Below are 143414 nucleotides of genomic sequence, written 5' to 3'. Positions count from 1 at the left end.
TCCTTTGGCCTCCACTGTGTTGACTATCTCCCACACACTAATGGGGTGTCTTATCAATCTTCAGTGCTCTGCCTTCATTATGGTCCAATTCTCACATCCATACATGACTACTGGAAAGACCGTAGCTTTGATTATGTGGACCTTTGTCAGCAAAGTGATGTCTTTGCTTTTTAATACACTGTCTAGATTTGCCATAGCTTCCCTTCCAAGAAGCAATCATCTTCTAATTTCATGGCTGCAGCCACCATCTGCAGTGATTTTAGAGCCCAAGAAGAGGAAATCTGTTACTGCTTCCACCTTTTCCCACCCCACCCCTCTATTTGCCATGAAGTGATGGGACTAGATGCCATGATCTTCGTTTTTTTAATACTGAGTTTTAAGCCAGCTTTTCCCCTCTCCTCTTTCACCCTCATCAAAAGGCTCTTTAGTTTCTCTTTGCTTTTCATGGTCAAATCACAACCTACCATGATCTAATATTAATGTGTTACAAATCAGGTACTAAGTCTAGTCAGAACTGCATATCAAATAAGAATTGTCAGGGTTCTCTGGTGGCTCAGTGGTAAAGAATCTGCCTGCTGACACAGGAAACATGGGTTCCATCCCAGATGGGGAAAAATCCCACATACCCTGGAGCAACAAAGCCTGTGAGCCTGTGCACCACAACTAGAGAAAAGCCTGTGCAGCAACGAAGACCCAACACAGCCAAAAAAAGAAATGTCTAAACACTGGATGAGCATTTAGGGATTGCCTATGGGTTCTAGGCAGATGAGAGAAGTTCTAGGTTGAGAACAAGCTGCAAGTTTGGGAGCTCTGCATGTGTGCATGCTCAGTGACGACTGACTTTTTGTGAGCCCATGGACTGTAGTCTGCCAGGCCCCTCTGTACACGACGTTTTCAGGCAAGAATACTGGAGTTGGTTGCTATTCCCTACTCCAGGGGATCTTCCAGACCTAGGGATCAGACCCTTGACTCCTGCGTTGGCAGGCAGATTCTTTACCACTGAGCCACCCAGGAAGCCCTTGGGAGCTCTAGATAGTACGAACACAGGGAAGGATGGGCAGATGTCATAAGTTAGTTCCAAAGGGTTCTGAAATCAAGGGGTTAGTGCTAACAAGTATAGCTGAAGTCCTGTTGGAGCAGAGGATGTTTTCTCTCTGCTGATACAGACTGCCTGCCAATCAGGTGGAATTTACTGTAAATGTGAAAGAACTGCAGAAAGCAGGGAGAGGAGCCCAGATGAGTCAGTAAGAAAATTCTTTTGGAAATTACCCTGTGGGATTTTAATCCTGCAGCTTCCACCAAAAGAGTAAAAATTCTCTGTAATTTCTAGATGGTTTTTAGCACTGCATCTCTTTTTCAAGTCACTCTTATGTATTTTGAAAATATGAATATTAGCACTTTTTCTGGCATCTTAATCTTGCCGTAGGTAGAGAGGTGAAGGTCCTCAACCAGCAAACCTTGGAAGTCCATGCTCAATGAGAAAATGTAACTGGACTTCCAAGACAGAGCTGGGAAGTGTTGACACAGAGACGCTCTTAGAGCAAGTTTGTGTGCTTGATGCACAGTGAGGCCAAACAAACCAAAATGTCAGAGTTTGGAGCATAAAAATTTCTGTTGCAGGGCCATGCAAGGAGTCCGGTGGCTCATGCCCTTGTCAATTCCAAATTGGTGATTGCCAAGGACATTTGCCAACTTTCTCTGTGTAGACTGCATCTTGTGCTGCTGCAGCTGTTGACCTTTGACATGCCCTGAAAGGGGTTTGGGGTGGAGAAGGAGGCACTCTGTGCTCCAGGAAAACTGGTGAAATAAGTCTTCAGATAGATGATGTCAGGAACTGATTTCATGATCCCAATCCTTGTATCTCCTCATATCTAGAAAAGCACTAAATCCCTTCATGGTGATATCAGCTTCTTGTGACTAGCAGAAAACCTTTTGTAAAATAAGTACTTGGTTGCATTGAACTTCCCCTTCATGAAAATCATATATATTGACCTTGCCCCTAATACCTCTTTGGAGCAGTTTCTCAGAGCTGTCTGAGGTACTCTCTTTCAGGCTTCAGTCCTCATTTTGCCCCAAATAAAACTTAACTTGCACTCTCACATGGTGCATCTTTTTTTTTTTTTTATTGGTACCCTAAAAAGCCCTGAGGTCACCAAAGAGTTTGGGCAAGGCATTTTAAGAGCCAGCTAAGGGAGTTTGTGTTCAGTGTGTGCACAAGTCTTTGATTGGTTGATGGTGAGGAAACAGGGTGGTGTCACAGGGGTTAACATAATCAGTCCTCGGGCTCTAGGACGGCTGAGGCTATGGCCTCATTGTATCAAGTAGTGAAGTCTTTCATTTGGTGGTGGTGGTGGGGGGGTTCATATCTGTAAACTGTTCATATCTGTGACTCAGGAAATGTGCACCAAATACTGTTATTTAGGTACTTCAGAGAGGAGCTAAAGCAGAGAGGAATGAGTAAAGGTCTTGTCCCAGGAAGGCCCCATAGTGTCCTGATCAGTTACAACTGGGCATGGAGTACAGGCCGGCAAGGGGGAAACTGCAATGTGAACGTAGATTGCACCTTTCTAGACATTCTGCTAGCAAAAGACTCAACCAGGATTTTGCCCTAATTTCTGTCTAGCCCCCGGTATCTTTAGAAAAATGTGCAAGATCTGAGCAAAGGTCAGCTGTCATCAGGAAGAGAAGGCTTAATATTGATTAGTGAAGAGTAAACTCTGACTCTTAGAGAAAGAATTGCATTTAACAAAATATCTTGATAACTGTTTTGACATGAAAGAGTAGCCCTCAGAATTTTTTCTGGACTGGCTGGCATTAATCAAAGAAGACAAAACCATTTCTGCAAAAATGATGAAAGCAGAATTTTGAAAGCCCAGGGGCAAGGTGAGGCAGCCCCTATCTCCTTTATTTTCCTCCTTTCGCCAAAGGAACAAGGAATTTTCTAAGGGAAGGGGAGAGTAGGTGTTGGGGAGAGGACTTACTAAGATGCACACAGCTGAGCAGAGATAGGCAGAGATCCTGTACCCAAGCTTAGGGAATTTGTAGGGGCTGTGATCTCCCTGTCTGTGTCTCAAGATCCTTAATACCTCTTCATAACTGCCTATGTGGTGGTGCTTTGGAAAAACAAGAAAAAGAGACTGAGCTCCAGGTTTGGGTTGCTACAAGTTGGAGAAGAAAAAAAGTTGGAGGAGGGAAGAAGACAGAGAGTAGGAGAATTCTATCAAAGGATAGGATAATCAAGCAATTGAAGTCAAATCAAGCCTCTTTATTGCAACACTGAATTTATATCTTGGAGACAGAGTTTTGGATGAAATAGAAAAGAATAGCCTGCTTTGCCTGCCAGGCAAAGGGCGCCACAGCGGGCTAATGCCCTCAGAACTGTGTGTCCCAACCTGAAGGGGCTAGTGAGGAGTTTTATATTAGTGGTTCAAAGAGGACTTGATCAGCTATGGACATTCTTCCGATTGGTTGGTGGTGAGGTAAGTGGGATGCAGCATTTAGGTTCCAAAGGGTCCGGGGTCTCTGTGTTTGTGGGCAGCATACCCTTAATTTCTCCCACCTGATGGAGGTTTCAGTATTTGCAAAACAGCTTAAAGATATTGTTATATACATCCCTTGAGGGGGAATCAGAACTCTGACCCAAGGATTCTGGTTGTTTCTTTGGACTATTCCTTCCTCATCTCTTCAGCACTTCACTTCCCTAATTAGCAACTGTTTGAAGCTGCCCCATGGAACTCAGGGAAGGTTGTGGAGGTTGAATGAAGTCTATTTCCTGTAATCAAGAAATGAGGGACACAAAAAAGCTATTTGCCCAGGAGCCCCACAGTGCCCAACTCAGAATCACAATGACTGGAATATACAAGCTTCTGAAAGTTCCCAGTGAATTGTAGTGAAAGGAATATGTGTGCTCATATGGTGCGGGATCAAGTCCAACCCAACTTTTATTTAAATCTCAAAGTACTGGTCATCTGGATGGGCTCAAGAGCATAGGGCACCCAGAATCAGCACAGTCAGGAGCTACAAGGTTTGGTTTAAAGAAGAGGTAGTATTGTGTCCTGCCATTGGAACAGATAATTCAACTTCTTAATATTCCCATTATCTTCTTGGAAGATGTTAATAACTTACCTTTCCAGAAGCCAGAGAGGAAAGCTTTTTTTCTAGTATTTCCTAGGCTTGTTTCCTCCTATACTGTTGTTTGACTGGCCAAAGTGGTCTTCTGCTTATTTCTAAAAGCATCCCTGTACTTTCTTCCCATTGTACACAACAGGAGATGTTACCGACTCATGCTTTGCAGGCTTTAAAAAGCACTTAGTACCTCACAGGACCTCCTCTTTGTTCTTTAAGTCTTACAAGACCTTTGATGGAGATCAATAAAATTCTATCCCAGTAAATATTGGGTTGGCCAAAATGTTTGTTTGGGTTTTCTGGTAACAGCTTAATGGAAAAACCCAAATGAATTTTTTGGCCAACCCAATAAGTTAACTGCAGGTTTTTAATACTTGATGAAAGGGTTTTCCTTTGAGAGGATAATAGCTTTATCCAATTAGAAAAAAACAGATCCTCAAGGATAAGTCACACATCTCGTTGCCTGTTGCCCTCAGGAGGCTTCTAAAGATTTCCCATCTGGATCTGAAGTCATGTTGTATAAGGGACTTTATTATTATGGAAAGGGAGAGAGCTGGGTGGAGGAGTAGGAATAGTCAGACAGCTACATGTGTTCTTTGGACGGTTCTAGGGGAACCTTTCAAATGTTTCCAAAACCTAGCCAAGTGCTTCCCCTGAAACAGTGAAACAGAGTATCTGTGGGAAGTTTCGACACCAAGCCATCTAATGCTTTTAAGAACCTTAGTCAGGGCCAGAAATCCTTACTCATCAGAAAGGATTTTGTGGGTGAAAGGAATGTTCTGGACAAAGTTTTTTCAACTTCAAGAATAGAACCAGAGTGAAATTTGCAGTAAATAAAGTTTAATGAGTAATTTCAGCATTATTCACAGTAGCCGAAAGATGGGAGCAACCCAAATGTCCATCGATAGATGCGTGGATAAACAAATGTAGTATATATATACAGTGGAATATCATTTGGCTTTAAAACAAAGGAGACTCTGATACAAGCTACAATGTGGATGAACTTTGAAGGTATTATGCTAAGTGAAATAAACCAGTCACAAGCATGCTACATGATTCCACTTATGTGAGGAACCGAGAGGAGTCAAATTCACAGAGGCATATTCTCTGCAGCAAAAGATGGAGAAACTCTATACAGTCAACAAAAACAAGACCACGAGCTGACTGTGGCTCACATCATGAACTCCTTATTACCAAATTCAGACTTAAATTGAAGAAAGCAGGGAAAACCACTAGACCATTCAGGTATGACCTAAATCAAATCCCTTATGATTATAGAGTGGAAGTGAGAAATAGATTTAAGGGCCTAGATCTGATAGATAGAGTGCCTGATGAACTATGGAATGAGGTTCGTGACATTGTACAGGAGACAGGGATCAAGACCATCCCCATGGAAAAGAAATGCAAAAAAGCAAAATGGCTGTCTGGGGAAGCCTTACAAAAAGCTGTGAAAGAAGAGAAGCGAAAAGCAAAGGAAAAGGAAAGATATAAGTATCTGAATGCAGAGTTCCAAAGAATAGCAAGAAGAGATAAGAAAGCCTTCTTCAATGATCAGTGCAAAGAAATAGAGGAAAAGAACAGAATGGGAAAGACTAGAGATCTCTTCAAGAAAATTAGAGATACCAAGGGAACATTTCATGCAAAGATGGGCTCGATAAAGGACAGAAATGGTATGGACCTGACAGAAGCAGAAGATATTAAGAAGAGGTGGCAAGAATACACAGAAGAACTGTACAAAAAAGATCTGCATGACCCAGATCATCACGATGGTGTGATCACTCATCTAGAGCCAGACATCCTGGAATGTGAAGTCAAGTGGGCCTTAGAAAGCATCACTACAAACAAAGCTAGTGGAGGTGATGGAATTCCAGTAGAGCTATTTCAAATCCTGAAAGATGATGCTGTGAGAGTGGTGCACTCAATATGCCAGCAAATTTGGAAAACTCAGCAGTGGCCATAGGACTGGAAAAGGTCAGTTTTCCTTCCAATCCCAAAGAAAGGCAATACCAAAGAATGCTCAAACTACCGCACAATTGCACTCATTTCACACGCTAGTAAAATAATGCTCAAAATTCTCCAAGCCAGGCTTCAGCAATATGTGAACTGTGGACTTCCTGATGTTCAAGCTGGTTTTAGAAAAGGCAGAGGAACCAGAGATCAAATTGCCAACATCCGCTGGATCATGGAAAAAGCAAGAGAGTTCCAGAAAAACACCTATTTCTGCTTTATTGACTATGCCAAAGCCTTTGACTGTGTGGATCACAGTAAACTGTGGACAATTCTGAGAGAGATGGGAATACCAGACCACCTGACCTGCCTCTTGAGAAATCTGTATGCAGGTCAGGAAGCAACAGTTAGAACCGGACATGGAACAACAGACTGGTTCCAAATCGGAAAAGGAGTACGTCAAGGCTGTATATTGTCACCCTGCTTATTTAACTTATATGCAGAGTACATCATGAGAAACGCTGGACTGGAAGAAACACAAGCTGGAATCAAGATTGCCAGGAGAAATATCAATAACCTCAGATATGCAGAAGACACCACCCTTATGGCAGAAAGTGAAGAGGAGCTCAAAAGCCTCTTGATGAAAGTGAAAGAGGAGAGTGAAAAAGTTGGCTTAAAGCTCAACATTCAGAAAATGAAGATCATGGCATCCGGTCCCATCACTTCATGGGAAATAGATGGGGAAACAGTGGAAACAGTGTCAGACTTTATTTTGGGGGGCTCCAAAATCACTTTAGATGGTGACTGCAGCCATGAAATTAAAAGACGCTTACTCCTTGGAAGAAAAGTTATGAGCAACCTAGATAGCATATTCAAAAGCAGAGACATTACTTTGCCGACTAAGGTCCGTCTAGTCAAGGCTATGGTTTTTCCAGTAGTCATGAAGAAGGCTGAGAGCCGAAGAATTGATGCGTTTGAACTGTGGTGTTGGAGAAGACTCTTGAGAGTCCCTTGGACTGCAAGGAGATCCAACCAGTCCATTCTGAAGGAGATCAACCCTGGGATTTCTTTGGAAGGAATGATGTTAAAGCTGAAACTCCAGTACTTTGGCCACCTCATGGAAAGAGTTGCCTCATTGGAAAAGACTCTGATGCTGGGAGGGATTGGGGGCAGGAGAAGAAGGGCACGACCCAGGATGAGATGGCTGGATGGCATCACGGACTCAATGGACGTGAGTTTGAGTGAACTCCAGGAGTTGGTGATGGACAGGGAGGGCTGACGTGCTGCAATTCATGGGGTTGCAAAGAGTTGGACACGACTGAGCGACTGAACTGAACTGAACTGAATGTAGAATGGTGGTGGCCAGTGTCTAGGGGGAGGGGAGAATGAGGAGTTGCTGTCTAATGAGTGCAGAGTTTCAGTATGAAGGGATGAAAATAGATCTGGAGAGGGATGTTGGTAATGGTTGCACAACTATGCGAGTATACTTAATGCCACTGAACTGTACATTTAAAAATGGTGACAATGGTAAAAAAAAAATAAATTTTATGTTATATATATTCTACCACAATAAAAAAAAAAGCTTAGTGAGAAAGATACTATGCTGTTGGCAAAATTTGTATCTCTTTTAATCATATTTTCCCACATATATTCTGTGAAAGCATTTATGAGAATAAGATTCTCTTGTTTGAATTAGCTGGGGAACTCTCCATACACAAAGCATTAAGTACAAAAAAGTCGCTGATAAGACTTGAACTGACCATTTTAAAGCTTTGTTTGATTCAGCTTTTCTATGTATTTGACCCTAGAACCCTTTTCTAGAGATCCCTTAAACACCTGTTAGAGCTGGTATTCTGCAAAACATCAGCTTGGAAAGCACTGTTTAAGTCTTCTTCCAAACTGCATAGGAGATGTGTTTGGAAAGTAATGGGTGATTTCCTTTGGAAGCTCCATACTTTATAGATACACTTAGTGAACTTTGTGATCAACAGTTAGAGATTACTTTGTTAGGCTTTATTAGTTTAGTAAAGAGACGGTAAATAAAAAGCTCTCAGTGTGTGGAGAGGTACTCTGACCCACATACTGGAAAATTAGTTTGAATTTTGCCAATAATGGAGGCAAATTCCATCACCCTGGTGGCAGCTACCTGGATCGTAGGCATGAGATTGACAAAAATCAGTCGGTTGACCATAACTGTCCCACAACTGACTTTTATTTTTAATCTGCCCAAAGGCTCCCCTTTTCCTTGATTGATATAAATGGGCTCTTAGGCCTACATAGATGGAAACACTAATGTAAAATGACCTTGCTTTCACAGTTATTATTTCATGCTTGGAGATTGACCTACCTCTCCATCCAGAACAGCTGCATAAAAAGACATTATTTCATGGTGTATCTTGTGCCCACAGATCAACATTTTGGGCAAATTATTTCCACCTTCTGGATTTCATATTCCTCATCTCTAAAACAAAGAGCTTGGATTAGATTGCAAAAGTTCCTTCCACCTTTAAAAATAAATCACTTTTTTTCAGATAAAAGGAGTCATTTTCCCTTTTCTTCCAAGTCAACATTTCTGTCTTTACCTTATGAAGATTTTGAGGTCTGTATGCTTCCTGTTATAAGCATTTGCAATTTGCATACAATATTTTTTATATTTCATACCTACCAGACACTTTTCTTAACAGTTCTGTTGTTCTTCTGGCACTTTTATTGCTAAGTTTTTGACCGATTATTCTCAGAAAAGGTTCAAGGCTTGAAACTATGGCTCGTTTAGAAAATAATAGAATATTTAAAGTGAACCAAAGCAAAGTTTTAAAAACACCTATAAATTATAAACATTCAAGGACAACCATTATAAGAAGTGAAATGCAGGGTGAAACTTCCAAGCTAGAAAAGAGAAAGAAATGTAATGAAAAAGTAAATATGCCAGGAACTCAATATTTTTTTAAAAAAAGGAAAGAGAAAAAAAATCCTACAGAAGAAAACACAAACAAAAATGGTAGAAACATGCCCAAACGTGTAATCAATAAAATGCAAATGACATAAGTATATTAGTTAAAATAGACTTCAGAATGATTTTGAGAACAGTATTCAAAATTCAACCATGTGCTCTTACAAAAGATGTACCAGAAACTTACAAACATGGGAAGGTTAAAAATCAAAAGGGTGGAAAAAGATGAAATACATAAATCTTAAACAAAAGACAGCTGGTGACAAGATTATAATTTTAGATAAAATGGGCTTTAAGGTAAAAGTCATCTTTATGAATAATGTGATCTCTACATGATATTTTTTATTGGAATATAATTGCTTTACATGGCTATATTCGTTTCTGCTATACAGCAATGTGAATCAGCTGAACGTATACATACATATATCCCTTCCCTTGTCAACCTGCCTTCCACCCCATCTCCCATCCCACCCCTCTAGGTCATCACAGAGCACTGAGCTGAGCTCCCTGTGCTATACAGCAGCTTCCAACTAGCTATCTATTTCACACATGGTAGTGTCTGTATGTTGATGCTACTGTCTCAATTTGTTCCCCTCTTCTTCCCTGCCCCGGAGTACCATTTTTCTAAATTTCATATATGTGTGTTAATCTGCATTATATTTTATTTATAAAATGGGGTGCAGTGCACCTCTCCAAGTGTAGGTGGGTGATATGACATAAAATATTTGAAACTCTTAGCACAATGCTGAGCATAAGTTCTCAATCATTGATGGCACTTACTATTATTTGTTATTTTTCAAAAAGCTCCGAATCGGCAGTTGCTGCTGAACCTGATGATAAAGTTTTAACAACACTTTGATTGAAAGCCATGGTGCTTTGTGGATGAATATCAGATGGATGAATCTATTTTCCCACAAGTCCCGGTTCTTCAGTTTTTTGTCATTTTTAGCCAACTTTATAGTTTTGCATATTTGAGGTCCACAGCTGGCAAAATTGAATGTTTTGGTTACTTTTGGCAGTTCTTAGTGTGCTTAGAATTTCAGAGTCAGGGTAATGCAATGTGTCTTTCTTAGCATCCTGGTCAAAATGCTCACTTTCTCCTGGACATGTCTAGACAGTTTAATGTGATATTTGCATAAAACTCAGAATCTGAGACCACTAAATTTTTTCTTTTTTTTTTTGGCCTCACCTTGTACCATGTGGGATCTTAGTTTGACTAGGGCTCAAACCTGTGCCCACTGCAGTGGAAGCTCAAAGTCTTAAACACTGGGTCACCAGGGAAGTCCCCTGAAACCATTAAGTCTTTAAAAAATTTTCTTGTTAGTCACTGCCTGTTTACTTGCTGCCATTTCATTTTAAGAGATCGCTTCCAAATGTGTTGAGGATTCACAACGGCCTATGGCCCAGCGCACTTCTGCTGTCATTTATTTAATACATCAATAAACATTTACTAAATTCTTCTTAAAGGACAGACACTTTTCTGTGTCAGGCATAACAGACAGTACAAACATGAATAAGGCGTAATTCCTACTCTGGAGAATCTCACCGTGTATGTGCCTGCTCAGTCGTGTTTGACTCTTTGCAGCCCCATGGATTGAAGCCCACCAGGGCCCTCTGTCCATGGGATTTTCCTGGCAAGAATGCTGGAGCGGGTTGCCGTTTCCTCCTCCAGGGGATCTTCCTGATAGAGGGAGCCAACCCGCGTCTCCCGCGTCTCCTGCGTTGACAGGTGGATGTTCCACCCTTGAGCCACCTGGGAAGCTCCCATCTCACTGTTTAGTTAGGACAAATGAGACAGATAAAAAATACTGGTCTCTCTAAGGTCAGGAAAAAGGCAAGGATATCTACTCATCACTTCTATATAACATTGGTCTGGAGATAATAACCAGTATAATAAGGCAAAAATTAAAAAGAGAGAAATGATAGTATAAATAATAGAGGTGAGTAATTAAAACTCTTTATTTCAGACAAATAAAAACTTCTTTGTATTTTGTCACAGTCTTTGTTTTAGTGTCTAGTTTGTCTGATGCAAATATTGCTACTGAAGATTTCATTTCATTTTTATTTGCATGAAATAATTTTGCCATCTCCTCACTTTCCGTTTCTGTGTGTCTTTAAATCTGAAGTGAGTCTCTGGTAGGCAGCATGTACAGGAGTCTTCTTTTTATATCCTTTCAGCCATTCTACGTCTTTGATTGGAGCATTTAGTCCACCTATGTTTAATTATTGGTAGGTATGCAATATTGCATTCTGTTCATTGTTTTGAGGTTGTTTTATCATTCTTGTTCCTCTTTTCTTCTTTTGCTCTCTTCCCTTGTGATTTGTGACGGTCTTTGGTGTTGTGCTTGCATCCCTTTCTTCGTTCGTGTGCGTCTATGCTCAATGTTTGCTTTGTGGCTGCTATAAGGATTCCGAAACGGTGCTCAGCAGCGCTGGTGTCTCCCTGGTAGAATGAGCTCCCCCAGAACGTCTGCTTCCAGGCTCTGTGTACCCTGGGGCAGTCCCAGTTGCTCCCTCCTCTCCTCTCCAGGAGGTTCTTCAAGATCAGCAAGCAAGTCTGACCCAGGTTCCTTTCAAATTAATACTTCTGCCCTGAGTCTCAGAATGTGTGAGATTTTCTGTGCATCCTTTAAGAGTAGACGCTCTGTTTCCCATACCTCTCTGAGTTTCCCCAAAGCCAGCCCCTTTGGCCTTCAAAGCCAAACTCTGGGGGCTCACATTCCCAGAGCAGGAGCCCTGGGCTGGGGAGCCCGATGGGGACTCTGACTCCTCACTCCTTGGGGAGAAGCTTTGCATAGATTATCCTCCCATTTGTGGGTCATACATCAGGGAGTGTGGGGCTTGACTATATCGCATGTCCCCTCACTCCGACGCTTTTGTTGTGGTTCCATCTGAGAGTGTTAATAGTGTCGGACACTTGAGGCCAGAAGTCCCCAAGCGGCAGGAGGAAATAAACTACAAGTAGTAGATGCTTTTTTAAAAATTTCTCTTCTAATCCTGTGTTGTCATGGTGACACCTGGTTCTGCCTGAACTTAACTCCATCTCAAACCTTGAGCTAACCAATGTGTTTTTCTTATGGAAACGTTTTCTTAAGCTATGTAATGAACTACGTATTTGCTTGGAAATCTGCCTTTCTTTAAGATTCATGTTAATTGTTTTATGGCCGGGTATGACTCACCTTGTGCCAGTTCAGTTCAGTTCAGTCATTCAGTCTTGTCTGACTCTTTGCGATCACATGGACTGCAGCACACCAGTCCTCCCCGTCCATCACCAACTCCCGGAGCTTACTCATGTCGGAGTCGGTGATGCCATCCAGCCGTCTCGCCCTCTGTCGTCCCCTTCTCCTTCGGCCTTCAATCTTTCCCAGCATCAGGGTCTTTTCAAAAGAGTCGGTTCTTTGCATCACGTGCCCTATTGGAGCTTCAGCTTCAGCATCAGTCCTTCTGTCAGGGGAATGTATAACTTCTTTGGTTCTGTCTCGTCACAACAAAAATTTGAAGCGACAGACGTTAAAGCCCTCGGCGTGTCACAACTCTCGGACAGTGTTACAGCTACATGTTACTGCTCAGTTTTATTTAGAAAATAAAGGAAAATACATCCTCGAGGCGTGAGGGTATGCTGACCCAAAAGACAGGAAAAGAAGAGTGAGAGAGAGAGAGAGAGAGCGTGTGCACACAGGGGAGAGACACCCCCGGGCCTTTGGCTCCTCTTTTTATGTTTTTCCCTCCCCCTGGGCCTGCCCTATGTAAATTGGGCTAGCCAGGAGTGCTGTTTGTCCTACCTCAGGTCCTCACTCTGGTTCTCAGACTTTCCTTTGTTCTATTTTCGAGGGCTTTTCCCTTCCTTGTCTTTTAGCCATCGCCATTCTGGACTCCTTTTTCCTATTCTACCTACCTAATACTTCCAATGAATATTCAGGACTGATCTCCTTTAGGATGGACTGATTGGATCTCCTTGCCGTCCAAGGGACTCTCAGGAGTCTTCTCCAACACCACAGTTCAAAAGCATTTATTCTTTGGCTCTCAGATTTCTTTATAGTCCAACTCTCACATTCATACTTGACTACTGGAAAAACCATAGCCTTGACTAGACGGACCTTTGTTGCAAAGTTATGTCTCTGCTATTTAATAAGCTGTCTAGGTTCGTTATAACTTTTCTTCCAAGGAGCAAGTGTCTTTTAATTTCATGGCTGCAGTCACCATCTGAAGTGATTTTGGAACCCAAAAAAATAAAGTCTGCCACTGTTTCCACTGTTTCTCCATCTATTTTCCATAAAGTGATGAGACTGGAGTTTTCTGAATGCTGAGTTTTAAGCCAGCTTTTTCAGTCTCCTCTTTCATTTTCATCAAGAGGATCTTTAGTTCTTCTTCACTTTCTGCCATAAGGGTGGTGTCATCTGCATATCTGAGGTTATTGATATTTTTCTCAGCAATCCTGATTCCAGCTTGTGGTATATCCAGCCTGGCATTTCTTATGATGTACTCTGCATATAAGTTAAATAAGCAGGATGACAATATACAGCCTTGACGTACTCCTTTTCCGATTTGGAACCAGTTTGTTGTTCCATGTCCAGTTCTAACTGTTGCTTCCTGACCTGCATACAGATTTCTCAAAAGGCAGGTCAGGTGGTCTGGTAGTCCCATCTTTTGAAGAATTTTCCACAGTTGATTGTGATCCACACAGTCAAAGGCTTTGGCATAGTCAATAAAGCAGAAATAGATGTTTTTCTGGAACTCTCTTGCTTTTTCCATGATCCAGCGGATGTTGGCAATTTGATCTCTGGTTCCGCTGCCTTAACCCTAACCCTAACACCAATGCTATCTCAAAATGCATGTTGTGGGTGAGGGGCCTGATGCAACTCTCTCAGTTTTGAGGAGTTTCCTTTCTCTAATTAGCAGCTTGCTAACAGGTATATCACTTCTTGCTAAAAACTAGCAAGGGGGCACTCTTTCTGCCCTCCTCTGATGTCTATGTCAGAAGCTTTCACTATCTCTTTTCTACTTTAATAAAACTTTATTACACAAAATCTTCAAGTGATCAAGCCTTGTCTCTGGCCCTGGATCGAATCTCTCTCCTCCAGAGTCCCTGAATCCTAGTGTCGGACAAGGCTCATAGCTGCAACCTTTCATTTCTTCATATCTTTAGTTGTAGAAGGTATTTGTATTAGTCTTCTGGTCATTTGCATTCACAGCTGCTTTGTAAGTAGTTGTGATTTTGGTGTGACTTTGGGAGGAGGTGAGCTCAGAGTCTTCCTACTCTGTTGGCTTAGCCAAGCTCCTCCATGTGTGAACTTTTTAAGAACCCCAAAGCACTGTATGATACAGAAGCTCTACCTGTTTCCCCCCACTGCTAAATCAAAACCCCTGGTGACATTACTGCCCAGCTTTCTTCCTCTTCTGTGTCTGAGAAGAAATGTGACTTTCCCTCCTCTGCAAAGTGAGGCTCCTTATTACTGGTCCAGATCCCACCCTGCCCTGTTTGCCTCATAAGGCTGTTTGTTCCTAGGGATTCTGCCTCTACTCTCTTCAACTCTTCACTCTCCACTGGATCCACTGAATAACATTTGTATACCACCCGTGGGCTTCCCTGGCAGCTCAGTCAGTAAAGAGGTTGCCTGCAGTGGACGAGACCCAGCTTCAATCCCGGGGTCAGAAAGATCCCCTGGAGAAGGAAATGACAACCCACTTCCATATTCTTGCCTGGAAAATCCTATGGACAGAGGAGCCTGGCGGGCTACAGTCCACGGGGTGGCAAGAGTCAGACCGCCATGTTACTCGACCCTCCTCCAAGTATTGCCCCAGTTTTCTGCTTCCCTGCTTCAATGCACTTCTTTCGAGAGCTGTGTGTGTCGCGTCCTCAACTCTTATTAATTCGTCAGTGTTTTCAATGGCAGTTCTGCCCCTCCACGCCACAGACACCCATTTTGCTAGGTCACTTTATGCTGCCCAAGCCAACACTGATTTCTTTGCCCATGTTTTGCTGGACCTTTCTGTGGCATTCTAGGCTGTTGACCACTTCTTTTTTCTTGTAATAAATGCTTCCTCTCTTGGCTTGCATGACACTATACTACCCTGGCTTTCTCCTAACTCCTTAGTCTTCTCTTTGCCAACACCCTTGTTCTTCCTCCCATCATCTGAACTCTAATACTATGTGCTCTTCAAGGAGCCATTCATGGACTCTTCTCTTCTCCCATTAAGTCCACATCCCATCCACTCCCATGACTTTTGACATTGCTTTATATATACGATGATCCTTAAATAAATATTGATAGTCCAGATGTTTCTTCTGGGCCTCAGATTCCTATATTTAATGACTAGTTTGATATTTCTAACTTGGATGGTTCATAGGAATCTCAAAATTAATATATACCAAAGAAATTTTTCATTCCAAATTCATCATTCTTTTTCATATGGGTAAATTTCATTCAGGTGGAAATAACTGTTTTTGGCCACATTGTACAGCATGAGGGATCTTAGTTCCCTGATTATGGATCAAACCCATGCCTCCTGCATTGGAAGGGCAGAGTCCTAAACACTGGACCACCAGGGAATTCCCAGGCAGAAGAAGCTCTGTCTTTCTTGCTACCTTTTCCTCATTCACTACTTCCTGTCTCCCAACACATTCTAGTTCATCACAAAATCCTGTTGATTCTATCTCTAAATCAGTAGTCTTGGAATATCAGGGATATGTCCATATCCATCTCCAGAAGTTTACCCCAAGCCACCATCATCTTTTGTTTGACTCCTGCCTAACTTCCAAACTGGTTTTCCTTTGTCAACTTTTTCCTCCCATCAATATTCTCTCCAGGTAGCAGTAAAAATGATTTATAAATGAGTATAGGGTAATGTCTCACACTTGTACACAAATTGCACCTCTCCTCATGATGGAAAACTGTCAATGGCTTATTTCACTTAAAAATACAATAAAACCCTCACTGTGATTTCGAGACCTTGCATGATCTATCTCCTCACTAACTTACCCTTGAACTGCTTTTACACTCACTCACTACACTGATATCCCTCCTTCTGTCAGTACTTAGAGGGACCAATCTCTTTTCTTTTTCCTCTCAGGAAGTTTGTGCAACTGTAAGCTCTGCCTAGAATGTTCTTTCTGACATCCTTTGCCTGGCTAACTCTGTCAGTGCTAGGTTCTCAAATCGTGTCCTCAGCATGGACGTCTCTCTGCCTTCCGTACCTGACAGCCCAGTGTTTTCCATTGTAACAGCCCAATTTGTAAATATATATTATTTGAGTGTTTATTGGTTTAATGTCAGTTTTTTTCCCCTAAATATATTTAATTTCTGTGATGGTAGAGAGCAGGCTGATTATGTTTGTCACTGTATATTAGTTCCTGGTCCATAGTCGATACTCAGTAAGTGTTGAATGAATTTACTTTTGAATATAATATACATAATGATAAGTTCTCCAACCTAAGGCCAGGATCAGTTGTCTGTTTTTCTGTAACTGTCCCTACTCCCTTAATCCCTAATATAGGCAGAATGTACCATTTCTTCCTACAAGATTTTATTTTATAGCCCTCTATATTTGCCTCTATGATGCTATTAATGTCACATTAACAAGAAATAAATCACCATTCTTGTAAATTATTGAGATTTGGGGGGCTGCTTATTGCCATCATTTAACCCAATGTAGAAATGAGATAGACTCATTTCCTTGAAGTAACTAGTTCTGCTGAGAAAATGTGAGCAGAAGTCACTTGGTTATATATTTCCAGGCTTCAGAAATCATACTTCTGGGTCCAAATGTGGTAGAGCAGTAAGGAATCAGGAACAAAGTGTAGGGAAGATTAGATATTAATGGAATGTGAAGTCAAGTGGGCCTTAGAAAGCATCACTACGAACAAAGCTAGTGGAGGTGACGGAATTCCAGTTGAGCTGTTTCAAATCCTGAAAGATGATGCTGTGAGAGTGGTGCACTCAATATGCCAGCAAATTTGGAAAACTCAGCAGTGGCCACAGGACTGGAAAAGGTCAGTTTTCCTTCCAATCCCAAAGAAAGGCAATGCCAAAGAATGCTCAAACTACCATACAATTGCACTCATCTCACACACTAGTAAAGTAATGCTCAAAATTCTCCAAGCCAGGCTTCAGCTGTTCGTGAACTGTGAATTTCGAGATGTTCCAGCTGGTTTTAGAAAAGGCGGAGGAACCAGACATCAAATTGCCAGCATCTGCTGGATCATTGGAAGAGCAAGAGAGTTCCAGAAAAAACACCTATTTCTGTTTTATTGACTATGCCAAAGCCTTTGACTGTGTGGATCACAATCAACTGTGGAAAATTCTGAAAGAGATGGGAATACCAGACCACCTAATTTGCCTCTTGAGAAACCTATATGCAGGTCAGGAAGCAACAATTAGAAGTGGACATGGAAAAATAGACTGGTTCCAAATAGGAAAAGGAGTACGTCAAGGCTGTATATTGTCACCCTGCTTATTTAACTTATATGCAGAGTACATCATGAGAAACGCTGGACTGGAAGAAGCACAAGCTGGAATCAAGATTGCCAGGAGAAATATCAATAACCTCAGATATGCAGATGACACCACCCTTATGGCAGAAAGTGAAGAGGAACTAAAAAGCCTCTTGATGAAAGTAAATGAGGAGAGTGAAAAAGTTGGCTTAAAGCTCAACATTCAGAAAACAAAGATCATGGCATCTGGTCCCATCACTTCATGGCAAATCAATGGGGAAACAGTGGAAATAGTGTCAGACTTTATTTTTTTAGGCTCCAAAATCACTGCAGATGGTGACTGCAGCCATGAAATTAAGACGCTTACTCCTTGGAAGAAAAGTTATACCCAACCTAGATAGCATATTACAAAGCAGAGACATTACTTTGCCAACAAAGGTCCATCTAGTCAAGGCTGTGGTGTTTCCAGTAGTCATGTATGTATGTGAGTGTTGGACTGTGAAGAAAGCTGAGTGCTGAAGAATTGATGCTTTTGAACTGTGGTGTTGGAGAAGACTCTTGAGAGTCCCTTGGACTGCAAGGAGATCCAACCAGTCCATCCTAAAGGAGATCAGTCCTGGGTGTTCTTTGGAAGGAATGATGCTAAAGCTGAAACTCAAGTACTTTGGCCACCTCATGCAAAGAGTTGACTCACTGGAAAAGACTCTGATGCTAGGAGGGATTGGGGCAAGAGGAGAAGGGGACGACAGAGGATGAGATGGCTAGATGGCATCACTGACTCAATGGACATGAGTTTGAGTGAACTCCGGGTATTGGTGTGGACTGGGAGGCCTGGAGTGCTGCAGTCCATGGGGCCGCAAAGAGTTGGACACAACTGAGCAACTGAACTGAACTGAACTGAGAGAATAAGATTGCACAGAAGACCTTTTGCATCTAACGTAAATATGCCTTAACTCTCCCATCCAAATCCTTACACTGCTTTTGGGTCACTAATTGTTTTCTTGGATAGGACCAGACCTAAGTGTTCTGAAGTCCTGGATGTCAGAGACTCAGTCCCATTTCTGCTTGGCTCCCCACTTGTGCAGGGACATTGCACTCTTACTGTAGCAGCGTGGCCTGAGGCAGGCTCTTGGGAGGCGTTCATGCTCCTCTGCCCATCTGCTTGTTGCTGGTATATCCCACTATGGGACTCAGGACCTCTCCCCTAGGAAGTGCCTATGTGACATCACCAGTTTACTGACAGATGCATTTGACTTGGGAGAGTAGCTAAATGACAGAATAAAATACTGCCAAGCTTCAACTACTGCTTCAGGAAACATTGTCTGAGTACCTTCTCTATTTCTGGCAATTAATGAACAACGTAAAACCATCAGGTAAGGAAAGTATTTCCATTAGACAGATGGGGACGCTGGTTTAGAGATCATAGGGATCTTATGCATGGGTGCAGAGCTACTGAGTGGAGAACAAGAGATTTGAACACAAATATTTGAATCTCTCTTCCTCTCTCTCTAAGTGTATATTAATGATGTTGCACACACAACTAAATATACAACTCATTGCATAACATTCTCTTCTTTAAATCTTGTCCCTGGGATCTTTCTCTTGAAATCTCTTGTAAAGTAAAAATAATAATAATAATAATAATAATAAATTTTAAAAATAAAATAAATTAATACACATAAAAAATAAAATAAGATAAAAATGAAATATCTTCCTACTGGCCTGGTGTTGAAGGATATTTTTCAATCTCTTGGAAATTGTTGTTTTCTGACAAAAATCAGTTCACAGCAGTTTGATGGAAGAGCCTGGAGGAGCAAGTCTTGGGGATCAAAACAGTGAAAACTTCTGTCCTGTTGGTTACTCCAGTACAAGCTGTTCTGGGCTGATGGAAGGGGACAGAGACTCACAGAGCTCCCAGTTGAAGCCACTGGCCAAGGCAGTCCTCTCAGGGTTGCTCACACACCCAAGCCAGCGCCTAGTGTCCACCTGAATACAGTGAGATAATCCTGAGGAAGAGACCACCTGCTGGGTCTGTCTCCCCAGGACACTTCTCAGAACTAATTGTGGGCTTCCTAAATTGGAAATCACAGTATAATTAAGGGGACCTGCTGGGGCGGTACCAGGTACCCACTGCTCAGACAATGCCAGCCACCACTCCCACGTGCTCCTGTCATACCTGTCCTTAAGGTGCTCTTTGACTCTAGAAGCTCACTAATTATCAGGTGGTGGTTCTGTGGGGTGTTTCAGGCTGGTGGCCACTTGGGCCTTCAGGGACTTCCTGGTGGGAATTTGAATGGCATATCTGCGTTATGTTAAGCTTTATACAGAATGCTGTCTTCCTACCCTCTTTCACACATTTCCTTTCCTTTCAGTGGACCCTGGTAGGAAAGGGCTGGATCCTCCAGGTCCTTACTAAGGAAAAGAACAGGTGCTAGGTGTGTGAAAGCGGATGCAAAGTTGGGCTCTTTAATTTAGGTCATGTCAGTTACTGCTTCTTGGAGCTTGTATCTGCTTACATGCTGTATTCTTTTTTAATCTGAAACAAAATTTAGTTTTATGTTTTAAATTTATTTTTTATCGAAGTATAACTGAATTACAATGTTGTAATTACTGCTGTACAGCAAAGTGACTCAGCTATATATATATATATATATACACCCACACACATTCTTTTTCATATTGTTCTCCATTATGGTTTATCACAGAATATTGAATATAGTTCCCTGTGCTGTACATAGGACCTTGCTGTTTATCCAGTCTATATATACCAGTTTGCACCTGCTAATCCCAACTCACAATCCAACCCTCTCCCACCACCTCCCTCTTCCTTGGCAACCACCAATCTATTCTCTATGTCCCTGGTTCTATTTCTGTTTCCTAGATAGGTTAATTTGTGTCATATTTTAGATTCTACATGTAAGTGATATCACATACCCTATTCCTACATGCTGGAAAACAGACCTTTATCCACAGGAACGGGTGTTTAACTTCTTCCTTACCCTGTTCTACAAAGTCTGGTATAGCACCATGCTGCTTGCTACACAACAGAAAACCAAATAAAAGCTGGCCTACCCCACATCCAAGTAGAAAGGGACTGAATGTGAAGTCTTTTGCTTTTTGAGAGGGCACAGAGGGAACCTGGTGAGACCTTCTGGAGGATAAGGGAGACTCTGATGTCACAGCCGTTCCTTTCCAGAAGGGAAGTAAGAAAAGATTGTCTGAGCTTTCTGGGGATTTTTGTTGGGTAGGGGCAGTTAGGCATGTGGTCGGCCCCTTCCAGTCAGAGCTGACTCATTTGGTTGGATGCAATTACATTTTCATCACACCACTGGGACCCATGAGGCCATGGGAGTGGGCAGCTGTGACTGGCTCATCTTCCCTCTGCTGGGGCTGGCTTTCTTTGAGCTACTTCCTTGTTTCCTTCCTCATCTTCTGCCCAAACCAGTTTCCCTACCTGTTCCTTTCTCACTTTCCTTATAATCTTTACTCATCCATTTCTGGTCTGCTTCCATACCTTTAGCCAACGTTCTTTCCAAATCCCTTCTCAAATGTTCCTCACAAGAGAGCACCCAGCATTGCCCATAACAGATTTCCAAACCTTGAGTAACTCCCATCTGACCTGCTCTTTTCTGGAAAGTCCTATTTTACTTAAGCTAACATTTCCGGTGACTGGGACTTACTTAAGCCAATCTCACTTCTTGATTCCTAGATTTTCAGTGTTGGTTGTTGCAATTCTGTTTTATAAATGTTGAGAGTGTCCTCCCTAACGCTTCCTGATTTGTCCAAGTCCAGTGTTGATGAGATCTCTGCCCTGGCCAGTTACCAAGGTCAACAAGAGCGTCTCAGTCATGAGAACAGTGGGGATGTTCAAGTCATAATCTTGAGGATCAAGTCGACAAGAAGGAGCGTTGACTCTGGGACTAAAACCTGGGGTTCAAGTTCCCTCCACTCACTCACTCTCAGACCTATTTCTATAGATGAAAATGGGGTTATAACACCATGTATTACTTGTGAGGATACCATGAGTTGACATATATAAAAGAACGTTGTTGTTGTTTAGTTGCTAGGTAATATCTGAATCTTTTGCAGTCTCATGGATTGTAGCCTGCCGGGCTGCTTTGTCCATGGAATTTTCCAGGCAAGAGTACTGGAGTGGATTGCCATTTCCTTCTCCAGGGGATCTTCCTGACCCAGGGATCAAACCTGAGTTTCCTGCATTGCAGGCAGATTTGTTACCACTGAGCCACCAGGGAAGCCCATAAAAGAGCTGTAGTGCTATACAAACCAAAGTGCAAGGTGACAATTAAGGGGAAGCATCATGATAAAAATAAACATGAGATTAAGATGACTTTCTCTTTGGGCAGGAAGGAAGTAGACTTAGGTAAGCTGTGTAAGAAGAATCAGTGCCTTTTCCTCAGCTGTCTATAGCTGAGTAGAGGTCACTAAGCAAATATTTATTGAGCTGGACCATAAAGAAGACAGAGCATCGAAGAACTGATGTCTTCAAACTGTGGCACTGGTGAAGACTCCTGAGAGTCCCTTGGACAGCAAGAAGATCAAATCAGTCAGTCTTAAAGGAAATCAACCCTTGGAAGGACTGATGCCGACCAGATCTGGTCTCTGTGTTCTCTAATAGAGGTAGATGTAAAGTGCAATGGAAATAGATGAGAGATCAATGAATTTTCCTTTGTGTGGTTGTGTGCAGAAGTCTGAGGCTATGGGCTGATTGCATTTAAGCTGAGCTTTTAAGGATTTCATTAGGGGGAGAAACAAGGAAAAGGAGTTCGAAGCTGAGGGAGTGTCCTGAGGAAAGGTCTTGAGACTTGGTGGTGAGTTCAGGGATTGGGAAATAGGCTTATTTCCCATATAGCTGAAAGATGGGTTGTGTGGGTGAGCAAGCTGGAAATGAGACTAGAAGGTGGGTGGGGTCCAGATGGGCCCTGATAGCACAGCCATGTATGCAGAGGTAAAGTGATTTGTGCTGGACATAATACCCTAGAAAGTCAGAGCTGGAAGAATACGTGGAGTTTCACAGATAGGAAAGCGTCTTGCCATAAGTGTCAGGGAGGAACACATCCTTAGCTATCACCTGAGTCTCTTGTTCTCTAGACTGGGACTTTTTCCGTGGCTTCGCCTCAACTCAGTATTTGGTTGCCAAAATTCTCTAGATCAGTTGAATGAGGGCTCTGTTTCATAACAAAGAAATGGGAGGCTGGAAAATTTTGCCTTGGGAACTATATATATATATATTTGAAACAAGTTCACAAACTCTGCTCATAGACCCACCATTGAAGCACTCTGATTTAGCCTCCAGGCAAGGTACCTCACACAGTTCCTGGGAGCTGCTACTTTCCTGGCACCCAGACATGGCTACTGGGCTGTGTGATTCATTCCCAAGATCCTTGTCACCCCAGTTCCTACTTCCAGATGATTTTCTCAGAATAATATTGATAATTAGATAGAGGTAATGAATAGGGGGTATTTAATGTAGAAAAAACACTGATAGTGATCAAGACTGAAAAATTATAGTTGCTGGGTCACTGAGGACTATTAACTATTCTGGTCTGGCTACTCACTTGGTTCTGGAAGATACCCAAGAATCACAGGGGTAGAAAATTTGACTAAGAGTCCATGGAGTGGTCCCAGAGGTGACTTCAGTTGCCATTCAATGTTCATCATCCTTGGGAACCACTCTTTTATTGCTTCCTTTGGGTATTCCGTCTTCCTTCTTGCATGCTTATGTCCTAAATCTATCATACTCTGCTCAGGCCCAAAGGTGTCCTCTGCGGGAAGGTAAAGCTTTTCCCATCCAGGTTCATGTTCCCTTCATGTGCCACGAAGCTACCGATCCACCCACAGACACTGCTTTCCAGAAGATTCTTTGTTCTCCTAGGAAAAAATAAAAAAGGACTGAGTCCAAATGTTGGCTAGACCCTGTACGAATACTCCCTCCTTTGTCCTTCTCTGCACATCCTGGACTGGAATTCTAGAGAAGTGATGGTAGTCATCACGCATTCTGCTTCATTTACTTCTCCTGGTAGAGTGAGCCTGGGGCCTTGCACCTTTCTGCTTGGTCCCTGGGAGTCAGTTGTTAGACGGGTGACTGCTAAGATGGCACTGACTTCCCACTGTCTGCTTTTTCTCTCTTCCTGGAACTTTTGGACACTTTACATTTCTTTTGGGGATATAGAATTCCTTAAGATTCTTGGAGTCTGACACCCAGTTTCTGTTCTCTGGGTGATCCCGGTCTATGAAGCATGTTATGGGGACTAAACTATTTCTGTGTGTTTTTTTCAGAAGACAGGTCTGCAGTGCTTCAACCTGCTTCTGCTACACTGCACAACATCCTCCCTGCTGTTTCAGTCTGCTCTACTCCTCTGGTTCTCTCAAGATCAAAGTTTTTCACTGCTGACACCTCTTCAATTTTAAGTGAGACCTTTATCAATGAAGCAGTTTCTTCTCTGTCTCTAGCCCCTATAATTGGTGGTGTTACACTAGGAAAAGCCTAGTCTTTGCTCCCTATTGCTTTCAGAAGATTTTAGAATCAGAGAAACTTGGATTCAAATCCTAGTTCTCCCTTACCAGCCTTGTAAGGGAGATTAAACCTCTCTGAGGGAAGACAGCTTTTTCATATAGAAAATAAGAAATAGTATCCATCGTATAGAGATATTATAGAAAGTAAATGAGATCCACATAAAATGCCTAACTTAGGGCTTGGCACATAATAGCAGCTTCATAAATCTGTGTCCTCTTCAAACAGTCTCCCACTAGGGAGGTTATTTAACTTTGACCAGTAGACTAATCTTGGGACTAGAGGCCTTCCGTTGGGGCATTTATAGCAAGAACTATAAGACACTCCTAAAAGAGCTTAAGGTTACTTTCTAGATCAGTGGGGAGATATGGATGTCATAATTTCTCCAGTCATCACAAAATGCACTACAATAAAGCTGACAGTATAAGAAATCTCCTTAAATCCCTCAGTGAGAATAGCCCACCATTCTGTGATGTGGATGCAGCATTATAACTCATGAATTTAAAATTCATGCTTCAGAAAAATGGCAAGTATGTCATGAAACTCTGGGATTATTCACAAATGGCTAAAATCTCAAATGTGCATGAGTGTGCACTCCCCCATGGACTATAGTTCACCAGACTCCTCTGTCCATTGGCCTTTCCAGGCAAGAATACTGGAGTGGGTTGCCATGCCCTCCTCCAGGGGATCTTCCCTGTCCAAAGATCAAACCCTCATCTCCTGCATTGGCAGGTGAATTCTTTACCACTGAACCAACCAGGAAGCTCCCAAATCTCCAATGTTATTCCACACATTCCAACTATCCTTCAAGACACTGGAGAGAAGGGTAGATTGTTTCCAAAAGTACAACAGAGGACAGAAGGAAAGAAGATATAATCAGAAGATAGTATCAGCCAGGCATGAAGAAGACCACCAGGAGGGACTCATGCAGAAAGGCAGACTCTATGTAGAAAGTCCTTTCAGCTTCCTTTTCTCTCTGCTTGAGCATCAGGAAAACTGAACTTGGTCTACAGAGAGGTCTAAAGTGGCCAGCTTGCTCTCTGTCCCTGATTGTTTTGGGGACTCTGCTCCCTTTTTGGGTTGTATGCACAGGGATGTAAACGGTAGTTTAATAGATTTTTTTTTTTTTTAATCAGGGGAGATGGTGTTCCTTCCTTTTTAGAAGAAAGACAAAGCAAGTAACATCATTAACAACACTGTGTTCCTGTGGAGAGTTCTGGTTCAAGGACAAGTTTCGAATGGGAACAGCAGGTGAACTTCCTATACACTCTTGCACCCTAAATTGACTTCCCAGAGGTCACTGTAATAAAACTAGGGAGGCAGCCCTGGGAGGTCTGAAGGAAACTCTTAAGTTCTCTGATGATAACATATATAAGCCTGAAATCTGCAGCTTTGCTTTGGGTAGTGGTGATATTTAGGAGGGACGGTAGTGTTATATGTTCAATTTCTGCAATGCTGGCCCAGAAATCAGAGATTATCTATAAAATACAATGTTCTTCAAGCCTCTTTGACCCTACCAGTGCCCATCATCATGTCTGAGACAGGGCTGAGTCCTAGTAAAGTTGATAAATGAATGGGTGTGTGAATGTTGCCTTATGTAGAAGTTGCTCTGAAGCCCATCCTTAAAACAGCATGAGGATGGGAACACTAAAGGTCGAGGATGTCAGAAGGAAACAAAATTCTCTTTGGCTCAGAAGCCCACAATCCTTGGTGGCCATGATTTACACATGCAGCTTTGCACATGGGTCAAGCCAGACTTCTGAGCCATGCTCCTTGCCTTTAACTAAACCTTGCACTGTGTCATTCACTCATTCAGTTATTCATTCATTCAGTATCCTAAGAAGTTTCTTTCTTTCTAATTGATTATTCCATTTACATGAGAGAGGCAGATTTGAGCTTATTTACAGAGCATTTGATCATTCTTAAGATTAATGAAAGACTCCATAGAGAAAATTTTAAAGTATTTCTTGAATAAATATTGCTTACCCTGCCCAGGCAGTGTTTTGCTTGAACATCTCTGTCTTTGGGGAACTTACTGTATGGGGTTGGCCAAAAGTTTTGTTCAAGTTTTCCTGTAAAATGGTGCGGAAAAACCCCAATGAACTTTTTGGCCAACCCAGTATTAGTGAATGTAATCCTAGGTGCTAAAACAGACAACTCAGAAATCTCGCTGAGTAAATACAAGCTGATTTCCTGCTCCTAGAAAGTAAAATAAGCAATAAGGTAGAGGAGAGGAATGCTCAGATCATTGTATTTATTTAACAACTTTGGCTTGACGTTCTGTTGTGTTCATTGTGAGGTTTTCATGATTACCCTGGGCATTGACATTAGTGATCAGATAATGGAAGAAAAGATGGCAATCAGGACATTGTGGACATCACTTTCCCCCATATTACATTAATCAGAACTCAATAATATAGCTTTATCCACATGTAAGGGGCCTGGGAAATGTTATTTCTGGCTGGCAACAGTTTCCCAGCAGAAACTCACTATTAGAGAAGGAGGGCATGAATATTTAGTGGGGAGGTAGAATGCCTGCCACACTTACCTTCTATTAGGTGTGGTGAGAATCCCAGGGACAGGGGAGCCTGGTGCTGCCGTCTCTGGGGTCGCATAGAGTTGGACACAACAGAAGCGACTTAGCAGCAGCAGCAGCAGCAGGTGTCGGGAGATAGACAACAACATGTAATTGAGTATATTACATAGTATTTCAAGTGATAAAAGGAAAATAAGTTAGGAGAGAGGAAAAGGGCTGCAAACAATTGTGAAAATAGTTTCCCCAGTGGTAAACATTTGGCCATATTGTCTACAGAGCATATGTGAGTCGGCCCTTTAAAAGTAAGAACTCTTCTTCCTGAATTGTGCTGGAGAAGCTCAGACTGGAAAGAGAGACCCTACTTGGTATCCAGACAAACCCACATTGTCATCATCACTATGGTGATGAAATTAAAGAGTTTATTGAAAGGCATTATCAAAAATAAAACATAATAGATAAAGTAAGTTTAACTTTGCTTCTGGATCTTTTCTATTCTTTGAGCTTTTTGTTGACAATATTGACCCAGGCTGAAGTTTAGAGGCCTTTGGTTTTGATTATGTATCCACTTTTAGATAATACCACTTCGTTGATTTTAAAAGGGATCTACTTCCCAGATGTACATTGAAAATCAAGGGTTGATTTTCTCGACAGTAAGAGAGTAACGTGGCCCTTATGCTGAGGAATACTAGCTGGTTACCTAATATCAACAACAGAAGGTTAATTGGAAAGAAGCTGGTGAGGGACTTTAAATGCTTCTATCAATGTATGGAGTGATGGGAGAAAGTTCCATGTTTGGCAAAAGGCAGAGGCTTAGACATTTCTGAAACCTCAGTTCATTCCTTGCATTGTGGATACGATGAATATATGAGCATTTATTGATAAATAAATGAGCATTTATTAGTCCTTTTTATATGCCTGACCCTATGCTGGGCACCAACAATGTAGTAGTAGATGATTCTGCTTTTGATCTCAGGAGCTCACCATCTAGGCATGAGAAACTTCACCAATCAGGAGGCTGGATTTCAGTTGGACAGAGAGGACCCATGAGCGTTGTGCTAACAGTTTTGAGCTTTATGTTTCCTAGTTAGCGAAGAACTATCAAAGAGGATTTCTCTGCTGGGTCATGGGTGATAGGTGTTGAAACCGGTACTTGCTTACTATGAGACAGCTGGCAACTCAACTTATCAGACTTCTATTTTCTTTGTCTGGAAAGGGAAGATAATAATAACTTTCCTGCTCTTCTCGGAGGACTTTTATAAGGATCTAAAGAAATCACATTATGGGAAAGAACTGCTATTTTGGTGAACTATTATTAGGACTGATTAATAATCTAGACATCTGGGAGAACAAGGGAGGACCTGAGCGCTGGGCGGTGATGCTGTGAGAATACAGCAAAATCTTTCATCTAGAATGGACATATGTAGGAGGGAAATCAGTCTTAGTAAAAAAAAAAAAAAAAAACCACACTCACACATAATCCACAAAAACTTAGTAAAAAATAATATAAACAATGGAGCCAATTTTTTTTTTTCAAGTAAAATTTGTTGTAAGTGAAGGAAGTGAACGGGGATCCTGGTTGGTACAGGCAAGAGGCACATCTGGATTCAAAGAGAGGGAGTGAGCAAACCAGAGGCCCTGCCGCAGAGACAGGTTAAGGGCTGGCAGTGAGACATCTCCAGGGATCTGGGGATCTGCCAGCGCACAAGCTACCAGAGAATCAACTCGAAACCAGCAAAACCACAGCTGTCGACCCAAGCCTTCAGAGGACACGGGAGCACCTGGCCCGTAAGGAGCTCATGCTTCCAGAAATAATGATTTAGCTCTTGGCAGTATTTTCTCTCTTCAGTACAGTTCAGTTCAGTTCAGTTACTCAGTTGTGTCGGACTCTGCAATCCCATGAACCACAGCACGCCAGGCCTCCCTGTCCATCAGCAACTCCCAGAGTCCATCCAAACCCATGTCCATTGAGTTGGTGATGCCATCCAATCATCTCATCCTCTGTTGTCCCCTTCTCATCCTGCCCTCAATCTTTCCCAGCATCAAGGTCTTTTCAAATGAGTCAGCTCTTTGCATCAGGTAGTCAAAGTATTGGAGTTTCACCTTCAACATCAGTCCTTCCAGTGAACACCCAGGACTGATCTCCTTTAAGATGGACTGGTTGGATCTCCTTTCTCTCTTATGATTTCCTAAAATTGTTGTTCCAAGAGGAAGAGGCTTGTGTCCAGAAGGGCTCAGAGTTTATCTGACTTTTCTGTGGACTTTGGGACCTCACATGCCAATGCAATGCATATTATAAATCAACAGGTTCTTAGAAAGGTCTTCCTTGATGGCTCAGTGATAAAGAATCTGCCTGCAGAACAGAAGAAGCAGGAAACACGAGTTCAATCCCTGGAAGATCCTCTGGAGAAGAAAATGGCAACCCACTCCAGTATTCCTGCCTGGAGAACCCCATAGACAGGAGGACTATAGTCCACAGGGTCACAAAGAGTCAGACATGACTGAGTGCCTAAACACACAGTCCTTAGGAAAATGGAGGGAATTAATGTAATATAAGTTATAGTTGGTCTATTTCAAGACCATGCAATCCCATCATTCAGCCCAAATGTGAGAATTCATCCCAAAGTTGAAAGCATAAATGGAAGGTCTTTGGCTTGTGCAACAAATGCTTATTTTAGACTGTTTCCCCCTAATTTATAGCATCTTGAAAAGCTGCAGAGAAAGACATGGTCACAAATATATCTTTTTAATTAAAAGTAATCATCCTAAGTCAAAGCGTGTGAAAGTTTTGTTAAATCTTGGTCTTATAGAAACTAGTTTTTATAGAAATAAAATCTGAATGACAATCTGGTAAGCCTTTTTTGAAAATCATATTCAGAGTTTCACAGCAGTGGAATTTTATCTCTAGATAAGAGAAGGAGGCTAATGGTTGCCTGAGTAGGAAGTGACCAAGTCTTATATAAAACTGTGCTGAAAACATGCTTCTTTGAATCAGTTTCTCACAGTCTTAGAAGCTGCCTGCCAGACTATAGTTCTCAGTTTGGCTTGAATAGAACTTTTTTGTTTATATTGTAGGTTGACTATTGATGACTTCCTTTGACATCACTTTGTGTAGTCAGCACGATATCAGAAAAACCCACCTGAGGTTAAATGGAGCCTGCTTTGGACTAGCACTTAGTATCAAGTACAGACCACTTGAGTCCCCACCACCCCAACTTCACAGCATTTTTCTGATACTTTGGTGAGTTCTTCCTGATATATTGACCTCCTTAAGTTTGATGTTCCTGTGACTTTTCTTCAAGTTGTCATCTTAAATATTGGACTTTTATTGTGGTATCAGTACATTTCCTAGGTAAGAAAGACCAGACAGGAACTGCTAGGCAGGAAAAGACCAGAAGAAATTTTTGTTATATTTCCTAGGTGAAAAGAACTTGAGGGGGATTTCCAAGCAGTAAAAACCTAGGGACATCCTTGGTGATCTAGGGTTTGACACTCCACACTTCTAATGCAGGGGCATGGGTTCAATCCCCAGTCAGGTAACTAGGATCCCACATGCCATGTGTTGGATTTAATCAATTAATTAATTATCAATTAATTTATGAAAAAATAAATAAATATAATAAAATTATTTAAATCTTCCTTGGTGGTAAAGAATCTACCTATAATTCAGGAGACCTTTGTTCGATCCCTGAGTCGGGAAGTTCCCCTGGAGAAGGAAATGGCAACCCATTCCTATATTCTTGCCTGAAGAATTTCATGGACATAGGAGCCTGGTGGGCTATGGTCCATGGGGTTGCAAAGAGTTGGATATGACTGAGTGACTAACAAACAAGAAGAAACTTTGAAGTGCTTTCCTAGGTGGGGAACTAGAGGTGATTTCTTACTCAGGAAATTAGTCCTAGACAGGAAAACTTTAGAGTGAAATGTGTTGGCTGACCTCTTTTTCCAATTTGGCTTAAATTGGCAAGGTTTGTATGTATATATTTTTAAGAGGCTATTTGAGACTGAGTCCATTTGGGCTCTCAAAAGAAAGCATACTAGTTCCTTTAAGCCCAGAGGCATACTTAGGCAGCTGATAATCTAGAGAAAGTGTCTGAGAATTGATCATCGTAACAAGTAGTGGTCCCATAGGGAATTCCATGCTGACACTTCATTTTATTTACGGCTTTCCTGGGAACATGTACAGAAGAATTTGTCAGTGAGTGCTTTGAGCCCCCAAAGAGGTTTTAGACAGCTGGCAGAAGAAACTGAAACCCAAAAGAGCTGAACCAACTTGAAGGTAACACCTCGATGAGCCAAGCTCACAAGCTGCACACTTCTGATCCACTACACTGTCTTTAGAAATTGTTCAAACCTTTTAAATAAAATGACAGTAAAAGGGAAACAGTGCTTCCAAAGTCTACCATCTGCCAGATGGGCAGCCACTAGAACTCTGTCTGAGCTCATGTATGGTCCTGAACCGTTACTATCAAGTACTTATCTGGCCCTAAAATGACAAGTATGGGAGTTCTTCCGACAATCTGAAACTGGTTTTTACATATGTAGCTAGGAAATAAAGCTGGCTTGATAAAACATCTGTGCAAGATTCTGACCTGGAGAGAACAAAATTATTTCTAGGAGAAAGCTTGAAGTTATCTGTTTTACCATGCCCTTGAAATGTAAGCATAGCTTACATCTCCTGAGACTATGGTCTTGGTTTAACCAGTAGAACCTAAAACCTAAACAAAAAAAAGAGAAAACAGGCCCTTTCAAACTCCAGCAGAAAAACTATGAGATCTCTCCATATCTGAATGGATGTTTGTCTGTGTATATGTTATAGACATGATATGTCCCTACCTTCAGATGGTATTATCAAAATTAAATTGTAAAAGTTCTATATTTAAACAGCTTAAACAAGTAAGTTTTTATATAAATTCTCAGAAATATAATAGAAATTTACCAAAAGGAATTTTGGGTTCATGTGATGTGGGAAATATTCAGTATTAAATTAATATTCAGTATTAAAGTCAACTTAAGTTACTGGTATAATTAATACAAACATGTCTTTACAAGTCATCAACAATAGAATAATACTTTAATTGTACCTCGGTTTATGAAAGTCAATAAACTCATGTCATCTCTGTTAGAAAAATTTTCAACAAGAAAATTAACTTGGTATGATGATACTTTCATAAGTAATAAAACAGATACAGATAAATGGATATTAGGTAGATTCTTTAAGACTAATTATGTTTTATGGTAAGTTTGCTTAAAAATAATTTATCCAAAAAAATAGTTTCTCCAGATTTTTGTTGAAATCTTTACTTGGAACTAGGGTTTTGCTAAATTAAGGATGGGAATTCATTTACGTCTGTATTGTTTTTAGTAATTGCTAACCAACATCTACTGGATCATGGGAAAAGCAAGAAAGTTCCAGAAAAACATCTACTTCTGCTTTATTGATTATGCCAAAGCCTTTGACTGTGTGGATCACAATCAACTGTGGAAAATTCTGAAAGAGATGGGAATACCAGACCACCTGACCTGCCTCTTGAGAAATCTGTATGCAGGTCAGGAAGCAACAGTTAGAACTGGACATGGAACAACAGACTGGTTCCAAATAGGAAAAGGAGTACGTCAAGGCTGTATATTGTCACCCTGCTTATTTAACTTATATGCAGAGTACATCATGAGAAACGCTGGACTGGAAGAAACACAAGCTGGAATCTAGATTGCCAGGAGAAATATCAATCACCTCAGATATGCAGATGACACCACTCTTATGGCAGAAAGTGAAGAGGAACTCAAAAGCCTCTTGATGAAAGTGAAAGAGGAGAGTAAAAAAGTTGGCTTAAAGCTCAACATTCAGAAAATAAAGATCATGGTATCCGGTCCCCTCAGTTCATGGGAAATAGATGCGGAAACAGTGGAAACAGTGTCAGACTTTAATTTTTTAGGCTCCAAAATCACTGCAGATGGTGATTGCAGCCATGAAATTAAAAGACGCTTACTCCTTGGAAGAAAAGTTATGACCAACCTAGACAGCATATTCAAAAGCAGAGACATTACTTTGCCAACTAAGGTCCGTCTAGTCAAGGCTATGGTTTTTCCTGTGGTCATGTATGGATGTGAGAGTTGGACTGTGAAGAAGGCTGAGTGCCGAAGAATTGATGCATTTGAACTGTGGTGTTGGAGAAGACTCTTGAGAGTCCCTTGGACTGCAAGGAGATCCAACCAGTCCATCCTAAAGGAGATCAGCCCTGGGATTTCTTTGGAAGGAATGATGCTAAAGATGAAACTCCAGTACTTTGGCCACCTCATGTGAAAAGTTGACTCACTGGAAAAGACTCTGATGCTGGGAGGGACTGGGGGCAGGAGGAGAAGGGGATGACAGAGGATGAGATGGCTGGATGGCATCACTGACTCGAAGGACGTGAGTCTGAGTGAACTCCGGGAGTTGGTGATGGACAGGGAGGCCTGGCGTGCTGCGATTCATGGGGTCACAAAGAGTTGGACACAACTGAGCACTGAACTGAACTGAAGCAAGTTTATGTTCATCTACCTTTGTCTTTTATTAGAGAAAAACTAAAGATGTTTAGTTTATTAAAAGGACATCTTATACCATATTGAGAGAAATTATGCTGTGAAAATACATATGTTTCTAGAAGTTATGGAATATATATGTAAGCACGCCAATCAGGAAATGCTAATAAAACAGACAGCTTGCAATGATTGGTTCTTGGTTTTTGCTAGAGATTAAGGTTCTTAAGGGTTAAAAATAGTAATATAATTAAAGCTATTAGAAACAATAAGAAAAATATTTCAATATTCAAGGAAAGTAGGATGTGATTCCAATAAAAGAAGATATGAGGAATGTAAATGCATTTTGTTAAGGTAAAAAGAAAGTGATTTTGTCCAGAATCTGGTTATTTCTAAATGAGAAAGAAGATAGACAAATTTGGGTATGGTAGGCTGTGGGAGGTTTGTGGAAGAGGTGACCTGAGAAAAGGTAGTGGTCAGGACTAGAATTTGGTTTTCTCTGTTATGAGGACAAAATTTTCTCAGAATATTGACCTGTTTTGATAATGGATTGTGAAAGGTTTTTTTTTATATCTATATATACATTTTAAGCAATCTGTTGTCTTTCTGTATTTGCTTTTGAAATATTTTATTGTCACTTTGGTTAAATTAATGACTAAATATTTTTCCACAGTGACTTATTTGACTAAATGTTTTAAAAAACCTTTTTGACATTTTGAAAAAATTTCCCATGTTCAAATTCTAAATGAAGTCTTTTGGTTTAGAACTAACTTTGAGGTATTTTTCTCTCCTTATGGAAAGAGACTTATTAAACTAATCTGGCATGTTGTCATGGGAAGCATTGTCAAATAAAAAGTAACATTCAGCCTTCTTTATGTTGTTACTATCCATATAAATATGCAAAATAAGTGTCCCAGAAGTTTTTATGTGAAATTCCTGGAAGTCTTATATATCCTGACATGAAATGTTATCTGTCGTCAAAATTGAGTCTACACTAAATAAGGAAATGGCAACCCACTCCAGTATTCTGTCCGTGGAGAATCCCACGGACAGAGGAGCCTGACGGGCTACAGTGCATGGGTCACAAAGACCGAGGTCATGACTGAAGCAACTTTCATTTTCACAGAGACTGAACTCGAGCACCAGGGAAATGCCCAGTTTGCTCACATGTGAAGCCAACAGCAAAAGAATCTGTGAAGATTATGTTATGTATAGATAAAGTCCAAGCTACTGCTACAAAAATTAACTTCTCATTGTCAGACTTTTGCCATCCTAATATCCTTGTAATATGGCAACAGTCTGCTCTTAAATCAGAGGAATTAAGAAGTCAGGAATAGCTGTAAATTAAATAGTTGGGCCTTGGGAAACTCAAGTTGACTGCTTGGCTCTTCCTGGATTCCTGACAAACTCCACTTTTCTTTTGATGTGTTAGAGCTTTCCCTTACAGCAAGGCTGATGCCCTCACAATGACAAAGGAACTACTGGAAAATAAATGTGTTTTCTACTTGGGGTATATCTTCCACAGTCTCCCTGGGCAAATTTATATGAGTCTTAACAAAAACCTTGCAAACTTCTTGAGATGGTCACTGACATTATCACCTTCCATCATCAGGCAAGAGTAATAAAACTAAAGGAAAAATTGGGTTTAAGCAAAACAAGAATTAGTTATATGGGTTGAATGAACTGATAAATATAATAATAATTTTGTGATGTTTTGGATCTGAAATATTACTGGCTTTTTATCTTTCTTTTTCAGATATAAGGAAACATTTCCTCTAAGCTAATTATGAAAGTGAAATTTGCTCAGTCGTGTCCAACTCTGTGACTCCATGGACTATACAATCCATGGAATTCTCCAGGCCAGAATACTGGAGTGGGTAGCCTTTCTTTCTCCAGGGGATCATCCCAACCCAGGGATCAAACCCAGGTCTCCCGCATTGCAAGTAGATTCTTTACCAGCTGAGCCACAAGGGAAGCCCAAAAATAACAGACTGGGTAGCCTATCCCTTCTCCAGCGTATGACTCAGGAATCAAACCGGGGTCTCCTGAATTGCAGGCAGATTCTCTACCAACTGAACTATCAGGGAAACCCAAGCTAATTATGACTTACACCAATTTGATAAATTAAACCTTTGTAATCCGAATGAAAACTTTTGTCTTTCCTCTCTACCTGTTTCCACCAGAATTTGGAGTATTCTTAAGTTCATGATAATAGTTACTCGCATGAGTTTAATAAGAATTTTTTCTCCTTATATTGATTGTTGTTGTTTAGTCACCATGTCTGACTCTCTGTGAACCCATGGACGGTAGCACGTCAGCCTTCCCTGTCCTTCACTATCTCCCGGAGTTTGCTCTAACTTATGTCCATTGAGTCAGTGATGCCATCCAACTATTTCCTCCTCTGTCACCCTCTTCTCCTCTTGCCCTCAATCTTTTCCAGCATTAGGCTCTTTACCAGTGAATCGGTCTTTGCATCAGGTGGCCAAAGTATTGGAGTTTCAGCTACAGCACCAGTCCTTCCAATAAATATTCAGGGTTGATTTCCTTTAGGATTGACTGATTGGATCTCCTTGTGGTCCAAGGGACTCTCAAGAGTCTTCTCCAGCACCATAGTTCTAAAGCATTAGTTTTTCGGCACTCAGCCTTCTTTATGGTCCAACTCTCACATCTGTATACGTCTACTGGAAAAACCATAGCTTTGACTATATAGACCTTTGTTGGTAAAGTGATGTCTGTGCTTTTTAATACACAGTCTAGATTTGTCATAGCTTCCTTTCAAGGAGCAAGCATCTTTTAATTTCATGGCTGCAGTCACCATCTGCAGTGATTTTGGAGTCCAAGAAAATAATATTTGTCATTGTTTACACTTTTTCCCCATCTATTTTCTATGAAGTGAGGTGACTGGATGCCATGATCTTCGTTTTCTGGATGTTAAGTTTTAAGCCAGTTTTTTCACTCTCCTCTTTCACCTTCATCAAGAGGCTCTTTAGCTCCTCTTTGCTTTCTGCCATTAAAGTGGTATCATCTGCATATCTGAAGTTGTTGATATTATATTAATAGCAAGACACAACTGGAAACTGGCGATATTACCATGGCTTTGACGGAAATGTCATATTTGGGAATATATGTGAAATAAAGTATGCCTTAATTAACAAACATCTTAAAGAGAATAACGTGTGTATATTATGCCAGCTACTCTCAAATATTAAATGTCATACAGATAACTTTTGGAAAACCTGCAAAAAAAATAAATCCATGCTTTAATACTGTGTTAAGAAAACTTCCAGTTAACAAAGCTGTCAGTGAGATTGCTTGTGCTCCCTGGAGTTTTATCTTTGCATGTGGCATTAGAATTGACCCACCTTCTCAGAGATGGGCACATAATGTCTTTATGGTAAATAAAATAATTATGTTGACTGGTACCTAATGCTACCCCATCGTCTCTGTAGAAGGCAATAGATGAACCTTCTTTCTCTTTTCATTATGGAGTCAAGAGATCTGTTTTAGCAGAATACCAGGATACCTGGTGACAAAGTCTTTGGGGAATCTTGATTCTTAGTGCAGGAGTATAATGTAAACAGAAAGATGATTAGAAATCTATCAGTCACTTTTGGTCAAAGGACAAAAGGACAAAACTTTTGGCAGAGGACAGTGCAAACAGCGTTAGAGCACAAGAGACATCCCTCAAACGCTTAGTCCAAGCAGTATTGGATAACAGGGCTGCCTAAGATTTTTTGCTGGCTAAAAAAGAGATGTTCATGCCATTGCTCACATATTTTGTTGCACTCATATCAACACCTGAGGAAAAGTAGGTTATACACTTAGAAAAAAAATTACAAAAACGCTAAAAGATGTATGGGAAACAGATCCTTTAAATAATCTGGTTAGAGTCCATCAGTAACAGGCAATTTTTTTCTTGTTTTACAGAGGATTATCATCGTCATAGTATGCGTTATTATTCTTTTCCTAGCTGTCAAGGTACATGTGATATATATTGCTCTTTGCTCTAAGCTGACTGCTAAAAGCATGTGTAAAATGTTGGAGCAACAATTTGATATAATTGATAATATATCTTATAAAATGTTTACCCATCATCATATACCTCTGCGTTTACTTTATTCCATTAATCAATTCAGCCTTCCCTGGAAGCTCAGAGGTTAAAGCGTCTGCCTGCAATGCAGGAGACCTGGGTTTGATCCCTGGGTTGGGAAGATCCTTAGGAGAAGGAAATGGCAACCCACTCCAGTATTCTTGCCTGGAAAATCCCATGGATGGAGGAGCCTGGCGGGCTACAGTCCATAGGGTTGCAAAGAGTCAGACACGACTGAGCAACTTCATTTCATTCATTCATTAATCTATTACCTCCCCCATAATGAGAATAACTGGGTTTCCCTGGTGGCTCAGATGGTAAAGAATCCACTTGCAATGCAGGAGACAGAGGTTTGATCCCTGGGTTGGGAAGATCCCTTGGAGAAGGGAATGAATACCCACTCCAGTATTCTGGCCTGGAGAATTCCATGGACAGAGGAGCCTGGCAGGCTACACTCCATGGAGTTGCAGACATGACTTGAGAGACTTTCACTTTCACTTTCAATGAGAATAATTGGGCAACTCTTTGAGGTTTGTGACATTGTACAGGAGACAGGTATCAAGACCATCCCCATGGAAAAGAAATGCAAAAAAGCAAAATGGCTGTCTGAGGAGTCCTTACAAATAGCTGTGAAAAGAAGAGAAGTGAAAAGCAAAGGAGAAAAGGAAAGCTATAAGCATCTGAATGCAGAGTTCCAAAGAATAGCAAGAAGAGATAAGAAAGCCTTCCTCAGCAATCAGTGCAAAGAAATAGAGGAAAACAACAGAATCGGAAAGACTAGAGATTTCTTCAAGGAAATTAGAGATACCAAGGGAATATTTCATGCAAAGATGGGCTCAATAAAGGACAGAAATGGTCTGGGACTAACAGAAGCGGAAGATATTAAGAAAAGGTGGCAAGAATACACAGAAGAACTGTACAAAAAAGATCTGTATGACCCAGATAATCACGATGGTGTGATCACGCATCTAGAGCCAGACATCCTGGAATGTGAAGTCAAATGGGCCTTAGAAAGCATCACTACGAACAAAGCTAGTGGAGGTGCTGGAATTCCAGTTGAGCTCTTTCAAATCCTGAAAGATGATGCTGTGAAAGTGCTGCACTCAATATGCCAGCACATTTAGAAAACTCAGCAGTGGCCACAGAACTGGAAAAGGTCAGTTTTCATTCCAATCCCAAAGAAAGGCAATGCCAAAGATTGCCCAAACTACCATACAATTGCACTCATGTCACACAATAGCAAAGTAATGCTCAAAATTCTCCAAGCCAGGCTTCAGCAATTCATGAACTGTGAACTTCCTGATGTTCAAGCTGGTTTTAGAAAAGGCAGAGGAACCAGAGATCAAATTGCCAACATCCTCTGGATCATGGAAAAAGCAAGAAAGTTCCAGAAAAACATCTACTTCTGCTTTATTGACTATGTCAAAGCCTTTGACTGTGTGGATCACAATAAACTGTGGAAAATTCTGAAAGAGGTGGGAATACCAGACTACCTGACCTGCCTCTTGAGAAACCTATATGCAGGTCAGGAAGCAACAGTGAGAACTGGACATGGAATAACAGACTGGTTCCAAATAGGAAAAGGATTACATCAAGATTGTATATTGTCACCCTGCTTATTTAACTTCTATGCAGAGTACATCATGAGAAACGCTGGGCTGGAAGAAGCACAAGCTGGAATCAAGATTGCCAGGAGAAATATAAATAACCTCAGATATGCAGATGACACCATCCTTACAGCAGAAAGTGAAGAAGAACTAAAAAGCCTCTTGATGAAAGTGAAAGACGATAGTGAAAAAGTTGGCTTAAAGTTCAACATTCAGAAAATGAAGATCATGGCATCTGGTCCCATCACTTCATGGGAAATAGATGGGGAAACAGTGGAAACAGTGTCAGACTTTATTTTTTGGAGCTCCAAAATCACTGCAGATGGTGATTGCAGCTATGAAATTAAAAGACGCTTACTCCTTGGAAGGAGAGTTATGACCAACCTAGATAGTATATTCAAAAGCAGAGACATTACTTTGCCGACTAAGGTCCATCTAGTCAAGGCTATGGTTTCTCCAGTGGTCATGTATGGATGTGAGAGTTGGACTGTGAAGAAAGCTAAGTGCTGAAGAATTGATGCTTTTGAAATGTGGTGTTGGAGAAGATTCTTGAGAGTCCCTTGGACTGCAAGGAGATCCAACCAGTCCATTCTGAAGGAGATCAGCCCTGGGATTTCTTTGGAAGGAATGATGCTGAAGCTGAAACTCCAGTACTTTGGCCACCTCATGCGAAGAGTTGACTCATTGGAAAAGACTCTGGTACTGGGAGGGATTGGGGGCAGGAGGAGAAGGGGACGACCAAGGATGAGATGGCTGGATGGCATCACTGGCTCGATGGACGTGAGTCTGAGTGAACTCCGGGAGACGGTGATGGACAGGGAGGCCTCGCGTGCTGCGATTCATGGGGTGGCAAAGAGTTGGACATGACTGAGCGACTGAACTGAACTGAACTGAACTTTCCTATAAAAAATAAAAGGAGAGGAAGTCCTAGCACTGAGAGACCTGTGGGTAGGGAACAACTCCTCTGGCATCAAGGGACAAATATCCTGGTCATCACTGCTTTCTTTTCAAAGATTTTGTTTGATCAGAAAAGGGAAACGATGGTGGAAATATCCACATATTGAGGCATGAGGAAGTCATTCTGGCTTATCCATGAATTAACTTAAACTTTATCCTAACTAGGACAGCCTGTTTGTGACCTATTAAACATATGTTGTACATCTCCTTTAACAATAAAGAAAACCTTGGTCTGCATTGACCAGAGTGAAACTATCCATTTTAAAGATTCATGCCTCCCTTCCTAAGACACCAGTCCTGGTGCTCCTTGGGTGATAAACCTCCTTTCCTGGCACCAGGGCTTTCCTGACTCCTTGTGTATATGCCAACCTATCTTTTTTGAAACTGTGAAGAAATGTACTCTTGTCATGGTAGGTGTTTTTATTTTTTTCTGACAAGATATAAAACTTCCCCAAACCATGCTTTTCTGGAACACTTTTTCAGAACTATCGGAGAGACTGCCTCCTGAACTGTAGTCCTCAGTTTGGCTCAGATAAAACTCTCTTTTATTATTATTACTGTTATTGTTTCATTATTATTATAGATTGATTATTGATGATTTCTGTTACCAAGACATATCCCCAAGCATTGCCAAAAGGCTCCTGAGATGGGCATCATCTCTCCCCGGGTAAGAACCACTATTTTATGTAGACCAAGCATCCTTGTTTGCCCTGGACTGAGATATGTCAAGGCTTTAGTGCTAAAATCAGGATATCTGGAGGCAAACTGGGATGATCAGCCACCCGACAAGTGGAGTTTCATCTCCTGCTTAAGTGGAGGCCGTTGTGAGAGGGGCGTTGGTTGATCTCATGGTGGTTGTCCTGCCAGTCTTTGGTTTCTGTAAGGTATTTCTGTACCAAGCACATCTGCTTTTCTCCCTCCTTGTATCCTTCAAGGGGCAGAGGGAAAGTGACCTACCTCAGAGAGGCCAGCTGAGTAGAAGACCAGAGAGAATGCTGGTGTGTATGCGCGTGTCAGAGAGACAGAGAGCTGGGAGGGGCATCGGGGTGCTGGACTTCAGAACCCATAGGTGGTGTCAGGTAGGTGACATGCATGTGTGTCTATACCAGGAGTTAATGGAGACTGGATGGGGAAGGTTTTCAGCTCTGTATTAATTTGGCCTATGACTATGAGATAGGCACATTTTATTTGGTGCAGTATTTTAAAATATGTTTATGAGTTATTCTGACAGTTTAATCTATGGTGATTCACTGAGAGAAACAAAAGGGAAACCTCAAAAATGGTTATGAGGATTATTTTTATTGTGCTGTTGAGAATACATTTGCAACAGAAAAAAAAGTTAGGTTGTTTGCCAATTTACGAAGCACTTCCCAAATACATCATCTATCCCCCAGCCTTTTGCTCTTGATGTCATTCATTTGCACATTTACAGATGAAAATCAATGAGTTCTGGAAGTGGGAAGAGACCTGCTGGGGTCAAATGCCAGAGTTTGCATCTGAAGCACTGGACTCTGCCTCTGGTGACTCCAGACTCTTCCAGGCTCTGGGAGAACGAGTCCTGCCTGTTAAGTGCTGAGTCTGGGTCTCTGTAACTAAATGGCGAGATGCCAAGTGTGGACTTGGAGGATGTGACTCACCTCTATTGCCATGACTGACGGAGACCACGGCCCCTCCCCCTTCTCTGTCTTCAAGTAGGGGGATGAAGCAGGTTCCATGAGGGTGATGCCTAAGACACACGGCTGTCCAGCACCAAGGCTGTATCCACCGTGTCTTCCTCTGTGCTCTTGGACACAATTGTTGGGGGTGTGATTTGCTGTGTATGGTTGTTTGCATTTTCCTTGATTATGTAAACTGGTGGCTTGTGCCAAGAACTCTCTGTGCCCCAAAGCTCTAAGCTTGGTCCCTCCCATTGGCTGACTTCATTTCTTTTTGGGGGGAGGTGTATTTGTCAAGTTGCAGGGCAGTGATAACTGGCAGTGCCTCTTGGGCGTGAGGTACCTGGAGTTCGGGGATCCCCAACCTGTTCACAATGACAGCAGATGAATTGGTTTTCTTTGTGAATGGCAAAAAGGTAAGCAGAAGCTGACTTTTCCTCTGGTTTCCCTGATCCCTGGGAAGAATGTTTGTCCTCTCTATTTTTGGTTCTCACTCACTTGTTCACCTTCTCTCTTTCTGTTCCTTCAAAGCTATTCCTGAATTGGGGGTATCATTGGGGAGAAAAGACCTTCTCGGGTCTAGAACCCAGTCAAGATCTTCATGGGGCAGAGGAGTGATGGGGAGGGACGAGAGAGGAGGAGTATATGTGAGCACTCCCCTCCCCCGCACTCCCAGCCTGTAGAGATGCTGGCACCAAGCTGAGAAAGGTGGACAGGGTTCTCAGTGAGATTGGAGGTCACTCACTCCACCTCTATTTCGGTGTTTAATCAAATGTATCCTAAAGCTTTTGTTGCTCTCTTTACTGAGAAAAGGAACAGGAATGTGTTTTCTTGCTTATCTCAGGGTATAACGTGTACACAGCTTTGATTCTGAAATTTCATCCATATCAATGTAACAGCTAACTTGCGTGAGGACATATACTGATATCTTGTGGCAAGTCACAATGCTTGTTTCCTAAAGGGCATGGGTCCCCCCACCTCACTCTTGGTAATATGTATAAATATTACAAACCTTCTACTTTGATAAAAATTGCCCACTTGGATCAACTTCACTGGTGTGCATAGGGACCTAGGAAAAGTGGGGATGGAATGGGGCAGAGAAGGGTCTTATGACATGGGTACCAGTCCTTGCAGCACCAGAAGGGTAAGAATTTTTGCAAATTTTAAAGCAGTTGGAGAGAGCTGTAAACACATCACATTGTCTCCGTTGTCGTCCACTTGCCCTCCCTCCACCAGTGCTGAGGTGCTCGCTTCAGCTGCTGATTGTGAATGAAATGGACAGTAAAAGGGTAGCTGTGGTTGCACATTGTGAATGGCCATGTGGATTTTATGAGTGAAGGCCAAACCCAGGAGTCAGAGCAATTTTGTTTCACAATATTGGCAATTTTAAGTTGAGAAGCTAGGCAACTTTGGAGGCAGTTTTCAAGAATTAAAATGCAACTAGTGCTTAAATTGTCAGGGTGTGTCTGGGTGACTACCAGGGGAATGCTGTGAGCTGTTGCAATGTAAGGGGCTTCCAAGGTGGTCAGATTCAGTTTCAGTGGTATCAGCAGGTGGCCCTGGGGAAGGAGGTCACCCGTGCTCTTTTGGGTGCAGAGTGGTTTCTCTGTGTTCACTTCCTTTCAGGGTTGGCCTCTGATAGCAAACTAAGAGGTAGGGCAAAGCTTCCACGTTGGTGGTTGTAAGATTTCTGCAGCCAAGAATTCCAACAATGCTGTCACACGCAGCAGTTACATTGGAGAGATTTAAGAAACAGTTGCTGAATAGGTCTTCTTCACATATTACTTACACAGAGGGATCTTCCGTGGCATTTTTCTAAGTGATTTTTGTAATGGATGAGCAGCTGGATTCAGTGATTTAACTCAAAGGTTTGATGGTTTATGAAGCCATCAATTCATGTGTGACAGTGCAAGATTCTTTGGGCATGGTTGCTGTGATGCACCAAATCTAGAAAGCAGCATTTCAAGGTCAGTCTGGTTTGTTGAAAGTTGTTTCCCTGTGTATTTTATTTTCACCTTAGGAAAGCAATTGAAAATTTTTTAGATGGTATTATTGCATCAAACCCTACCATCTCTTGAAACTTCGACTACCTCCAGTTTCTGTGATGAATATTGGCGCATTTAATTTTGTAAACATAGACTTTTATGAATCTACTGGAAAGGTGGTGAGGCAAGGTGAGGAGTGATGAGGTGAAAACAGTGCTGTAAGAACTGGACCAACCAAGGAATTCCCAGTCAAATAGAGGCATCTGTTTCTTCCCAATTCTATTCCCAAGATGTTCTAGATCTTTCTTTACCAGACATTGTGCAAGGAGGTTACCAAAGAAGCTGATGGAACTTGCTGACTCACTCTTAAATATGCACTTCCTCCTGTTCCTCTTTCAGACCTCTTGTCTTCACTCGCTGTGATCCTGGAGAGGGTGTAAGATACAAATGATCAAATACCTCCAGAGCCTTCTGTGGTGGTGACAGGCCTTGGTGACTATGGCTTCCACTTCCTCTGATTTGAAGTCAGAGTCAAAGGGAAAGAGTTGCCCAGTATTTTGGAATCACTGTAGTGACCATGCTTTTGGTTGGATTCCTTTTTTTTTTTTTTTTAATGTATTTTTAATAGGAAGATAATTGCTTTACAATGTTGTGTTGGTTTCTGCTGTATGACAACGTGAATCAGCTATAAGTATACATATATCCCATCCTTCTTGAGCCTCTCTCCCAACCGCCATCCCACCCCTCTAGGTTGTTATAGAGCACTGAGCTGAGCTCCCTGTGCTAACATCTGCTTCCCACCAGCTGTCCACCCCACACACGGTAGAGCATACATGTCAGTGTTGCTGTCTCAATCTGTCCCATCCTCTCCTTCCTCCGCTGTGTCCACACGTCCGTTCTCTGGGTCTGCCTCTCTGCTGTCCATTCTGTATGTCTGCCTCTCTGTTCCTGGCAGTGGGGCGGTTGGGGTCGGGGTGGGGGGGGTGGGCGCTGGATTCTTGTTATTCAAACAGTCCCTCTCTGCTTAGTGAAGATGTTGACCCCTGCAAAAGTCTAGAAAATTCTGCATGGAGGGTACAGCTGAAAGTGTCCAGGAGTGACGCCCACAAGAAGTAGCAGTCAGTCATAAGTTAACACTCAGTCACTTACCCACCTACCCACCTTGTCATCAACATTTACAAGCTCCTCCCAGGCCTGAGCCTGTGGGACACACAGGCATGAGAGGAACACAATCTCCAAGATCAGGCATTTACCATTTGGGAGCTAATGAACAGGCTGGCAAAATAGATTGTGATCAGGTAAATTACCATATTCCAAAGTGTATTTCAAAGACAAGTATCCCCACAAGATGCTCTTCTTAGATATTCTTAGACCATTTTGTTGGCACATAGTAGGTGCCCAATTGATGTGGAAAGGATGAATGGATGGATATCAAAACCCTGAGAAATCCTCTACTAAAGAAATTTATTTTTCAAACTTTGAACTTTAAAAGTTAAACTTAAAAAAAAAGTAAAACTTATAAGGAAGTTGCAAGAAGAATACAAAGAAATGCTTGCTAAATGAATGCCAACAAAATGATATATAGGTACATAGATACATAGATCTATAAGTACATAATTTTATATATTTAAATATGTAATTAATTGGAATGAACATATAAAGTATAAAATTTTCTTTATGAACCATTGAGGATAAATTTCAGATATCATACTTCTTTCTCCCTTAAACTAAGAATAAGGGTATTCTTACATAACCACAATCTATTTATAAAAATCAGGAAATCTAGTGTTACTATATCATTGTTACCTAATCTATAGACTTTATGCAGCATTACTCCAATTTTCCTAAAAATGTAATTTATAGCTCTCTCTCCACAACCGCAGGACCCAGGATCATGCCTTGCACTTAGTTCTCAAGTCTGTTTCGGTTGTTGTCATTGTTCAGTCACTAACTCATCTCTGTCTCTTTGTGACCTTATGGACTGCAGCGTGCTAGGCTCCCCTGTTCGCCACTATGTCCCAGAGTTTGCTCAAGTTCATGTCCATTGAGTGGATGATGTCAGCCAACCATTGTCTCATCTTCTGTTGCCCACTTCTCCTCATGCCCTCAATCTTTCCCAGCATCAGGGTCTTTTCCAATGAGTTGGCACTTTGTATCAGGTGGCCAAAGTATCGGAGCTTCAGCTTCAGCATCAGTCCTGCCAGTGACTATTCAGGGTTGGTTTCCTTTAGACTTGACTGGTTTGATCTCCTTGCTGTCCAAGGGACTCTCAAGAGTCTTCTCCAACACCACAGTTCAAAAGCATCAATTCTTTGGCACTCAGCCCCTTTATGGTCCCACTCTCACATTTATAAGTGACTATTGGAAAAAACCATAGCTTTGACTGTACAGACCTTTGTCGGCAAAGTGATGTCTCTGCTTTTCAATACTTTGTCTAGGTTTATCATAGCTTTTCTTCCAAGGAGGAAGTGTCATTTAATTTCAGATACCTTCTCCTCATAATTCAGAAACATGTGGGACCTCTAGGACAGGTTTCTCTAAAGAAACTCCTATCACACATCTGTGTGTGTGTGTATGTATGCCAAGTCGCTTCAGTCGTGTCTGACTCTTTGTGACCCTATGAGCTGTAGCAGGCCAGACTCCTCTGTCCATGGGATTCTCCAGGCAAGAATACTGGAGTGGGTTGCCATGCCCTCCTCCAGGGGATCTTCCTGACCCAGGGATCGAACCCACATCTCTTATGTCTCCTGCATTAGCAGGCAGGTTCTCTACCACTAGTGCCACCTGGAAAGCCCCTCATGACACGTGCTCTCCCCTTAATCACCCCAATCATCCAAACCCTATTGTGCTTGATGATGCACGAGGAGACTGAAACAGATTTTTACAGATTTCCCTCGATGATTTCCCTCAGGACCCGGCACTGCACTTTGTAAGACAAGTTTTTTCTATCTTATTGAACATTCTGTTCATGGGCCTTTGGTTTGAGACTTCTCCTCCATTTCTAACCTGTGTTAGTGTTGTTGATTGTGATAACCCAACTCAGACAATACTCTGCTATAATCACAGGCCGTCTGACTGGCCATCTACTGCCTAAGAGTCTACTCTCCAGGAGGCAAAGCCAGAGGTCTGTCCCCGGTGTACACAGGTGTTATCCAGCAGCTGGAAATGAAATGACATGCTTATCTTAAAGGGGACTTTGCCTTGATCAGCCCAACATGGCAGGTGCCACACCTACATGCTGTCGTGGGTCCAGAGCTGAGCATGAATGTAGAATTTTAGAATTGCAGGGTGTCAGCTTACACACAATTTGGCTTGCAGATAATATGTTCATCTTATGGAATGGTCAAGAAAAGTACCTTCATTTTCATGATATGTTTAACACACCTCCATTAACTCTGCAAATTCTTGGGTGAGACAATGGCTAAGTACGTGTTTGATATAGGTTTTTTTGTGTGTTTGTTTTTATAGGTGGTGGAGAAAAATGCAGATCCAGAAACAACCCTTTTGGCCTACCTGAGAAGAAAGTGTATCCTGACTTTGGAGTGGGGATGAGGGAGAGGGGCCACTGGAAACTCATTCTCTGTGCCCTGGGCCATTTGCTAGTAACTGGTCTGGAGGCCATGGAGTACAGAGAAAAGAGCACTTTGGATCTCTGCATTTTAGCCACAACTCTGTCACTTGGCAGCTGTCTGACCCTGGGAAGTCATTTGAACTCTGTGGGTCTGAAATTCTCAGCTGCCAAGTAAGAATATTGTCCTTGATATTCTTCAAGGTCTCTTGCATTTAAGACTCCAAGTAACGCTGAGATTTAATCCTGGGCCTATAAAACAAACAGCTCCAAAAGGCCCTCTTTAGCCCTGACCGGCTTCATAGCCTTTCCCCTCCCCACCAGGAAGAATGGGTGTTGGGTGGGGGCCTGCCTCAGCAGACCTTTGTTAATGCAGGAATGCGCTTCCCATGAAGGCTTTCAAGCTCTGTGGAGGGAAAGGGAAAGTCAGAGCAGGGAGTAATCTGGGGGAGGGATGCCTGAGGTGGGAATCATGTAGAGGCACCATCCCACGGGAAGGGCAGGTGCTGGGAAGCATGGGCTCGGGGACTCCTGGGGGGTGGGGTGTTGCTCCACCCCCAGTGTGGGGAGGGCTTCTGTAAGATCCCGCATCCCTTTTGTTCTTTCATAGTAGGAAAGGATTCTGAGACCCTGGAACAAAAACAACAGTAAAGACAACAGGGGCTTACATCTAATGGGCTCTGACCACGCACAGGCAGAGTGCAGGAGATTTACGCAGGCCGTCTCCCTGACTCCACAGCGATCCCTTTGACAGAGGAGGAAGTGAGGCTGGGAGTGTTCAGGCACCTGCCTTCCCCACCTCACGCTTTCTGCACACATGCTGGGAGAGCTGGACTGAAGCCCAGCGCCACGGTCTGAACCTCCCACCCACCACTGGACACTTTCCAGGGGTCTCCTGTAAAGTGATGCCCACCCTGACCTCTGTGGCTCCCAGAGGTGGCGATGTCTCATGGCTCTTTCCAGTGATGTATTTTGGAACAAAAGCAAAAAGGCGTCTCAACACCCACAGAAGCGAGCCTGGAATCCATGGCCTTCCCTCTTGTTCTTTCACCTCCTATCAGAGAGTGACTGGCTCTAGTGTACTTTGTCCTGGATTTTTAACCTGAAGGGGGCAGGTCTGCAGCACATGGAGTTTTTGTAGAGGCAGAGTCACTCAGTAGGATCAGGGAACTGCACGAAACTCCATTTCCAGCCCATCTACCTAGGCAGCCTGGGAAGAGACGCTCATTCTTAGATTGTTGGCGTCAATTTTAGTTTTCTAATAAGGCTGTGAAGACCCAGCAGGCTCAGAAGTTTCTGGTCATACCGTTGGTTGGTTTAAATGCCAAATCTCAAATAAAATCCAACCGTGAAAGATGGCTTCATGTAAATATGAAGTCCTTGTGGCTTGTTGCTGCCTGTGTTGAGAGTTTATTTGTCAGAGCTCCAGGCAAGAGAGAAGACTCTAACCTTGACTTCTATCTTGGCTGCCAGAAAGATCCCCAGGCTAGCAGAAGACTCTAGACTACTTTGGGCTGCTTCCTTTCATCCTCATGAGCCCCTAGAGTGATCTCAACTGCTGATCTCATAGGTCCAGACTAGTGAAAGGAAAACTCTATATCTAGAGAGCCCTCTTCAGCTGTACCTTAAAAGAGGCAGCAGCATGGTGAAGGAGGAGGCTCCAAATCCAGAATCAGAGGACTGTGTTTGGGCCCTAACACTCAAAGTAACTGACTGTTACTTTGCAGGGCTCACATTACATCTTGGGTCTCAGTCTTTCCTCCTTCTTTCCTCCCTTCCCTCCCTCCAGCCTTTCTTTCCTGCTTTCTTTCTTTCTCCCTCCCTCCTTTCTTTCTTTCTTTCATTTCACTGTTTCGTATAGCAGTTCCTGCCCTACCCACTAACCAAAGTATGGTGAACATCAAACATGGGTATGAATGCTTTCCAAGTAGAAGATGCTGTATATCGTTGTTAGTTATTAACTTTATCTTAAAATTAGGGAAATAACCGGGAGATAAGATACTCAGCTCTCTCCATCTTCAGCAGGAAGCTGAAGGGCTTGGGGCTTGGAGGCCTGGGGGCCTGAGGGAGAAGCAGCAGGGGAGCTTGTGTGTCCCATGGGAAAGAGGCCACCATAATTGCTGTTCTCCAAGGCAGCCTATTAGCTAGGCACTTTTCAAACTTCAAAAAGTATCAGAGTCTTAATTTCTCCCAGGACGTAAGAGATGTCTTCAATATTGGCTTTTGACCCCCCAAATATCCTCATTTTAATTTCCTTTCACATATCTTATGGGATGAATATTCAGAAGCCCTTAATGCAGCTCTAATTTTGGTCCCCAGCCTTCATCAGTCCAAGAAGTTTGGCGAGGGAATGAGGGAAGCTGAACTCAGCAAGTCCCATACTGGCCTGAGTGGCTTCGTTGCATGCCCAGCTGGGGTGATGAGGATTGCCCCACATGCTCCATCTTTGAGGCACCTGATTCACCTGCCCAGTGAGCCCACCAGTTTGGGGGCCTGTTAAGACCACACCTAGAAGACTGTGATCCCAAGAAGATCTCCAGGTCTAGAGAGCAGTGGAGCTCCAGGTCTAGAGAGCAGTGGAGCTCCAGTCCCAGGGGATGACACATGGGTGCCAGGGCCTTTCCTCCTCTGCAAGTGGAGCTGGCCCCATCCCTGCCTCCCCGGGTTGCAGGGCAGCCTCTCTGAGTGGGAGGCTGTTTGGGCCTGCTGCCTCCCGGGCTGAGGGCCCTGAGCCTGTGTGTGGATGGATGGCTCTTCACTTGCAGCTCAGCCCAGGCATTTCCCAGCAGCCCAACAAAGACTTTTTTCTTTGAGTTCATATTCCTTAACCCTTGACCTTCCAGTGGGGCTGAGAGGAACCAAGCTGGGCTGTGGAGAAGGGGGCTGTGGGGCTTGTACAGTGATGCTCTCCAAGTATGATCGTCTCCAAGACAAGATCATGTATCCTTTGCTTGCTGGCTGGTTGCCTTTGCGAACTAGGATGCAGGGGTCGGATTTTGAGTGACAGTGTGTCTGTGTGTATCTATGTGCATGTGTGTGTCTATGTGTGTGTATGCACACATGTGGGTAAAGCCCTGTGTTCCTGAATAGGCTTTGATCATGACCAGGGATATAATAGAATGTTGTCTTAGGGAGCATCTTCCTGGCTTTTAAATATGGACAAGATTCTCCACTGCTGATAAAATGAGCTTTCTAAAATTCAGACTCACTTCACATCCCATGAAATCCTTCAATAGGCCTCCATTGCCCCCAGTCTAAGTCCAATTTTTTTGCTAAACATGTGAGGTCTTTCAATTTGCCCCACCTTTCCTCTCCAGTTTTCTTTCTCTCCATGGGTCCAGCACTACGCTCATGCAGAAACAGTTATGAACTACCAATGCTCCATGTACACTCATTTCTTGGTCTCTGCACAAGCTGTTTCCCACCTTGAATGTTCTTTTTTCAAGGACTTCTCTACCTGACTAACTCTTATTAACACCTTGCTGCTGCTGCTGCTGCTGCTGCTAAGCCGCTTCAGTCGTGTCCGACCATGTGCGACCCCATAGACGGCAGCCCATGAGGCGACCAGGCAAAATATCACCTCCTGCAGGAAGTCTTCCTTGACCTGCTAAGATTGGGTTAGGGGCCCTTTGTGCTGGTTCTTTGGCGCCATGTGCACAGCCCTCCTGCAACCCTTACCATAAGATATTTAAACTGCATTTTCACACTGGTTTCTGCTTTCCTGAGTTGAACGCAAGCTATTAAAGGACAGAGGTTTTGTCTGATTCACCTTTATTTCCTCAGCCCTCAGCAGGGTGCCTGGTATAAGGTTGGTCTTCAGTAACTGATGTTGGTTGCATGAGTGAGTGAGAGACGAGTAAAAGGATGGAGGTGGGGAAGCTCTAAGGGCTGTTCACCTGGGGACTTTTGCCTCCCTCTCTGCATAGATGAATGGGAGAAGTGGAGGTGAGTGAAAGCAGAGAAGCAAAAGTGACAGGAGGTCCTGAAATTGAAGTGGCTAAGGGCTTCCCTAGTAGCTCAGCTGGTAAAGGGTCTTCCTGCAATGCCGTTTGATTCCTGGATTGGGAAGATCCCCTGGAAAAGGGATAGGCTACCCAATCTAGTATTCTTAGGCTTCCCTGGTGGCTCAGACAGTAAAGAATCTGCCTGCAGTGCAGGAGACTTGGGGTCGATCCCTGGGTTAGGAATATTCCCTAGAGAAGGGCATGTCAGCCCACTCCAGTGTTCTTGCCTGGAGAATCCCCATAGACAGAGGAGCCTGGCGGGTTACAGTCCATGGGATCATGTGACTGAGCAACTAAGCACATAGAGAAAAAGGGACGCATTAGACTTGGGACCTCCCAGAGGCCTCCAGGATCTACCTGAGTAAGAGGCAGCTGAAAGTGCCCCTGGCTTCCATGCTCCAGCCCAAAGGCCTAGGGTGCACCAGCGCGACCCCACAGGACACTGGAGGGGCTCGGGCCCTGGCCTGGGTGGAGAGATGAGGATACCTGTGGAAAACAGAACATAACGTAGGGTGAGGAGAAGTGACACAAGCATCATGAATCTCCCAGACCCTGCACTCGGGTCTGCTCTGATGGCTTAAATGGTCGATGGGATGACCTTAATCTGGGGTTCCAGCCACTTTTCTGCCAATGCCTGCCTGGCTCCCATCTGCTCCTTGCACCACGTGGCTGTGACGACTGTGGAAGGAATTGGAAGCACCAAGACGAGGCTGCATCCTGTGCAGGTAACCAGAAGCTCTACCAAGGCTGCTCTGGATTGTTGGGATGAGGATTGCAGCCTGAGCCAAGGAGGCATTCTGGCTGGCCAGCCCCCTCAACTCCTTGTGGAGGTCAGGGGCTAGCTGTGAGGTGGAAAGAGGAGACACCCGAGCCTGAAGCTCCCTCCATTGCATGGCCCCGTGGGAATCAAGAGATCAACTCAATCCGGTGGCTGGAGGTCTAGCTGTACCAGAGCTGGGGTGAGGAGGGGCAGAGGACCTTCCTCTCTGTGCCCAAGTGTGCTTAGGAAGCCCCTGCCTTCTCGGATTGAAGATTCCAAATGCTGTGTGCCTTTGATCAAAAGCCCACCTACTCCCTCTTCCCTCCCACAGGAATTCCATTGCACCTCTCACCTCCCACCCACAGATCACCCAGACACAAGCTTGTTAAAATGGTGGTTAGCAAGGGCTAGGTCAGAGACACATGGGTGTCTGACCAAGGTTTTCTCCCTGATGGTATCAGGCACCTGATGATGGGTTGAGATTGGGAACTCTTTGGCCAAGAGTGGGCAGTAGTCAGGGTTCTGTGGAGTGAGAAAGGATGTTCGTAGACTAGGTGGAAGAGGGCCCATACGGGAGCAGAGCACAGTGGGAGGAAAGGCTGCTGTTCCCAGTGCTCATGTTACACTGAGGCGGGAGGTCTTTGGGAGGGTGTAATCACAGAAGGTGTCTGAGCCAGACCCTCTTCTTAGTATTCCCTGTACCATATCATTCGGATCTTGCCTTCCTTGGGTCCCTGACATGAATCCTGGAGCCAGGGCTGCCAGTTGAGCAGGCTAACTATACTCCCAGATGGAGCATCTTGGACCAGTCATGTGGGGTCAGAGTGGGATGAGGTGGTATTACGTCACCTGTGTGGCTTCGCTTCCTAGGCAGGAAAGTGGCAGGTTACTAAACTTGTCCAACTTGCAGCAGGTGTGAGAGGGTTAATGAGGGCTTGTAATTTACTTTGAAACAACTAGACAGAAGAAAGAAGGAACTATTTAAACACAGGGATCACATCCCTAGAATCAGGGGAAAGCCCTCCCTTTCCAGTGGTACAGAGCCTTATTTCCGATGCACTTCCTTTGGCTCCAGATAAGCTTAGATTCCGCTTTCCCTTGTCCGTTTGTTTTCCTCTGGGATTCTATGACACCACATTCCCCCTCTCCCTCCATGCTAGAACCGTGTGCAGCTCCTCCTCAGCTCAGTCCCTAATCGCTGCAGTGCCCTGGGCTCTGGCCTGGGCCCAGTCCCTTCTCCACCTTCATACTCTCCCGACATGAGTTTAAGGCCATCTCCGTATCTTCAGGTTCGATCTCTCCTCAGAGATCCGACTCCGATTTCCAGCTGCCTGCTTGAATCACTGGTTGGATGTCTGATCTCAAACTTAACAAAAACTCTATTTCGCCCCAGCTTCGTTCTCCTCTGGTCTTCCTCTGTCTGAGTCAATGGCAAAGCATCCACCCAATTGCTCACGACCAAAATCTAGGAGTCCCCTGTGATGTTTGCGTTCCCCACACCCAGTCTGTCCAGAAGTAACAGCTACTCTGCCTCCAGACTTTACGATGAAATCTTCATTTGTTTCTCTGTCTCCCCTACTACTGTTTGGTCCAAGTCACTTTCCTTCCTGCCTAGGCCACGTCAATGTCACGATCCCCTGTGTCTTCTCTTGTCCCCACAGCCATTCTCTATTCAACAGCTAGAGTGAGTCTTTAAAAACACAAATTCAATCGTATCAAGTCCTGCTGAAATTCCCCTTTAAAAAGCTTCCCATCATCACACGCAGAATCACAGTCAGGATCCCCAACCTGGCTGTGGAGAGCTGCAGGCTCTGGCTGCTTCCTGTTCCCCCAGCTGACATCTCTTGTCCCAGGGTTCCACCTGCCCCGGCCTTTCAGCAGATTTTCACACTGTCTGTGCTCAGAGCCCTTTTACTCACTGTTCCTTCTGCCTGGGTAACTCACTTCCTTGTTCCAAATCAAGTTCACCTTAAAGGTCGCTTTATCAGAATGGCTCTTCTGACCACTCCAAATAGCCACTAGTCAGTCACTCTGAGTCATGTCATCTTGTACTAATTCTCTATATAGTACCAAACTCCACCTCAAATTTTCTTCTTTGTTTTTCTCAGTATTTCCCCCATAAGGATGTGAGCTTCGTGAGACCAGGGACTTCATCTCTCTTCTACAAGCTCCATCCCCAGGGGATATACTATGCCTGGCACAGAATAGATTCTCGGTAAATACTTCTCAAATGAATGACTATCTGTGCTAAGTACTGGTGATACAACATTCTAGCAATTTTACTTGACATACATTCCAAGAGAGATTCCCAACAGATTAAAAAATAATGTAGATGAGGAGAATTTCGTTGTAATAAAGATCTGGCAGGTCTGAATGAAAATTCTGTGACGTTCAATGCTTTTAGTGAATTCTATAGCACACATTCCCCAATTCTTAAGTCTCCATCCATTGGACTTCAAGAATTGCCTTCACTTAAGAATACAGAGGCGTTCTAATTTGGAATAAAATGCATTCATTTGGTTGATTTTGGATTGTGGGGTAGTGTAGTTGAGAGAACCTAACACAATTCTTGCTTTCCCCATGTGCAATCTTACACACATCCCTTAAATCTCTTAAATCTTCCTCCTCTGTCTTTAGTGAAGAGAGTGGTTTTAATTGTCGCTGTTCTTAGAGGGGGGTGTCCTATTAATAACTGCCATTGGCTGACTCCCTACTGTGTGCAGGTATGATGGCCAAGCATTTTACATGAATGATCTCACTGAATTCTCAGCACAGCTCTGGAGATAAGTGCTAGGGTAGTGCTAAACAAACGGACAAGGTTTAGGGAGGCTTGGTAGCCTGGCCGCGGTCACAGCTGGTGAGTGGGGACACTCGGATTTGACTTTGGGCAGTGCAGACTGTCAACGTGGGCTGTCTTCAGTTGAGTCACGTAGGGAGCCTGGCAGGGGTTCTGCCAACACAGGTGTCTATGTCATCTGCCCCTTTTAGGAGAGAATCGCCAAAAGTCACGGCTCTCAGTGTGGCTTCTGCACCCCCGGCATCGTCATGAGCATGTACACACTGCTTCGGAATCAGCCCGAGCCCACTGTTGAAGAAATCGAGGATGCTTTCCAAGGTATGGGCTTTGTGCAGGGCCCAGGAGGCAAAGGGGCAAGTGGGTTTCTGAGGAGGGCAGGGCAGAGGCAGAGTGGAAGCCAGGAGTGAACTAGGAGTTCCAGGCACTCGAGGGAAGGGCTCGGGCTGCCCCATCATGGTAGCTAAGATTTACTGGGAAATGGCCCTTTCTTACTTTGAAGAACACTTGGTTGGTTGGAAGACCCTCTGGGCTCTCCTGCCTTAGTGTCCATCTTCCTGCGCTGCCTTCCTGACCCAACTCTGTGCTGGGAAGGGTGACCTTGAGTGCCTGGCGTGGGAGGAGATCATCTGGGAAACTGCACAGAAGCCAGTGACATGGCATCTGCCCTGGCAGCTTCCCCAGAGCAGGGTTCCATGGGGCAAAGGCTGTGTATGAAGAAGGAGGCCCTGGTTCTGAGTCTTGGACAGGAACTGGCTCCCCACTTTGCCTTCTGTGAATGGGCCCAGGTGGCTGGACCCGCTATCTCTTCCTCTGAATTGAATAGAGAAGGCTTGCCATCCGTTCAGTTTCTTTCAGTGCATCCTTTATTCCAGTCAGTTATATGAAGTCCCGTCATAGGCCAGGCACTAGACAGGGTACAACGACACAGGAATGGAAGACAGTCCCTCTCCTCAAGGAGTCCATGTTCTGAAGGGGAAGAGAGTTTATAATGTAGTTTGATAAGCTCACTGATGAAACTTTGACTAGGAGCCACCATGGGAGGACTTAGGGGGGCACTTGATTCAGTCTAAGCATTCTAGGAAGGCTTCCTGGAAGAAGTGATAGATGTTTGGAAGTCAGGGGTACAAGTAAAAGGAGGATCATTCCAAGTAAAGAAAATACAATATATAAAGAGAGCATTTAACTGCGCTGGGAGCAAAGCCACAAACCCCTTAGCTGCCGTGGGGCCAGTGCTGACATTGCAGGTTTTTCCTTGGCCCACAGGAAACTTATGCCGCTGTACAGGCTACAGACCCATCCTCCAGGGCTTCCGGACCTTCGCCAAGGTGAGTGGGGGCTCTGGGACAGCAGTAGCCCGGTTCCTGAAGGAGCAACATTCTGGAATCACAGTTGGGAGCAATGCCAAGGGCCTCTGGGTTACAGAGAAAAAAGATAAGATGGCCAACTGGCAGGAACTTCTGCTGTAGGTACCTGGCAAGGACGCTGGGCTCTGCCATTCTTATTTGGGGTGTGGGGGGAAGTGGTGGTTCTCATCAATAGCCCAGAGACTTTCCTTCCAGGAAAGGCCTGGAGAGCTGGCTCCTGAAAGAGACGTGCCACCTAAGAGCAAACTTCCTACAGGGCGTTCGGGCTTGGCATCCTGCCTTGGTGTCTGGCATGCTCAGCCCATGGTGCAGGTGCTGAATGTGACATTTAGTAACAACCCAGCCTGACTCAGCACTCGTGTCCCTCCTCCCTTGCCATCCAGGCTGCTTTCTGCAGCTGGCACTCTGCTGGGTTTATGAAACTAATAATTAGATCTCCAGATAGTGTGTGAAGCCCTGCAGTATTCATATAACTCTGCGTGAGAAACCACAGCTGGGATGAACAGGCACTGATTACATAAATGCAGCCCACACACCTGCCATCTGGCAAGGAGGACGGAGAGCTGGCTTCCCCTTTCTTTGCTTAATCTCCCCAGATTTTACCTGATTCCCCAAATGGGTCAAGTTGATCCTAACTCCTATCAAACTGTCTCATCTCAATTTGATTCTGGGTTGAGGGGAGAGTCACAGACTCCTGTGTCTTTCACTGACCTTAGAGTGCACCCAAATAGTCCAAAATGGTAGAGGTGGGACCTCTAAGGATGGGAAACAGCACACCCTGGTGAATGCTGCTGATATTGAGGGACCAGGAAGTATGAATTTAAATGAAAGTGATTGAAAGCTTAGATTCAGTCTGCAGACCTGGGTTCAAATCCCATTCCATCACTTAATTGATACATGATATTGGGCAAATTTCCTCATTTCTAAAATGGGGATTATAATAATACCTACCTTAAAATGCTTGTGGAAAGAACTCCTTGTAAAGCTCTTAGAACAGTGCCTGGCACATCCTACATTTTCAGTAAATGGCAACATAAATTATGATGCTGGTACATTTTTTCCTGTTATCTAATATTTAATCTTCATTTGCTGTTTAAGCTTCCCTGAGAACCATGGATTGTTAGTTTTGTCCATGTATTTATTTCATAGGAGGTGTCTCAAAGAAAGATTATCTGACCAGCCCTCCTAGTTTCTCAAAAGAGAAGGACTTTTGGGTGTAGCTGGAAAGTATCCTCCTTCTGAGAGTCAGAGTTTTATCATTGTTGAAATGGTTCCTAAGCCCCCTTTATAGCCATACCTCCCTCAATCCTGCTGCCTGGCAGCGTAGAGCAGAGTCAAGTAGAGCTGGGTGCTTTAAGTAGCTCAAGTGACTGGCACACAGAGTGAGCTCAGAAGCTCATGCATGTTACCCACTGGAGCCCCCAAGGCCCTCTTCAGAGCCTTTTAACTCTTGTTTTACACACATTTCTAACAAACTCAGGTATCTAGATTACATGGCCACACTGGAAAAGAGTGAGGAAGGTATGCTATAGGAAGGCAGCCTGTTCACAGCAAGAAATGATAACAAAGAAGGAAATGAGAAATCATAAAAATAATCTTGAGCCTAATCATTTTAGCCTGGGCTTCTCAGGTGGCACAGTGGTAAAGAGTCTGCCTGCCTTTGCAGGAGATGCAAGAGATGCAGGTTTGATCTGGGTTGGGAAGATCCCCTGGAGGAAGAAATGGCAACATGTTCCAGTAATCTTGTCTGGAAAAGTCCATGGATACAGGAATCTGATGGGTTACAGTCCATGGGGCTGCAAAGAGTCAGACGTGACTGAGAGACAGCATGCACACACCCCGAAAGAGGAAATCTCTCTGGGGGAAAACCCTAATCTTATCCAACCTCAGCAGACCTTGAGGGCGGTGACACATCATCGTATATCACAACAATTTATATCATAAAAAACATCAGCGGATTATTACGAAAAAGGATCTAAGGAAGAATGTGCTGGTACTTTAATTATTTGTGAAAGATACTTTTGTGAAATATATCCTCCCCCACAAGGATCAGGTGAGTGAGGCTGTTGTCTTACTGTATGCAGGGCCTAGTATTCCCCTACATTACTCCTTCTCCAAAAAGAGAGATGAGAAGAGGCCCTCTTCTTTCTGTCCAAACACAGAGGGGAAAGGCAAAGTGTTGTTGCTTAGTCACGAAGTCATGTTCGATTCTTTGCGACCCCATGGACTGCAGCACACCAGGCTTCCCTGTCCTTCACTCTATCTCCTGGAGTTTGCTCAAACTCATGTCCATTGAGTCGCTGATGCCATCCAACCATCTCATCCTCTGTCACCCCCTTCTCCTCTTGCCCTCAATCTTTCCCAGCACATCAGGTCTTTTCCAGTGAGTCGGCTCTTCATGTCAAGTGTCCAAAATACTGGAGCTTCAGCATCAGTCCTTCTAATGAATGTTCAGGGTTGATTTCCTTTAGGATTGACTGGTTTGATCTCTTTGCAGTCCAAGGGGACTCTCAAGAGTAGTGGGGAGGTAGAAAATAGACAGCTCTGAGATCCAGTGATAAAGTAGTGACTACAGGAGGGGTCTGCAAGCAGGGTGGTTGAGGCAAGTCTGAGAATGCTTGCAGGTTCCCAAAGGACCTTCAGCCTCCTTAGCCCTCTGAGAACTTCTTCGGGGACACTGATGAGCTGTGACTCATCGTTTAGTAAATGGTGGCATGAACGCTGTCTTCCATGATTCATGTAGAGAAGGGTTCCTCCCGACTACTCCCCTAGGAGCTGGCTGCTCTGGAAATGTGTCTAGGACTGAGCCTGGGAGTTTTCCCCACTCTCGTAGAACTCCACGATTCTATAGTGTCTTCTGGGGTCCTGAGCTGAGACTTCTGCCTCCTTAGGGCAGGTCAGTCAGGTAAACACTCCCTTTCCCACCTCCACTGCATTGGTTTGGGGATCTAGCAATCTGGGCTCTAGTCTGTGCTCCGTCATTGGCACCTTGAGAGGTCTTGCAAGTCCTGTCAATAGGTGTTGGGTCAGCAGACCTGTACATAATCTCCTGACCAGGTCCAGGGTGAGGAATAAAGAGTGTGAACTCTCTGGCAAGAAGTGCCTGATAAGGAGTGGGAGGCTGTCAGGCACATCCCTGGCCCAGCTCCGGTCCTAGACATCTTTGGCAGGAGCCCCGCAAAGACTCCAGCCTGGGGGTGCCCAGGACTTGATGGTTTAGAAGTAGAGGCATGAGTGCTGTGAGAACCAATGGGAATTTCTCTCAGGGAGGCTTCCTCAGGAAGCAGTACTGAAGTGGGAAAGTGAGCACAAAAAGATGTTTTGATAAATAGGACCTAGGTTTTATGGTGGAGAAGGCAATGGCACCCCACTCCAGTACTCTTGCCTGGAAAATCCCATGGATGGAGGAGCCTGGTAGGCTGCAGTCCATGGGGTTGTTAAGAGTCGGACACGACTGAGGGGCTTCACTTTCACTTTTCACTTTCATGCATTGGAGAAGGAAATGGCAACTCACTCCAGCACTCTTGCCTGGAGAATCCCAAGAACGGCAGAGCCTGGTGGGCTGCTGTCTATGGGTTCCCACAGAGTCAGACACCACTGAAGTGACTTAGCAGCAGTTTTTATGGAGAAATTTCCTTAAAATTAAATTTCTCTGTTACTTCCAAGAGAGATCCTGTTCATATATCCTCAAGTTATTTAATCTGTATTTATCAAGCAGAGGCCCTCCCTATGGGCAGAGACAAGTGGGCTGTGGGGGTGGGGGTGCAGTATCTGCTGCCCCTCTAGATGCTGGGGTGGGTTTCAAACCCAGGTTTTATTTGACAGGAATAATCTAGGTTCTTTCAGTTCAGTTCAGTTGCTCAGTCGTGTCCGACTCTTTGCAACCCCATGAATCGCAGCATGCCAGACCTCCCTGTCCATCACCAACTCCCAGATTTCACTTAGATTCACATCCATCGAGTCAGTGATGCCATCCAGCCATCTCATCCTTGGTCGTCCCCTTCTCCTTCTGCCCCCAGTCCCTCCCAGCATCAGAGTCTTTTCCAATGAGTCAACTCTTCGCATGAGGTGGCCAAAGTACTGGAGTTTCAGCTTTAGCATCATTCCTTCCAAAGAAATCCCAGGGCTGATCTCCTTCAGAATGGACTGGTTGGATCTCCTTGCAGTCCAAGGGACTCTCAAGAGTCTTCTCCAACACCATAGTTCAAAAGCATCAATTCTTCGGCACTCAGCCTTCTTCACAGTCCAACTGTCACATACATACATGACTACTGGAAAAGCCATAGCCTTGACTAGACAGACCTTAGTTGGCAAAGTAATGTCTCTGCTTTTGAATATGCTATCTAGGTTGGTCATAACTTTTCTTCCAAGGAGTAAGCGTCTTTTAATTTCATGGCTGCAGTCACCATCTAAAGTGATTTTGGAGCCCATAATAAATAAAGTCTGACACTGTTTCCACTGTTTCCCCATCTATTTCCCATGAAGTGATGGGACCAGATGCCATGATCTTTGTTTTCTGAATATTGAGCTCTAAGTCAACTTTTTCACTCTCCACTTTCACTTTCATCAAGAGGATTTTTAGCTCCTCTTTACTTTCTGCCATAAGGGTGGTGTCATCTGCATATCTGAGGTTATTGATATTTCTCCCGGCAATCTTGATTCCAGCTTGTGTTTCTTCCAGTCCAGCGTTTCTCATGATGTACTCTGCATATCAGTTAAATAAGCAGGGTGACAATATACAGTCTTAACTTACTCCTTTTCCTATTTGGAACCAGTCTGTTGTTCCATGTCCAGTACTAACTGTTGCTTCCTGACCTGCATACAGATTTCTCAAGAGGCAGGTCAGGTGGTCTGGTATTCCCATCTCTTTCAGAATTTTCCACAGTTGATTGTGATCCACACAGTCAAAGGCTTTGGCAGAGTCAATAAAACAGAAATAGATGTTTTTCTGGAATTTTCTTGCTTTTTCCATGATCCAGCAGATGTTGGCAATTTGATCTCTGGTTCCTGTGCCTTTTCTAAAACCACCTTGAACATCTGGAAGTTCATGGTTCACATATTGCTGAAGCCTGGCGTGGAGAATTTTGAGCATTACTTTACTAGCATGTGAGATGAATGCAATTGTGCGGTAGTTTGAGTATTCATTGACATTGCCTTTGTTTGGGATTGGAATGAAGACTGACCTTTTCTAGTCCTGTGGCCACTGCTGAGTTTTCCAAATTTGCTGGCATATTGAGTGCATCACTCTCACAGCATCATCTTTCAGGATTTGAAATAGCTCAACTGGAATTCCATCACCTCCACTAGCTTTGTTCATAATGATGCTTTCTAAGGCCCACTTGACTTCACATTCCAGGATGTCTGGCTCTAGATGCGTGATCACATCATCATGATTATCCGGGTCATGAAGATTTTTTTTGTACAGTTCTTCTGTGTATTCTTGCCACCTCTTCTTAATATCTTCTGCTTCTGTTAGGTCCATACCATTTCTGTCCTCTATCGAGCCCATCTTTGCATGAAATGTTCCCTTGGTATCTCTAATTTTCTTGAAGAGATCTTTAGTCTTTCCCATTCTTTTGTTTTCCTCTATTTCTTTGCATTGATCACTGAAGAAGGCTTTCTTATCTCTTCTTGCTATTCTTTGGAACTCTGCATTCAGATGCTTATGTTGTTGGAAGAGGGTGTTTTCTATGACCAGTGCATTTTCTTGGCAAAACTCTATTAGTCTTTGCCCTGCTTCATTCTGCATTCCAAGACCAAATTTGCCTGTTACTCCAGGTGTTTCTTGACTTCCTACTTTTGCATTCTAGTCCCCTAGAATGAAAAAGACATCTTTTTTGGTTGTTAGTTCTAAAAGGTCTTGTAGGTCTTCATAGAACCGTTCAACTTCAGCTTCTTCAGCGTTACTGGTTGGGGCATAGACTTGGATTATGTGATATTGAATGGTTTGCCTTGGAGACGAACAGAGATCATTCTGTTCTTTAGCTTCAAAGCTAGGTTCTTTAGCTTCTGTCAAAACTCTTTGCAAATATCTTTGTGTGACATTTGTGGTCATCTCTGTAGAATGGTGGATGCTGTGGAGGAAATGGGAACAATGCAAACTGCTGCATGGACCAGAAGAAAGACCACAGGGTAAGTGGGTCTTTTTTGGCCTGGAAGCCTGAGGGCCAACCTTAGGTCAAAGGAGCCAGTGGGCTATCTCCACACTCTGGGCTGTGGCAGCTGGAAGAGGAAACCATTATCTTCAAACTGTGAAGTTGGCGAATGTACACCTTAGCCCTGGATCCTCTGGCAAAACCTCTTTGTCCCTGCTTCCTGGGAGCTACCTCTCCCTCAACCCCTCCCCAACCCCAACCAGGCTGCTGGGGGCTGTGGATGAGCTCACTTGGACAGACGGTTGGGCCAGCCCTATGGGGCATTTTAATGCAGGAAACAGTGTATCCCTTATCTTTTCCCCTTTCCAGCAGGTTACTCTCTCACCGTCTTTATTCAACCCAGAGGAGTTTATGCCCCTGGATCCCACCCAGGAACCCATCTTCCCCCCAGAATTGCTGGTAGGTGATGCCCCCTGAGCCTCTGGAGACCTGCTGAATCCCACTAGTACCCACTGGGGTCTTTGTGTCCTCTTTCTCCTGTGGGTTTCAGCCTGAATTTCCCTTTGTTTCTCTTACTCCAAGTCCCTGTACCGCACATTTCCACAGGGACCCACACTTCTCCTCTTCACATGCGTTGCTCACGTGTGAGGAGGGGGTCTGTCTGGCAGGTCATGTACAGTAATAGGAGCTCCAGAAGTGTTTGCTGACATTCTGCCTAAATCTCTTGTCTAAGCCCTGAAGCAATGCATTCTCCTTTCTGTAAGCCACCCATTTATTTACAAAACAAACAAAGAAACAAAAAAAAAAGCTGTGTTCAAAAGACACAATCCATGATCTGCAGCCCTGTCTTAGGACGCCGCTCACGCCCATTTTGTCACTTGATGATCTTGCTCCTCCACAACAACGTTTATGGCAAACAGACAAACAAAAATCAAGCCACGCTCAAAGTTTCTCAAGCGCAGACTTCTCTAGGGGTGGTGAGAGTATGAAGATGACTTTAAGAGTTCATTGGGCCAGAAAGAATGGCTTTGCAGCAGACCACTAGAATATCTTTCCCTGGATCATGAAACCTTTAAAAAACCATCAGTTTGATTTGGGGATTTTCCCTCCTGACTCTGCATCGCCCCTCATGCACTAGAAGCGGCCCTCCATTACGTTCCCTTCTGATAGCCCTGCTTCTGCCACCCCTGTCCCCTCTCGCACCTCCTGGAGGCAGTGAGGGACAGTTGAAGTCACCTTGTGGTCCCATAGCCTTGATCCTCAGGCTTCTCCTTTACCTGCAAAAGGAGAGACTAACAGCACCTTCTTCCCTGAGCTCTTCTAAAGACTAAATGAAATAATGTATGTGAAAGAGCCGCGGCCCAAGTCCTGCCTCAGTACCAAGCGTTTCCCCTTGCTTCTTCCCTGACATGCACTTTCCCGCTGAATTCAGTACTAAGCAAATCCATAATTAATCCTCTTGCAAACTGAAAGCAATGGCCCTGGAATCACAGCGGGGAGGAGGAGACCACCCGGTAAGAAAATGGCATTTTCCAGAGGCTGAAAGACGTTCCACCAAAGCAGCTGCGTTTTGAAGGGGAGCGTGTGACCTGGATTCAATGCTCCACCTTGAAGGAGTTGCTGGACCTCAAAGCTCAGCATCCCGAGGCCAAGCTGGTGGTGGGGAACACAGAGATCGGTAAGGATGTGGGGCAGCTCTGGGTCAGTCTGTCCAGTTCAGCCCCTTGTGGCTCTGTGTGTCCTACTCTGCCTTCATTTCCCCATTTCCTAGGAGGAGGTGATAATGCCTCCTCTAATGGGCTTCCCTGGTGGCTCAGACAGTAAAGAGTCTGCCTGCAGTGTGGGAGACCTGGGTTTGATCCCTGGGTCGGGAAGATCCCCTGGAGAAGGGAATGGCTTCCCACTCCAGTATTCTTGCTTTTAGAATTCCATGGCCAGAGGTGCCTGGTGGGTCACAGTCTGTGGGGTCACAAAGAGTTGGATACAACTGAGTGACTAACACTCACTTTTCAAGGGTTGCTCTGAGTATTAACTGAGATCCTTGCTGATTGTTCTCCATAAACATTGACAGAGACCTGGCCCGATGCCAGGTATTTTGGGGGAGCCAGGGGTACCCAGATCACCTAGACCAGACTCCTTCCCTTGAGGGTCTCCCAGTCTGAGGGTAAGGGAGCAACATGGGTCAAGTGTCTGGGCCAGTACCTGACAGACCCTAGGGGTTCCATAAATGTCACTCTCCTGCCCCCTTTTCCTGGGGGTGATGTGGTAAGGCAAGGGAGAGGAAATGCCCAAGTGTGGCTGTGCTGTGTTGCCCATGTCTGTGGCCACCTGCCCTGTGGTGCTAGCCCCCAGACATGAGCCCCACAATATGTAAACAGGCCAAGGAGGCTCCAGAGGTGCCGCTCTCAGCCCCGGTGCTTGAAGACTCAGGAGCCGAGATGCCCCAGCCCCTGCTAGGCTTGGTCCATTCCTGTACCTGGCGTGGCCCATTTCCCCTTGGCTGGGCCCCATGCCCAGTGAGCATCTGAGAGGGTGGAGGCACAGGCCAGGGCAGTCTCAGGGGACCCTCAGAGGCCAGGGCTGTCTCAGAGCAGCCTATTCTAGCCTGTCAGGGCTCCTATCTCTGGCTCTGGAAGAACCCCCTACCCCAAGCCCTGGGTTCTGGTTGGCTCTGCAGCTGCAGAGAGGAGGGCCTGGCTCAGGTGTGTACTCGCGAATTGCAGAACTGAGCCATGCTTGTGAGCACACGTGCCATATGGAGTCCCTCGCTGCAACAACGGGGCCCACTGGACAGCAGGGTGAGAGGTACTTCGGGTGATAGGATCGCGATGGCCATGGCCCTGTGCGGCCATGACTCGAGGGCCCAGGGTCACATGAGTTAAGGTGAAGAATGACTGGCTGGAAAAATCTTTGGGGCCCTTGGAGGTACGGCATATTCCTTACCAAGAATCACACAATGTCTTGGACTCAGTTAGATTCTAAGAGAAAAGGAATTCACAAAGATATTACAAGCTCCAAATTAGAAAGAATAGCCTAAGATCACTCCACAGCTCTACCCCTCCTCCCTCTCACAACCTACCTCCCCCAGAGCAACCGTCACGCATCCTACCTCCCCCAGGGCAACCATCTAATGCCGTGATGTTGGGGGAAGCTGGGCATCAAGAAAACCTTATCAAGATGAACCACTTATTGCCTCCCTCTCCCCTCTTTATTCTATGAGCTGATATTCAAACAGACTAGGCTTCTCAAAGCCTGCTGCACCCTTCAGAGACCCTCCGCAGCATGTGAGAAGATGGGGGATGATGCACAGATATTTCCTTTTTAACCTTTTCTATTTACAACCCTGTGGGTGGGGCTGGGAGGGGTGCTGTGCTGACTGGGTCTGAGGGATAGAGGCAGGTCTGTTCAGTGAGGTTTCTTACTTGGTTCACTGGAAGGATAGAAATCAGACACAGACATTCCGTCTCATCAAGCCATGCACTGTAAGAACTCAGACAGATATTGGGAACTAGGCGTTGATTTGAATTTTTCTCTCGGTCATTTTTCCTTTTTGTCTGAATGTTAGACTTCCATATTATATTACTATTATATCCCAACTTTAATAATTGCCTCGGTACTGTAATGTGCCCGTTCTTAGCTGTATAATTTAGGAAAGAAACTTCACCTCCCTGTGCTCCGGTTTCCTATCTACTGTTGTTGTTTAGTGGCTCAGTTGTGTCTGACTCTTGGCGACCCCATGCACAGTAGCCCACCAGGCTCCTCTGTCCTTGGGGTTTTCCAGACAAGAATACCAGAGTGGGTTGACATTTCCTTCTCCAGGGGATCTTCCCGACCCAGGAATCAAACCCATGTCTCCTGAATTGCAGGCAGATTCTTTACCGTTGAGCCACCAGGAAACCCTTCTTATCTATGAACAGAGAAAATCACAGTATTTCATAGGGTTATTATGAGGATTTAATGAGTTAAAATATGTAAAGTGTTTAGAAGGGTTTCTGACTTATTTTCATGCCCTTTTTCTAATATTATGAATAAACACACATGCACATACACACACATGAAGTCAAGTTCATCTTATTTGAGTTCCGATGAGAGAGAGACATAGCTTCCTGGCTGGTCATGTGGAAACTGCATTTTATACCATGTCTTGTCCATTGCACCTTCAAGTCCCAAAACACCCACAGAGCATGTGAAATCCATGCTGTCTGCAGAGGTGGGAGCCCTGCAACTTGGGGCTTTTCATTTCTTTTAAGGCATTGAGATGAAGTTTAAGAATCAGCTGTTTCCTGTGATCATCTGCCCAGCCTGGATCCCTGAGCTGAATTCAGTGGAGCATGGACCTGAGGGTAAGGGCGGGGGGCTGCTTGAGCCCACAGAGGGGCTGGGATCTTGGAGGTGGGTTGTGCAGAGGATGGTGGCGATCCTGCTGCACCTGCTTTTTCAAGAGTCACCCTGCACGGGGGAAGCGGACACCCTCACTGTTCTCCTCCACTGAGCATCCATTGTTGAGTACCAATGGGCTCGGGGCTTCATATTTTCGGTAATCATTCTCAATCCTGGCTGCACACAGACTCATTCATGAGAATAGAGGGTAGGTGGGGATGGAGGTTGGGGTGCTTTTTTTAAAAGAAATGCCAAGAGTTCACCCTCAGAGATCTGATTTTATTGAGTTGAGAGTCACTAGTTTAGAGAAAAAAGCACTCTGGTTTTAAGCCTGGGCTTGAGTTCTGGCTTTTTTATTAACTGTGTGCCCTTGGGCAGGTCACCAGACCTCTCTGGGCCTTAATTTCTTCATCTATATAAGGACGTGCATCCTGGTTCATCCTTACTCAGTTGCTGTGAAGCTTCCTAGGAGCTGTGTATGAAAGTGCTTCTTGAGCTGTGAGGTGGATGGCTATCATTCCAAGCATGTGTTCCCAGGAATCTCCTTTGGAGCTGCTTGTCCCCTGAGCTCTGTGGAAAAGACCCTGCTCGAGGCAGTTGCCAAACTTCCCACCCAGAAAACGGAGGTGTTCAGAGGAGTCCTGGAGCAGCTGCGCTGGTTCGCCGGGAAGCAGGTCAAGTCTGTGGCGGTGAGTCACTAGTAAGGGGCCCAGGATGGGCACTTTCCCCACAAGGCGAGGGGGCCAGCCTGGGTTCTATTACAGCCCAAATAGGCCTCAAACTTGTGTTTAGGATTTCCTGGGGGCTTGTTGAAAATGCAGATTCCTGGGCCCCACTCTCAGAGAAACTGACTGCAGATCTGGGTTGGGGCGCAGGGATCAGGCTTTAACAAGCCCCAAGGGTGCTTCTGATGTGGCCCCAGGGCCTCCCTGGGGGTGTGCGTGCTCTGACTCCATCTTCACTCCTGAGGCTGGAGAGGTGGGGCCACCTGCCCATCTCTTTCTGAACTTAGCCGAGGCTGCCAGCAGGTGCAAGAGAGATAAGTTAGGGAGAAGCCAAAACAGGAAGGCGGACTGCCTTTCAGAGTCAGGGGTAGAACCTGAGGTGGAGCCCCTTGAGAGGAGAGAGAGGCCCATGGGTCGACTGCAATCAGCCTTCAGACAAGCCCCCAAATCCAGGGTTTGCAGATGACATTCTCACACTCGGCGCCATTTGAGTCTCACAACTGTTGATGGGGTTGGAAGGAAAGCTGACCCTTCCATTCTATCTTTCTATTGTTGTAGCTGTTGTTTTAAATTAGAACAAAAAACAAAGCCAAGCAACCTACTCCCATTCCCCTCGCCCTACCTCAAGCACCTCTTCCAATTACAGATAAGGAGACTCAAACCCATAAAACTCTACTAAGTTCCCCAATTCAGATGAAATCGACTTGTGGGAAGGAATTTTTTTTTTTCCTGGAGCAACTGGTTTTCTTCCCCTTTTCTAATAATGGGAACTCTGTGTCTGATTCTCCTTATAGTCTTTGCCAAGGAAGCTCAGTTAGAACACATTGTTTATCCTTAAGGCTTCCCATTCTTTTTCCTTGATCTTTGTCTTTTATTTCTCTTTCACTAACTCTCTATAGCCTCAGTGATAAACCATCTCAGCCCTTTCAGAAAAAGGTTGGGTGAAATCAATCAAACAAACAAATGTAAAGGAGCTGATCCTGGTTTACATATAGGTAAACTTCAGAGCTGGGCCCCAACCCTAGGCGTTGGAATCTCAAGTTCTGCATGTTGCCCGAATGCCCGGGTTCTTACTGTGCTGGTCTGGTGTCTATAGTGGGTGTAGGATCTCAGAGCTCTCCCTTCAGCAGATGTCCCCCACCTTCCACATTCGGGGGCCAGGAAAGCTGGACTTTCCTGGGGTGGGCTCTCACATGTTCTCCCTGCTTGTCCTAGTCCATTGGAGGGAACATCATCACAGCCAGCCCCATCTCCGACCTCAACCCTGTGTTCATGGCCAGCGGGACCAAGCTGACCATCGTGTCCAGAGGTGAGCTGCCTCATGCAGAGGTCAGGAAAGAGGGCCAGGGCTGGAGTGGAGTCTCACAGGATGTCACTTACTGCAGAAGCAGAACCCAAAGTTCAACAAAGCAGCTTTTCTAAAGCTTGGATCCCTGGAAACTACAAAAGGAGATGCACCCAGGCTGGGGGCCAGGAGGGCTGGACCATCACTTTATTAAGAATTCACAACAGGACCTGTCACCCGGATGCCATACTCAGTTGTGTGTGCTGAGGCCAGAGTATGCCACTCAGCATAGCTGATGGCTGGGTTTTCAGGGAGTCTGAACATTTGTTAAACATGGCTATTATTAAACATTAAACTATATACCCTCACAATGAAATAAATTATATTAAAAACAAAGGTAATAAATGCTCAAAATTCACCATTTCCTCATTATTTTCCTTCATTTTATAGCTGTCTATATCTTTGAGGTTATTTCCATTTATTCCATTTGTAGACTGGAAATGCTATGTAATAGTTCACTCCTGTGCCTCTTTCCTTGCTCAAGGGTTTCCCCAAGACCACCTCTAGGTTTAATGACTTTCAGGAGGACAAGAAAGACTCACAGGACTCAGTGTTGAGTCTGCTTATGGCTATGACTTATTATAGCAGGAGAATAGAGAGCGAAATCAGCAAAGGGAAAAGAAGCATGGGGCAGAGGAAACCAGGCACAAGCTTCCAGGGGCTCCTCCCAGGGGAGTCACACAGGACATGCTCATTCTCCCCAGGAATAAGTTGAGCCATGACAACACACGTGAAGGATTGTTTACTGGGGATGCTCATTAGAGACTCAGCACCCTGGGCTTTTAGTGGGGCTGGTCATGTAGCTCTGCCTGGCATGTACCAGAAGTCCAGACTTCCAGAAGGAAAGTCAGGTGTTGAGCATAAACCATATGATCTGTACAAACATTTTAGGCATTGTGAGCTGTTCTTATCAGAGAATGGTGGGAACTCTCCTGAAAGCTAAGGTCCCAGAGGACAGCCAGTGGCCAGCCTTGTAAGCAGACCTCTCAGAGGGTGGCAGGCCTGCTGTGTCAATCTTTTCAACTTCACACTGAGCTATGATGCTCTGGTAGCTTGACATTCGCCATTGTAGAAGTATTTATACCACAGAAGCTTGTGAATGCTATGAGTCAGGGCTTTTTCTTAAAGAACTGATTGTTAAACAGTCACCAGCACACCAATGCTAAGGGTTTCGGATGGAGCACCTGGGTCCCTGTCATGACAGCCACTCCCTCTGACTGTGGGCATCAGGGGCCAGGAAGGAGAATTCCCCTGGTGATCTGTCCTATGCTTTCTCACACTGGTCCCTCTCTGTCTTGCCTCTGTACAGGCACCAGAAGAACCATTCCAATGGACCACACCTTCTTCCCCAGCTACAGAAAGACCCTGCTGGGTCCAGAGGAGATACTGCTCTCCATTGAGATCCCCTACAGCAGGGAGGTGAGATGCTGTCAGAACAACCCAAATCACCCCTGCTCCTGCCAGGCTCCAGACGAAGAGATCAGAGTTTGCCTTGGGGACCATGCTTAGCATCTCTCCACTTTAACACTGATGTTCTTGTCTCTGAGCCTGGCTTTTATTAACAAACCATATTTCTTTCTGGACAATGAGGAGTTTCAGGGTATTGGGCACAGGGCACAGGGCACATACAAGGAAACCAGACAGGTAGGTGTGTGGTTCTGAACAAGTCATTCATCTTTCTGAAACCCAAATACTCATCTGTAAAACGGGCCCATGTTTACTGATTGTGCAGATTATTGTGAGGACCAGAAAGAAAGAATTCATAAGGTTCCTGACAGGTGTCTGGGAGCCGGTGGGGATCAGCAGCTGGTGCTAGGGACACAATTCCAAGAATATACCCAGCTGTGGTATATCTCTGCCCCAGTTTTCATATGATGAGGCATGCAATGTGCGTGCCAGATGGAGTGGCACCTCCAGTGTGAGTCAGGTCCTCACCTGTTAAACTTGAGCTTGACCAGGTGCTTTTTCACTGATCATGCCCTGGGTTCACTTGGATGGGTTTCTGCTTCATGGGAGGGTTCTCTGGCCTAGTGGGCCAGGTCTGGGATCCTCTGGCTGCCTTGCCCATGTTCCTTGGGGCCTGTGGTATCCTGACCTGGAGTGGTTTTGTCCTACACATTCCATGGGCCTTTAGAAGAGTGATCTGGGAGAGGCCGGGCACCAGCAGTAAAGGAGAGTATTAAGGGTTTACACAGCTGGTGCTCTAGCAAGTGTTACAAGGCATGTTTGCCCTTGCTGACTTTGACCTCCTTAATGAGAATGCTGATTAAATTAAGGCAGTTATGTCCCTGTGGTGGTTTCTTAATGATTTTCCAGCTTGTCTTTATAGGCTATTTTGAACAGTGATTCCCAGAGTTTTTGTATTTCACAGATCAATAGATTTTTTTAAAAAAACTTATGAGATGGGGAAAGAAGGAGGAAATGGTCTAGTTTGTATTCTCCCAGGTAGAGATGTAAACAAAAAACATTTCATAAATGAAAGATTTTCATACCAAGAATTTGGAAGTCTTTCTCAAGAAAGAACAGCCGATGGCCTCACCCTGACCCTGCATGAACCCTGGGGAAAATGTTGCTTTGGGCTGGCACAGTCCTTCGAAGCGGTTGGAACCTCTGTTCCAGAACCAAGTCCAAGCTCTGGGCTCATAGCCCCAGTGCTATGTTAGACATCAGAAATCTCATCAGGAGGGCTCTCCTTGGCTTCTTCAGCAAAAGCCCAGGGTCATTTTGAACCTCAACAGAGTATTTCTCCAATACACGTTCCCTTAAACCTCCCACCACTGATGTTCATCAGAACTTGGTGCCAGGACAGTTCAAACCTTGAGCAGAACCTGACACAGATGGGTCTTTACCTGGAAACTGACTCACACTCTCCTCCCATCTCCAAAGACAGAGCCTGGCTTGGACCCAGGGGAAATGTATGCTCAAAGCACAACAAAAGCTACTGTTTCATGGTGTGAGTCTTCCTTTCAGGAAAAGAGAATTCTAACTGAAGCCAGTAGACTGGTGGGAGAGACAAGTCAGGGAGAGCATGTATGGAGGCCCCAAGCTGACACTGGGTTTCAACACCCTTTGGCATCTCATTGTATCTGCTTGAGAGGCAGTCATGTTGATAGAGGCTTTGGCACAGTGCCTGGCTATGTCCTTGGACTTCCTGTTTCCCTGACCAATGGGCAGAAATCCTGATCCTTTCCCAGTTTCTGGGAATGTTACCTGGAAATCCTGAAGAGGTGGTAGTTATGGCCTCATCTTTGACCCCTTCCACCAGCTCCTGGATGCTCTGTGATGGTCTTCTGACTTCACCCCACCCTCCCTGCTTCAGACTCATTGTTTGCAGCCTTTGCAAAGCAAAGTGGGAAAGAGGTATTTTTGTTATTTTTAGGATGAGTTTTTCTCAGCATTCAAGCAGGCCTCCCGGAGAGAAGATGACATAGCCAAGGTAACCTGTGGCATGAGAGTCCTCTTCCAGCCAGGAAGCACGCAGGTAAAGGAGCTAGCCCTCTGCTATGGCGGAATGGCGGACAGAACCATCTCAGCCCTCAAGACCACACGGAGGCAGCTGTCGAAGTAAGAGCTGAGAGTGGAATAAAGTTACTGCTGCTCCTGCTACAATGATTACCAGTAGTGCTACCATTGCTGCAACTATTGCTATTACTACTGCTACTACCAGAGCTGCTACCACTACTATGATGACAGCTGCCACTAGTGGTATTACTATTAGTAGTGTTGCTGCTGCTGAACTACTGTTAGCATTACTGCTACTGCTGCTACTCTTGGTACTATTACTACTTATTTCTACAGCTACAACTACTATTACTACTGCTGCTGCTGCTTTTATTACTCCAAATACCACTGCTGGTGCTACTCATCTCATTTCTTCTACTACTGTTACTATTGTTCTACTATTATCATTATTGCTGTCCCTACTGCTATCACTACTATGACTACTACTACTATTGTGGTACTGCTACTGTTACAGTTGCTACTACTATGCTGTCTCTTCTACTGCTAATACTATTGTTGTTGTTACTCCTAGTGTTACTGCTACTGAGGTTTTGGTTACAGAAGCTATTATTAATGCTATTACTACTACTTTACTGCTACAATAACTATTACTCTTGCAACTAGCACTGAAGCTGCCACTATTACTGCTAATAGAAGTATCCGTATTGCTGTTGCTGTTACTTCTCCTACTAGTAGTATTGCTTGTACTATTGCTATTACTACTGGTGCTTCTCTTATTTCTACTGTTACTTCTGCTTCTACTGCTATTACTATTGCTTCCACTGCTACTATTAATGCTTCTGTTACTGCTAGCATTACTATTACTAGTACTGCTGCTACTACTATTGCTGTTGCTACTACTACTGTTACTGCTGCTACACTATTAGTACAGCAACTACTATTACTAAGGCTATCATATGGCAGCAATTGTACCAAGCACTTTGCTGGCACTGTTCTATGTAATCCTTACAATAACCATATGGCTAGATAAAGCTTAACTTTGGAGTTAGGCTCCTTGGTTCCAATTCCTGGCTTGAACACTTAACGAATGGGTAATATAAGTCAAGTTACTTAATTCTCCCATGTCTCAGTTTTCTCATGGTAAAGTGAGTGTAAAAATCCCTACTGTACCTTTTAACTTACATTAGAAGTAATGTTTCATATGAAGCACTTAAGACATTGCTCAGTGTGTTGTAGGAACTCAATAGATTTAACTATTATTTTCATGTGTGGTCTTTTGAAAATTGTATTTATTCTTAAAGAAGAGGAAATGGAGCCTTAAGGAGGTTAAGTAATTTGTGTGAAGTGAAAGTGAAAGTTGCTCAGTCATGTCTGACTCTTTGCAACCCCATGGACTGTAGCCTGCCAGGCTCCTCTGTCCATGGAATTTTCCAGGCAAGAATACTAGAGTGGGTTACCATTGCCTTCTCCAGGAGATCTTCCTAACCCAGGAATCAGATTCAGGTTTCTGCATTGCAGACAGATTCTTTACTATCTGAAGCACTTTGAGCTGAGGTTCATGACTCCACTCACACAAGTGATTCTGAGAGCTGGTTGGGAACACTCTCCCATGACCTGCTCTCTGGCAGGTTCTGGAATGAGAAGCTGCTACAGGACGTGTGTGCAGGCCTGGCGGAAGAACTGTCCTTATCCCCAGACGCCCCTGGAGGCATGATTGAATTCCGACGCACCCTGACCCTCAGCTTCTTCTTCAAGTTCTACCTGACAGTACTGAAGAAACTGGGCAAAGAGGACTCAGAAGATGTGAGTGTGGAGCCTGGCAAGGCCGAGCACTTGTGTGCTCCTGGAGCACTTGTGTTTCGGGATCTGGGAAGCTGACTGAGGTAGGAACAGGCTGTGGACCAGGTGGTAAACGCTCCTCTCCTCTGGATGTCTAAGGACAGAGGAGTAGGGACCAGGGACCCGGCCTAGAGAGTCACATGGAGATGGGAGCTAACTTGGTGGTTGAGAGACAGAGCACTGGGTTGGGAGTCAGGGATGTGGGTTCTTGTCCTGGCTGTCTCATTACCTCAGATGAGAACTTGAATAGGTCACCACTCTTGCTAAGCATTAGCTGTAAACTCTGGGGGTGGGTAGACCTGATAATCCTTCTGCAGCGTAGCTGATACAACTGTGATTATGTACTTTGAATGGGAATGTAGTGTGATAAGAATGTGAGGTGGGGCTGCTGCAGCCAGGCTGGGTAGGACTGTTGTGCATTCAGGAGAGGGTGTTAGTTGAAGTGGAGCCCAGCTCCTGAGGTGGGTTTGCCAGCAAGCATTTATTTTATACTTTTTATGTCATAAGATTGTATTGCATATGGTGGGGGCCAAGTGTGGGAGAGAATAAGATCAATAAAGGCCAGCCTGGTGTGACTACTGAGGTGATGGAGTTGGGAGGGGGGAGCACAAAGGAGAAAAGCCTTCACATCTGTGGGGAGAGCAGAGTGAGATACCTCTTTTATAAACATTTATAATAATTTTTCTGATTATGGAAGTAAAAAACTTGTGGAAAACTTTAGAAATACAAAAATGTATAAAGAAAAACTTAAAATTACTCTCAGATCTTAGATAAAACCACTGCTAGTATTTTTGCTTATTCCTCTGATCTTTTCCCCATGTTTATCTGTCCAATCTGTGTGTAATCCTTTTTGTCTGCCCCATCTCTCTCTTCCTGTCTCCCTTCCATCTGTCCACCTATAAACCTATCATCTTCCTGTCTTTTGATCTGGATATATTATTTTCTAAACAGATTTGATATCATGCTGCATACAGAGCTTCACATGCCACTGAATTTTGTTGAGATTATATTAATATTATGAATAATTCCCCTACATTAAATGTTTCCCACAAAATTGAGGGGGAAAATAATGACTTTTCCAGGAAGGCTGGGGGAGAAAGATATTCCCAACAGAGCAGCACACATCAGTGCAGGAAAGAGGGAAACCTTGGTTGGGTATGTCCGAGGAAATAGCGTGCAGAGATGGGAGAAGAGAAGCTGACAGAGCCCGTGTTAGACCCAGCCAGTATCAGAAGGAGTGCAGATGAGGAGATGAGAAAGTTACGTTTACCACTTGGGGACAACCAAGGTGGGGACCAGTGATAGAAATAGTCATGCTCACCTGTCACCTTGTCTCCACAGAAGTGTGGTAAACTGGACCCCACCTACTCCAGCGCCACTTCACTCTTTCAGAAAGACCCTCCAGCCAACATCCAGCTCTTCCAAGTGAGTACAGACCTTATATGGCTATTATCAGGGCCTGCAGCTTCCCTGCTGGCTCAGTGGGTAAAGCGTCTGCCTGCAGTGCGGGAGACCTGGGTTCAACCCCTGGGTCGGGGAGATCCCCTGGAGAAGGAAATGGCAACCCACTCCAGTACTCTTGCCTGGAAAATTCCACGGACTGAGGAGCCTGGTAGGCTACAGTCCATGGGGTCACAAAGAGTTGGACTCAACTGAGTGACTTCACTTCAGATGATGCTGACCATTGGTGAGTGACTGATTTACATTGTATGTCAGTGCTTAAAGCTCCTTACCATTGTGCATCAATGTCTAGTGAAGGAAACAGGAATTCTGTTAATGTGAATGAAGCTATTTCCCCTCTTGCTCACCTCATTTCTCTCTTGGGCTTACTCTCACCTTCACCTGCTCCTTAAATTTTTTTTTTCCATTTTGTTTTTTTCTGGTTCCTCCATGGGCTAATGTGCAAAGCCAGGCATTCTCCTGAGAATGCCAAGTAAACAAATTTTTTTTTAAATTTCTATTAACAGCTATTTTTTGAGAGGCACTAGGTAAAGGATCAACTTTTCAGATTTTGTGGGCCACGTAGTTTCTGCTACAATTCCTCAGCTTCGTCACTGTAGCACAAAAGGTGCCAGAGGCAATTCATAAATGAATGTGCGTGACTGTGCACCACTAAAACTGTATTTATAAAAGCAGAGTGGGCCAGATTTGGCCATTGTCCACAATTTGTAGACCTCTGCTCTCAAGTGTAACAATCCAAAGCATGAACTCTGGGCCTGAGTACCAGGACTTGAATCCAAACTCTGCCATCACATAACTGTGTACATTTGGACAAGTGGCTTTCTCTCTGTGCCTCTTGGGCAAGATAATTATACTCAGCTGCAGATGTGGGTAAGGTGGGTCCCTGTTTCACAGCACAGTTTTGAGGATTCAATTTGTTAATAAAAGTAAATAATCAGATAATTCCAGTATATAGTAAACTCTAAATAAATACTAGCCATCATTATTATTACTTTGAAAGAACACATAAAACAGAATTTTATTTTAAACTGAATACACTTTAGAACATTTTGAAAAATATATAAAAACATAAAGAAGAAAATAGAAATCACACCAAACCTTACCTCCAAGTGAAAGTGAAAGTGAAGTCACTGAGTCATGTCCGACTCTTTGTGACCCCATGGACTTGTAGCCTGTGCCAGGCTTCTCCATCCATGGGATTTTCCAGGCAAGAGTACTGTAGTGGGTTGCCATTTCCTTCTCCAGGGCATGTTCCTGACCCAGGGATCGAACCCAAGTCTCACCTTGCAGGCAGACGTTTTACCCTCTGAGCCACCAGGGAAGCTTATTACCTCCAAGAGAAAATTATTATTATGTTTGTGTGAGACAGTGAGAAAGTTAGTTGCTCAGTTGTGTCCAACTCTTTGTGACCCCATGTACTGTAGCCTACCAGGCTCCTCTGTCCATGGGATTCTCTGGGAAAGAATACTGGAGTGGGTTGCCATTCTCTTCTCTAGAGGATCTTCCTGACCCAAGGATCAAATATGAGTCTCCTACATTACAGGCAGATTCTTTACCACCTGAACTATCAGGGAAGCCCATATGTTTGTGTACTTCTCTCCATTTTTTTCCTATGCATATATGGACATATTTGCATTTTATCATGTTTTCCCCACAGAATTTAAATCATTACATGTACACATACAATAGTGTATGTCCTGTTTTTGCACTTAACATAAACATTTCCTTCTAATTAAATTTCTTCAAAAATATCTCTTAGCAATTGTATATTTTCCATCCTTTGAGCATAGCAGAGTTTATTTACCCAACCTTCAACAAATGGACTTTTAGGCTCTTTGTTTTGTTTGTTCCTGTATACAGTTAGCCCTCATCTGTGTATGTGGAATCCATGGATACAGAGGGAAGACTGTCTTGCACCACGTTATAGAAGGGACTTGAGCACCTGTAGACTTGTTCTCTGGGGGGTGTCCTGGACCCAGTCCCCCACAGATGCTGCTGATGACTATACAGTGATACTGTGACCACTCTTCAAGTGACTTCTTACCTACCTACCGTTTCCTTGCCCCTGTGCTCTCCTGCCTCCTCCTTCTCACTCCTCACATTTGCTTTGGCCTGAAGCTCTCCACGGTTCCCCAGGGCCTATAGAGGAACAGTGTCCTCTGAATCTGGTGACCATGTTGTTCCAGGAGGTGCCCAAGGGTCAGTCCAAGGAGGACACAGTGGGCCGGCCCCTGCCCCACCTGGCCGCGGCCATGCAAGCCTCTGGGGAGGCCGTATACTGTGACGACATCCCTCGCTACGAGAGTGAGCTGTTCCTCCGGCTGGTCACCAGCACCCGGGCCCACGCCAAGATCAAGTGCGTGCAGTGAAAACACTTGGGGAGGAGGGCGCTGGGAGCACCTGCCAGGCACTGGAGGTGCCATGACAATGAGCCTTCTCCAGGGCCTCCTGGTCCAGAGAGGAGCACAGCGACCTGTGTTAAACCCAGACAGGAGAGGAGCAGGATGCAAGAGGGGCTCAGTGGTGCCTGGGAGGGTGGGGTGATGCTAATGGAGACACAGTCAGGGCCCAGATGAGGAAAGCCTTAGGGGTGCTGACCAGTGATGTTACACTTGGCCCAAAAAGTGATGAGGAGCTGCTGAAAGACCTTTCTTAGATCTGCACTGTGGACAATGGGCTAAACTTCAGTACAAATCTCCAGGAAAACTTGAGTCAGCACGAAAGGGAAGGAGGAGGCCTTAGATGGCTGGCATTGACATCCTGTTTCAGTGCCTAGCAATCAACTTTGGCCTTGTGCTTAAGCTCTCCTCTGTATGCATTTCCCCATGTATAATGGCATATTTAAAATGATAGTGTCCACAAAGGACCCAGTAGAGAACAGCCACTTGTACTTGTTTATTAAACTTTGAAAGCCCAAATGGCAAGAATCACCACCGCTAAGATGATGATGATAATACTAAGAATAGATACTCATATCACACAATGTTTGCTGCAGCCTGGTTTAAGCATTTGATACATAATGCTTTATCTATTCCTCTCCACAGCCCTATAGGCAGGTCCTATTATTATTCCCATGTTCCAGGTAAGGAAACTGAGTGGTATAGCAAGAGCCCTAACGTGCTGATTCTGGATGGTTATTAACTATGATGTGAGCGTTAGTTGGAGCTCTCCAGAGTAAATGCTGTTTGGTTCCCTTGTGCGTGGAGACCAGAATTAGGGCCTGTACAGGGCCCATAGGGACAGACTTGTCCTATTCATCTTATAGCCCCCCTAGCGCTCAGCTCATGGCCTCCACATGGTAAGCATTTAAGCAGCATTTGCCAAATAGGATAGGATAGGATAGGAGGGAGAAAGAGGAAGAATTAGGGTGAAGGAAAGCCTCTCAAAAAGAAGATAAGGTTATCTGATTGGTTAATGGGTCATCTTTTTTTAAGAGGAAAATGTTTTCCCATTTAAGTTCATGGATCCTTGAATTCTATCAGTGGACCCTTCGAGGATATAGATCTTTCTTATAGATGATAGTATCTGTTCTTCCTGCAAAGGGATGGATGGTATTGGATGGGGAACTACAAGGAGCAAGATTTATAAGGTATCAAAATACAGTTGAAGGTATTTCAGAGATTTTCTCTACTATACAATCTTTTGGGAATAAATAACTGATACACAAGGTTGAGGTGTGGCATAGTTTGGCACTTTCTCAGGTGACAGGTCTTCCACTTCAGTTTTCCTTCCTGACTCCTCACACTCCTTGCAGGTCCATTGATGTTTCAGAAGCTCAGAAAGTGCCAGGATTTGTTTGCTTTCTCTCTGCTGATGATATTCCCGGGAGTAATGAAACTGGACTTTTTAATGATGAGACAGTCTTTGCGAAGGATAAGGTATATCTTGGATTTTTTTTTTTTTAATATGAAGTCAGTGGAATGAGTATCTAAGCTTTAATTTGTGTTCATTTCTTCAGACTCCTAATCTTGAAAAGATTATGCATTTGCACATATTGTGGCCATCATCCAATTGGGAAGTATTTGGGACAATCAGTAAATGGAGAGATATGCCTGGTAGCACTGTTAACTTAAGATGTACTTACTTATTTAATCGATAGCTGCTGCTTTTAGTATCAGACATGGTAAGGTGACTCCATGCCAGAGTGGCATTTAAAAAAGGCTGGTGACTGTATTTTAACTAAAAATCAGGTTCTTAGGGTACAATATTAAGCTCCTTTATTAAAAGGAAATAAAAATACATTAAGCAGAATGTATTGTATACATTAATGTATACATTAAGCAGAAAGTAAACAGAATAAAAATTACAATTATACTATCACTACTATGTGAACTGATAATTCACTTACATGAGAGTTTAACTATTGATTTCAACCATATATGGAATTCTGCCAAAAAAAAAAAAAATTAAGCATTCAAGGCAGGTGCTACAAAAACCTGTATACTTATAAGATAGTTCTCAGATAGTCATTTTATAATTCCAGTACAGATCAAATATGGCAAGTTGACAGTGAGTAGGTGTTGCTTAAGGACAAATTCAACTGATTACTGAGGTAAACATGAAGGAGAGAATTCAAAACTACAACCCTGAGTCATTAGAACTAAAGGAGAGTGTTTGATAGAAGATAAATTGCTTTACAAACTTCAAGAGCCTCTAAGACCATAATTATGGTTAGTGAGAATTGTCCAGGTTGGACATCCTCTATGCTAACCAGCTAAGTCAAGAGCTTAATTGAGTCCTAAAGAGGTAATTATGAGAGACAGATATGTTAAATATTGGTTCCTATTGTCAAGAAATATTATATTCCAAAGCGACGAGCTGGACAGTATTTTGTTGTTGTTAATTTTGGGGATGATGTTGGAAAACATCCCTGAAGGAGATACATAAAGTTTTTAAAATAGAAACTGAATTCATTCAATGCAAAGAAAATAATAATTATTAATTAGCTTATAAATCTAACAACCTAAAAAACTGGCTTATAGACGATCATGACTAAGAACCAGTATTTGAGAACTACCACTTTGGGGCATCTAGATGAACTATGGGACATGATTGCTGCCTTTGAGAAACTTTTGGTATAAATCTGAGAAAGAGAAGATAAAAAAGAGTGGAGTGGTAGAAACAAAATAATACTACAAGTCAGAGATTAAGACTTAGTTATGGTCCAGTAATGAGCCAATTTAGATCTTGCTGTCTTGGTTTCCATCTCTTCATATGAAGAACAAAGGTGTTGTGTGGATCTGAGTGGACAGATACACTTCATGGTGACTTGCTTTCCTTCTGCTGCTTGTGGCAAACATCACTAATCAATCACCACGCTTTATCCTGAGCAGCTTCTCAACAGGTTGCACTCAGAATTGGCCCTGGAGATGAATCAGGTTTGCCATTCTGAGACTGGTTATCTCCAAGTCCTATTCCAATTCTGCTAATTCTAAATACTTAGGAAGAAGCACGTAGCCCCCAGTAGTAGGATAAGAACATGAAATGGTCCCAGGACATTCCTTAAATGTACCTTAGAAAACTATGGAAGCGGGACTTCCTTTGTTGTTTTGAACAATCGAAAATAATTTGCTTCATGAGGACTGTGTTATGTTCTTTAACGGTCTGACCCGGCTCCTAGGTGACTTGTGTTGGGCACATCATTGGTGCTGTGGTCGCTGACACCCCAGAACATGCACAGAGAGCTGCCCATGGGGTGAAAGTCACCTATGAGGATCTTCCTGCCATTATCACAATTGAGGTAACTGGGGGATGGGCTGGCTGGAGAGGGGAACGCTTCCCTGTTCCTGGAGGCACCTTTATTAAGATCCTGTAGAGGAGATGTGAGGAGCAGGTGGGATTTTCCCAGACAGGCTTTTAAATCTCCAGTCCTGTGATTATGTGATCCTGTGAATCCTCCCCCATCGTGATCCTAGACTCAGTCCACCAACGGCCAAACTGAGTTCTTCCTTTCCAATTTCAACTGGTTTCTTGAGAGGTTCTTTGCTTTTCCCCAAGAACCAGAGTTGTGTGTCTATATCTGAGGAAGCAGAGAAACAGGACACCCTGGGTTACAACTGAGCTCACTTTTAGTCTGTGTAAAATACTGATAGAGATGCCTGTGTGATTTACGCGAAGAGAAAGAAGTAATCATTCAAGAGCTTCTTTTCCCCAGCCCCTTAAACTCACCTTCCATCTTTTAAAGTCAAGTCATTGAAATTTCTTTTTAATCCTCAGGATGCTATAAAAAATAATTCCTTTTATGGGTCTGAGCGGAAGATTGAGAAGGGAGACCTCAAGAAGGGGTTTTCAGAAGCAGATAATGTGGTTTCAGGTACGGCTGCACCATGCAACAGTGGGAATGGGGTGGCCCTGGTTTCTGAGTGAAATTTAAGAGATGTACCTGAGCCCTGCAGCAAGGAAGTGATTTCCTGACATTTCTTAACAGAAGAGTCTCTCTGATGTTTGTAAAAAATACTAGACAGGTGGCTGGGAAAGAAGGAACGTCAGCCTCTTAGTCTCCACTCTCCTGTCTCTAGACCGGACATACCTAAGTGATTCTGGAGATGGCATGTTGGATTTGGAAGACTGTTTAGAGAAGATAAAAACCACAGATGTCTGGCTAGCCTTGGGTCCACCAGGCTGCCAGCTGCACAGATTCCTCGTCCTCCCCATCTGCATGAAGTCAGTCCTCACCCATTGACAGCTAGTGCTCTCTCCTCTCCCCACCTCCTCCCTCCCCGACTGTGCAATTAGGTCTAGAGCGCACATCCTAGGGCAACGCTATGAACAGACCCCTTTGGGGTTTGTTTCTTACATCGGTTTCTGTGCATTGCTGTAACTAATAAGCCAGCTCTCCAATTGGCCTGACAGCCTCAGCTCTGGAAGATGCAGTTTATTTTCAGCTTCTCAATCACATTCATTAACTCCTTTCCTATTTTTTTAAAAAGTTTACAATGGTAGTTTAAAAATCTTTGATTTCCACTGGCTGCAGTGAGACAAAAGCTTCACACCTGACATATTTCAGTGTTGTCCTGGTTTCTTTGTTGGGGGTTGGCTGCCAGATGGCTTAGACTTTGAGACTCTTGCCCATCCTGGTTAGGGAACTGAAAGGTTCCCTGTGGACTGTTGGTACTGCCCGGGGCCCGGGACAAGTACATTCTCTCCATAAGCAAACTCACTACCTCTGCAGCACTGGGTTCACTGTGGGGAGTGTTGTTGCTTCCCCAGGTGAGCTGTACATTGGTGGCCAAGAGCACTTCTACCTGGAGACTCACTGCACCATTGCTGTCCCAAAAGGCGAGGCAGGGGAGATGGAGCTCTTTGCATCCACACAGAATCCCATGAAAACCCAGGTAGGAGTACAGCAGGTCAACAAGGGGCCAGGGGAGAGGGAGACGTGGGCTGGTCCAGGAGGGGACGTGAGGGTGGTAGTCTGAAGCCAGGCCCTGTCTCCAACAAGTTGGTTTGACTGAACTTGTTATATAACCTTTGTCATCTATAAAATAGGGCCTGGCATGGATGTTTTAATGGTTAGATGAGTTTTAAAACTTGGATAGAGCCTAGAAAGTGTTAGCTCTTGTCATTCCAGTGCTGTATTGCTTTGGTCAGATCATATCTGACCTCAGTTTCCCCATCTGTTAAATGAAGGAGTTGAGCTTAATGAGAGCCACGGGGACCATGAGATGATCTGCAGGGCCTCAGCTGGTCCTCATTTCTCTATTGTGTGTAACATGACAGTGATTGCCAGTGTTTCTGGCAACTGGTCTTACCCGCATGACCCACCAGTTCTTGGCTAAATGGAATGAGTTTTGACCCTGATGGTATGCTGTGAACAGCTGCTCACCCCTCTGATTAAAACAAGTAAACAAGTATGTGAACTCAGTGTGCAGTAACTGATGTGTGCTGGACCCTGGCACCACTACCCAAGGGTGCCCTGGGACAGGAGGGGAACTCTTGAATCAAGGAATTTCAGAATTCACAGCAATAATTAGGCTTCTGTGTGTCAGGGAGGCTCTGGGTCAAGCATGAAGAAAGTCCTGGTGATGCTTTCACTGGGAGTATTTTGTTCTTTTGCCCACAGTCCTTTGTTGCAAAAATGTTGGGGGTTCCAGTAAACCGGATTTTGGTCCGAGTGAAGAGAATAGGAGGAGGCTTTGGAGGGAAGGAGACCCGGAGCACCCTAGTAACTGTGGCTGTGGCCCTGGCTGCATACAAGTGAGTTCCAATGGGCTCTGGGGAGGAAAATAAGGCTGCCTCTGCTGGGAAGACTTCCTGGGTTTCTTTTGTTGGAAAGTAGATAGCTTTTGCTTGGAATTTGCACAGCCCTCTGTTTATAGAACTCTTGAGTATAGGGGTGAAGGCAGTATCACCTGGCTCATTGTGTCCATGTCTTATCTCCTCTATCTGGCTGTGAGTGATGGGACACAGCCCACATCCCATAACCCACACCTGTATACCTCTACCTTGTCCAGCACAGTGCCCTGGTAGAGAAAGAAGGCTTCCTTGCAGTTTTTATTCCTGAGACTCACCGAGCTGGGCTGTTGTAGAGATTTCTCACCCTCTGGTGTCTCCCCCAGGACCGGACACCCGGTGCGCTGCATGCTGGATCGTGATGAGGATATGCTGATAACTGGCGGCAGACACCCCTTCTTGGCCAGATACAAGGTTCCAGATGTCAGGGGTTGTGCTGGGTGGGCAGTGTCATCCGCTTAGGAAACGGGATGAAGACTCAGGGATCCTGGGATATACTCTGACTTTTGTCATGATAACCTATGAAGTTCAAAGAAGAAATAGCAAGGAGAGAAATTCAAATCAGCCAATAACAACATAGGAAGGTAATGCAGGCCAGCTCCCAGGAGATGCCCCAGGTTGCTATACACAACTTCTGTTAAATTGCTGTGGTCCGAATCTTTTCTTTGTCCTGCTGCTGCTAAGTCACTTCAGTCGTGTCTGACTCTGTGCGACACCATAGACGGCAGCCCACCAGGCTCAAACATGATTTATCAGCAGACCTGGGGTAAATCTATTCTGCAAAGTGATCTAATGTTAATGTGCTATAATCCTGGGAGCCTTCTGTCTGCACAAGCTGGCTTTGAAGAGCTCCTCTTTGGCCTCTTCTGACTTCATTCCATGACTTAACTTACCAAAAGAAACTGTTTTGCTCATTCCCAAATTCTTATGGGCTCCAAGCAAGTAACTTGGTCTTTGGAGGTTTCAGGTTCCTTGCTCATGAAATGACCTGTCAGGGTTTGTTTGGCTAGTGCACACGAGGCTGGGGATGTGAAAGCATGTTCATGCCTCTGCAAAGTGTAACTTTTGCTGTCTGCTGCCCAAAAGCTATGAGGGGGGTCTCTGGTTTCTCTCCTAGTTTCTTTTCCCAACATTCCCCTCCCTGACCTGTCATGACCAATGGTCTCTTTTCTACCTCCTCACTTCTACTGGTAGAACCGAAGCCAGAAGCAGAGAGGAAGAAAGATGAGTGCAGGGAGAAGGGTCCATCAGTGGGAGATGTTAGTTCTTTCTTCTTTACCTGTGAAGTCTGTGGATCTCTGAAGTTCTCCTTTATTTCGTGGTGTGATGTCTTATTCTTTCTGTTTTTTTTTTCCAGGTAGCTTAAGGGGAGGAGATGGTTAGAGACAGACAAAGGAAGGGAACTATTGAGAGCTCACTCTCCTTTTTACTAGGTTGGCTTCATGAAGACAGGGAAGATTGTGGCTCTGGAGGTGGACCACTACAGCAATGCCGGGAACAGCCAGGACCTCTCTCATGGTGTATGTCAGACCTGCCCCTGCATCCTGGGGTGACTGGGAGGTCCATGTTATAGCATGGATCATTCCTTTATTCCCTTTTATTGATGAAGAATATTCCATTGTATGAAAGGACCATATTTTGTTTCCCATTCACCACTAGATGGACAATTGGGCTGTTTCAACTCTTTAGTTTTTATGGACAATGCTGCTTTGAATCTTCTCATATGACACAGATTTTTGTCATTTTGAAGATTAACAAAGTTACCTTGATGGTACTATCTTTAAGTTTTTTAAATCTTAACTTTATTACTATGTTAATTATATATGTATGCTGCTGCTGCTAAATCACTTCAGTTATGTCCGACTCTGTGCGACCCCATAGACAGCAGCCCACTAAGCTCCTCTGTCCCTGGGATTCTCCAGGCAAGAACACTGGAGTGGGTTGCCATTTCCTTCTCCAATGTGTGAAAGTGAAAAGTGAAAGTGAAGTCGCTCAGTTGTGCCTGACTCTTCGCGACCCCATGGACTGCAGCCTACCAGACTCCTCTGTCCATGGGATTTTCCAGGCAAGAGTACTGGAGTGGGTTGCCATTGCCTAGATTCCTGTAAAAAAGAAATTTCAGAAAAACAGAAGTTCTCTATTATTCCCACTTTGGACATGCTAAGGGCTTCTCTAATTGGCTCAATTTGGAAGCTTTATACTTCAGATCTAGGGTAAGAAACTGTTCAGAAAAGAAAACATTTCTGGTAGTCTTACTAACTATAAAACTTGCTTCTTGATGTTATAGGAAAATCAGGTTGAGAAAGATACAGGGCTTATCCCCAAAGATTTTACAAGTGTTAAAATTCAATCCAGCAAATATTTATTGAACCCCTAGGGTGGTGACATAAAGAATATGACATTGTTTCCACCCTCAAGAAGGTTACAATATGGTGGAGACAGATAATAAAAGACAAAATGAAATAGAAGTACAATTGACAAAGTACTAAGGAAAAGCAAAAAATGGAATTGAGACACATAAAAATCATCCAGAATGACTAAGACTGAAAAGCAACCTGTGGGAAAGAGACTATAAATGGGGAAGCAAACTAAAGCCAAAATGAAGCAAACAAATAAAAGCTATCTCTTAGCTCATCAAAGAGATGAGTCATTACACTTTAAAGAAAGAACAGAATGCTATTAAAATTGAGCAGTCCAAGAATAAAAATGAAGTCTTGTCAATCAAAACTGTGAAAGTAGAAGGGTTGAAAGAAACTGAAGACACTCTCTTAAAAACAATGGGGAAAATAGTAGAGAAAATACAAGAAAATCTGAGGACCCATCCAGGAGAGCCAAATAATAGAAGCTTCAGAAAGAAAGAATAGAAAAAAGAGCGAGGAGGAAAACTGTTAAGAAGGAATTTAAGAAAATTTCCCAAACTGGTGGGCATACATTTTGAGACTAAGAGAGCCCATCCAGGAACCAGCACAATAATGGAAAATAGACTTATGTTAGTTCTATTCCTGGATTTTTAAGGAATCTTCATACTGTTCTCCATAGTGGTTGCATCAGTTTGACCGATTCACATTGATGTATAACAAAAACCGTCACAATATTGTAAAGTAATTATCCTTCAATGAAGTAAATAAATAAAATTTTAAAATATTTTTTAAAATTAAAAAAAAAGAAAATAGACTTATGCTAATTTACATTATTGTGAAATTTCAAAAACCTGGAGACAAAGGAGATTTCACAGTTTCCAGGGAGGACAAAACCAGGACTCATTCCAAGAATTGGAAAAGTGTTGATTAGATTTCTCAATACTGGCGAGCTAATGCTTTCAAAATGCTGAGGGTAAACGAGAAATTTATTTCCAACCTGGAATTCTATATACAGCCAAATCATGAATTTAAAGTGAAAGCAGAATAAAGACATTTCAGACACGCAAGTTCTCAAAAATGCACCTCTTTATATACTCTTTTTGGAAAGATATTGAAGGTTGTACTCCAATAATATGAAGGTGTAAAACTAAGAAAGGGAAAGACATGGAATCTAGAAAAAGGAAATGCAATGTGGAGAGAGGCAGAGGGAATAATTGGGATGAATGTGAGGGGAAAACCCGTGAGTGACAGCTGAACAGACACATCAGACTGTAGCATGCCAGGCTCTTTTGTCCATGGAGTTCTCAAGGCAAGAATACTAGAGTGGGTTGCCATTTGCTTCTCCACCGGATCTTCCCAACGCAGGGATCAAACCCAGGTCTCCTGCACTGCAAGCAAACTCTTTACCATCTGAGCCACCAGGGAAGCACCACCACAGACGCCTGGGGCAGCCAATTTAAATCAAAGTTGGTCAGAAGACTCCAGAAACAATGTCTTCAAAAAGATGAGACTTGATAGAAAATCGAATATGTTTGAACAGATTGAAAACAGTTTTTAAGAAATATGTGCATAGAAAACAAAGCCAATGCAAAAAGTAAAGAAAATTATTAGCTCCAAGGGGGAAATATTATCAATAAAGAGAGAAGTAATTCTAACATAACTCCAGGGTTCAACTGTAAGTGATGTTTACAGAATTATTAAATGGACTGTTACTCAGATCAATATATAACTATAAAGGGATGGTGGGAGACAAGAGGCCGGCGTGTACAAAGAGAAAGAGGGTTGGGGCGGAGGTGGGGGAGGGAGGATTAAATCCTCCTTTCCCATGATGGGAAAACAGTATAAAAGTCTAAAACTGAACAAGTCAAGAAATGGAAGTGTAAACACATTATTTAGAGAAGTGGAAGACTTCTCTATGTAAATGACTCACAGAGTAAGTGGTTGCTTCCGGGGAGTGGAAGGAGGGGCTGCTGGTTTGCATTGCATGACTTATGGAAGTATTAGATTCTTAGAACTATTTGTAGTACAAGTTTAATGGGAATAAAATCACCAACTTTTTAAAAGAGGCATATGATCAATTCCAACTAGAGGATCTGCGAGGGGCTTCCTCATGTGGGAGCTGTAATGAGGATTTTAGCAGGTGGATATGGTGGGGAGGGGCGTTAAGGTGAGAGTAACAGGCTATCAGAAAAGAGGATAAAAGATATACTGGGGAAAGGTCAGAAAGTGTCCTGAATTCCACACTTAAAGATATACAGACTTGACTGTGGTGTTAACAAGTGGCACTCTGAAGCAAGTGCTTGACTTGCTATGATCTTACCTTTTAGTACGAAGCAGAGATTAGAGGGAAGAGACGCAGGCCAGGAGTGCACTAAGGAGACTGCTGTGATATCCCAGGAAAAAAAAAACACTGTGGGCCCACAGAAGAGCAGATGACTGGGGCTGGCAAAGGCAGGGATGCGTGCAGACGCTGAAAGCTCGCCTCCTTTTTTGAGGAGCCAATGAGATACAGGCACTGTTCTCTCCCAATCTGGTTTCTTGTGTGTGCTTCAGATAATGGAACGAGCTCTATTCCACATGGACAACTGCTATAAAATCCCCAACATCCGGGGCACTGGGCGGCTGTGCAAGACCAACCTGCCCTCCAACACGGCCTTCCGGGGCTTTGGGGGGCCCCAGGCTCTGTTCATTGCCGAGAACTGGATGAGCGAAGTTGCAGTGACCTGTGGGCTGCCTGCAGAGGAAGTAAGCTGGGAATTTGGAGGAACAAGTCAGAGGGGCTTAGCCTACTTTGGATTTTGGACATCTCCGTCGGGGTAGAGGATGGGCAGGCGCTGGGGAGAGGCGGGAAGCTCCACTTCCCGTTACGCCCCCCTGGTCTCTTGCCACGGCCACGGCCTCAGCGTCTCTCTGCTTGGGAAGGTGCGGCGGAAGAACCTGTACAAAGAAGGGGACCTGACCCACTTCAACCAGCGGCTTGAGGGGTTCAGCGTGCCCAGGTGCTGGGATGAGTGCCTGAAGAGCTCTCAGTATCACGCTCGGAAGAGTGAGGTCGACAAGTTCAACAAGTAAGCACCGCGGGGGAGGAGCCTGACGTTCTGGGGTTCTCTGCTGCTGCTGCTAAGTCACGTCAGTCGTGTCCGACTCTCTGCGACCCCATAGACGGCAGCCCACCAGGCTCCCCAGTCCCTGGGATTCTCCAGGCAAGAACACTGGAGTGGGTTGCCATTTCTGGGGTTCTCTAGGGTTTCAGATTTTATAGCCTTTTTGCTGAACTCAAGAATAATAACTTACTAGATAACTAAGAAGGCTGCTGCGTTCGCTGACTCATCCATAGCCATCTCTTTGAGATCCTGAAATGTTCTGCAGCCCAGGGGCCCCCGAGCCACAGCACTCAGGATCATAGCAGTGTGGTCCATCTTCACACGTTTGTCTGCCTTCTGGGCAGACGATGCTTTGGCCCAGGACTAAGAACACCATAGTTATGTGCCTGCCTCTGACACCAATCTATAAATGTGACCTTGATAGTCACTCCATCTCCTTGGTTCTCAGCTTCATCATCTGCAGAGTGGGGATAATTGTGCTGGCCTCTCTCTCACAGAGTTACTTGGATAAGCAAATATACAGCACAGAGGAAGTATTATCAGCAAGCCACAGTTCTTTCCTGGCGTCGTCACAGTCCAAGACCACCAGACCGCTCTGACCCAATCCTGATCCCTCTCAGGGAAGCAGAGTGATGACTCTTTAAGGTCCAGACTTTCAAGGGTGGGCTTTGTTCCAGCTCCACTGGAGGATCCAGAACCCAAATGCCCACTGTTCTCACTTTGTTTGCCGAGTCGAAGCACAACTCAGTTACGACGAAGACTGAGTGGGCGCTTCCAAGGACACCTTGTTCCAGTTTTACAAAGATATTGCATAAAACATGTCCAATCTGACATGAATATGATGGAGAAGTTGCTATGAGATTTTTTTTTTCTTTCCTCTAGGGAGAATTGTTGGAAAAAGAGAGGATTGTGCATAATTCCTACCAAATTTGGAATAAGCTTCACAATTCCTTTTCTAAATCAGGTAATTGCTCTGTATAATTTTGTCCATCTTCACTGCCCTGGGGTCTCATTCCCCTCTGTTTGCACTGTTGCAAGACTTCCCAAGTGGCACATTGGTCATAATGATCTGCCTGCCAATGCAGGAGACAAAAAGCAATGCGGATTCGATCCCTGGATTGGGGAAGATCCCCTGTAATAGGAAATGACAACCCATTCCAGGGTTCTTGTCTGGAAGAGTCCATGGACAGAGGAGCCTGGCAGGCTACAGTCCATGGGGTTCCAAAGAGTCAGACATGACTGAGCACAACACAAGAACACATTGTCGTGGGAGCAGGGCTGAGCAGAGGAACTCTCTGCTGTTTAAATGAAATTGAATTTGTACATCCCTATTTGACCTGGGGTCAATGCCTAGTTGTTATTTTCCTGACTATTGGACTATGGACAGCTGCTCTGCCTTTTGGATCCCATCTGTTTGTCTAGAGAAGCAGAACAAATATATATGACTGCCCTCTCTCTGAGGATGGGTGTCAGAGAGATATATTTTTTAAGTTTTGCAAACTACTGAAGGTCTAAATTATTAAATCATGAGATATAAACTACTTTGATTTTTTTTTTTTTTTTTTGGTCTGAGGTTTCTATTCAAAATGCTACTGCTGGTTTTCTTTTTCCTGGGCTCCAGTACTTTTAGTCCTGGGCCTTAAACTGAGTTAGGATTTGCTGAATTTTGTGTTTGGCATTCTTCTCTTCCCTTAGGCAGGAGCTCTGATCCACGTATATACAGATGGCTCCGTGCTGGTGAGCCATGGGGGCACAGAGATGGGCCAAGGCCTTCACACCAAGATGGTCCAGGTGAGCAGTCTGGAGACAGTGTCCATCCTCCCCAGCACCATGATGTCTGGGGGAGGTAAGATGCTGTGAAAAAGTGAGCAGTGCCACATCCCAGAAGCAGAGGTAGGCCCAGGTTCTGGCCCTTGCCCAGCTGCTTATTTACATGTGACCTTGGGCAAGCCTGCTCCTCCTCTTGGCCTCAGTTTCCCCATCTATGCAAAGGTGTTGGTGATGATTCGGGCCACTTCCATCACCAGCACTTAAGGGCTCTGTGCCTGTGTGTAAGGTGTGTGTTAAAGGTAACTGGCTCCCCTCACACATGTGAGACTCCTCTCAGTGAAGCTGGATTAGAGTTGTCACACCTGCTTGGCTTGGCGGCACGGGCCAAGCTGAATCTTTTAAAGCCAGGGTTAGTTTTTAAAAGGCATCATTCATCACCATCAGGTTTATGAATATTTTGAATCCAACCAAACCACTCCATAAAGTGTTACTTCAGATTCAGACTGACGTGAGAACATTGCAGCCTCAGTAGAATTGTGGTTTATGAAATTATTTTCTTGCCTGTTAAGAGTGAATCTGAATCCCACCTTGGGGAGAAGGCAGCCAAGCCCTGCCAGGCCCTTCCCTGGAAGGTAGTGTCCTCTCTGTTCGCAGGTGGCCAGCAGAGCTCTGAAGATCCCCACCTCTAAGATCTATATCAGCGAGACGAGCACTAACACGGTGCCCAATTCCTCTCCCACAGCCGCCTCCGTCAGTACCGACATCTATGGACAGGCCATCTATGTAAGGAGCCTCAGGGGCTGCCAAGCCGAGGGCCAGCCCAAGGCAGGGGGCCAGGAGAGTCCCCACATAGGAGCTGCAATGGCTCCCTTGCGGGCTTGTGGCGGTGGCCATGCCTCTGGTTCTCTTCACCAGGAGGACACCAAGCTAAAAGAGGAGCCCAGGAACCATTACGACTTCCATCAGGGCCTGGAAGGATGAACGTGGAGGGGGAGGGGGTTGGAGGAATGCGGGGGATTCTGGGAGGGCACACATGCTGGTGGCAGAACTGAGCAGGAGACAGTGGATCAAAATTGGACCTTGATTGGGGGTCAGCCAGGTCAGACCCCGTGCTTCCCCCCGCCCCAAGGGGGGTAATGTCATCGGACAAAGGAGTTTGAAGGGAGAAGCCACCTCCTTAGAGATCCCTCAGCGTTTCCCCCTCTTGTCAACTTCAGGACTGAGTCGTGAAGTGCCCTCTGCACAAGGGCCAGTGGCTCCTACCCTGGGCCTAGGACATTCCTGAGAGGGTGGCGTGGCTGTCTGAGCGGCACTCTGGGCACAGCACTGCTTGGAGAACCTCAGGGTTTGCTTGAGTTGGGGAATGCAGAGGACTGATGTGTCTGCCATGTGGGCTGTCTTCTTTAGGAAGCTTGCCAGACCATCCTGAAAAGGTTGGAACCCTTCAAGAGAAAGAATCCTGATGGCTCCTGGGAAGACTGGGTAAGTTTGAGGACAAAAGAGAAATTAAGAGCAGGGCTGTGTCCCCGACCCTGGGCAGGAAGAAGTCGTCAGGATCTAGTCACAAAGGCAAAGAGAAGTTGAGGTGTCTGTATGCTTTCACAGGAGAAGCAAATGTTCAGCCTTGCTGGCCCCCTTCTCTACAACGTTCATAGTTGAGGGAAGTCACTTGAGAATTTTTGATCCAAGATCTTGACAGCCCTGAGGGACCTGGGGCTCACTTGCCCTCAGCATCAGAAGATGGGGGTGACTGCTACTCCTGCCTCACTGAGAATTCTTCCCTCAGAGCTCATCCCACATCCCATTCATCTGCAGTCTTAGAGTCTCATTTTCTTCAAACCTCCATTTCTGAGAGGGCTGCCCCAGGAGCCTCCCGCATTACCCAGCTCTGGTGTCTGGGTCCACAGAGACTCTTGTCTGTGAAGAAACAGGGATAAAGACATTGTGTCCATGCTCAGTCACTTCACTTGTGTCCGACTCTGCAACTATAGCCTGCCAGGCGCCTCGGTCCATGGGATTTCCCAGGCAAGGCACCTGGAGTGTGTTGCCATGCCCTCCTCCAGGGGATCTTCCTGACCCAGGGATCGAACCCATGTCTCCTGCTTGGCAGGAAGATTCTTTACCACTGAGCCACCTGGGAAACTCCAAAAGACATTACCCCCAAATTTATATCATCCCTGTGATTTTAGGAGTGATACAAGCACTCATGAGAGGAATGAGCCCAGGTCTCTGATTTCTGGTTTAGAAGCTTGCACGTCAGAAACCCTCAGAGGGAAGCTGCCAGGAAACGTCTCTCAGGTGGGAGACTCGGCTCCGCCCACCAGCAAACATGCAATGGTGGCCCCACTTGACCTTCCCCTCATGTTGCAATGAAAGGACTGGATACAATAGTAACCCATAAAATGTGACCACACATGAACCAACTCAGATTGTACAAGTCTCCCTCAAAAGAGTCAAAGAAAAGAAGCTTTTACTCCTAGACCTACTCATCTTGTGTCTCACGCAACCTGCCCTTCCCTGTACACACTCATAGATACCACGTGAATGTGGGTTGATTTTGGTAGTGTGGGTTTTAGCATGGATTTGTAAGGCAATGTCAGTGTTTTCAACGACAGTCTCTACAATCTGTTGACCTGGGCTTTGTCTTCATCCCCTGGCCATGTAGTCTAGTGTTCCTTATAAGCAGGTAACCCTCCAAAAGGGTTTTATCAGAAGAGTGTGACTGGGACATAACAGACATCAAAGCTCTTTAGTGTCTGTACTGTATTAAAAAAGACAAGCTATTACTGCCACCACTACTATCTATGTATATATTTGATGTCATATAGTAAAGATCCTAGAGAAATTCTTTCTGTAAACTTTAGTTTTCTCATCTGTAAAATGAATATAATAATAGTACTTATCTAATAGGGTTGTACTGAACATTAAATAAGGCAGGGTCTGCAAAGGACTTAATAGCATCTTTTATATAATAAAGTGCTTGGTAGTTGACAATGATCATGATGCAAGTCACATCAACAACAAATTAAATTTAGAGCTGTGAATATTGAAAGTGAGGAAGAAAAGAAGGAAGGAAGAAAAAAATAAAATTTTATTATGTAGTTGTTCGATTGCTAAGTCATGTCCGACTCTTTGAAACCGCATGGACTGCTGTACACCAGGCTTCCCTGTCCTTCACCGTCTCCTGGAGTTTGCTCAAACTCATGTCCATTGAGTCAGTGATACCATCCAATTATCTCATTCTCTATTATCCCCTTCTCCTCCTGCCTTCAATCTTCCCCAGCATCAGGGTCTTTTCCAGTGAGTCAGCTCTTTACATCAGTGGCCAAAGTATTGGAGTTCAGCATCAGTCCTTCCAGTGAATATTCAGGACTGATTCCCTTTAGGAGTGACTGGTTTGAGCTCCTTGCTGTCCAAGGGACTCTCGGTGAGAGTCTTCTCCAGCATATAGTTCGAAAGCATCAATTCTTCAATGCTCAGCCTTCTTTATGGTCTAACTCTCACATCCGTACACAACTACTGGAAAAACTATAGCTTTGACTATACAGACCTTTGTCGGCAGAGTGACGTCTCTGCCTTTTGATACACTGTCTAGGTTTGTCATAGCTTTCTTCCAAGGAGCAAGAATCTTTTAATTTCATGGCTGAAGTCACTGTCTGCAATGACTAAAGAGATAGAGTGGATGGAGAGGTGAACAACTTTATTAATAGAACACAAGGCTAATATGTTAAGTAAGGAATGAGCATTGTACAGAGTTGCTGTTGTAATGGCCAGAGTAGGGAGTCATCACAGGAGAGGTGGATGAAGAGGCAAGCTTGAGCTGATTGTTGAGGGAAGAAAAGGATCTGGACAGATACAGCAGAGGAAGCACATAAATGAAGGTGCAGAAGTATAGGGATCAGAAGGACTGGGAGAGAGTTAATGCTGGAGTTTTGATTGGAGTAGCAACGATGTGTGTGTTACTGAAAGCCATAGAGGAGACTGGAATCCTTACTGTCAGGCATTTGCTCAGTGGCTCTGTACACAATGTGGAATCATGGAAAGCTCTAGAGTAGGTGAGTGACAATCATGGAAAGCTCTAGAGTAGGTGAGTGACAAGGACTGTGTGGTGTGTTAAGATGATCCCTCTGACTGGACTGGGCTACATGGCGAGGAGGGAGGTGACTTGAAGCTGGAAGACCAGGTAAGAGGCTACTGTGGTGCTCCAGGCTTCAGATGACCAGGGCCTAGTGCATGGGTGGTGGTGAAGAGCAGGAGGTGCCATGTGGAAGCGAGAGCCACTATTGAAAAAAAGCTGATCAGTTCCAGGTGAGGAGGAGGAGCTCATGAAAGCTTAGTGCCGGGCTGGGGTTCCTGGAAGCCATGCTTCCGCCTTCCTGATGGCCATTCCCTCTCCTCAGGTCATGGCTGCCTACCAGGATAGAGTGAGCTTGTCCAGCACTGGGTTTTACAGGTAAGTAAGGGGCTGACCTTGCCCCTCTCACAATGAGTTGTCATCCTAACCTCTGCAGGCCTCTCCAGCACTGCACTCTGTCAGCCTTTGGTCAGGAGAGAGCAGGTCCACCAAAAGCTTCTCTCTCCAATGGACTTCCACTAACTTCAGTGTATTGAAGGTGCCCTGAAATACGTGAGCTTACCAAACTGTGTGCCAAAAGCATGAGCTGTCGTATCAAAAGACCTCTGTTCTAGTTCTGGTCTTAAAGTGCACTATTCCACTTGGGGGAGGGGGGTCACTGGTCCCTCTCTGAACCTGTCTCCTTTTATGACATAATGGGTCCATCACCAGCCATGCCCCTCAGCATTCTCCTGTAAGAACCAGGGGCGCCTGGTGTTCTGAGGGTTACCCATGTGTGTTACTTTGGGCTATGCGTCGGATTGCTTTAAGCAGGCTCTCCCGCAAAAGAATGAGAGGAGGATCTAGAGCATGTGATCTTGTTACAAAATGTAAAGTGGAACACAAAATGAGATTTAGAAAAAAGCATCTTCTGGAACTTGAAAATTCAGTGAGACCCTGTTTCAGCAGAGGCCCTGCCTGTCTGATCTAGAAGCTGTGAAAAGAAATGATCATATTTACTGTTAGCACTAATGTTTTAGCTTTCTCTGGGAAATCTAAGACCTTTTCTTTCACGGATCAGTGGATGTGAAAAATAGTTCAATGTTTGCTTTAAAAGGTCTTGTGTGAAAATTTATAAATATATAGACTATATATGTAATATAAATATATATATGTATTTTTTAGGGCAAAGCAATGTTTTGCCAGTACTTCCTGGTTATGTAATATTTGACTTACACAAACACAAACTAATGAAGATTTTCTTATAAGTTCCTATTTCATTGTTAGAGTTTATAGAACTTGAGTTTTATCAGGGAACACCCAGATGAACTTGATAAGGTTAGAGGTCAAAGAATGGCCATCTCTTGGGAGAAGCCTTTTCCCTCAGCCCTGTATTGGTTTTGGTTTTCATGCAAATTCTTATCACATCAGCTCACATTATTCTTTCTGTGTAAGGTATAGAATAGCTCAGGTACAGAGTACTATAAACAGAGAATACACACACACAACCAATGTAACTCATGCAAAATTGGAATCATAAGACAGTCAGGATTGAAAAAAAAAGGTCATGTTGATATTTGGCAGAAAACAACAAAATTCTGTAAAGCAATTATCCTTCAATTAACATAAAGAAATTAAAAAAAAAAAAAAGAAATGAACCAAGTCTAAAACCTAACACCAAATGCTAGAATAAACTTGCTGGTAAATTTTTTTAAAGGAATAGAAACAAAAAGAAAAAGAATGTAAAAGAGAACATCTGCTTCTTTTAACAACACTTTGCTCAAATCATCTGTTGAAACTTAGGAGGGGTCCATAGATGAAGAGTAATACCAGGTGGCTGCACCCGTGTTGGCATGGGTTACTGATCTTGTTACCTTTCACCTTGAGAAAGGTGAGCAGCCCCAGGTGAGCTTGTATGAACAGCCCAGGAGCCAGCCCAGAAGGAACCTTTGGTTCTGAGATCTTTAATTCTAATTCAGTAGATCATTTGGAGCGTGACTTGCACGTCCTCCATGAGCTCAGGCAAACCTGTCACCTCTGTTTCTACCACATAAAAGCCGGTATGCTGGGACCCTGCACCTCTCAGCTCTGCAGAATGATTCATATGAAGGCCATTGGCAAAATGGAGCAGAGACAAGGGGCAAGATGCTCGGGCATGCAGGGGTTTCACGGACAGGTTCTAAGTGTTCAGAACTCACAGACTTTTTAAAGAACAGCTGAATAAAAAATAAAGCCTTTAGGGTCTTAAGATTTATGGGAGGGGGGACATGTCCCTCTTATTCATATGCGATATTTTCTTTTCTCCCTAGGACTCCCAACCTGGGCTACAGCTTTGAGACCAACTCAGGGAATGCCTTCCACTATTTCACCTACGGGGTGGCTTGCTCAGAAGTGGAAATTGACTGCTTGACAGGGGATCATAAGGTGAGAAGTTTGCAAAACGTTAGTATGAAAGGAGAAAAGAGAAACATCTAAAACTGTAATACAAAGAGCAGAGGGATGAACTTTCTGGTTGGGAAAATAGTGTGCTAAGTCATGGCCTGGCAAACTTCCTGTAAAGAACCAAAAAGTAAATATTTTAGATTTTCTGGGCCACAGAGACTCTGCCTCAGTTATTCCACTCTATCCTGTAGTAGGAAAATAGATAGGAATGTATGCAAAGAGATGAGCGTGAATGTGTTCCCACAAAATGTAATTTATGCACCTGGAATGTGATTTTCATATCGTTTTCAGGTCACAACATATTCTTTTTATTTTTGTCAGTCATTTAAAAACATGAAAAACATTATTAGCTCACGAGTTCCACAAAAGCAGGGGATGGGCTGCGTTCAGCCCATAGAATGTAACTTGTCAGTGCCCTTCTTACATGATTGACCTGGACTCAGGTTCAAAGCCCCAGGAAGCTGCGTGCCTGCCCTTCCTACTCACACTGCTGCCTGAGGGTGCCTGGAGCGCCCTGCTTGGGAAAGAACTATTCATGTTGCTCTTAATAACCTAAGAGTTGCCATGACCCATCTGTTACTCCATACATCCCTTTCTTCTCAAACCGCTTTTGTTTTGCTATCCATTCTAGAACCTCCGCACAGACATCGTCATGGATGTTGGCTCCAGTCTGAACCCTGCCATCGATATTGGACAGGTAAGACTCCTGGGGGATCCGGGTGGTGAGGGACTTGGCCACTGCTGTGCCCCACTGCCTCCTAGGATCCCTGGTCATACTGTCTCCCCGCTGTTAACTTAAGGAGGTCTGAGCATGGTGCCAACTGAGTCCCCCTGAGAGTGGGATTTAGTGGATGAGAGTCCACCCAGTTCCTGAGGCAAAAGACAAACCCACATGGATAAACTTGAAAAGGGCATTCATACGGCAGAAACCTAGATGATGGGCAGTGGGAACACTGAATATTCAAACACACACATGGCACCGAGGGGAGTGAAGATTGAATTTGAGTTCAGTGTGTAGGCAGTGGGATCTCAGGGCAGAGGCATCTTCTCCCTCTTTATTCCTCTTCCACTGATGATGGCTGTTGTACTCTAGCAAGTAAATGCTACCAAGCCTGAGGTTGTAGAGAGTCCACCCCAAGTTCCAGCAAGAGGAATAAAGGGATGGCTGGAAGAAAGTCACTTTGGGAAAATATGAGAATATTGAGTAGAGCAGGTAGAACAGAGTCAGGGGGAGGAATCAAGAACCGACGTATTGAACATGCCGTAGAAAAGGTTCACTGTATTTCCCAAAACTGGACAATCACTGAGTATATATATATGGAAACTTAGTCATAAATCTGTTTTTTAAGTCATTGAACAATGGTATGGGGAGCCCCTCCTATAGGCAGGCACTGAGCTTGGCATAGCAGACACAGAGATGCTCAGCGTCTGGTCTCCTTCTGAACACACTTAAGCTGTGATGGTGCCACATACCGTGATTCTGAGCAGTGAGGCTGGAAGAGCAGACGCGTGGGCCAGCAGAGGGCACGTGCCCTTCAAGAGATCTGTGAGCTGCAGCAGGGGCCGTCTTCTCCCAGAGGGCAGGCAGGACTGGGAGTTCAAAAAGCCTGGAATCTACTAACCAAGAAAGTCCCGTCTTGTTCTATGTGCTTAGTCACTCAGTTGTGTCCCACTCTGCAACCCCGTGGACTGTAGCCTGCCAGGCTCCTCGGTCCATGGGGATTCTCCAGACAAGAATACTGGAATGAGTTGCCATGCCTTCCCCCAGGGGATCTTCACAACCTGTCTTGTGGGACTGCCCCAAAATGCATGGTCCCTCTCAGTACACGGCAAGTAGTGGTCCCCTGAGGGACACCCTCAGCCCCCATAACCCCATGAGCTCACTTCTCAGCTCGGGGGTGCCGTTTCTCCTGTGGCATCATGGAAGGAACTCTGCATCGGCCCTGAAGTAGGTTTCCTAGGAAATTACGCCTACCACTGCTGGAGCCGCTGACAAGTTCGGAAACCGATTTCAGTGTCCCTGCCTTTGCTCTGCCTACACCAATGCTGGCAAAGGCCCAGATCAGTTATCCCAGGCTGGGGCAGGAGCCGGGGAAGGAAACAGTAGGGGGCTGTTTTCATCTTCTCTCCAGTTCCCCTGGGCTGGTGGGGCTTGGTGCCTGCTGTGGGAAGCAGCACCTGTCTTTGGACGGGGGGGCGGGAGGCAGGGTAGCCATGGTTTCTGTCTGTCCTGCAGGTGGAAGGGGCATTTGTCCAGGGCCTGGGCCTCTTCACCCTGGAGGAACTACACTACTCCCCCGAGGGGAGCCTGCACACCCGCGGCCCCAGCACCTACAAGATCCCCGCGTTTGGCAGCATCCCCACAGAGTTTAGGGTGTCCCTGCTTTGCGACTGCCCCAACAAGAAGGCCATCTATGCCTCCAAGGTACCGCTGCCCTGGGTCTGTGCTGCCTTCCCGTCTGCACTGTGGGAAACCACCCGCCATGGGGGTCTGCAGGGAGCTTGCATGGAAGAGAGAGAGAGAAGCCTGACAGGAGCCTGGGGCAGATGATGAGTGGGCGGGGCTGGAGGTGGGGTGAGGGGGATGGTGAGCAGACCCGTCCAGGAGCATAGGGCACTGGGTTGAGGATGACCCACCACCTCCCTGTCATTTAAGCCAGCTTTCGGGGTGTACTCAGAGGGATTCCTTAGGTCAGTCTTATAGCTCAAGTCCTGACCTACACCCACATCTCTGGTGTGCATCCCTGAGGCTTGATCCCAGAGATGCTCTCGCAGGTCCTGCACCCCTGTCGTCTCTTGAGAATCAGCCCATTCCCCTGTGCACACACTTTCACCTCCTTCAATGACTGCCACTAGACCTTAAGGCTTGATCAGCATGCCTGGCTGGTTATTACTACCCTCTGTTTCCTCCATGTCCCCAATAAGTATGAAAAACAGTTAATAAAATTCATTAAAACTGATTGATACAGTTGTTGGTCTAAGAAGGAAGACAGATAATTATTTGTAATCAACAAGACACATCTCAGTTTACTTTCCAGTGGGAGGGCCTGGAACACTTGTGGTCCTTGCCGTTGGCTCTCACACTTTAGCCATGTGTCGGGTCACTGGGGGCTCAGGATAGAAAGGTAGCTCCATGGGCCTCACCCTTAGAAATTTTGATTCAGTAGGCTTGGGGTAGGGTCCTTAAACCTGCATTTAAAAAAACAATTATATTTGGCTTCCCTGGGTCTTCGTTTCTGTGTGGGCTTTCTCTCGTTGCAGAGAGTGGGGGCTGCTCTCTACCTGCAGTGCCCGGGCTCTAGAGGACAGGCTCAGTGACTATGTTGCATGGGCTTAGTTGCCCCACAGCATGTGTGATCTTCCCAGACCAGGGATGGAACCCACCCCTGCATTGGTGGGTGGATTCTTAACCACTGGACCATGAGGGAAGCCCAGGCCTGCATTTTTAACAAGTCTCCCTGCTGACTCTGTTATGGGCAGTCTCTGATCTATGCTTTGGGGGATGAAACCACCTTTGCTAGAAAATAGTTTCCGTCCTGTTGGTCATGATGCCTCTGTTTCAGCAATTTGTAAGTATAATTATGGTGACTGTAAATATTGGTGACAGAGTTGCAGGTAGATTATTCCCTGAGGTTTATTGCTATGAGGAGAGGATCAGATTTTTTTTTGTCTGTAAAATATAATGCTTTATACAACTTTCGCATGGTGTCATCAGAGAAAATCATACAGTGAAATTTAAAAGACATGTGCCCACAAGGAGGAATCATTTATTAGACTGCTTATTCTCGGCCCCTGTTTAGTTTTGAGTTCCTGCCTTGCTCTGGGGTCCCCGGGGTCTCCAGCCCTGCTGCTGTGGAGACTGGCCCTCCCTTGATTTCCTGTCTTTGCTCTGCTCTTGTCCACTCAGGCAGTCGGGGAGCCGCCCCTCTTCCTGGGCGCCTCCATCTTCTTTGCCATCAAGGATGCCATCCGCGCAGCTCGAGCTCAGCACACAGATGGTAACGTGAAGGAGCTCTTCCGGCTAGATAGCCCTGCCACCCCGGAGAAGATCCGCAATGCCTGCGTAGACAAGTTCACCACTCTGGTACGAGGGCCCCGCAGTCCAGGGAGGTGGAGCCACAGGCCGGGGAAAGTTCTGCTGCAGGGGGAGGGCTGAGATGTTAGGCTGTCTCTCAGCCTTCCTGTGTGTTAGGCTGGGAATCCATGGGTCCACACCGCCTTCTGCCATGAGGCACCGCCTCCAACTTGCAGGAAGATAACAAGAATCCCCTTGAAGCTGCAGCTTGGGCTGGGCCTCCTGAGAGGAAAGAGGGCTGTGTGATGCACTTATCACCCACTGATTCCATTATTTCCATAAAGATGAGGGTAATGGATAAAACTCCAGAAGAGCCTGATCTTTAGTGTCCACCAGTGGCATTTTTGAGACCCTTCTTTGTTAAAGACACTGTGTGAGGTACTAAGGAGACGGAGAGGGAAAAAAATGAACTTGTGAGATGGAGCACTTTTGTTCTGTGATGGCCCTGTGCCATGCTGATGCCAGGGATGCGTGGGTGCCCTGGGAGACATCACAGCCTTTGTGGACACCAGCTGATTGCCCTGTGTGGTGACTGCTTACTGCCTTGGAGGTGTGTGTAGCAGTGAACGCCATGGTCTCTGGAATCATTTGGGGAAGTCCCTGTGTGATACTTGTGGGGGACAATGCCAGTGAAAGGAGACTGTGCCAGGACAGATTCGTCCACTGTCGGAGCCTCAGAAGAAGCCCAGTCTCTGAGTTGGGCTGAGTGGGCCTTGCACTCACTCTCCAAAGGCTTTTGCAGCCTCTGTTGAGTTAGCAGAACCAGATTCTTCCTGATACCCAAGTTGGATCTCCTTCTGGGTATTTGATAGGAAATTTGATAGACATTTTGGGTTTCAGAGGGGGAAGGTACAGGAGAGTCCCTAGAGACAGGCAGATCTGCAGTCAGCACAGAGGGTGAGGGAGGCGGATGGGTCTCCAATCAGGCGGCCCTTCAAGTTTTGTAATAGCTTTGGCTTCAGGGTGAGACACACACAGACCACGTGCGGGGCTCCCAGGCAGCAAGGATGCCTACAACTGTGCAGCAAGCTCGCTGTAGCCCAGAACCTTCCCACCATGGCCTCGGGGCTGACAGTAATCCAAACCCACCTTCTCTGAGAACAGAGCTGCTGCATGGCTCCCAGTAAGCTCACAGAGATTGCAAAGTTGGCTCCTTGCAAACCCTCTCATGCAGAAGTCAGTGATCTGATGCAGAAGTCAGTGATCTGATGAGCCCCTCCCTCTGAGGCCCCGGACTCAAGCAAAGATTCTAACCCAAGTGCCTTGGCTATGCTGCAACACAGCAGGGATTTTTAAATCCCTGCTATGGATTTTCATGAGCAGCTGATCCATGAGCCAGTTGGGCTTTTGAAGAACTGTGAGTGCCATGTGAGAAAGGACCACTCTGTATCTGGTCATCCCTGTATCTCCAGAGTCTGCCACAGTGCTTGACACATGGAATGTGTACAGTGAAAATTAATGAATGACCAGGATATTATGGGGTCCTGCCCTGGAGGCATTCCCCGCAGCTGGGACTGCAGAGTGGTGTTTGGTCTGGGGATAGTGGTTGGCAGTGACGGGATGTGGCACAGTGTCCTGAGCTGTAGAAAGACCCTTCAATCAGTTCTCTTTTGTTCCTTCCTAGTGTGTCACTTGTGTACCAGAAAACTGTAAACCCTGGTCTCTGAGGGTCTGAAGAAGAAGCCCCATAGGAGTCTTCTTATGCTACCCTGGGGATTCCATGAAAGATGAAACTTGCCCTGCAGAACATGAATCTGTGAAAGTTTCAGGATGACAGAGGTGTTATTCCTCAGGATGGTGGTTGGAAAAACATTGAATGAATTGGAAGATTTTGATAAAAATATGATTTATAATCTTGATGATAAGCAAATTCAAAACTACTAGGCCCAAATGGCTAATAGGCAATTAGCATCATTTCGTGTCTGTTTTAATCACGTATTTGAAATAGATGTAGGAAGTACTTGTGCTGTGTCCTAACTCCCTGGACAGCTTGTATATGCTCAAGTGTTGACAGTGTCTTTCCTTCAGAGAAGATTCTCACATGCCTCCAGAAGCTTAAAACAGAATTACTCTAAGTCTGTGTGTCTTCCTCAAAAAGCCTTTCCTTTGATTCAGTAAACATCATATTATAACCTCAGATCCACACTCAGATTTGCAATGGGACAGTGGGGTGCAATTCAAACCTCTGATTACGTCATTGGAGAGAATAAAGAGAGAAATTCATTACTTGAATTGTCTTCTTTTAAAAAAATTTTATTTACTTATTTGGCTGCGCTGAGTCTTAGTTGTGATACACAGGATCTTTTAGTTGCTGTGTGTGGGATCTAGTTCCCTGACCAGGGATCGAACCCAGGTTCCCTGCATTGAGAGTGCAGTCTTAGCCACTGGACCACCAGGGAAGTCCCATGAGTTTAACCTTCTTAAGTTGCATAAAGTAAGATTAATCCATAAAAGCAAAAACCAACCAACCCAATTATTCAGTACCTACAATGTGCCAGTGTCTTCCTCTTCCTCTGTGCATTAAGAAAAGATCGGGCTTACAAATCTTCAATTGAACCCAGTGGTTCCCATCTAGAAATGAGGCTACTCAAATTAAGGTCAGCTGGAGAAAAAACAGCCAAGGACCCTGAGTTCTCACCCCAGCTGTTTCTCTGTCTTTGTGACCTTAGACTGTCACTTCCCTTTTCTGTGCTTCATTTTACTGCAAAATGAAAGGATTGGACCGGAATACTCTCTTAAGGTCGTCTTCAGATCTAAAAGTCTAAATACATGACCTGAAAACTCCAGTTATTTAAGAGATCTGCAGGGCTCAGAAACATGACTCCTTTACTATGATGTGCTGTCTGGGTTTAGATTCCCCCAAGGTGAAAAGAAAATAGAAGAAAGGCAGGTATTCCCTCTGCTGCTTCTGATGGGTGATTTCATCACTATCTGGTGCTGATGGATGGTGTCGCCAGGTCATGTGCCTTCACTGTGTAAATATCCAATATTCTACTGGATGGGGTCCACAGTTCTGGCCTGGAAGGACTGTGGAAACCATGCATTTGAGCCCGGTTCTTGATGTTACTAATAAATGAAACGGTCAGCTGGTTGGCACGTGAGAAATGCTTATTAATCATCATAATCATGACAAATGCTGACGTCTGCCATTTACTAACCAGTCTGCATTGCTAAGGAATGCACACACCAGACTCACAGGTGCACACACATACACACATGCAAAATTCCTTTCCTCAGAACATTCCGGATTGTTTACAGCATGGTTAAAACTGAAGCGCTTTAGAAATAACACCAGTATTTGCATTGAGATCTGCACAGGTCTGCTTCACTGGTTTTCTGGAATATTCTATCAGGGTATGGTTAGGGTATAGGACATGGCCTGAAGCTGAGACAGGTCAGCTGTTAATAGTGAGGCTATCAGGGCTGAACAATGACTCTGAATTCCCTTCTGAGCTTAGGAACAGAGGCAAGGCAGGGTGGTCGTGAAAATCAAACAGGCAAGTGCTCTGTGAGCTATGAGTCACTGTGCAGTTAGTTCCAAGCTGTTGCCCTCCTCAGACACCTGGCCTTGGCTTGCTGTCTTCCTCTGTAGACTGCTTCAGCTTGAGGGTCCTTGGGCTTGGGACGCCAGCATTGTCTGCAGTATCACACTGCAGCCGGCAGGGGGCGGTGGAAGACCAGACGTGAGACCATCCTCTCCAGCGGGCCCAGCAGACCGCCATCTGCTATGGGTTAGATTCTAGGCAGTTTATTTAGTGTCTCAGAGTAGACTGGACACCTTCAAAGTTCTCTTCAAGAGCCGGATTTGAAGCTGACCTAGGGTTTCAGACTGACAAAAATCTCAAAGGAGCTCAGGAGACGGGGGTCAGCTGTGGGAGTCTGAGCTTCAGGTAAACAGCTGGCAGGGGGAGGCAGGTCTTACTTTCTAAGTATCTGCAGCTTGTCCGCTGCCATTTTTCACATTTTACTTGTATGTGTGTGCTCAGTTGTGTCTGATTCTTTGTGACCCCGTGGACTGCAGCCCACCAGGCTCCTCTCTGCATGGGATTGTCCAGGCAAGAGTACTGAAGTGGGTTGCCATTTTCCTGCACCAGGGGATCGTCCAGACCCAGGGATTGAACCTGAGTCTCCTGAATTGGTAGGTGGATTCTTTATCTCTGAACCACCTAGGAAGCCCTTTTACTAATGAAATCTCATTTAATCATCCCAGTAGCCTAGGAGGTAGCACTTTAATCTCTGTAACAACATGAAAAAGAAATCCTACCCATAGCTGTGCAGAGGGATTACTCATGGGCATTGACTCCTGGAAAACAAGCTGCAACTGGGCCATGCGGGTGGGGAAATCTGGCGTATACTGGGCGCCTGTCAGAGTGGACCCACGCTACCCTGGCTCCAAGAGGCTGGTGGAGGCCCCCAAACGCCTATCTATTCGCCTGTGCTTTGGGCAGCTTAGGACGCTCAGGATGACTTGGCCAACTTGTGGACTGTTTTCAGAGGCAGCTGAAAACTTCCTTCTACTCCAGTTAAGGTGGCTGGGAAGCCAGGACAGGATGGATGGAGGTTGTAGGAGGAACTCTGGGCAAGGGATAAGGGTAGAAATCGTCCTAGCCGATTGATTTACAACTGGGAACATCCCTGAGCCCATGATGTTTTTTTTTTTTTTTACTTTACAATACTGTATTGGTTTTGCCATACATTGACATGAATCCACCACGGGTGTATACAAGCTCCCAATCCTGAATCCCCCTCCCACCTCCCACCCCATATCATCTCTCTGGATCATCCCCATGCACCAGCCCCAAGCATCCTATATCCTGTATCGAACATAGACTGGCACTTCGTTTCTTACATGATAGTATACATGTTTCAAAGCCACTCTCCCAAATCATCCCACCCTCTCCCTCTCCCTTAGAGTCCAAAAGTCCATTCTATACATTTGTGTCTCTTTTGCTGTCTTGCATAAAGGGTCATCATTACCATCTTTCTAAATTCCGTATATATGTGTCAGTATACTGTATTGGTGTTTTTCTTTCTGGCTTACTTCGCTCTGTATAATTGGCTCCAGTTTCATCCACCTCGTTAGAACTGATTCAAATGTATTCTTTTTAATGGCTGAGTAATACTCCATTGTGTATATGTACCACAGCTTTCTTATCCATTCATCTGCTGATGGACATCTAGGTTGTTTCCATGTCCTGGCTATTATAAACAGTGCTGTGATGAACATTGGGGTACATGTGTCTCTTTCAATTCTGGTTTCCTTGGTATGTATGCCCAGCAGTGGGATTGCTGGGTCATAAGGCAGCTCTATTTGCAATTTTTTAAGGAATCTCCACACTGTTTTCCATAGTGGCTGTACTAGTTTGCATTCGTCCACCAACAGTGTAAGAGGGTTCCCTTTTCTCCACATCCTCTCTAGCATTTTTTGCTTGTAGACTTTTGGATCACAGCCATTCTGACTGGTGTGAAATGGTACCTCATTGTGGTCTTGATTTGCATTTCTCTGATAATGAGTGATGTTGAGCACCTTTTCATGTGTTTGTTAGCCATCCGTATGTCTTCTTTGGAGAAATGCCTATTTAGTTCTTTGGCCCATTTTTTGATTGGGTCGTTTATTTTTCTGGAGTTGAGCTGCATAAGTTGCTTGTATATTTTTGAGATTAGTTGTTTGTCAGTTGCTTCATTTGCTATTGTTTTCTCCCATTCAGAAGGCTGTCTTTTCACCTTGCTTATAGTTTCCTTTGTTGTGCAGAAGCTTTTAATTTTAATTAGATCCCATTTGTTTATTTTTGCTTTTATTTCCAGTATTTTGGGAGGTGGATCATAGAGGATCCTGCTGTGATTTATGTCGTAGAGTGTTTTGCCTATGTTCTCCTCTAGGAGTTTTATAGTTTCTGGTCTTACGTTTAGATCTTTAATCCATTTTGAGTTTATTTTTGTGTGTGGTGTTAGAAAGTGATCTAGTTTCATTCTTTTACAAGTGGTTGACCAGTTTTCCCAGCACCACTTGTTAAAGAGATTGTCTTTACTCCATTGTATATTCTTGCCTCCTTTGTTGAAGATAAGGTGTCCATAGGTGTGTGGATTTATCTCTGGGCTTTCTATTTTGTTCCATTGATCTATATTTCTGTCTTTGTGCCAGTACCATACTGTCTTGATGACTGTGGCTTTGTAGTAGAGCCTGAAGTCAAGCAAGTTGATTCCTCCAGTTCCATTCTTCTTTCTCAAGATTGCTTTGGCTATTCGAGGTTTCGGGCAAGGGATAAGGGTAGAAATCGTCCTAGCTGATTGATTTACAACTGGGAACATCCCTGAGCCCATGATGTTTTTATCTTTAGTGGAGGGGGAGCCTAGACCATTCCTGCCGCTGCCTGTTTTAGGTCCTGGGACAAAGCTCTTTGGAACACACAGCTTCCTTGATCTGCTGAGGCTTAAAGTCACCCTGGGGCCCCCGGGCTCAGGGACTTGCCCTTGTCTCTGTTCTGGACTGCGGGAGAGCACAATCCCAAGGCAGGAGACAGATCCTGAGACAATCGTGTCACCTGATACAAAGCAGCCCACCAGAGGGAATGGAAATGTCAGGAACTACCCAGAGGGTTTGGGCCTTATCTCTGTCCTAGAACGGGCCTGGCCCTGACCTTGCATAGTCCTCTAGACTGATTTGCATCCTAGAACTGGAAAGGCCCTGGGAACCATCAGACTCAAGCTTTTTGTTCAAAAGCCGAGAATCATAAACCCTGAGAGGGTAGCTAACTTGTCTAGGGTCTCACAGCCCTTTAGTGAGAGAGACAGGCTTAAGACAAGACTGCCTGAATCCTGGTCCAGGTGCTTTAAACTAAATCGGACACCCACTAGTGGAGTGAACCTTCTCTTAGGCGACCTCAGATTGTGGGGGACACGCTAGAAATCTAGTCATGTGTGTGGGAAGAAGATAGGGAGAGCTCGGAGCCCAGGAATGCTTCACTCGTCTGTGCTCTAGGATAGGATGCTGCAATGGGAATCCTTCTGAAGCCCTCCAGGAGGGACCAAACAGTAAGTGTGAAACATCCCCTTGTTCCAAATGAGGGGCTAAGTCACCGATGTGGGACTTGCAGGAGGGATGGCTGAAACTGACTTTGCCGCTTTTTGCTCATGACCTACCTCAGGGAATAAAGGAATAGAGAGTTTGAGAGACTGGAGGGAGAGGATGTCTGAAGATCTTTGAAGAGGGCAAGATGTATGTCCTCTCTGTTGAAGAGAAGGGAAGGAGGAGGAAAGAGAGGAAGATTGTGTATGAGGCAGGGTTTCCCCTCACTCGGGCAGGAGAGGGGAGCTTCACGGGGTGCACCCAATCCTGAGAGATGCGTGAGTGGCTGTGGTTGGATCAGCCCGAGGCACAGAGCAGCAAGAAGGGGGTGAGAGCAAGTTACACATCCTCCAGTGTTCGGGCAAGGACACCAGTTGTGGCCACACTGGAGGGAGCTACCCATGAGGACTGCCTGGAGGAGAAGATGTAATCCCAACAGAGGGAGGGTCCATTTTATGCCCAGAATCGCTTGCTCCAGTGGCTATGAGAAATGCTCACACATCCCTGCCTGCCTCCTCTGTTCCAACCTGACCTCCACTACCACACTCCTCACTCCCAACACAGATCTTTCACCAGGGAGAAGGTGGCAGGGCTCTCCACTGTGCCTCTGTGATGGCTGGTGCCCGATACCTGGAATCTCGCACTCAGAACTCTTCCCTGAGAGTGAGCCCTGAATGTTGGGGGAGGAGGCTTAGGGGCAGCAGTGCCCAGGCTTCTCCGCTTACTCTGATGTGCTCAGAACATCAGCCTAGGAGCACAGAGTGTGTTTCTGAGAATCCGGGCAGCTTGTGGCTTGCTGCCCTCTCGCCCCGCCTCTGTGCAGCCAGTTGTCTTCATCATCAACAGTGTTGAACTGACCCATGCGTGTGCCCTGGGTTCTTCCCATGAGATGTGTATTCCCTGGGGTCCTCCTAGCTGCGTGCTGTGCTGGCGGGGAGGCTGGACTCAGCGCCTGTCCTGGCCAGTGGTACCAACATGAACCAGGCAGCACTTGGCTGTTTAGGAATTGAGGGTGGGCAGGCCAGTTAGCTCCTCCGAACCTTCATCTTTTCACCTGTAAAATAAGCTTGGATAATCACAGCACTCCTGCAAGAAACTATTGTTTCCCAATGGAGACCCATGAGGTATCTATCTCAGCATGCAAAATTGCCCTTCCTGCAGCAAAATTATAAATGAAGGTACTCAACTTTAATACCTGCTTCCAGTCCTTTATCAAACCAATATAATTGTTTCATGCTATAGTTTCTTAAAGCATTTCTATGTATTGAGACAATTACACAAAAGTGTATCTGATTATAAACACAACCTTCGAAACATGACTTAAAAATAGACCAGACCAAGGTATCGTCCTATGATTCTGTGAGAAAAACACAGATATATCCAAAACGCTTTTCATGAAATAGCTCTTCTTTTCCATGACTGCAACCAGAACTAAATACTGTGTATAGAAATTACTTGTGGTGATTAAAGCATTTGAGAATCTAGACTGATCATTAACATCTTACCAAGACAAATGCTATATGTAAACTCTGTGAAAATAAGTTGCTATGATGGGCTGATGGAAACCTCTAGAAGGGCTTTGTCTGTTACTCATCCACCCCGCTTCATCCACTCATTTAGCCATTCATTTGTTCCTTTATTCCAGAAGAATAAAATGGTTTCTATTTAAAATAAGTATTTGGTTCTTTCTGCCTGTGAAACTCTTTTCCTATAACAGATATTTGAAATTTAAGGTGTTCTTATTTTATTTAAATATAGATATTTCTATTACTTTATATTTGTTCCAATTATTAAGCAACTCCTTTGGCTCCACAATAACTCTTCTATCTGCTCAATAAGGCTGGGGTGAAACCATGTAAACCGCATTCTTGCTGTCTGCTCCCTCTGCTACAGTCTGCCAGTAGAGGGCAGTAGAGGGTGACTGTGGGTCTGGAGGAGGAGATGGACGTGTGCTCCATTCTATTATTATTTGCCTCTTTTTAAAAAATTAAATTTATTTTTAAATGAAGCAAAGATGAATGTTTTAATGATAAAAGGTACAATTCACAAAGAAGATAGACATCATAAAACCATTTGACACCTAACAATAAAAAACAGATACATAAAGCAAAAACCAGAATATAAGGGAAAAGAAAAAAATACAATCATAGTGAGACATATTAACATTTCTCTGAGAATATTTTATCAAGTGTATAAAAAAAATAATAGGAGCATCTTGAATGATGCATTAATAATTTAAATTAATATATTTCTGCTACTGCTGCTGCTAAGTCGCTTCAGTCGTGTCCAACTCTGTGCGACCCCAAAGACGGCAGCCCACCAGGCTCCGCCGTCCCTGGGATTCTCCAGGCAAGAACACTGGAGTGGGTTGCCATTTTCTTCTCCAATGGATGAAAGTGAAAAGTGAAAGTGAAGTCGCTCAGTCGAGTCCGACTCTGTGCGACCCCATGGACTGCAGCCCACCAGGCTCCTCCGTCCATGGGAGTTTCCAGGCAAGAGTACTGGAGTGGGGTGCCATTGCCTTCTCCAAATACATTTCTACTTAGATTAATTTATATTAATCTTACATCCTACATAAATATATTTAAAGTTTTGTATCTCATAAGTTATCAGATGTCCATAGGACATTTAGAAAAACTGGAAATAATATAAACATTACTAAATTTCAAAAAGTAGAATTTTTTTGTGTGATTCAGTGATACATATACCATACATTATTTTTGAAATTATTTTTCATTATATGTTCCTACAAGACATTGACTATGGTTCCCTCTGCTATACAGTAAACCTTTGTTGCTTGTTCTATATCTTTTTTTTTTTTTAGAAATCTTGCATCCTATTCACACTAAGTCAAACAAGTGGAATCAAAATGTCATAAATGTTTTTAGTTAGGCAAAAAGTCATGTTTTCTAAAATATATATATTATACATATTATTTACATATTATGTATACCAGAACTTTTCTACTATGCTTGATAAAGGCATGAGAAAGAACCTCAAAAAAAAAAAAAAAAGAAGAGATGATGAAGAAATTGGAAAACGTAAAATAAGAGAAATGGGAGCACTGAATTTGAGATAGAAGAAGCGATGGAAACTGGATGAAAGTAAACAACCCTCACATAGTCCAGTTGTTTTTAACCAGAGCTGCTCATTAGAAACATATCTGGAGCTCTGGAGGAAAAAAAGCAACACCTGGGCATCTGTATTTTTCAAAAAAATCCAAGAGAATTCTGATATGCATTTGGATTTTAAAAATCAGTGTTTTCTATTAAATGGTAGTTTTGGTGATATAGAATGCTATTATTTTTCTGTTGGCCAATCATGATACAATGGTTTCAAGTGAGTAATAGTTATATAATCACAATAGTAAAAGATGTTTATCAGTTTTCACAATCAATAGCCAGACAAAGAATAAAAGATAAGTATAGCTTTACGCCATAGTGGGAACATGATTATCCTAACAATATGAAATAATTGCATACAATTTGGGGGGCATCAAGCAGACTGACGTGACAAGTGGAAGTGCACACATGCACATGTTTTCATCTGCTCAGCCGGTCTATGTCTTTTGGTTGGTGCATTTAATCCATTTACATTTAAGGCAATTACCGATATATATGATCCTATTACTGTTTTCTTAATTGTTCTGGATTTTCTGTAGGTAGCTCTTTTCCTTCTCGTTTCCTGCCTAGAGAAGTTCCTATAGCATTTGTTGTAAAGTTGGTTTGGTGGTGCTGAATTCTCTTAACTTTAGCTTGTCTGGAAAGCTTCTGATTTCTCCATCAAATCTGAAGGAGATTCTTGCTAGGTAGAGTATTCTTGGTTGTAGGTTCCTCCCTTTCATCACTTTAAATATATCATGCCATTCTCTCTGGCTTGTAGAGTTTCTGTTGAGAAATCAGCTGATAGCCTGATGGGAGTTCCCTTGTATATTGTCATTTTTCCCTTGTTGCTTTTAATATTTTATTTCTGTCTGTAATTTTTGTCAGTTTAATTACTATGTGTTTCAGTGTGTTCCTCCTTGGATTTACCCTGCCTGGGACTCTCTGTGCTTCCTGGACTTGGTTGACTATTTCCTTTCCCAGTCAGCTATTATCCCTGCAAATATTTTCTCAGGTCCTTTCTCTCTTCTTCTGGGACCCCTATAACGCAAATGTTGATGCATTTAATGTCCCAGAGGGCTCTTAGGTTGTCTTCCATTTCTTTTCCTTTTTTTCCTATATTCCGTTCTGTGGCAGTGATCTCCACCATTCTGTTCTCCATGTCATTTGTCCTTCTGCCTCAGCTATTCTGCTCTTGATTCCTTCTAGTGTATCTCTGTTTGTTCCTTAGTTCTTCTGGGTCTTTGGTAAACATTTCTTGCATCTTCTCAATCTTTGCCTCCATTCTTTTTCCAAGATACTGAATCATCCTTTCTATCAGTATTCTGAGTTCTTTTCCCACTCCAGAAGGCTGCCTATCTCCACTTCATTTAGTTGTTTTTCTGGGGCTTTATCTTGTCCCTTCATCAGTGACATAACTTTCTGCTTGTTCATGCTAATTCAGTTCAGTTCAGTCACTTAAGTCGTATCTGACTCTTTGCGACCCCATGGAATGCAGCATGCCAGGCCTCCCTGTCCATCACCAACTCCTGGAATTTACTCAAACTCATGGCCATTGAGTTGGTGATGCCATCTAACCATCTCCTCCTCTGTCGTCCCCATCCCCAGATTCATCTACCTGACTGTCATCCCTTCTAATTTCCTTATGCTGTCAGTATCCATCATCAATCAGCTCTTCCTTTCTATAGTCACAAATATTTCTAGGTCCATTTTCAATTCTTCATTGTCATAGCGATTCATCTTATTAAACAATAACCAGCCATACAAGCTGTGAAACATCCTTCCAAGAAAAATTTAGCAGTCTACATATATATGTGCTATACCCTGGAAGGAAAATAAAAGATGAATAAGCCTCAGATGCTGCCCTGAGTGGGTTTCCCAGGTGGCACTGGTGGTAAAGAACCCAGCTGCCAATGCAGGAGACATAAGAGATGTGGGTTCAATCCCTGGATTGGGAAGATCCCCTGGAGGAAGGCATGGCAACCCACTCCAGTATTCTTGCCTGGAGAAGCCCATGGGCGGGGTCATCCATAGAGTCACTAGGAGTCGGACAGGACTGAAGTGACTGCCCTGAGTATCACATCATCTAGTAGGAGAAATATGATGTAAGTCAATAACCGTAATTACATAACCCAGGTGGACCATGGCGATGGCTGAAGAGGCTTGGGGGCAGAATGCTTTGAGACTTAACAGGGGACACACCAATAGATGGAGAAACCAGAGAAGGCTTCATGGAAGTGGTATTTGTACTGAATGATGGTGCTTAAGGATGGTATGTTAGTTTCCTATTGCTTCCATAACTAATTACCACAAACTTAGTGTGTTAAAACTACACTTGGTAATGTACAGCATGCTGACAATAGTTAATCATACTGTACTACATATTGGAGTTGCCAAGATTAGAATTACACAGTTCTGTAGGTCAGGTATGCGTGGCACTGCAGCGTCCTTTGCTTAGTTGCACAGGGTCACAATTAAGGTGTTGGCAGGGCGGTGTTCCTTTCCGGAGGCTCTTTAGGTCCATCTGCTTCCAAGTGTATTCAAATTGTCTACTCGATTCAGTTCCTTGTTGTGTGTGGCAGGACTGAGGTCCTGATGCCTTGCCGGCTGGCAGCTGGGGGTCTGTGCAGCCACTCCCGTCCCTCCTCACACTTTCCACGTGTCCCATATCCACCCCCCAGCAGTGGGGGTTGAATCCTCTCATGCTTTGTAACTTCTGCCTCATCTCTTCTGACCTCAGCTAGGGAAATTGATTAGATCAGGTCCACTTAGGTAATCCAGGCTAATCAACCCATTTTCAGGTCTGTAACCTAATTAACATCTGCAAAGTCCCTGGTAACCTGCAAGGTAGTGTATTTACAGGATGCAGGGATTAGGATGAGCACATCTTTGGAGAGCTCCTATCCTGCCTGCCTCTGATGGGTAGAAGTTACATATGCTGGGCCTGGCCAGAGGGCTCTTCAGGCAGAGGAGATGGAAAGGATGAACCTTGGAGGCCAGAGACGACCTGCAAGCAGTGAGAACAGCCAGCCTTTCTCCTGGGGTGCAACCATGTCTTCTGAACGGTAGGATATGCGTGCGAGCTCCTGGGTAGAGTAACAGCCTCTGAATGAGAATAAGGCAAACACAGACAACTGACCGAGAGGTGTGGGAAGCGCAGGGCCACCTGCCTAGTTCCACGGTGGAAGCTAGAGACCTGATGTGGATATTGAATTCTTCAGCGTTCCAGTTTGTCTTTTTACATTAACAGACTTACATTCACAGTGCTCTAGTATGTCCTCAAAGTTCTCACTTAGAAGCACCCGGACTATAACACGTAACTACTTTTCACTCCCTGGGACATCTTAAATTTATTTCACACATTACAAAGAGAAGTATCCTGACAAAGTTATAAATTCACTGTCCAGATATAAGGGAAAAAACACAATAGTGGAAGAAAATTAAGTCTTATTTATTGCGAAAACCAAACCACTAGGAAAATATATCACAGTCTTGATACAGCAAACAGACAATATTATCATTTCAAGTAGTAAGTTGGTAGAAAGACAAGGTCCTTATCACAGTGATAAGGGGCCAGAACTGGGGCAAGAACAGCACGTGTAGCAAAGGCCCTGGCAAAAGTGGCATTTGGTAATGGAGGGCAGTCCCTTCATCGCTCTAAAGGAGCCACAGTTCATCCCTGAGTTGCTTACTTTTCCTCCCTTGATTTTTTTTTGTTGCCAGGGGATTGTCTCAACAAAGCTGTTATTTCAGGGGGCAAAGTAAGCAACACTGGGTTTAGGCTTTCATTCTGTTTCACAAGAAACAGATTTTTCCAAAGCCCGTCCTTCACAACCCTCTTAATGAAGTAGCTAATAGTTCCTCTTTCACTGTTCATTCCTGAATATGAGCATATTATACTGTCAAAACCCCGTTTCCCTTCAAGGCTGAGTGTCACTGTAAGATTGCCTGGTAGCTTGCTGACTCTGCAGCAGGCGGCCTCAGGGCCCACCATGGCTGCCAGTGAGAGGGAGAGCACTTGCTTCCCTTACCAGTATGAGATCACTTCTTACAATTTTGCAGGGTCTCCCGGCTGAATGATGTGATATGTGAGAATTTTAAGAAACACACATCCACATCTTGATGGTCAGAAAGGAGTACCTGCAGGGACCCTTTCAACGTTTTTATCCAAACTGCCTCTCCCAACTTTACATCTTAACGTCATGCCCTTGCCTATAAAAGAAAAACAAGCAAAACAAACCCCCTGGAAGACCCCTGCCCCTTTCTACATTAGTGACTGCATGGATTTTATTTGTTTGTGGAAAATGTTGTAGTGATCCTTCTGGTAAACAGCAGGTGGACACCAAACAGAAACACCTCCTTTCATACTCCACTAGACCATAAGCTGGTTACGTGAACCTGCCAGCCTCTTGGTATCTGTGGAGTAAGAGGATCTGGTACCTTGGAGGGCCCTGGTTTGGTACAGGGGAGACTCCCTATTGGCAGGAGAAGTACTTGCCACATGAAATTCAGGCTCACAACAAACCTCCTGTGCTATCTGTGACCCAAATTTTAGCACTGCTTTTTATCCATTTCACTTTCTAAGATTGAAACACAAAGGAACCAGCGTCCAGAGGAAAGAAACACAGGCCTTAGACCTGCTGCCATTCTTCATTTCCTCATTCATCAACTCTCCTTAAAAGACCCAAATCCCCATTCCTCTTTTTAAATTGATTCCTGCCCTCAGCCCTGATGGCCACTAGCAGACAGCTATTTCCCGATGGAAGAGAGGGACTCCTTCATCTTCCTGGTCATGGTTGGGATGAGGTTCATGTGGTCATCCACACACTTGGTCACGCAGGTCTCCAGCTGCCGCTTCACCTGAAGCTCCTTACTCCCTGCATCTATCGAATCTTTGGCCTTGTCATTGCAATACATAGTGCACCGGGCCAGGCGGTCCTGTGGCGAGAAGGGACAGGGTAGACCAAATGAAAGGCTGACCTCCATTCACCAAGTGCTTATCATGTGCCACGTTCTATACTGCGTGTTTTGGCTTGACGTGTATTATCTTGATCAATTAAAGGGACACTATAGTGGAATTGACCCAGACTGTCCTGATTAAAACAGAGGGTGGCACCATGAGGGCCCAGACAAAGCATTACTAGAAAGTAGCTGAATGACCGGAAAAATTGTAAGAAGTGCCTTCCAGGAAGTAAGAAGGAACTAGAGGCTACTGTTACTCCACTACAGACTTTCAGACACCTTGATTTTATCAGGTCTGGCATCGCTACAGAAAAATACTCAATTCAGCAAATATTTATTGAGCTTCTACTACGTGCTAGGGACGCTCCTGTTGGGGAATACAGCAATGAGTAAAACAGATAAAGCTCTTTCTTTCAGTGAACTGATATTCCAGTGGAGGGAGATGGACAAACAAGTAAGTGAAGACGTTGGCGAAACAGCTGGATATATGAATCTGGATAAGGAGTGAAGCTGGTCTAAAGATATGAATGCAGGAGTTGTCAGTATATAGATATTTGCTATGAGACTACAGAACTAGAGTGAGGTCCAAGCATAACCCTGGGCACTCCAGTGCTCTTCAGAGACTGGAGAGAGTAAAAAAGACAGTAAATGAGAGCATGAAAGGAGGGCGGGGATGGGGAGGGGTGACCAGGAGAGTGAGCTATCCTATCCTGGTGGCCAAATGAATAAAGATTTTTAAACAAGGGAGAGAGTGATCCACTGTGTCAATGATGGAGGCAGACTGAGTAAGATGAGAAATGACCATTGGATTTAGCCCCATGGAGGGCAATGGAAAGAGTGGTTCTGGCACAATGGAAAAGTAAGTCTGATTGCAGGACTATAACAGTGAATGGAAGAGACAGTTGTACAGTAATTCAAGAAGCAAACTTTGAAAGACTGTAAAATAAAGTGTCAAACACAGAGAAACCCTTTGGAGTTTCATGATCTTGGAGAAGTTATCCTTTTGCAGTGCCAGTCATTTTGAAGAATTTTATATAGAATATAAAAATATTTAACATTGGATATAAATTTGTCCACATGAACAGAATCCTAGGCTATGAAATACTGATTCAGAAGTGGGCCCTCTTCCACCCAAGTTTCAAGAACGTACACCCAGAGGAAGGGAGTAAAAGGAAGCTGGGGACACCCTTTGCTGCTCCAGAGAGAAATATGGAGCAGAGCAGGGGGAGAGGGGGCTCTTAGTGACCTCAGAGAGACTTGCGAGTCAGGCATCAACGAGTCAACAAAAATAATGCTTCATGTAAATGACTGCTCTTTAGTGAACAGGAGCTGCCCTCTGGGTACAGCAAGTAGGGGCATCCTGGGTGGGAAAACCCACAAAATGATGGTAGGATCTTGCTCTAATCTGTACCTTTTAAAGACTGGCTTATTCCACTTTCCTGGGGATTCTGCTATTGTAAGAATGAACTAATATATTTTACAAAGCTTCATACTGTACAGTATACATATATTTGATGTCTATGGGGGAAAAAATGCATAAGGCTCTTGGTCATGAACTCCCTTTTGCATTGTTTCTATGGGAAATTCTTACAGCACTCAACCACTAGGACTTTTTCCAAAATTTTAAACCGTGTAAAGACTAGCCGGACATAGGACTGTCACAGAGGTGAACAAAGAAACAAGACACTACAGCCAAGAATTCTGAACCAACGCCTGTCATCTGCAAAAGAGCAACACCTCGGGCTGGAGTGGTCCGGCTAGGGTATTCCTCACCTGGAACTTCTCCAGCTCGCTGGTCACCAGGGCCTGGGCTTGAGCCAGAGGGGCGTGGCAGCGCTCAATGCACTGGTGCACCTGCTGCATGGACGCCTGGCTCTCCTCGCAACAGGCGGCGCTGCACCGGAACATCAGGCCCTGCGGGGAGGGCAGAGGACGGTGAGCGGGGAAGCCTTGGCGCCGAGTGCAGCAGAGGCCAGGGGGCGCGTCGCACCTGCGCCTCTCTTTAGAATAGACACCAAGAGCTTAAAACCACGAATGGAAACATTACCCTCGGTGCCTAGAAGAGTGTTTCACTGCCGCTAGCTCACTGACAGTTGTGGAACCGACAGCTGGATGGACGGGCAGGGCGGTGGAGAATGAGATGGGGCCAAGTTCTGAAAACCAGGTGCCTAAACCACAGGGTTCAGAGGTCAGCGATCTAGTAACCATCCACCAGGGGGCAACTGGTCCACTGACTCCAGGGACACCCTGACAAGCGAAACCCACAATCCGGTCGGGGAAGTGGGATCAACAGCCACATAACATTCAGGGGATCAAAGCAGAACAGCATATGAGACATCGCGGCGTGAGCCGAGCATGACCAGGCCATTGAGGAGGCCGAGCACCGTCGGGTTTCCGGTCTTTCACCTTGGCGGTGCTCTTTGGGCGGGCTCTGCTCACCTGCGAAGCGGCCACGCAAGACGGGAAGGTGGGGGAGGCTGAACACCTTACTCCAGGGGGCTTCTCAACCCTGGCGAGGGGACACCCCCTCCCCCGCCTGGCCTTGGGGGCGGGGGGCAAACGGCCTTGCGCGTGGCGAGGGCTCACAGATTTCATTCGCTCAGCCGAAGCTCCAGTTCTAAGAGTGAGCAGTGCTTCCAAGGGCGCAGCGACTACCCCAGGGACACCCCGACCCGGGTCTGCAGGCTGGGAGGCAGTGGTGCAGAAGGATCCTGAGGCGGCTGCGGGAAGGGGCAGAAAACCCCGCACCGTACTCGCTCCCCCCAACCCCAGGTCGGCTTCCGCCCCGCTACCTGCATCTTCCGGATATTCTCCCTCTCCAGACTCTTCACCATAGAGTCCACCGCCTCCTGCACCCGGAGCTGCTGCAGCTCCGCCATGGCTCCCCGCGCGGTTCCCGGCTGCGCCGGCGCCCACATGGCCTGCCGCGCTCCGGCCCGCCCCCTCGCCGCCACTTCCCAGGTCACCGCGGCGCGCCCTTCCCCTGCCCACGCCGCCCCCTAGCGTCCGAGAGGAGTAACTGCACTCCTGGCGGCCCGCTCCCGCGGCGCTCCGGAGTCCCGCCCCCGGCGTCCCCGCCCACCTCCGGGATTCTTTACCAGGTCTGTGCACCTCTGCTAGTGCCAATCGGTTCTTTTCTCTCCTTACCTGCCTGGGTCCCTGTTCCCCTCTCTTACTTAAAGTTCTTTAAATTCATTTTTGTTTATTTTTAAAAAACTGAAGTAAAGTAATGCTCAAAATTCTCCAAGCCAGGCTTCAACAGTACGTGAACCGTGAACTTCCAGATGTTCAAGCCGGATTTAGCAAAGGCAGAGGCACCAGAGATCAAATTGCCAACATCCGTTGGATCATAAAAAAAGCAAGAGAATTCCAGAAAAACACCTATTTCTGCTTTGTTGACTTTGCCAAAGCCTTTGACTGTGTGGATCAAAACAAACTGTGGAAAATTCTTAAAGAGATAGGAATACCAGACCACCTCACCTGGCTCCTGAGAAATCTATATTCAGGTCAAGAACCAACAGCTATAACTGTACATGGAACAACAGACTGGTTCCAAATCAGGAAAGGAGTATGTGAAGGCTGTATATTGTCACTCTGCTTATTTAACTTATATGCAGAGTACATCATAAGAAATGCTGGGCTGGATGAAGCACAAGCTGGAATCAAAATTGCTGAGAAAAATATCAATAACCTCAGATATGCAGATGACAGCACCCTTATGGCAGAAAGCAAAGAACTAAAGAGCCTCTGATGAAAGTGAAAGAGAGTGAAAAAGTTGGCTTAAAACTCAACATTCAGAAAACTAAGATCATGGTATCCAGTCCCATCCCTTCATGGCAAATAGATGGAGAAACAATGAAACAGTGACAGACTTTATTTTCTTGGGCTCCAAAATCACTGCAGATAGTGACTGTAGCCATGAAATTTAAAAAGACACTTGCTCCTTGGAAGAAAAGCTATGACCAACCTAGACAGCATATTAAAAGGCAGAGACGTCACTTTGCCAACAAAAGTCCGTCTAGTCAAAGCTATGGTTTTTCCAGTAGTCATGTGTGGATGTGAGAGTTGGACTATAAAGAAAGCTGACCGCTGAAGAATTGATGCTTTTGAAGTGTGGTGTTGGAGAAGACTCTTCAGAGTCCCTTGGACTGCAAAGAGATACAACCAGTCCATCCTAAAGGAAATCAGTCGTGAATATGCATTGGAAGGACTGATGCTGAAGCTGAAACTCCAATACTTTGGCCACCTGATGCGAAGAACTGACTCATTTGAAAAGACCCTGATGCTGGGAAAGATTGAAGGCGGGAGGAGAAGGGGACGACAGAGGATGAGATGGTTGGATGGCATCATCGACTCAATGGACAGTGTGAGTAAGCTCCGGGAATTGGTGATGGACAGAGGAATGGCGTGCTGTAGTCCATGGGGTCACAAAGAGTTGGACACGACTGAACTGATAATTGATTTACAGTGTTGTGCCAATTTCCGCTGCACAGCAAAGTGAAAAAAAATATTTAATATGATTCATGTAAAAGATAGGTGTGCAGATCTGAGGTGTAAACAGCTTGATGAGTTTTAACAGGTCTTGACCTTTTCCTGTCAACCTCTGGCCTTTTTCCCCCTACTGCTCCTGACCCCAAGCAACCACTAATCTGCTCTTTCACTACAAATTATCCTGTTCTTTTCTAGAATATAATATATGTATTTATATATAAATCATTCATTACTATGTATTTTTGTGGGGGTCTGGTCCCCTCACCTAACATAACACTTTTGAGGCTGAGCCTTATCTTCAGTTCTCTTTGCTGTATTATTCTGTAGTATTCTACTGAATGGAGGTACAGCAATTTATTTTTCCATTCCCCTGTTGATGGGCATTTGGGCACTTCCCAGTTATTCTGAATAAAGTGGTGACTGTGAACATCACTGAGCAAATCTTTTGTCGACATCAATTTCCATTTCTCTTGGGCAAATAAATATCTAGAAGTGGAATCATTGGACTGTTGGTAGATGTATTTATGCATTCATTTCTAATAAGAAATCGTCAGCTTCAAAGGCACAATGTGGGAGCTACAGATATTCAGTCGACAAGGAAGCATTTATGTGTCAGCAGCAGTGAGCTGTTTTGGAGCTTCTGGAACAGTTCTGTCTGGAAAACCCCTTCCCCCACGTCCTATGCATTCATTTATTAGGACTTCCCTGGTGGCTCAGTGGTAAAGAATCCACCTACCAATGCAGGAGCCTCGGGAGATATGATTCAATCCCTGGGTTGGGAAGACCCCCTGGCAGAGGAAATAGCAATGCGCTCCAGTATTCTTGCCTGGGAAATCCCACGGCTAGAGAAGCCTGGACAGCTACAGTCCAGGGGGTTGCACAGAGTGGGACAGGGCTGAGTGACTATGCATGCAGGCACGCATGCTTCCAACCCTTCCTGTTACAGGCTACTTCCAAACTTTAGTGAGTTTTCTATCTTATTAATCTGGAATTATTTCTAGTTCTCCAAATCCAATGTCTGCTCAAGGTCTGCAGGTCTGCAGGTCTACAGACGAATGTTCTAATGCCTTAGAGATGGACTACCAGGCCCTTCAGAATCTGCTGGAACCTACCTTTCCAACTCTAGTCTCTCTACTCACTACCATATGTCAGCCATGCCCAATTACTGCTGCTGCTGCTGCTGCTGCTAAGTCACTTCAGTCTTTGTGCTACCCCACAGACGGCAGCCCACCAGGTTCCCCCATCCCTGGGATTCTCCAGGCAAGAACACTGGAGTGGGTTGCCATTTCTTTCTCCAATGCATGAAAGTGAAAAGTGAAAGTGAAGTCGCTCAGTCGTGTCCAACTCTTCGCAACCCCATGGACTGCAGCCCACCAGGCTCCTCCGTCCATGGGATTTTCCAGGCAAGAGTACTGGAGTGGGGTGCCATTACCTTCTCCAGCCCAACCACTGACAGTCCCCCAAACATGTCAGCACCCCTTCCCAGGTCCCTGGACCACCGGCTGTGCCCCTTGTCCAAGGTGCCCTTCCCCACCTCTCTTCACCTTGTGGGCTCCTACTGAAGACTTAGTTTAGATGCTACCCAATTGGTGTCTTATCCTGAATGCTCCTGTAGTGCTTTGTTTTCTGCCTTTTTCCTATCACAGTGTCTTTTTTACAAAGCAGGGGTCTCAAACTCACCAGCATTTTGGGTCCTAGAGGCAGCAGCAGTGAGTGAAGCTGGTCTGGGGTAAGTACTTGTGTGGGCAGCGTGATGGGGACTGTGGTAGAGCAAAGAACATTTTCAGTGTTTCCCCTTGGACAACATGGCCATACAGCACAAGGGAAACCTGATTCTTCAGGTGCTTTTGTCAAGCGATTAAACTGCTTCCTTTCCTTTTCGTTACCCTTGCTAGCTGGTGAGCCCTTTGAGAACATTGTGTTGTTCTTTCCATTTTCCTTAGCACTAATAACAGTACAGCACACACACATAATGAGGGAAATTTTGCTGAAGACAGTAACGAGTGAGAAGGCGATAGCTTATCTTTCTGTAAATTTTCTCCACTTTCAAGTTTGCCTAATGGGTGGTGTGGCCTCTGGCCCACTCTGTGTACTTGGGAAGATTCTGGGTGACTTGGTGAGTGGCTTTTAAAACCAAGCCCCTTTGGGAGAAATAACTCTAACTAAAACCCTAGGGGGTGTGGACATTGGGCAAGGGATGGGAGAAATCTGGTTGAGACCTGCCTAGAGGTTGTTCCCAGTCCTACCAGCCCCCTTATCCCTCATCCTTCATCTCTCTGAGCCTCAGTTTCCTAATCTGGTGAAAAGAAAAAAAAAAAAAAAAAGAGGGAAGCAAATTGATTTTCATTGGCTGGTTTCAGGGAAGTACATAGACTAGAGTACTTTTAGGTTCTCAGAGGAAAATCTCTTTTTAATACAAAGAATTATTATGGAGAAATCCAAAGAATATTACTAAGGATTATTATTAAGAATCAAATCATTGAACAATGAGCTTACTGGTCACTGGAGAAAACAAGATGAGATGTGGGATGTTTTATGGTGAGTTTATGAAAAGACTGAGGAGATTTGAGATGTTTTCACCTAAAGCAGTGACTTCTCTCACCCTTAGGGCCTGCAACCCTGGTGGGTCAGAGGGCTCACCTTCCATGGAGATGTTTAAAGCCCAGTTCCAGGGAGATAATGCAGATTGGCAAGCATGTGGCTCTGGAAGCGTCCCTCTTATATATTTTCTCTGTTAAACAATACAGCCATGAGTGCTGTGGTCGGTAGGAAGTCAGCCCAGTGTTTGACAGCCTGACAGATCTGGATTTGAGTTCTACTTGCCTCTTACCAGTGATGTCATCTTAGACAAATTATTTATTTATCTGGGGCTGTGCTGGGTCTTTGTTGCTGTGAGGGCTTTTCTCTAGTGCCTGTGGGCAAGGGCTACTCTCTAGCTGCGGTGTGCAGGCTGCCCACTGCAGTGGCGTCTCTTGTTGAGGAGCATGGGCTCTAAGGCATCTGGGCTTCTGTGGCCGTGGCTTCCGGGCTCTAGAGCAGAGGCTCAACAGTTGCATGGGCTTAGTTGTGCCAAGACATGTATGATCTTCCTAGACCAGGGGTCGAACTCATGTCTCCTGCACTGGCGGGCAGATTCTTCACCACTGAGCCACCAGGAAAGCCCTAGACAAGTTATTTAACACATGACTACCTCACCATGTGGTTGTTCTGTGACTTTTGCCCCTGGATAATATCTGCCCCCACTCAGGCCAGGCATGGAAAAGGCGATGGCACCCCACTCCAGTACTCTTGCCTGGAAAATCCCATGGATGGAGGAGCCTGGTAGGCTGCAGTCCATGGGGTCACGAAGAGTTGGACACGACTGAGCGACTTCACTTTCATGTGTTGGAGGAGGAAATGGCTACCCACTCCAGTGTTCTTGCCTGGAGAATCCCAGGGATGGGGGAGCCTGGTGGGCTGCCATCTATGGGGTCGCATAGAGTCGGACACGACTGAAGCGACTTAGCAGCAGCAGCAGCAGCAGGCCAGGCAAAACTAGTCTAGTCCTTTCTTCATGTAATCATAGACATCTTGATACTTACAGAGCAAAGTATCCCAGGAGGAGTCTCTTCTGTGGGTGAAATATCATCTTGAGATAGCTGGACCTGGGACCCTCTACTGAAGTGCTTGCACCTGGACAAATGTCTCCTCGAGCCAAAGAATACAAAGAAACTGTAGGCGATTGAAAATAACTGCATGCATGTGCATTTGGGGCAATTATGAACAATAGGATTTTAAAAAAAAAGGACAGAAACCAACGGATATTCTTGAGGTGCCTGGGGCGAAAGCGAGGTACTGCGAAAGGTCCTGCACTCAGTATTACCAAGGGGGCGGGCAGACCACCTAGCAATGCCCCCTGCCCAGCCCATGGATCCTCACTACCCCTCCCACCCCACTGTTAACCCCATTTAATGACACAAGCAGCTCTCCTCGGGGACCTCGTTCTTGTCTTCTCTGCCTCTTGCTATAGCACAAACTGCAATAAAGTCTTGCCTGAAAGTCTTGTCCGGTCTCTTATCAATTTCTATTGATTAAAGAGTCCTAGGGCCCAGGTCGGTAACAATCTGTGTCTCTGTTCAAGAATCATCGAATTTAAAGTGTTCCTAGAGATCTGTTTGCTTTTACAAAATTTTTAGAAGAATCATTTGTTTTCAAATATGACAACTGGGGAAAACTCCAATATGAAGAACAGATGATGTTATTTTAAGTCTAAATTAACTTTCCAAGTTCAAATTTCAAAAAATTGTTTATTTTAAAGACTATCCAGATAGCCACTGGCCAAGTTATTTGTTATTTAAATTTAAATTAAATGTATATAAAAACAATTCAGCTCCTTAGTCTCATGAGCCACAGTTCAAGGGTTCACTAGGCAAACTTGACTACAGTATTTAGACACAGAGCATTTCCTCCATCGCAGAAAGTTCTGTTGAACAGCACAGCTTTAGAACAATGAAGCTGTTTTGCTAAGGGTTGTGAATGATGTTCCTATATCCCTATAGCAGTCTCAGATCCAGTGTATATCTTGGTTTGACTTTACTTGCAGACTCAAGACAACCTTAATTTCACTGGATGAGTAGTTACACACTGTGGTCCTTTTCAACAGCTCTTTTTTTTTTTTCAGTCTCAGGATGGCCTTCCATTAAGCAAAGGTGGCAGAAGAAGCTTTAGTTAGAGCCCAGACCAGAGTTAGTTAACCCAGTGGCAAAATAACTAATGATGTCTTGTGGGTTAAAATAGGGCAAAGAATTTATTTGAGCAGGTGTTTTTTGAAGGATAGCTCAGAAAGTGTTTAAACATATTTTAAAAATTAGAATTTTGAAATGTGTGAAATACTCGGGCCTCTCTTGTGGAACCCTAGGATGCTGCAGTGCACAGTTTGAAAACTCTTGATCCAAATCAAAGTTCTCATGAAACTGGGTCCTAGAAAGACAAAGGGATTTCATATGGTCATACAGTAGGTGGCTATCAAAAGGGGAGTAGAAATAGATTTTTCTGACTCAGTCCAGTGTTTTTCATACACTGTTGAAACGATAGGGTCCAAACAGGGCTTCCCCCATCATCCAGGCCCTGGTCTTTGGGGCCTTGGTGGTAGGAAAGGTAGGCTCTGGAGCTGGACCTGAGCTAGGAACTGAGCTTGGCCTCACGTTTCTGATTTGGGATGTTATCTTTGGTGATAACAATAGCAGCTCCCATTTACTGAGCACATATTGTGTGCCAGATATACTATTATCCTCATTCAACAAAGGAGTGTCAAATAAAGAATGAATCCAAACTTGTTGCAGGAAGGGGGACCCCTTCTAGGGCCTGAAACTGGGCTCTTGTCTAACACTCGGAAATGAATTGTCCATGGAGACACGTGCTGACAAAGCAAGAGATTTTGTTGGGAAAGAGCACCAGGTAGAGAGCAGTAGGGTAAGGGAACTCAGGAGAACAGCTCTGCCACGTGGCTCACAGTCTGGGATTAGTTTCCGGGTTGTCTTTAGCCAATCATTCTGACTCAGAGTCCTTCCTGGTGGTGCACGCCTTGTTCAGCCAAGATGGATGCCAGAGAGAAGGATTCTGGGAGGTGGTCGGACACGTGGTGTCTCCTTTTGACCTTTCCACTCCATTCTGAAGGAGATAGCCCTGGGATTTCTTTGGAAGGAATGATGCTAAAGCTGAAACTCCAGTACTTTGGCCACCTCATGCAGAGTTGACTCATTGGAAAACTTTGATGCTGGGAGGGATTGGGGGCAGGAGGAGAAGGGGACGATAGAGGATGAGATGGCTGGATGGCATCACGGACTCGATGGACGTGAGTCTGAGTGAACTCCGGGAGATGGTGATCGACAGGGAGGCCTGGCGTGCTGCGATTCATGGGGTCGCAAAGAGTCGGACATGACTGAGCGACTGAACTGAACTGAACTGAACTGAACTCTTCTGGTTGGTGGTGGCTTATTAGTTCCACTTTCCTTACCGGGACCTCCTGTCAGAAAACAACTCATGCAAATGGTTACTATGGTGCCTGGCCAGGGTGGGTGGTTTCAGTCAATGTGCTTCCCCTAACAGACTTAGTAAGGAGGAATTTTAATTCAAAATGATTATTGTAATGGGGGAGGAAGACTACTTTAAAGAGGCAGGTAACTATTGCAATAGGGAGCACGCATTGACAGAAAGACCTGCAAATTTCTTCAGAGTTAGGCAAAAAGGGCAGTAAACAAAGCTAGAGAGACCCAGGTGCAAGGAAGTGGAATGAAAGGATGGTGAGATTAGATAGTGGATCAGAGATTGTTTTACCCTGAGGCTAGTTTATTTTCTGGGAAGGATCCTTTAAGGGGCTATATGCTAGTTCAGGCTGAGGGTGGACAGGAGTTCAGGGCACTGTAGAGGGGAGAAAAGTTTAACAGGAAATTTGGTTAACAATAACAAGTCTTATTCGGATTGATCAATAGGGACAAGCAGTTCAGCTACGCATTTGTAAAACAACAAATAAGAATTTGGAGACTGTGTGACCTCCAAATAAGTAAACAAGGCAGGCATCTGCACCCTTACAAAATCTTATGGGGAGGGGTGGGTCCTTGCAGTGAGGTATTTTTGGAACACAAAGGATGTGAGGATTTCTTAATCTTCACTGGGCTCAGGTTAAATTCCATATTGTCCAGGAAGCAGGTTTAGAAGTCAAGCAAATTGGTTAAGGTCACACAGCTAAAACACTGATGAAATGAGACTCAGATAAGATCTGATAGACTCCAAAACCACATTGTACTCTGTCAACTAAAGGCTTCCCTCATAGTCAGTTGGTAAAGAATCTGCATGCAATGTAGGAGACCGAGGTTCAATTCCTGGGTCGGGAAGATTCCCCTGGAGAAGGAAATGGCAATCCACTCCAGTTTTCTTGCCTGAAAAAATCCTTTGGACAGAGGAGCCTGGCGGGTCCCAAGAGTTGGATATGACTTAGCGACTAAACCACCACCACTGTCAACTAAAGTCAACTAAAAAAGGATGCACAATGTGAGAGTTGTGAGTTAAGTTTTATCTGGGGCAAAATGAGGACTGCAGGCTGGGAGACAGCGCCTCAGAGTTCTGAGAAACTGCTCCAAAAAAGTAGTGGAGGAATGTCAATATATGTGATTTTGGTGAAGGGGGAGTTCAATGCAATCAAGCACTTAATTTGACAAAAGGTTTTCTGCTAGTCAAGAGGAGCTTATGTCATCATGAAGGGATTTAGTGCTCTTCTAGATATGAGGAGATACAAGGACTGGGATCCTGAAATCAGTTTCTGAAAATATCTAACTATCTAAAGATCTGTTAAACCAGTTTCCCTGGAGCACAAGGTGCCTCACTCTATGTCACACGAGTGTATGTTCCTCGGTTCTTTGTCTCGTCACAACAAAGATTTGGAGTGACAGACATTAAAGCCCCCTCGTCGTGTCACAGCTCTCAGGTCTTGGATAGACCGTGTTATAGCTCTCAGGTCTCGAATGGACCATGTTATAGCTCTTAGACAAATCAGTGTTACAGCTCAGTGTTACAGCTCTATTTTATTTAGAAGATAGCAGGAAAACCCATCTTCAAGGTGTGAGGGCACATCGATCCAAAGACACGAGGAGAAGAGCGCCCCAGCACGCAGGAGAGAGAAAGAGAGCTAGCTTTGGCTCCTCTGTTTATATGTTTATCTCTCCCTGGGCCTGTCCTATGTAAATTGGGCCAGCCAGGAGTGTTGTTTGTTTTACCTGAGGTCCTCACTTGTTCCTTGGACCTTTTTTTGTTCTATTTTTGCGGGCTTTCCCCTTCCTTGTCTTTTAGCCACAGCCATTTTGGACTCCTTTTCCCTGTTCTACCTACCTAACGCTCTCCAACTGAACTTCCTTCAGGGCGTGTTGAAGGTCAACAACTCAACAGCATAGGATTCAGATAGCAGATGGCAAATATCCTTGTTGTTCAGTCACTGACAAGTACCCATTTGTAGTTGCCAACTCCTATGGGCCTCTCTAGTCTAAAATTGTATAAATGGGTTTATCAATTGGAGCATTTCTCATATCACTAGGTGGTGTCTTGGTCAGGTGTACCTGGTAGGTTCTTATTGCACAGAACTGTCCCATTTTGCCGATGATGATGGTGAAACTGTGCAACTCAAATTGGGACTTGAACCCAAGGTCTTTTAACTGGGGTCACACACCTGATCTCAGAACTTAATGAAACTCAAGTTCCTTATGTATCATCACAGAGAGAATTCAGGAGAGCAAAGTGTGAGAAGTGGATTTCTGTAGAGTGAAACACTCCACAGAGTGTGGGTCATTTCAGAAGGCAAGAGGCATTTGGGTATGGAGGTTGTCAGTTTTTATAGGGATGGGTAATTTCATAGGCTAATGAGTGGCCAGTCTGGTCACATGGACCACAGCCTTGTCTAACTCAACGAAACTATGAGCCATGCCATGTAGATGGACGGGTCATCGTGAAGAGCTATGACAAAACGTGCTTCACCGGAGAAGGGAATGGCAAACCACTTCATTATTCTTGCCTTAAGAACCCCATGAACAGTATGAAAAGGCAAATAGATAGGGCACTGAAAGATGAACTCCCCAGGTCGGTAGGTGCCCAATATGCTACTGGAGAAGAGTGGAGAAATAACTTCAGAGAGAATGAAGAAACGGAGCCAAAGCAAAAACACCACCCAGTTGTGGATGTGACTGGTGATAGAAGTAAAGTCTGATGCTGTAAAGAGCAATATTGCATAGGAACCTGGAATGTTAGGTCCATGAATCAGGGCAAATATGAAGTGGTCAAACAGGAGATGGCAAGAGTGAACATCGACATTTTAAGAATCAGTGAACTAAAATGGACTGGAATGGGTGAATTTAACTCAGATGACCATTATATCTACTACTGTGAGCAAGAATCCCTTAGGAGAAATGGAGTGGCCATCATAGTCAACAAAAGAGTCTGAAATGCAGTACTTGGATGCAATCTCAGAAACGACAGAATGATCTCTGTTCATTTCCAAGGCGAACCATTCAATATCACGGTAATCCAAGCCTATGCCCTGACCAGTAATGCTGAAGAAGCTGAAGCTGAATGGTTTTATGAAGGCCTACAAGACCTTCTAGAACTAACACCAAAAAAGATATCCTTTTCATTACAGGGGACTGGAATGCACAAGTAGGAAATCAAGAAACACCTGGAGTAACAGGCAAATATGGCCTTGGAGTACAGAATGAAGCAGGGCAAAGGCTAATAGAGTTTTGCCAAGAGAACGCACTGGTCATAGCAAACACCCTCTTCCAACAACACAAGAGAAGACTCTACACATGGACATCACCAGATGGAGAACACCAAAATCAGATTGATTATATTATTTGCAGCCAAAGATGGAGAAGCTCTATACAGTCAGCAGAAACAAGACCGGGAGCTGACTGTGGTTCAGATCATGAACTCCTTATTGCCAAATTCAGACTTAAATTGAAGAAAGTGGGGAAAACCACTAGACCATTCAGGTATGACCTAAACCCTTAGGTTTATACAGTGGAAGTGACAAATAGATTCAGGGGCTTAGATATGATAGACAGAGTGCCTGATGAACTATGGATGGAGGTTTATGACATTGTACAGGAGGCAGTGATCAAGATCATTCCCAAGAAAAAGAAATGCAAAAAGACAAAATAGTTGTCTGAAGAGGCCTTACAAATAACTGTGAAAAGACAAGAAGTGAAAAGCAAAAAAGAAAAGCAAAGATATAACCATTTGAATGCAGAGTTCCAAAGAATAGCAAGGAGAGATAAGAAAGCCTTCCTCAGTGATCAGTGCAAAGAAATAGAGGAAAACAATAGAATGGGAATGACCAGAGATCTCTTCAAGAAAATTAGAGAGACCAAGGGAACATGTCATGCAAAGATGGGCACAATGTCATGGAACAAACAGAAGCAGAAGATATTAAGAAGAGGTGGCAAGAATACACAGAAGAACTATACAAAAAAGATCTTCATGATCCAGATAATCATGATGGCGTGATCACTCACCTAGAGCCAGATATCCTGGAATTCAAAGTCAAGTGGGCCTTAGGAAGCATCACTACAAACAAAGCTAATGGAGGTGATGGAATTCCAGTTGAGATATTTCAAATTCTAAAAGATGATGCTGCAAACGTGTTGCACTCAATATGCCAGCAGTTCAGTTCAGTTCAGTCGCTCAGTCGAGTCCGACTCTTTGTGACCCCGTGAATCACAGCACACCAGGCCTCCCTGTCCATCACCAACTCCCGGAGTTCACTCAGATTCATGTCCATCGAGTCAGTGATGCCATCCAGCCATCTCATCCTCTGTCGTCCCCTTCTCCTCCTGCCCCCAATCCCTCCCAGCATCAGGGTCTTTTCCAATGAGTCTACTCTTCTCATGAGGTGGCCAAAGTACTGGAGTTTCAGCTTTAGCATCAGTCCTTCCAAAGAACACCCAGGACTAATGTCCTTTAGGATGGACTGGTTGGATCTCCTTGCAGTCCAAGGGACTCTCAAGAGTCTTCTTCAACACCACACTTCAAAAGCATCAATTCTTCGGCCCTCAGCTTTCTTTCACAGTCCAACTCTCACATCCATACATGACTACTGGAAAAACCATAGCCTTGACTAGACGGACCTTTGTTGGCAAAGTAATACCTCTGCTTTTTAATATGCTATCTAGGTTGGTCATAACTTTCTTTTCAAGGAGTAAGCGTCTTTTAATTTCATGGCTACAATCACCATCTGCAGTGATTCTGGAGACCAAAAAAATAAATTCTGACACTGTTTCCACCATTTCCCCATCTATTTCCCAGGAAGTGATGGGACCAGATGCCATGATCTTAGTTTTGTGGAAAAGGTCAGTTTTCATTTCAATCCCAAAGAAAGGCAATGCCAAAGAATGCTCAAACTACTGCACAATTGCACTCACCAGTCTAGCACTCTTGCTTGGAAAATCCCACGGACGGAGGAGCCTGGCAGGCTGCAGTCCATGGAGTCGCCAAGAGTCAGACACGACTGAGCGACTTCACTTTCACTTTTCACTTTCATGCATTGGAGAAGGCAATGGCACCCCACTCCAGTACTCTTGCCTGGAGAATCCCAGGGACAGGGGAGCCTGGTGGGCTGCCATCTATGGGGTCGCACAGAGTCGGACACAACTGAAGCGATGCAGCTGCAGCAGCAGCAGCAGCGGCACACACTAGTAAAGTAATGCTCAAAATTCTCCAAGCCATGCTTCAACAGTACATGAACCGTGAACTTCCAGACATTCAAGCTGGATTTAGAAAAGGCAGAGGAACCAGAGATCAAATTGCCAACATCCACTGGATCATCGAAAAAGCAAGAGTTCCAGAAAAACATTACTTCTGCTTTATTGAGTATGCTAAAGCCTTTGACTGTGTAGATCACAACAAATTGTGGAAAATTCTTAAAGAGATGGGAATACCAGACCACCTGACCTGCCTCCTGAGAAATCTATATTCAGGTCAAGAAGCAACAGTTAGAACTGGACATGGAACAACAGACTGGTTCCAAATCGGGAATGGAGTTCGTCAAGGCTTATTTGATGAACTTATTTAACTTATATGCATAGTACATCATGAGAAACGCTGGACTGGAAGAAACACAAGCTGGAATCAAGATTGCCGGGAGAAATATCAATAACCTCAGATATGCAGATGACACCACCCTTATGGCAGAAAACAAAGAACTAAAGAGCCTCTTGATGAAAGTGAAAGAGGAAAGTGAAAAAGTTGGCTTAAAACTCAACATTCAGAAAACTAAGATCATGGCATCCGATCCCATCCCTTCAAGGCAAATAGAAGGGAAACAGTGAAAGACTTTATTTGGTGGGGGGAGGGGGGCTCCAAAATCACTGCAGATGGTGACTGTAGCCATGAAATTAAAAGACACTTGTCCCTTGGAAGAAAAGTTATGAGCAACCTCAGTTCAGTTCAGTTCAGTTCAGTCACTCAGTCGTGTCTGACTCTTTGCGAACCCATGAATCACAGCATGCCAGGCCTCCCTGTTCATCACCATCTCCCGGAGTTCACTCAGACTCACATCCATCGAGTCCATGATGCCATCCAGCCATCTCATCCTCAGTCATCCCCTTCTCCTCCTGCCCCCAAGATTCTGATGACCAACCTAGACAGCATATTAAAAAACAGAGACATTATATGCCAACAAATGTTTGTCTATTCAAAACTATGATTTTTCCAGTAGTCAAGTATGAATGCGAGAGTTGGACTATAAAGAAAGCTGAGCACCAAAGAACTGATGCTTTTGAACTGTGGTGTTGGAGAAGACTCTTGAGAGTCCCTTGGATAGCAAGGAGCTCCAACTAGCCCATCCTAAAGAAAATCAGTCATGAATATTCATTGGAAGGACTGATGCTGAATCTGAAACTTCAATACTTACGCCACGTGATGCAAAAAACTGACTCATTTGAAGAGACCTTGATGCTGGGAAAGATTGAAGGTGGGAGGAGAAGGGGATGACAGAGGATGAGATGGTTGCATGGCATCACTGACTCAGTGTAAACTCGTTTACCACAGATAAGGACTTGAAGCCACATGGCTGGGACTTGAACCCAGCCAAAACCCAGTTTGGGACTTGAACCCACATGGCTTGGGCTTGAACCCAGCCAAAACCCACAGTACCTGATTTCAGGACCTAATGAGCCTCAGATTCTTCATGTCTCATCACAGAAAGAATTCAGTGAGACAAAGTGATAGGTAAGAAGTGGATTTATTCAGATACAGAGAGAAGCACACTCCATAGACAGAGTGTGGGACATTGCAGAGGGTGAATGTGATGGTAGTGTAATGTGGCATGGCTAGTTTTTATAGGCTGGGTAATTTCATATGCTAATGAGTGGGAGGACTATTCTAACTATTTTGGGGAAGGGGTGGAGATTTCTTGGATTTGGGCCTCCACTCACTCCTTGGTCTTTTAACAGTGCCTTGGAACTGTCATGGCACCTCTAGGTGTGTCATTTCATTTGCTGATTCAGGATCAAGGTCTATTCTTGTCTGCCATCTTGGTCCCATTTGATTCTAATAAGTTTATGTTGTCTTTGGGCTATGTCATTCTTTTGAAAGTTATGCCCTGCCCCTTTCCCTCCTGTTACAAATGGACATGAGTTTGAGTAAACTCTGGAGTTGGTGATGGATAGGGAGGCCTGGTGTGCTGTAGTCCATCGGGTTGTGAACGACTGAACTGAACTGAACTGAATTCCTCCACTCATTCAGTTCATTCCATTGAGTTGGTGATACCATCCAACCATCTCATCCTCTGTCGTCCCCTTGTCCTCCCACCTTCAATCTTTCCCAGCATCAGGGTCTTGTCAAATGAGTCAGTTCTTCACATCAGGTAGCCAAAGTATTGGAGTTTCAGCTTCAGCATCAGTCCTTCCAATGAACACCCAAGACTGATCTCCTTTAAGATGGACTGGTTGGATCTCCTTGCAATCCAAGGGACTCTCAAGAGTCTTCTCCAACACCACAGTTCAAAAGCATCAATTCTTCGGCACTCAGCTTTCTTTACAGTCCAACTTTCACATCCATACGTGACTACCGAAAAATACCATAGCTTTGACTAGATGGACCTTTGTTGGCAAAGTAACGTCTCTGCTTTTTTTGGAAAAGAGGTGCAGATTTCCAAGTGTTGGGCTACTGCCCACTTTTTGACCTTTTCTGGTTGTCCTTGGAACTGTCATTGTACCCGTCGGTGTGTCATTTAGCATCCTGAGATGTTACAATGATCATATACTGAAGCTCAAGGTCTACTGAAAGTTGAATCTCCCTGCTATCTTGGCTATAGTTAGTCCTAACCAGTTTTTGTCATGTCCTGTGGCTGTTATTTTTTTTAAAGGTTGTGCCCTGCCCACTTCTCTCCTGTTTCAGTGTGGGTTGGAGTAAGTGGTGGATTCACTGCTATTACATCTTTTAAAATACGTTTACTCCCAATACTGTTAGGCGCTAATGAAAGAAATTGTAAGACCACAGAAACAGAAGGAGAGACATTCTATTTTCTTGTATTTAAAGAATACAAGAGGGAAGGGGGCAGAGTATAACCTTTAAAAGAACGATATAGCCCCAGGACACAACATAAACTGATTAGAGCCAAATAGGTCCAAGATGGTGGATGACTCAGCTTCCACTAGACCTTGAGCCTCAGTATATGCTCACTGTAACACATCAGCAAGCTAAATGGCACATCCACAGGCATCATGACAGTTCTAGGGTCAACTATCAAAGACCAAAAATTGGGGCAGTGACTGAATTCCTGGAAATCTCTGCCCCTTCCCTCAAATAGTTGGAATAATCCTCCCTCTCATTAGCCTATGAAATTACCCAGCCCATAAAAGCTAACCACACCACATTTTGAGGCTGCTCTTTCTTTCTGGGATGGTCCACACTCTGCCTGTGGGAGTGTATTTCACTCTAAATAAATCCACTTCTTATGTATCACGTTGTCTCTCACTGAATTCTTTCTGTGGTGAGACATCAAGAACCTGAGCTTCACTGGGCCCTGAAATCAGTGTGTGATCTCAGTTGGAAGACTGTGGGTTTTGGCTGGGTTTGAGTCCCAGCACATGGGTTCAAGTCCCAATTTGAGGTGAATGGTTCCAATACCACCCAAGGCAATCTACGAATTCAGTGTAATTCCTATCAAATTACCAATGGCATTTTATATACAACTGGAACAAAAAAATTTATAAGGAAACACAAGAGACCCAGAATAGCCAAAATAATCTTGAGAAAGAAGAATGGAGCTGGAGAAATCATGCTTCCTGACTTCATACTATATTATAAAGCCATAGTAATGAAAGTACTATGGTACTGGCACAAAAAATAGAAATATAGATCGATGGAACAGGAAAGCCCAGAAATAAACCCACATAGGTATTACTCAATTAAGCTATGACAAAGGAGGCAAGAATATACAATGGAGAAAAAAATAATCTCTTTAACAAGTGGTGCTGGGAAAATTGGACATAGCCAGAACCCTCTTTGACATGATGTAAATTGCAGCAATATTTTTTTGGCTCCATCTTCTAGAGTAATGCAAACAAAAGCAAAAATAAACAAATGGACCTCATTAAAATTAAAATCTTTTGCGCAGCAAAAGAAACCATACCCAAGGAAACAAAAGGAAACAAAACAAAAAGATACCTTAAAGAATGGGAGAAAACATTTACAAATGATGTGACCAACAAGGGCATAATTTCTAAAATATATGAACGGCATATACAGCTCAATAGCAAAACACTGAACAACTCAATTTAAAAATGGGCAGAAGATCTAAATAGACATTTCTCCAAAGAAGACATACAGATGGCCAACAGGCACGTGAAAAGATGTTTAACAGCACTAATTATTAGAGAAATGCAAATCAAAGCTACAGTGAAGTACCATCACTCACAGGTCAGAATGGCTAGCATCAAAAAGTTTACAAACAATAAATGCTGGAGAGGATGTGGAAAAAAGGGAATCATCCTACACTGTTGGGGATGTAAATGGGTGCAGCCACTATGGAGAGCAGTATGAAGTCTCCTTAAAAAGCTAAAAATAGTGTTACCATATGATCCAGCAATCCCATTCCTCTGTATATATCTGGAAAAGGCAGAAACTCTAATTTAAAAAAGACACATGCACCCAATGTTCATTCAGCACTATTCACAATAACCACGATATGGAAGCAACCTAAATATCCAGTGACAGATGAACGGATAAAGAAGATGTGGTTCATATATGCAGTTGAAACCTGTGCGTGCATGCTGTCACTTCAGCCGTGTCTGACTCTTTGCAAGCCCATGAACAGTGGCGACCAGGCTCCTCTGTCCACGGGATTTTTCAGGCAAGAATACTGGAATGGGTTGTCATGCCCTCCTCCAGGGGATCTTCCCGACCCAAGGATTGAACCTGCATCTCTTACATCTCCTGCATTGGTGGGCAGGTTCTTTACCACTAGCACCACCTGGGAAGCCTATAAAGTAGTACTCGGCCATAAAAAAGAATGAAATAATGCCATTTGCAGCAACATGGATGGACCTAGAGATTATCATACTGTTGCAGAAAGGAGAACTCCTTCCAGGGCCCAAGAATGCGCTCTTGTCTAACACTTGGAAATGAATTAGCCGAGGAGACACATATGCTGACAAAACAAGATACTTTATTGGGGAGAGGCACTTGGGCAGAGAGCAGCAGGGTAAGGGAAACCAGGAGAACTGCTCTGCTATGTGGCTTGCAGTCTCGAGTGTTATGGTGATGGGATTAGTTTCCGGGTTGTCTTTGGCCAATCATTATGACTCAGGGTCCTTCCTGGTGGTGCATGCATTGCTCAGCCAAGATGGATGCCAGCAAGAAGGATTCTGGGAGGTGGAAGGACATGCAGTATCTCCTTTTGACCTTGCCTGAATTCTTCTGGTTGGTGGTAGCTTATTAGTTCTGTGTTCCTTACCAGGACCTCCTGTTGTAAAGCAGCTCATGCAAATGGTTAGTATGGTTCCTGGCCAGGGTGGGTGGTTTCAATCAGTGTGCTTCCCCTAACAATACTAAGTGAAGTAAGTCAGACAAAGACAAATATAATATGATATCACTTACATGTGGAATCTAAAAAAGATGATGCAAAAGAATTTATTTAGAAAACAGAAATAGACTTGCAGACATAGAAAACAAACAAGGTTATTAAAAGGGAAAGCGGGGAGTGATAAATTGGGAATTTGGGATTAACACATACAGTACTATATATCAAACTGGTAAACAACAATGACCTACTGAATAGCACAGGGAACTTTTTTCAACATCTTATTAGAAAAACCTAGAATGGAAAAGAATCTGAAAAAGAATATATATATATATATGTATGTATGTATACAGGTGACTTCCCTCATAGCTCAGTTGGTAAAGAAATCTGCCTGTAATGCAGGAGACCTGGGTTCGATTCCTGGGTAGGGAAGATCCATGGAGAAGGAAATGGCAACCTACTCCAGTATTCTTGCCTGGCAAATCCCATGGACAGAGGAGCCTGGTGGGCTACAGTCCATGGGTTTGAAAGAGTTGGACACGACTTAGCAACTAAACCATCATATATGTATACATACATATATGTTGTTGTTGTTTAGGTGCACAGTTATGTCCAACTCTTTTTGCCACTCCATGGACTGTAGCCCTCCAGGCTCCTCTGTCCGTTAGATTTCCCAGGCAAGAATACTGTAGTAAGTTGCCATTTTCTCCTCCATGGGATATTCTTGACTCAGGGGTGGAACTGGCATCTCCTGCATTGGCAGGCAGATTCTTTACCTAACAAGCCATCTGGTAAGCCCACTTGCATGATTAGATTTAGGCTAAACATTTTGGGCCAAAATTCTATATAAGTGATGCTGTCTACTTCTGCTATCATTCCTTAATCTCACAACTGTGACTCTATATTCATTTTCTTCTACTTTTATCCCTAATGCCATTTCTTTCCTGTTTTCTTGGAGAAGAATCTCGTCTAGCCCTTCTCCTTTTGTAGTACTCTTTTATCTTCCCTCTGAAGATACATTTTTCAAACTGTGGGTGTTAAGTCACTAGTGTGTAGTGAAGTACACTTAGGGGATTGTAACTAGCAGTTTAAAGAACAAAATAGAATAGATTTAGAATGAAAGAAAAAATATCCAAATGCATGACACATGGTAAGGGTTAACACTTTTATGAAAACTTTTATTTCTGTTATATATATATAACTGTAAAATCACAATTTTTACTGGGGTTAATGGTCAAAAGAATTTGGAAAGGCCTGCACTGGAATGTCATGTTGGGCAGAGGTCTAGGTTCTGTTGAAAACACAGGTTTACAGATCCAATCTATGGCTGAACATCAAAGTCTTCAGTATTCTCCACTTATCTTTGACATCTATCTTTAGATTAATCTACTGACACACTTCCCTTTTCTTTTCTTTCCTTCTCCTCTCTAAAAATTGCAGACAATCCTGCTATCTCTCAGGGGTGCCATGGCAGGCCATGATTTAGTGTCTTTGAGGTGTGAGGTAAATAATTATTATTGTTGTTGGGAATCTTGTATTTCTCTCTCCCACTGTTATTACTATGGTAGTCATAGTGGAAACAACAATGATAATGCTAATATCATTATTAGCATTGATATCAATTAGCATGATTAGCAATGATAATGATAATAATAATAATTCATGGAGCCTGCTGTGGCTCAGGCTTCAGGGGCAGAAGGACTGGTGAGCACCCATAAGAAGACCTCTTAGGGGGCAGTGATCAGTGCATTCTGCAGGAGGAGACCTGAGGCTGGTCACACATGTTCTTAACCCAAGGGACTCTGGTTCTCATGACATTGAAGGAACTTTGGTTGAAGTCTTTGAGTCTGTGATGGCCTTAAGCCTTCCTTTCTCTTGGACTCATATTCTTTATCTGTAACACGAGTGGGATTGGATTAGACCATCTCTATGGTTCTTATCAACTTTACTCCCTGTGACACCCTTTACCAACAGATGAAGAGTCTCTTGCTAATTGGGAAACATATCCGGCAGCCAAGTTTTGAAGAGTAAGAGGAGAGGAGAGATCTGTTCTGAGACCTTGTCAAGATTTCAGGGAGGTGGTAGGGATGGAGGGGATAAGTGGTGAAAACAGTGGCAGTTAAAGGGCATTAAGATGACAATTGGCTTCCCTGATAACTCAGTTGGTAAAGAATCCACCTGCAATGCAGGAGACCCCGACTCAATTCCTGGGTCAGGAAGATCCCCTGGAGAGGGATAGGCTACCCACTCCATTATTCTTGGGCTTCCCTCGTGGCTCAGCTGGTGAAGAATCCACCTGCAATTCAGGAGACCTGGGTTTAGTCCCTGGGTTGGGAAGATCCCCTGGAGAAGGGAAAAGCTACCCACTCCAGTATTCTGGCCTAGAGAATTCCATGGATGTATGGGGTCACAAAGAGTCAGACACAACTGAGCAACTTTCACTTTTTCATGATGACATAGTCTCCCAAGGAGACCAGGGACAGGAGAGAAGCTTTAAGAGAGAATTCAGGGAGTTACTAAAGACTCACTTCATCTGCTATAAACACAGACTACTTTAGCTGCTGTAAACGCCATGCAGTGCAAGTTTTAAAGATATACTTGAGTTCAACAAGAAGAGTATGCAATAGATTTGACTGACTGTATGAATGAGTGTGTGTGTTGGGTGGGTCAAGTACTGGCCACATGAAAATGTCCATGAATGACTGCAAATACAACAGCAGTTGTCCTTTTGGGCTGCAAATAAATTTCACTGAGTCAGTAAGAAAAAAGAAAAAAAGAAGAGTATGCAAATAGCCTAGATTAAGTTTCTCTTGGGGATATAAGAATATCAGTGAACCTTACAAGAAGTTTAGACATCTCAGGTCCAAGTACACGGCAAGCACAAGCAGCTTATTCTTCTTCTGACCTTGGACCACTGTGAGTCATTGAATCCTGAAGAAATGGAAAGGTTGCCTTCAACATTTAAAAATAAGGTCTGCATGCTTGCTTGTGTCATTACATCACCATAACTTAGACAGTACTGGGGAATTATTGTGGGCTGGGAAGGGAGGTTGCCATTCAGGAAGTCAGTATGGAGGTGAGTGAGAGGGGCTGAAGGAAGGAAGGGAGGGGCTGTCATCCACTGGGCTTTGGGGCCTCCAGTTGCCGCCGGTGGCTCCTGGCCAGAAACACAAGGTGGGGAGGCAGGATTCTCGGGTTCCAGCTAAACTCTTAGCAGACTTGCAGGGTGGCCCCATCTGAGTACCAGATAGGGTGGGATACATTTATGCTCCCAACATGAGGTGAGGTTGGTAATAATGAGACAGATAATCAGTGGGACTCTCTCTTCCCTGGTAGATGCATGGTGACTTGCTTAGCAAGGGATCAGGTGAGCACATTCTTACTAGAAGGACAAGAGATGGGAAGAATGCTCTTGGTTCACCTAGGCTAGCCCAAGACGACCTCAAGCTACTCAGAGGGGAGTGGTACAACCCTCTCAGGAAGGAGGCATAGGGTGCAGTCCAAACTGTTCACAGGGATAAAAAAGCTAAGATGTATTTGATAGGGAGATGTGAAGAAGATATTACACCTCCTGGACAAACACACAAGGGTGAGAGGTCTGAATGTGGTGGGGGGAGGGTGGTGGAAAAGGGAAAGGATCTAGCTAGCAGGTATCCAAAGAGCTGCCTGGAATACAGACAGGTGGTCTGCGCAGGAGCTGTGGTGCTGGAGAAGACTCTTGAGAGTCCCTTGAACAGCACGGAGATCCAACCAGTCCATCCTAAAGGAAATCAGTCCTGAATATGCATTGGAAGGACTGATGCTGAAGCTGAAACTCCAATACTTTGGCCACCTGATGCTGAGAACTGATTCATTTGAAAAGACCCTGATGCTGGGAAAGATTGAGGGTGGGAGGAGAAGGGGACGACAGAGGATGAGATGGTTGGATGGCATCATCGACTCAATGGACAGTTTGAGTAAGCTCCGGGAATTGGTGATGGACAGAGGAATGGCGTGCTGCAGTCCATGGGGTTGCAGAGTCAGACACAACTGAGTGACTGAACTGAACTGAAGTGAAGGTTTATATCTTTCCAGACATGACCAAAAGGGAAAAGGAGGACCTGCTAGTTCTAAAAGGAAAAACCCTGAAAGGGACTTCCCTGACGATTCAGTGCTAAGACCCTGAGCCTCCACTGCAAGGGGCATGGGTTCAATCCTTGGTCTGGGAACCAAGATCCTGCATGATGCATAGTGTAGCCAAAAAAAAAAAAAAAGAATCCTGAGAAAGAACTTTGATTGTCCTGGTTTGGGTACCAACTAAACCTTGGTCCAGTTGCTGTCATGAGGTGGCTTAGGCACTAAGATGGACTCAGCCTCATACATGTGTACCCGATGGTCAAGACTGCGGGTCTCTCATCAGATAGAGGAGAGGAGTTAATGGGTAGAGTTTTTGAAAATAGCCACTAACATAAATAAACAAATTCAACACATTGTTATGAAAAACAAGATAACAATAATATACATACCATAGCTAGTTCAATAAAGATAATTAAAGTAAGTTATCAAAAATGGACCTAAACTTAGATAATAATGGAGAACTATAATTATTAAAATATTATGCAAAATGCCATGCTAATATGTTTTAAAACCTTGATAAAATTCTTTTTTAGAATAATATAAATTATCAATATATGTTCAAGAAACTTCATGCATAGATGAGTTCATTTGAGTCGTCTAAGAAAAGAATTCTCATGATATATAAAGTGTTGGATAGCAGAGAATTTTATGATCTGAAGAGACAAGTAGAGAATGAAAGATTCCCCCACCAGCAAACAAAAAAACAAAAAGGCCTTATAGACTAGTGAATGAACATGAATGCAAAAACTAAGGGGACTACTTCTGAATAAAATCTAGGAGTATATTAGTTGATTATTTCAGGTTTTAAAGTTTTTATTTTTAATGAAAAATTGTGCATTACAGTAATTAAAATCATTTGAAAGTGAAAGTCACTCAACCTTGTCTGACTCTTGGGACCCTATGGACTATAGCCCACCAGTCTCCTCTGTCCATGGAATTCTCCAGGCGAGAATACTGAAATGGATGGCCATTCCCTTCTCCAGGGATCGAACCCCGATCTCCCACATTGCAGGTGGATTCTTTACTTTCTGAGCCACTAGGGAAGCACCCAAATTTGAACAGCAACAAAATGGCACTCTGATTAAACAGCATTTTACAGCCTGCAGGACACCCTGGGCCAATTTGCTTGCTTTTTTTTTTTTTCACCAGCTTTTTATTTCAGATTTATTTTAGATTTCTGTCTTGCCACGCAACTTCTTCCTTTACCAACAACCAGGTTCTTTTCCTTCCTTGCCAGGCAGACAGGCAGATGGGAGAGGCAAGCCCAAGCTTTTGTCAGTAGTTCTCCATTCTTTGATGCCAAAGGGGGCAGCACAATCATTTAAACTTGCACCAACCTCTTTGCATCTACAGAGTTGAACAGTTAAAGAAGTAAAATAAAAAAGCAAGGCTTGTGGCATGTACAGTGCACTTTGGTTACGACTCACTTGCTGGCTTCTCTTGTTCAAGTGTTTCTTTTGAAGACAGGGATTTTCCTGTTGTGTTTCTGTTTTCTTCCATTTCTACTTGTCGAATTTCTCAGTCTCAGTCATACCGGGTTTGTCAGACACGGTCCCTTGATGAAGTGGAGTGAGGCTAGGGGAGTCCAGTCTGCAGTGGCCACAGCCTAGTGTAGGAGTGTATTTAAAGAATAAAAGCTGTGTTCAAGTAAGGTTTGTTCGAGGAATGCTGATATAGTTCAATATAAAAGATCTGTTAGTGTATATTGTTCATTTCATCATACCCACTGGTTAAAGGCAGCAAAAGTGATCAAATGATTATTTCACTTAGTTCAAATATAATCAAGTTGTGCTCATGCTTAAAACACAAGCATGGCTTCCTAACACATTTAATGTTAGTCCAGTACACCAGGCCCGTATCACTACACAATCAGGCCTCTTCCTATAGTCTTGTCCCACCCCATCCCACCCCCATCCCACCTCTCCTTGGTGTGCTGTGATCCAGCCCTATGGGCCTGTTTCCTTTTT

The 143414-nt window shown here is 44.4% G+C and overlaps 2 protein-coding genes and 1 pseudogene across 6 annotated transcripts; 1 reads left to right on the top strand and 2 right to left on the bottom strand.

Annotated features, from left to right (window-relative positions):
• Positions 1-41370: 41370 nt before the first annotated feature.
• XDH (xanthine dehydrogenase) lies at positions 41371-103400 on the top strand. 4 transcript variants are annotated; one of them, XM_040224576.1, is made up of 36 exons: positions 41371-41762; positions 46800-46857; positions 49743-49839; positions 51520-51628; positions 54652-54778; positions 55724-55785; positions 61888-61956; positions 62292-62378; positions 63456-63597; positions 66170-66262; positions 66837-66988; positions 68240-68333; positions 69679-69788; positions 71749-71933; positions 73460-73634; positions 75012-75095; positions 77318-77487; positions 78886-79009; positions 80752-80871; positions 81348-81444; positions 82341-82465; positions 83194-83327; positions 83690-83777; positions 84797-84883; positions 88277-88468; positions 88646-88791; positions 89710-89791; positions 90523-90618; positions 91252-91380; positions 92005-92079; positions 94998-95050; positions 96961-97075; positions 97725-97790; positions 99330-99518; positions 101001-101177; positions 102793-103400. In XM_040224576.1, exons 1-36 carry the CDS (start codon positions 41721-41723, stop codon positions 102841-102843), a joined length of 4002 nt encoding a protein of 1333 aa, XP_040080510.1. In that variant the 5' UTR covers positions 41371-41720; the 3' UTR covers positions 102844-103400. The 4 variants fall into 4 exon arrangements, with proteins under 4 accessions (XP_040080510.1, XP_040080508.1, XP_040080509.1 ...); XM_040224574.1 differs by having other exon boundaries at positions 73460-73640; positions 75015-75095; XM_040224575.1 differs by having other exon boundaries at positions 62289-62378.
• An 11365-nt stretch (positions 103401-114765) lies between these two features.
• On the bottom strand, positions 114766-119240 carry FAM136A (family with sequence similarity 136 member A). Of its 2 annotated transcripts, none has more exons than XM_040224570.1 (3): positions 119090-119240; positions 118071-118211; positions 114766-116273 (listed from the first exon to the last, which is right to left on the bottom strand). In XM_040224570.1, exons 1-3 carry the CDS (start codon positions 119213-119215, stop codon positions 116085-116087), a joined length of 456 nt encoding a protein of 151 aa, XP_040080504.1. In that variant the 5' UTR covers positions 119216-119240; the 3' UTR covers positions 114766-116084. The 2 variants fall into 2 exon arrangements, with proteins under 2 accessions (XP_040080504.1, XP_040080506.1); XM_040224572.1 differs by lacking the exon at positions 119090-119240 and adding an exon at positions 118345-118783.
• Positions 119241-142863: 23623 nt separating this feature from the next.
• The window catches only part of LOC120851850, a 5852-nt pseudogene continuing 5301 nt past the window's right edge, over positions 142864-143414 (bottom strand).

The sequence above is a fragment of the Oryx dammah genome, unplaced genomic scaffold (genome assembly GCF_014754425.2).
Source record: "Oryx dammah isolate SB20612 unplaced genomic scaffold, SCBI_Odam_1.1 HiC_scaffold_25, whole genome shotgun sequence".
Classification (NCBI taxonomy): domain Eukaryota; kingdom Metazoa; phylum Chordata; class Mammalia; order Artiodactyla; family Bovidae; genus Oryx; species Oryx dammah.
This window is presented reverse-complemented; position numbering and strand designations above follow the sequence as displayed.

Coding starts and splice junctions, on each gene's coding strand:
- FAM136A (XM_040224570.1), bottom strand. CDS start 119,215: ATGTGGGCGCCGGCGCAGCCGGGAACCGCGCGGGGAGCCATGGCGGAG. Junction 118,212..119,089: donor AGAATATCCGGAAGATGCAG/GTAGCGGGGCGG, acceptor CCCTCCCCGCAG/GGCCTGATGTTCCGGTGCAG. Junction 116,274..118,070: donor GCGAGCTGGAGAAGTTCCAG/GTGAGGAATACC, acceptor TTCTCGCCACAG/GACCGCCTGGCCCGGTGCAC.
- XDH (XM_040224573.1), top strand. CDS start 41,721: ATGACAGCAGATGAATTGGTTTTCTTTGTGAATGGCAAAAAG. Junction 66,263..66,836: donor AGTGGAGCATGGACCTGAGG/GTAAGGGCGGGG, acceptor ATGTGTTCCCAG/GAATCTCCTTTGGAGCTGCT. Junction 81,445..82,340: donor AGCAGATAATGTGGTTTCAG/GTACGGCTGCAC, acceptor TTGCTTCCCCAG/GTGAGCTGTACATTGGTGGC.